Genomic DNA, 144,179 nt, shown 5'->3' with positions numbered 1-144,179 from the left:
CGGGGGATGTCACAGTGGCGGTGATCCGGTCCATGACCCAGGGCGGTCATTCAATAGGGGAATATATTTACAGGGGATTATAGTTTATAAAGAGTTTGTGACGCCACCTGTGGAATGCGACTAAAGGGAGCCGCCGCTGCGGAGCAGTCCTCTAAAGCTGATGTTACTGCAGCAGGGATGGTGTGGCTCTCCAAAGGAAGAGCTAGCTCCAGGGCAGTGTAGATGATGTTTCAGGTTGTGCTGGGCATTGTAGTGCAGGGGTTGATGCCGCAGCAAGAAACACAGAGACAAGGAAGTGCAGTCGCAGAGTCTTTACTCACAGTTAATGCAGTCCAGATTACAGGCGCCAAAGTAATCTCCCTCATCGAGCTGTGCTTACTCAGTGAGGGGTTCAGTCCACCCCCAGATAGCTCCAGAGTACTTAGCAGGACCCCCTTCTGTGTCCTCTCCCTGGCCTTTTCCCTGCACCTCACACCTAGTATCTCCAATCCGGTAGCCGCATGCTTTGGCGGGCGACGTCTGTTCCGTCCCCTGGGTCCCATGTGGCTACCCTCTCGGTGAGACTGGCGTGGACTTGTGGCTACAGGACATAAAGTACTGCAGCCTCCAGTTTCTAGCTGAGACTTGCAATCTTCTACTAGTTGAGGGACCGGTTTCCTTTTGTGTGGCCTGACCCCTCCACCTCCTGGTAGATTCGGGCATACGGGTGGCTTTCTGCACGGCCCGTACCCCTGGGGTCCTTTCTTCTATTCCTGGAGCCTCTCTGCTCCCGCTCCTCTCTTCTCTCCTTCCTCTCAGATTTGGACCTCACTGGCTAAGCCCACCTCTAGAGCCTCTGCTCCTTTCACTTCTCCTCCTCTGACTGATCTGTCTTTTTAAGATGGCTTCTCTACTTATATCTTCCTTCTATGTGCTTCCCTTAACTACTTCCTCCACCCACACCCGCTACATGGTTCCCCTTACCAGCTAGGTTCCCCCCACTCCAGCCAGGAAAGGGGCTCAACAAGTACGTGGGAGGCATCTTGCCCCTCCTGCTGGCCTGGAGTGGTGCGCTGGATGCAGGTGTTAGGGTCCTGAGCTGTACTCCTTCCTTACCTGAGAGTGAGATGCCACATTTCTGGCTGAGATGCAACACCTCTGTGGCGACCGAACCCTCAGGGGTGCCACACACATATATATGTATATATATATATGTATGTACAGTTAGGTCCATATATATTTGGACAGAGACAAAATTTTTCTAATTTTGGTTCTAGACAGTACCACAATGAATTTTAAACAAAACAATTCAGATGCAGTTGAAGTTCAGACTTTCAGCTTTCATTTGAGAGTATCCACATTAAAATTGGATGAAGGGTTTAGGAGTTTCAGCTCCTTAACATGTGCCACCCTGTTTTTAAAGGGACCAAAAGTAATTGGACAATTGACTCAAAGGCTATTTCATGGACAGGTGTGGGCAATCCCTTTGTTATGTCATTCTCAATTAAGCAGATAAAAGGCCTGGAGTTGATTTGAGGTGTGGTGCTTGCATTTGGAAGGTTTTGCTGTGAAGTAAACATGCGGTCAAAGGAGCTCTCCATGCAGGTGAAACAATCCATCCTTAAGGTGCAAAAACAGAAAAAAACCATCCGAGAAATTGCTCCAATATTAGGAGTGGCAAAATCTACAGTTTGGTACATCCTGAGAAAGAAAGCACTGGTCAACTCATCAATTTCAAAAAGACCTGGGCGCCCACGGAAGACAACAGTGGTGGATAATCGCAGAATAATCTCCATGGTGAAGAGAAACCCTTCACAACAGCCAACCAAGTGAACAACACTCTCCAGGAGGTAGGCGTATCAACATCCAAATCTACCATAAAGAGAAGACTGCATGAAAGTAAATACAGAGGGTTCACTGCACGGTGCAAGCCACTCATAAGCATTAAGAATAAAAAGGCTAGACTGGACTTTGCTAAAAAAAATCTAAAAAAGCCAGCACAGATCTGGAAGAACATTCTTTGGACAGATGAAACCAAGATCAAGCCCTACCAGAATGATGGAAAGAGAAAAGTATGGCGAAGGCGTGGTACAGCTCATGATCCAAAGCATACCACATCATCTGTAAAACACGGCGGAGGCAGTGTGATGGCTTGGGCATGCATGGCTGCCAGTGGCACTGGGTCACTAGTGTTTATTGATGATGTGCCACAGGACAGAAGCAGCCGAATGAATTCTGATGTATTCAGAGCCATACTGTGTGCTCAGATCCAGCCAAATGCAGCCAAACTGATTGGTCGTCCTTTCATACTACAGATGGACAATGACCCAAAGCATAAAGTCAAAGCAACCCAGGAGTTTATTAAAGCAAAGAAGTGGAATATTCTTGAATGGTCAAGTCAGTCACCTGATCTCAACCCAATTGAGCATGCATTTCACTTGTTAAAGACTAAACTTCAGACAGAAAGGCCCACAAACAAACAGCAACTGAAAACCACCGCAGTGAAGGCCTGGTAGAACATCAAAAAGGAGGAAACACAGCGTCTGGTGATGTCCATGAGTTCAAGACTTCAGGCAGTCATTGCCAACAAAGAGTTTTCAACCAAGTACTAGAAATGAACATTTTATTTACAATTATTTAATCTGTCCAATTACTTTTAGTCACTTTAAAAACAGGGTGGCACATGTTAAGGAGTTGAATCTCCTAAACCCTTCATCCAATTTTAATGTGGATACCCTCAAATGAAAGCAAAAAGTCTGATCTTCAACTGCATCTGAATTGTTTTGTTTAAAATTCATTGTGGTAATGTCTAGAACCAAAATTAGAAAAATGTTGTCTCTGTCCAAATATATATGGACCTAACTGTATATGTGTGTATACAGTTGTGCTCAAAAGTTTACATACCCCGGTAGAATTTTTCCTTTCTTGGCCTTGTTTCAGAGAATATGAATGATGACAGAAAACCTTTTTCTTAATACCTTGTATTTCCCCCTTTAACATCAATGACAGCTTGAAGTCTTTTGAGTTAGTTGTGGATGAGGTTATTTATTTTCTCAGATGATAAAGCTACCCATTCTTCTTGGCTAAAAGCCTCCAGTTCCTGTAAATTCATGGGCTGTCTAGCATGAACTGCGCGCTTGAGATCTCCCCAGAGTGGCTCAATGATATTGAGGTAAGGAGACTGAGATGGCCACTCCAGAACCTTCACTTTGTTATACTGTAGCCAATAACAGGTCGATTTGGCCTTGTGTTTTGGATTGTTGTCATGTTGGAACGTCCAAGTATGTCCAATGCGCGGCTTCAGGGCTGATGAGTGCACCACGTGTATATATACACGTGGTCAAAATTGTTGGTATCCCTCGTTTAATGAAAGAAAAACCCACAATGGTCACAGAGATTACTTGACTGTGACAAAAGTATTAATAAATTAAAAATCTATGAAAATGAGCAAAAGGAAATCAGTCATTGCTTTTCAACCCTGCTTCCACAGAATTTTTAAAAAAATTAAACCCATGAAATATGCCTGGACAGAAATGATGGTACTCTTAACTTAATATTTTGTTGCACAACCTTTTGAGGCAATCACTGCAATCAAACAATTCCTGTGACTGTCAATGAGACTTCTGCATCTCTCGACAGGTATTTTGGCCCACTCCTCATGAGCAAACTGCTCCAGTTGTCTCGTGTTTGAAGGTTGCCTTTCCAGACGGCATGTTTCAGCTCTTTCCAAAGATGCTCAATAGGAATTAGGTCAGGGCTCATAGAAGGCCACTTCAGAATAGTCCAATGTTTTCCTCTTAGCCATTCTTGGGTGTTTTTAGCTATGTGTTTTGGGTCATTATCCTGTTGCAAGACCCATGACTGTGACTGAGACCAAGATTTCTGACACTGGGCAGCACATTTCTCTCTAGAATCCCTTGATAGTCTTGAGATTTAATTGTACCTTGCACAGATTCAAGACACCCTGTGCCAGATGCAGCAAAGCAGCCCCAGAACATAACAGAGCCTCCTCCATGTTTCACAGTAGGGACAGTGTTCTTTTCTTGATATGCTTCATTTTTCCATCTGTGAACATAGAGCTGATGTGCCTTGCCAAAAACGTTCATTTTTGTCTCATCTGTCCATAGGACATTCTCTCAGAAGCTTTGTAGCTTGTCAACATGTAGTTTGGCAAAAATTCCAGTCTGGCTTTTTTATGATTTTTTTTAAACAATGGTGTTCTCCTTGGTCATCTCCCATGAAGTCCACTTTGGATCAAACAACGACGGATGGTGCAATCTGACACTGATGTTCCTTGAGCTTGAAGTTCATCTTTAATCTCTTTAGAAGTTTTCCTGGGCTCTTTTGTTACCATTCATATTATCCATCTCTTTGATTTGTCATCAATTTTCCTCCTGCAGCGACGTCCAGGGAGGTTGGCTAAAGTCCCATGGATCTTAAATTTCTGAATAATATGTGCATCTGTAGTCACAGGAACATCAAGCTGCTTGGAAATGGTCTTATAACCTTAACCTTTAAGATGCTTGTCTATAATTTTCTTTCTATTCTCCTGAGACAACTCTTTCCTTTACTTCCTCTGGTCCATGTTGAGTGTGGTATCACCAAAGAGCACAGTGAGTATCTGTAGCCCTATATACAGGCCCACTGACTGATTGCAAGATTGTAGACACCTGTGATGCTAATTAGAGGATACAACTTGATTTAACATGTCCCTTTTGTCACATTATTTTCTGGGGTACCATCATTTCTGTCCAGGCCTATTTCATGAGTTTAATTTTTTTTTAAATTCTGTAGAAGCAGGGTTGAAAAGCAATTACTGACTTTCATTTGTTCATTTTTCTAGATTTTGAATTTATACTTACTTTTGTCAGATTCAAGTTATTTCTGTGACCATTGTAGGTTTTTCCTTCATTAAATGAGGGGTACCAACAATTTTGACCGTGTGTGTGTATATATATATATATATATATATATATATATATATATATATATATATATATATATATATATCTCTATTACAGTGACATGTAAAAGTTTGGACACGGCTGGTGAAAATCACTGCTATTGTGAACAGTTAAGCAAGTTGAAGATGAAATGAACTCTGAAAGGCCTAAAGGTAAAGAAAACATATTTCCTTTGTATTTTAGGCAAAAAAAAACTATATTGTCATCTTTTATATTTTAAAAATTACAAAAAGGAAAATGGGCTAATGTAAATGTTTGGGCACCCTGTATGGTTAGTACCTCTTGAGAAAGCCTGCAGTATTAGCGGCGAAACGCGCGTCGGGGCTCCTTCCTGGCCAGATGGGGCTCCTTCCTGGCCAGACTCTGTTTCTCCTGTTGTACATATAGTATTGAGTAGGCATGTAGTTGACAGACACGATGTATAGACGGGGTGTCTGCCAACCTGTTTTAAGAATGAGGGCCGCCCTTTGTGTGATGGCTAGTACCTAGTAGTACCCCCTTTTGAAAGTATCCTAACTTGTAAACGCTTTTTATAGCCAGCCAATAGTCTATTAATTCTTGCTTGATAAATTTTTATCCATTCTTTCTTGGTAAATTCTTCCTGTTCTGTGAGATTCCTGGGTTGTCTTAAATGCAATGCTATTTGGAGATCTAGCCACAGATTTTCAATGATGTTCAGATCAGGACCATTGTAAAACCTTCAGCTTGTGCCCTTTTCAGGTAGTCTATTGTGGATTTTGACGTGAGTTTAGGATCATTATTCATTTGTAGAAGCCATCCTCTTTTCAACTTCAGCTTTTTTATACATGGTGTTATGTTTGCATCAAAAATTTGTTGAAATTTCATTGAATCCATTCTTCCCTCTACCTGTGAAATGTTCACCATGCTATTTGCTTCAATCCAACCCAAAGCATGATGGATCCACCCCCATGCTTAATGGTTGACAAGATATTCTTTTCCTGACGTTCTGTGCCTTTTTTTCTCCACACATACCTTAGATCATTGTGGCAAAAAATTTCTATTTTAATCTCATTGGTCCACAGAACTTGTTTCCCAAATGCATTAGGCTTGTTTAGATGTTCTTTTGCATACTTCTGATGCTGAATTTTATTGTCAGGACATAGGAGAGAATTGAGGAAAGGGCAACTTGAAAATGCTTTGCTATCTTCTTAAAACCAGCTATTGCTTTGTGGGCCTCCATAGTTTTCATTTTCTGAGTGCGACGAAGCTGCTTAGTGCCCAACTTTTCCATTGGTCCATTTTCATTTTTGTAATTTTTAAAGTGTAAAGATTAGTTGGTTGTGGGCATTACAGTGATTGGCTGGCTGCACAGCATTTTTCCAGCATTCCTCACATGTATTAAATCTGTCATACAGTCGCAAATCATGTTCATGGAGCGACGAAAACTTAAAGCCCGAGCATGCTATAAATACTCAGTGCTTGGCCAAGTATACTCGGCGAAAGGGTTAAAAAAACATAATCGCTCATCAATAGTGATGAGCGAATGTGCTTGCCACTACTCGGTACTCGCCCGAGCATCATGGTGCTCGACAAGCTTGGCTCTCGGCGAGTATTTATGGGTTGCTCGAGCGGGAACTTGTGTCACCTCCCTGCATGTTTGGCACTCTTTAGAGAGCCAATGAACATGCAGGGATTGCCTGCCACGCACTGTAATGCCGTAGCCATGTTGGTTGTGGGCATTACAGTGATTGGCTGGCCGCACAGCGTCATCAGGTGAACATCAGACCTGGCGCCGCCATACTCGTTACAGTTGTGCCACAACAAACACCCACATCTTCTCGCCTGACCTTCCTGTCCCAATTTCTAGGGCACCGCAGCACACCACTATTGAACCCAGAGCAGTGTCAAAAGGTTGTGGGTTGGATAGCGGATAATGCTTCCAGTCACTTAGCCACAGCCACCACCACCACCCTGTCTTCCACATGGTCAAGTCTCAGTAGCCGTGAGTCTGGACTGCATATTCCTCATCCTGATCCTCCTTCCTCCCACCATGCCGAGTACCCAGAGACAACTGATCCCACACTTGGACACTCTGAAGAGCTGTTCACTTTTCCATTTATAGATTCGGGCCTCTTGCCTGGTCCACTTGAAGCAGGGCAAGAGGAGATCGCGTCTAGCGATGCCCAAATATTTGAGCATCCATGGTCACACGAAGGCGACGGTGGGAAAGTGTCACAAGAGATGGACGATGATGAGACACAATTGCCAGAAAATCAGGAGGAGGACCAGGGTGCGGAAGTGGAAGACGAGGTGGTAGATGATATAGTTACTGACGCAACCTGGCAGGAGGACATGCAGAGCGAGGACAGCAGCACACAGGGGGAGGGAAGCAGAGCACCCCAACAGGCAGGAAGAATAAGTGTGATGGCCGCAGACAGAAGGCAGGCAACCGTTCCCCGTAACACCAACACGAATGAAGTTGCCAGTACAACTGTTAGGTCTTCCCGAGTCTGATTGTTTTTTAAAGACACTGCCGATAACCCCAAAAAGGCCATTTGCACTATCTGCCAGGACAGCATCAGCAGGGGTGGCAAAACGACCAGCCTGACCACCACCAGCATGACCAAGCACATGGCAGCAAAGCACCCGACTTTGTGGGCCGAACCCCAGGGTCCAGGAATAGTGTCTGTGGGTGGCACCATTGCTTCTTCCGCTGTTGTGCATGCAAGCCAATCCCCTGTCCATGGTGCATGCGAAGATGCCTCCTGCCCGGCACCTGTCGTTGCACACTCTCAAGTAGCAGCATCAGGAAGCACATCCATGTCCTTGTCCCAGCGCAGCGTTCAGTTCTCCATACCCCAGTCCTTGGAACGCAAGCGCAAATATTCAGCCAACGCCCCACAGGCCACACTACTAAATTCTCACATTTCACGACTGCTTGCGCTCGAAATGTTGCCTTTTAGGCTCCTGGAGACGGAAGCATTCCGCAACCTGATGGCGGCGGCCGTCCCTCAGTACTTGGTCCCCAGCCGCCACTATTTCTCCCGGTGTTGCGTCTCTGCATTACACAAGCACGTGTCCCAAAACATTAGCTGTGCTCTCAACAACACAGTTACCGGTAATGTCCACCTAACCACGGACACGTGGACAAGTGCTTGTGGGCAGGGACGGTACATCTCGCTGACGGCAAACTGGGTTAACATAGTGGTAGCCTTGACCCAGTCGGACCTTGGGACGGAACGCGTCCTCCCAACGCCAAGGATTGCGGGCTCCTGGTCAATCAGTGTTGCCCCCACGGTCTATAGCTCCTGTATCTCATCCTCCTCAGCCTCCTTCTCCTCTTCTGCCTCCATGACCAAAATTACCACATCATTCACAAGCTGGAAGCACTGCAGCATTGCCTCGGCCAAGCGGCAACAGGCTGTGCTGAAGCTAATATGCTTAGGTGAAAAACCGCACAATGCTGAAGAGTTGTGGACAACTCTGAAAGAGCAGGCATATCTCTGGCTCACACCGCTGAACCTACAGCCAGGCATGGTCATGTGTGACAATGGCCGGAACCTGGTGGCGGCTCTGAGGCGAGGCGAGCTCACACACATACCATGCCTGGCCAATGTGCTTTACCTCGTGGATCAGCGGTTTCTCAAATCCTACCCAGAGCTGCCGGATCTGCTTGATAAAGTATGCTGCCTGTGTGCCCATTTTAGAAAGTCACCTACAGCTTCCGCCGCCCTTGCCATGTTTCAGCAGCGTTTGCAGCTTCCGGCTCACAGACAAGTGTGTGATGTCCCCACACGTTGGAACTCTACACTGCAGCTGTTGGGAAGGATATGTGAGCAGAAGAGGGCAGTTGTTGAGTACCAGCATCAACAAGGTCATCGGTATTCAGTTCAGACTCCAAACATAAGACCTCAGGAGTGGACATGGATGTCAGACATATGTACCATTCTCCAAAACTTTGAGGACTCCACCAAGATGGTGAGCGGCGATGACGCCATAATTAGCGTGACCATCACGCTTCTCTGTCTTCTGAAATGCTCTCTGCTCACAACCAAAGATGCATTGCAGGCGGAGAACGATGAGATGGAGCAAGGAACCATACAGGGTGATTACACACAGCCTAGCCTCATCTCATCCTAACATGGATTGGGTGACAATGAGGAAGAGGAGGAGGTAGGACAGGACCTAGTTTCATGCACTATAGACGGTACTACCTGCACAGCTGTCACACCATCTGTTCAGCGTGGATGGTCAGAGGACAGTGAGGAGGAGGAGGAGGAGGAGAGCATGGTCAGTCATGCTCTTGGTGAGGATACGCAAGTCTTGCCTGTTAGTAGTCTGGCACGCATGGCCGAGTTTATGTTACACTGCCTTTCCCATGACCCTCGTGTTCTCAAAATTTTGGGTGACAGTCATTACTGTTTGGTGACACTTCTAGACCCACGCTACAAGGAGAACTTTATATCTCTTATTCCTGAGGAGCACAGGTCTAGAAAAATGGGGCTGTACCAGAATGCCCTTGTTGCTGAACTATTAAAAAAATCCTCCATGATTCCGCTGTGCCTTATAATTATTGGGTATCCCAGCTGGATACGTGGAATGAGCTGGCTCTCTATGCCTTGGAGGTCCTGGCCTGCCCTGCCGATAGCGTTTTATCAGAACGTGTTTTTAGTGCCACTGGTGGAATTATAACTGATAAGCGCATCCGCCTGTCAACTTAAAATGCTGACAGGCTGACTCTTATAAAAATGAACAAGGGCTGGATTGGGCCAGACTTCTCAACACCACCGAATGATAGCAGTGTAACATAAACTCCAATGCAGTATCTTTTCTTGGGAGGTGTATTCCCATGCACCTTTTCACACCCACACATGGGTATACTCTTCCTGATGTTGGTTATTTGCTCTTGTCCTCCTCCTTTTCCTCATCCTCCTCCACCATATCACCAGGGTGACCGTGGTCCGTGATGAAACACCCACCTAATTTTTTTAAAGGGTGTTTATGATGCCCATAAAAAAAATTTTTTATACAGTATGTTCATGTATACCCCCAGGGGTAAATGTTTGTCAGCCCATACACTTAGTGCATGGGCATTACAAGTAGAGGAGGCCCGCTCCTTTCTAATGGGAACATTTTTTATGAGGCCCTCCTCCACGTCTCTTCCAAGGGGCATTGAAGTGCTTCCAAATTTTTGACAGCCCTTGCATTCACTGCATAGGCCAACACTATGGGAGACTCTCTCCAATCTAATGGAAATTTGTCGTTACTGTGGCCCTGCTCTGTGTGTCTTTAAATTCTTAGTGGGGTTTTTCCTAAAATTGGTCAGCCGTTGGACTCACTGCATACCCTATAACTGTATAGCAGACTCTCTCCTTTCTAATGGGACATGTCGTACCTTGTTACTGTGGCCCTGCTCTATGTGTCTTTAAATTCTTAGTGGGGTTTTTGTCAGCATAGCATAGCCGGCTGATGGCTCTCTAACAATAGCCGACTGCTGGTCTTTTAAGAATTGTAGGGGCCATCTGATGTCCCTATAAAAATAGGCTTTATGACTTTCAGAGTCCCTCTATCATAAATAAAACAGGATGCGTCTGATGATGTGTCACACACCACATTGCCAGATAAGGCTGTAAAATGTTAAAATGACATTTCCCGGTGAATGCATTTGTCTTAAAAAAAAATGTAAAAAAAACAAAACAATAGGATCTTTCTTTAGTATAAAAAATAGTGTCACCAATTTAACAACAATGTAATCACATTGTTCAGCTCATTCACCATCTCCTCCATCTCCGTAATGACCACATCAGTCACAAGCTGACAGCACTGCAGCACTGCCTTGGCCAAGCGGCAACAGGCTGTGCTGAAGATAGCATGCTTAATTGACAAACAGCCCAGCGCTGCAGAGTTGTTGAAAGCTGTAACACAGCAGCCTGATCTGTGGCTCTCACCGCTGAACATACAGCCAGGCATGGTCGTGTGTGACAATCGGCGGAACCTGGTGATGGAGAAATGACAGCCGGGGTAGATACAGTTTCCCTCTATGCCAGTCCTTTCACTGAGTTAAAGAATATGGCTGTGGTGAAATACATCTCCCACTGAGAAACTGTTTCAGATTGAAAAACATTGTGCCCACCAGAGGATTTGATTCTGAGGGCTAACCTTTCTCCCTCGCTCAAGAGCCCCATAGCAGCTGCAAAGTTAGCGCTATCATGAACTCTCTTGAGGTAGAAGCCAAGGCACACCAGAGGATTCTCTGGTTGGACCATCCAACCCTGCCAAGAAGCAGTCCTGGCTAAGAAAGGTGTGTGGAGAGGTTCCTGGACACTCTATGGCTGCTTTTTTACTGAGGAGGAAACACACGCAAACACGGGGAGAACATACAAAGTCCTTGCAGATGTTGTCCTTGCTGGGATTTGAACCCAGGATCCCAGCACTGAAAGTCTTCAGTGTTAACCACTGATCCAATGTGCTGCCGTTCACCCTCTAATATCTAACAGGCTGGAGAAACTTGCACCTACTGCCACTCTATCTTCAGCTCCTTTGTGAGAAAATGTATTTGGGCAGCCACTCAGTCTAAAAAATAAAATTCCTGAGAAGGAAATTTGGGATGGCTTTGCTACTGGTACTGGGGGCAGTGCTAATATCATGGCGTCGTACCATAGTTTGCTGGAAATATTCCAGGCTGGTAGGAGGCAAGCAAATTCCCACAGAAAAGTACCAGCAGTAATGTTCATGGACCCGCGCTTGTAGAAGACGGAGACAACACCGGGAGAAATAGTGACGGCTGGGGACCGAGTATGGACACGAGTAGTGTTGAGCGAGCTTTAAATGCTCGGGTGCTCGAAGCTCGGGCCTAGCTCACCGTGATACTCGGGTGCTCGACCCGAGCAACGAGCCCAATGTTAGTCTATGGGAGACCCAAGCATTTTTGCGGCGGCACCCCCGGCAGTCTGTAGAAAGCCGAAAAAGTGCCCAAAACGATAGTGACAGTGCTCAAATTAGAAGGGGACAGCATGGGGATCGCTGCAGGAAGCATTCACTGCTGTCAACAACGTGGTCAGAGGTATTAAGCCACTTTTACGGGCTCACAATAAAACGTTCAAAAATGAAACTGAAACTGCTTTCCTGTGAAATATGTTAAGGAACATCCTTTCCAGGGTAAAGACTTGTGTATAAGGTAAAATAAATAACCAAAAACAAAAATACTCCTCCACACCTTGGGCTATGTTCACAAGTAGCATTTTTTATGCATTTTTGCACTTTTGTATTGCTTTCAACCGTGACAAATGCATTCACTGGGAAATGTCATTTTAACATTTTACAACCTTATCTGGCCATGTGCTGTATGACACATGCATACAGTGCTGAAAAGACATGGTAACAGCATGGGGAAGACCTCTGGAAGCATCTCTGACACCCAGGTCACTGCCTAAAAGTGTGCCCATCAGAAGTGATCCTTGCCGAATCAGAAGATGCAGACTTGCAACTATCCCCGTGCAAGTCCTTGTCCCAGGGCAGTGTTCAATTGTACCTCCCCCATTCCTTGCAATGCAAGCGCAAGTATGCAGCCAGCCACCCACCCACGTCCAGGCTGCAATACCATACTGCTAGCTTGCTTGCACTTGAAATTAGGCCTTTTAGGCTTGTGGAGGCAGACACTAGCCACCATGTCATGGCTGCGTCGATGGCCTGGTATCCATACTCAGTCCCCAGCCGCCCAGCGGCCGGGTGTCCACACTTGGTCCCCAGCCACCAGGGGGCGGACGGGTATCCATACTCGGTCCCCAGCCGCCCCTATTTGTCTCGGTAACCTTCCCCACACTTTTCTTAGCCTGGACTGCATTAGGGCAGCATTGGCCAAGCCCACCATACAACCAGACTCCTCCGGTGGGCCCTGGCTTCTCCATCAGGGGAGTTGAGAGTGCCAAGGTGAGGAGCATGATGATGATGGATAGAAGTTAGCATCTGCTTTGTTTTATTGGAATGCAAGTGTAAGTATGCAGCCTGACACCCACCCACCCCCAAGCTGCAATACCATACTGCTAGCTTGCTTGCACTTGAAATGAGGCCTTTTAGGCTTGTGGAAGCAGACGCCGGCCACCATGTCATGGCTGCGTCGGCGGCCTTGTATCCATACTCAGTCCCCAGCCGCCCGGCGGCCGGGTGTCCGCACTCGGTCCCCAGCCGCCAGGGGGCGGCCGGGTGTCCATACTCAGTCCCCAGCCTCCCCACGGCCGGGTGCCCACACATGGTTTTCAGCCTCCTGGGGGCGGCCGGGTGTCCATAAACGGTCCCCAGCCGCCCCTATTTGAAGAACAGCCTAACCACAAACACGTGGACAAGTGAATGTGGCCAGGGATGGTACATCTCACTGACTGACACCTTCACACTGGGTTAATATTGTGGAAGCCGGGACACAGTTGGACACTGGGATGCAACACGTCCTCCAGACATAGAGGACTGCGGTTCCTGGGTCAATCAGGCTTCAACACAAAGTTCAGAAGGTAGACAGTAGCAGTGGTCGGCCTCCTACACAACGAGTAAATTATTCATGATCATGAGTAGAGATGAGCGTTGTTCTACTCGAACTGTTCGCCAATCTCAAATTCGAGCTGTTTTGGGCGGTGTTCGAGCCGGTCGGCGAACACGAACAATTTGAGAAAAATTCGGCTGTTCGAGGTTATGTTCGATAACTGTTCGTGCACCAAAATCATAACTGGATTTTTTCTCAGTAATGATGAAAATTAATGTTAATACGCAGTTTGAGTGTACAGCGGGGCGGGGGGAGGGGCAGGGGATGGATCTCTGCAGGAACAATGAAGATCTCCATTTTTTTTTCTCTTTCCCGCATTTGCAGTGGGGAGGTGCAATCTGTCAGCCTATCAGCAGCGCACACACGGAGCGAAGTGCTTTTTTTCACACAAGCAAGGGCATGTGTGATTGGCAGTGTATGTCACATGTCCTTGCCCTATAAGACCAAGCCATTTTCCCCGTCGCCACCATTTTCTCACTGCTGCAGCTGCGTGTTAGACAGCACCGCTGTTGCTGTGTGCGCTATACCTTGTTAATTTCAAGCCAATTTTCGCACAAATATACAGATAGCTTGGGAGTAGGGAATAGTTGTGATTGCAGTCCTTTTAAGGACTAGGTTACAGCATTTCCTACGACTTTTATCAAGCAGGTCTGTGCTCTTAAATAGATAGATTGTGGGAGTAAAGACTAATTGTAATTGGAGTCCTTTTCAGGACTAGGTTACATCAGTTCCTATCAGTTTTTGCCAGGCAGGTCTGTGCCAGTGCTGTGCAAGTTTTTTTCACAGCATTTGGCTGAATCTAGCAAAGCTAATCCTTTTTGGCCTATTGCAGAGTGTGTTAGTCAGTGGAGTAGCCTATCTGTGTTGCAAGATATACCACCTGTGTATAGAATACCAATTTTTTTACTGCACCTAGTGAAGTAAAATCTTTTGGGCATAGCATCATTCTATTAGTCAATCTATACTGACCTCCATCAGGTTGCAAATTAAAAATAATTTTTTTCTGCATCTAGCTCTGAAAAAATATTTGGGCTTCTAGCAGTGTGTGGGACTTGGTCTATTAGTCCATCTATACTGACCTCCATCAGGTTGCAAATTAAAAATAATTTTTTTCTTCATTTATCTCTGAAAAAATATTTGGGCTTCTAGCAGCGTGTGGGACTTGTTCTATTAGTCCATCTATACTGACCTCCATCAGGTTGCAAATTAAAAATAATTTTTTTCTGCATCTAGCTCTGAAAAAATATTTGGGCTTCTAGCAGTGTGTGGGACTTGGTCTATTAGTCCATCTATACTGACCTCCATCAGGTTGCAAATTAAAAATAATTTTTTTCTGCATCTAGCTCTGAAAAAATATTTGGGCTTCTAGCAGTGTGTGGGACTTGGTCTAATAGTCCATCTATACTGACCTCCATCAGGTTGCAAATTGAATAAAAAAATTTTCTGCATCTAGCTCTGAAAAAATATTTGGGCTTCTAGCGGTGTGTGGGACTTGGTCTATTAGTCCATCTATACTGACCTCCATCAGGTTGCAAATTAAAAATAATTTTTTTCTGCATCTAGCTCTGAAAAAATATTTGGGCTTCTAGCAGTGTGTGGGACTTGGTCTATTAGTCCATCTATACTGACCTCCATCAGGTTGCAAATTAAAAATATTTTTTTTCTTCATTTAGCTCTGAAAAAATATTTGGGCTTCTATCAGTGTGTGGGACTTGTTCTATTAGTCCTTCTATACTGACCTCCAGCAGGTTGCAAATTGAATATAATTTTTTTCTGCATCTAGCTCTGAAAAAATATTTGGGCTTCTAGCGGTGTGTGGGACTTGGTCTATTAGTCCATCTATACTGACCTCCATCAGGTTGCAAATTAAAAATAATTTTTTTCTGCATCTAGCTCTGAAAAAATATTTGGGCTCCTAGCAGTGTGTGGGACTTGGTCTATTAGTCCATCTATACTGACCTCCATCAGGTTGCAAATTAAAAATAATTTTTTTCTTCATTTATCTCTGAAAAAATATTTGGGCTTCTAGCAGCGTGTGGGACTTGTTCTATTAGTCCATCTATACTGACCTCCATCAGGTTGCAAATTAAAAATAATTTTTTTCTGCATCTAGCTCTGAAAAAATATTTGGGCTTCTAGCAGTGTGTGTGACTTGGTCTATTAGTCCATCTATACTGACCTCCATCAGGTTGCAAATTAAAAATAATTTTTTTCTTCATTTATCTCTGAAAAAATATTTGGGCTTCTAGCAGCGTGTGGGACTTGTTCTATTAGTCCATCTATACTGACCTCCATCAGGTTGCAAATTAAAAATAATTTTTTTCTGCATCTAGCTCTGAAAAAATATTTGGGCTTCTAGCAGTGTGTGGGACTTGGTCTATTAGTCCATCTATACTGACCTCCATCAGGTTGCAAATTAAAAATAATTTTTTTCTTCATTTAGCTCTGAAAAAATATTTGGGCTTCTAGCAGTGTGTGGGACTTGTTCTATTAGTCCTTCTATACTGACCTCCAGCAGGTTGCAAATTGAATATAATTTTTTTCTGCATCTAGCTCTGAAAAAATATTTGGGCTTCTAGCGGTGTGTGGGACTTGGTCTATTAGTCCATCTATACTGACCTCCATCAGGTTGCAAATTAAAAATAATTTTTTTCTGCATCTAGCTCTGAAAAAATATTTGGGCTTCTAGCAGTGTGTGGGACTTGGTCTATTAGTCCATCTATACTGACCTCCATCAGGTTGCAAATTAAAAATAATTTTTTTCTGCATCTAGCTCTGAAAAAATATTTGGGCTTCTAGCAGTGTGTGGGACTTGGTATATTAGTCCATCTATACTGAACTCCATCAGGTTGCAAATTGAATAAAAAAATTTTCTGCATCTAGCTCTGAAAAAATATTTGGGCTTCTAGCGGTGTGTGGGACTTGGTCTATTAGTCCATCTATACTGACCTCCATCAGGTTGCAAATTAAAAATAATTTTTTTCTGCATCTAACCCAGCCAATAGTTTTGGCCTAATACCACAGTTTGGCCACTCAGCTCTGCTCGGTTACCATCCATTGTTTTTTTGTGCAAACAACTCCAGAGTTGTGAATTAGTTAACCACCAAAATGAGTGGAAAAAGGCCTGCTGCTGGTGGAAAGGGGAATAGGCGTGTTGGGAAGGGGAAAAAAGGTTGTGTCCGTGGGGTAGGTGCAGAAGAAAGACCATCTTCCAGCCAAACTAAAATGTCTACTTCTTTTAGCGGACAATGTGATAAGATCCCTTTCTTACGGCCACGCCAATCGCTACAAATTCCAGATGAGGCACAAAAACAGCAGGTGCTTCAACGGATATCAAGTGCTCCTTTAAGTGGGCTCTCCTCCACATCAACTTCAACATCACAAATACTCCAGTCCTCAAAGGTGTCACCCAAATCGCACTTGCTTCCTCACAGCTCCCAAATCTCCAGCTGCCCGTCTGAGTATGAGGTAGAACAGATGGTTGAGTCTGCAGAGCTGTTTACTCATACTATAGCCTGGGAATCAGAGGTCGACTCCAGCGCTTCTGTGAATCCAGACGAGGAAATGATCTGCACTGATGCCCAGAATCTTTATGAGTCGGATCCAGGACCAGACGCAGAAGGTTCTGACCATAATGTAGACCCTCATTCCCAAACTGTAACTCCTGTTGGTGGAGACAATGAGGAAGACGATGATAAGACTCAAATACCTGATTGGAGCGACAACTTTAGTTTTTTGTCAGGGCAGGAACAGGTTGGCTCTGAGGACGACGGGTGTGATAACGCACAGGGTGATGATGATGAGGTCGGAGATCCCACTTACTGTCAACCCACAGTCAGCCAAAAGATGAGGTTAGCAGAGGAGGTGGAGGAAGATGCTAGTGACGACGAGGTCAGGTTGCGCCTTCCTGGACAGAGACGTAGTACTGGAAGCACGTCAACAACTGCATCCTCAAACACAACTCTGCCTCTCACCACAAGTCGTGGTGGCTCTTCAGGTCGCATGGGTGCTAAGCCTTGCATAGCCTGGGCATTTTTTCAGATCGATAAAGATGACCCAACTCGTGTTATCTGTAACATTTGTCAGCAAAAGCTAAGTAGAGGCCAAAAAATACATAGTTTGAGTGCTTCATGCATGAACCGGCACATGGACATGAAGCATAAGTTGCAGTGGGAAGCTCAGTGTGCTACAATGCGGCCTAGCCGGCCGGGCCAACCACCGTCTGCCATATCTTGTGCATCCGCGGCCTCTTCATCCTCTGTGACTGGGGGGACAGCAGTCACACCTGTTTTGGGGCGCAGACCTGCCACCTCTTTACCCGCAACAGCCAGCGTGATTGGCAGGTCATCATTTTCTTTGGAGGTGGTAACACCAGCTGGTCTTGAGCGCTGTCCGACATCGATAGCACCACCTTTGGATCAAGGCAACCTAACATGTCCGCCTGCATCTTCCTCACAGACCGGCAGTTTGCCGGGGACACCCTTATCAACCCCGTCTAAGCACAATAGCCAGCCCTCGGTCCCTCAGATGTGGACAAGTAAAAGACCATTTCCTCCTAGCCATGAGAAAGCTAAGAGGTTGAATTTCACCATCTGCAAGCTCTTGGTTACAGAAATGCTGCCTTTCCGCCTGGTGGACACAGAGGATTTTCGAGACCTTATGTCCGTCGCAGTGCCCCAGTACCAGATGCCCAGTCGGCACTACTTCTCAAAGAAAGGTGTGCCTGCGCTCCACCAGCATGTCGCACATAACATCACCGCTTCTTTGAGAAACTCTGTGTGTGACAGGGTGCATTTCACCACAGACACTTGGACGAGTAGGCATGGATAGGGGCGTTACATGTCGCTGACTGGGCACTGGGTAACTATGGTGACAGCAGGACAAGGGGCTGCTGTCCAAGTCTTGCCGTCCCCACGAGTTGTGCGTCAATCCTCTTTATGTCAAAGTTCCTCCACTGCTTCTGCCTCCTCAACCTCCTCTCGGTCTTCCACCTGCACCCAAAGCCTGTCTGGTCATGCCACAAGCTTTCTAACTGCGCAGAAGGGATCCTGCACACCTCCTTACTATGCTGGCAGTAGGGCTCAACGTCATCAGGCGGTTTTTACATTGAAATGTCTGGGAAATGTGAGTCACACAGCTGAGGAGTTGTGGTCAGCTCTGGAGAACCAATTTCATGAATGGTTGTCTCCACTGGACCTGAAACCAGGGAAGGCCGTGTGCGACAATGCTGCAAACCTGGGTGCGTCCCTTCGCCGGGGCAATGTCACACACGTGCCTTGTATGGCTCACGTGTTGAACCTGGTTGTCCAGCAATTTTTAGCCCACTATCCCAGACTAGATGGCCTTCTGCAGAGGTCACGGTCGCTGTGTGCTCACTTCCGCCGTTCGCATCCCGCAGCTCAGCGACTTACATCTCTACAGAAGTCGTTGGGCCTGCCACTTCACCGGCTAAAATGCGATGTGCCTACCCGGTGGAATTCAACTCTGCACATGTTGCAGCGACTGTGGCAGCACCGACAAGCCCTGGTGCAATACGTTTTGACGTATAGCCTGGGCCAACGAGATTCAGAGGTGGGGCAAATCACGCTGGAGGAGTGGTCTCAGATCAGGGACCTATGCACCCTTCTGCACAGTTTTGAAATGGCGACGAAGATGTTTAGTGCTGACGATGCCATTATCAGCATGACTATTCCGGTGATTTACATGCTGGAGCACATGTTAAACAGAATTCGGAGTCAGGTGGTGGCACAAGAGGAGGTGGAGGAAGTAGAGGAGGAGGAGTTGTATGCAGAAGGGCTAACATCTGCAAGGTCCAGACGGTCGGCAGCACCAAGGCGGCAGGCATGTGAGGGTGGGGGAGATGATTTTACCAGGGCGCATGGTAGCAGCCAAACTAGTGAGGAAGGTGCAGGAGCCCAGGAAGAAGTAGAGGACGAACTGATGGAAGACTCATCAGATGAGGGAGACCTTGATCACATTTCTGTTGTGCAAGGTTGGGGGGAGAGGACAGAGGAAGGAAGCATGATTGTTACCTCGCCACCAACACAACAGGGACTTGGTGCTCCTGGATGCGCAACACACATGAGTGCCTTCTTGCTGCACTACCTGCAACATGACCCTCGAATTGTGAGAATTAGAAATAATCCTGACTACTGGGTTGCCACACTGTTAGATCCCGGTACAAAAGTAAATTTGCAGAAATTATTCCTGCCATAGAAAGGGATGCACGCATGCAGGAGTATCAGCAGAGACTGTTGCAGAATCTTACATGTGCTTTTCCACAAAATACCAGTGGTGCACGTAGTGAATCTCACAGTTCCAACTTGCCAACCGTGGGACCGTCAAGTGTTCAGCACTCAAACCGTAACAGAACCACAGTATCTGCTGGTAACATCAATTTTGCGGAATCATTTCACCACTTTTTTAGCCCATCCTTTGCAAGGCCACAGGAGACAAGAAGTCTGACACATAGTCAACGCCTAGAGACGATGGTACAGGAGTATCTCCAAGTAAACATTGAAGCCACGACTGTGTCACTGGACCCTTGCTCTTTTTGGGCTTCCAATCTGGATAAATGGCCGGAGCTAGCCACTTACGCCTTGGAGATCTTGTCATGCCCCGCAGCCAGCGTTCTGTCTGAACGTGTGTTCAGCGCTGCTGGTGGTGTGCTGACAGATAAGCGCACGCGGCTCTCCACTGATAATGTAGACAGACTCACGTTCATAAAGATGAACAAATCATGGATCCGAAATGACTTTTCTACCCCTGTGTCATCCTGGGGAGAGTAAAAGCTTGATGATTGGTTAAAATCACCCTACCAACCGTTTTAAGCTTTCAAATTACTAATCATGTTTATCTGTATCTTGACTGGAAAATAATTTGGGCTTTGTAGCAGTGTGCAGCACTGATCCTATTAGGCCATCTATAATAAGCTTCACCAGATTTAAAATTAAAAATAATTTTTAGCTGCATCTAGCCCGGAAAATAATTTTGGGGCTCCGAGATGCGCAAGACACATAAGTGCCTTCTTGCTGCACTACCTGCAGCATGACCCTCATATTGTCAGAATTCGAAGTAATCATGACTACTGGGTTGCCACACTCTTAGATCCCCCAAACTTTTCGATCAACCTTTTCATTTTAATAAAGACCAAAAAAATGGTCATTTTTGAAATTATAAGCATTAGCAGGTTGTTAGAAACTGAAATCAAACAGTTTTCAACTCAAAACTTTATTCTAGGTGATGTTACATTTTCACATAGGACCCCTTGTTCGAAAGGAGCTTCTGAACTCTCTCGTCCATTGAATTTGTCAGGTTTTGGATGGTTTCTGCTTCAATTGTTTTGCATGAGGACAGAATACCCTCCCAGAGCTGTTGCTTAGATGTGAACTGCCTCCCGCCATCATAGACACTCCTTTTAATGATGCTCCAAAGGTTCTGAATGGGGTAGAGGTCAGGGGAGCATGGGGGTCACACCATAAGTTTGTCCCCTTTTATGCCCATATCAGCCAGAGATGCAGATGTTTTATGTGCAGCATGAGATGGTGCATTATCATGCAGAAAAATGATCTTGCTGTGAAATACACGGTTCTTCTTCTTGAACCATGGCAGGAAGTGCTGTTTGAGAAAATCCACATACATTATGGAGTTCATCTTTAGCGCCTTCAGGGATCCTAAAGGGGCTGACAATCTCTCTCCCCATGATTCCAGCCCAAAACATTACTCCACCTCCTCCTTGTTGGCGCTGTAGCCGTGTTTGCGTGGGGTGTCCATCAACCAGCCATCCTCCACTCCATTCAACTGGACCATCGAGCGCTGCACGGCACTCATCCGTGAACAAAACAGTTTTGAAATCAGTCTTCATGTAATGTTTGGCCCACTGGAGCCGTTTCTGCTTGTGTGAAGTGGATAGAGGAGGTCGACAGGATGGCGTATGCACAGCTGCAAACCTCTGAAGGACCCTGCATCTTGTTGTTCGGGGGACGTTGGAGGCACAAGCAGCTTCAAAAACTTGTCTGCTGCTATGACAAGGCTTTTTTGCCGCTGCTCTTTCAACCTGACGTAATTGCCTGTAGGAAAGAGTCCTCAATTTGCCCTTATCAGCACGCACACGTGTGTACTGTGAATCAGCTACATACTTCTTGATTGCCAAGACACTTCATCCTGATCATCGCACAATGTTGATTGTAGTCATGCCTTGACCTAAACACTCCACAATTTGTTGCTTCTCAACAGCCGACACATCCTTTTTCTTTCCCATTTTGGCAGAAAATGTAGGCTGCTTAATAATGTGAGAGAGCCTTCTTAAGTAGTCTTGCCTTTCATTGGACACACCTGCCAAACTAATTAGCACAGGTGTCTGCAATTGCTTACAGTGATATAAAGAGCCCTGACACACATCACCATCAATGAGTTTAACTGACAAACAAACAAATTCTTCCCTTATCACTCCTAAACACTTTTTGCATAATAATTTGGAACGCGGTGTACATGTGCTTTTCCACAAAACACCAGTGGTTCACGTAGTGAATCTTACAGTTCTAACTTGCCAACCGTGGTCTGTATGGAATTGTTCAATAAAGGGCCCAAAATTAAGATAACATAGATGGGAGAGGTCTCTATGAATAGGAATTCCTAAGTATTTGATACCCTGTGAGGGCCAGGCAAAGGGAAAGTTGGACTGGATGGAATCCTATATGGATTTAGGGAGGGAGACATCGAGGGCCTCAGACTTCGCTGCATTGATTTTAAAATTTTACCATGTAACAAAGTGATCTATTTCAGCCATAACAGCAGGGATGGATATATGTGATTGAGTGATATATACTAGGACATCATCAGCAAATAGAGAGCACTTGTACTCGGTGCCTCCCACCTCAATCCACCTAATATTGGGGTTATGGCGAATTGATGAGAGCAGGTGCTCCGTCACTAGGATGTATAAGAGAGGGGACAGAGGACATCCCTGCCTTGTCCCATTGGTGATTGTGAAAGGTGATGAAAATGTTCTGACGCACCCCCTGGGCCTTGGGACACCCGGAGCCGGACCCTTTTTGGTGGATGCTGGTGGTTGTAGTCTTCCTGGCGGCGATCCGGTTCCGTGGCTCAGGGCGGTCAAACCAGTGGCGGAACTATTTATGTGGTTTTGATGTTTAAATGTCCGACTACGCCACCCGTGGATTGCGGTCAGAGTGAACCGCCGCTACAGGGCAGACCGCTAAGGCTGGTGTTGTGGGTGCAGCAGAGCGTAGCATAACTCCCCACGGGAGGAGTATAGCCTCAGGGCAGTGTATGCGGAGGATGGGGGTGATGGTGCAGGGCAGCAGCAGTAACGACACGGAGTCAGTGATGCAGTTCAGGGCCTTTACTCACAGTTCTTATTATCCAGACCACGTCTGCAGGTAACGGCTGCCCACGTCGTACTGTGCTCACCAGGTGAGGGGCACAGACAACTCCCAGATAACTTTGGAGCGCTTCACAGGACCCCCTTTGTGTGTCCTTTGTCTGGCCTTTCTTACCAACACTTCTGTCTGGCTGCCTCGGGCCTCCTCTTGGTAAACTTGGCGCCAGTTTCCCTGACCCTATGTGGTGCCTTCCTAGCGGGTGGAGCAAGGGGCTGCGCCACATAAAATGTCAGAGCCTCCGGTTTCTAGCTGAGGGTCGTTTCCTGCCTCCACTAGTTCGGGGACCGGTCTCCCCCTTTGGCCTGACCCCTCCACGCAGGTGGATTCGGGCGTGCGGTGGCGACTCGCCCGTCCGCACCCCTGGGATCCCTTCATTCCTCGTTCCTGGAGCCTTCTCCGCTCCTCTTCCTTCCTTCTCCCTCTTGCAGGCCTGGGCCTCTGTTACTAGGCCCGCCTCCGGAGCCCCTGCTCCCTGCCACTTCTGCTCAGACTTCTCTGCACTGAACTAAGATGGTGCCCACCTTTTATACTCCCTTCTCAATGCACCCAGGAACTGCTTCCTCCCTGCTCCTGCACTGCAGGGTTCCCCTTCCTCAGTGTTCCCTCCCCCCACTCCAGCCAGGGACAGGGACTGTCGTGCCCATCTCAGGGGCATATTGGTCGCCCTGCCCCACGGCAATGTGGTGTAATGCATGCAGGTGTCGGGTCCTGATCCACACTCCATCCTTATCTGAGAGTGAGATATCACACCTCTGGGTGAGGTGCAATACGTCTGTAGCAACCGAGCCCTCGGTGCTACAGTTCCATTTATCTTCAGCCTAGGTGACGTATTGTGATACAGGGCCGTGATTTTGGCTATAAAAGGGTCCCCTAGACCCCTACCCCAAGCTTTTTAAGAGAATCATATATGGTGTGCCAGGAGACTCTATGGAATGCTTTCTCAGCATCCAACGAGAGTATCTACTTACAAATTTTTAACTGCATCTAGCCCAGGAAATACTTTGTGCCTAGTAGCAGTGTCTGCTAGTCAGCGGATTATCCCGGCTGTTAAGCAAGCTACACCACCTGTAGTTTGGACACTTAATTTTTTCAAAGGATATGCTTCGGGACCACGGGATACTCAGTGAAGAGCATCAGGAGGCACCCCAAGGCATAGGGGCTGGGACTGGCACTAGGATGCCTTGCGGTGGACAGCCGAGCTCGATCCTTATAAAAGCTTTTTAACTGCAGCAACTTTAGTGGACGCTACTGGAGCTGGAATTACGCGGCTGCTGGCATGAGACTTGCCCTCCAATAGATCCTTGTAAATGGATTTAAAGTGTATTCATTCAAATTAGAGGGACAATTTAAATTAAAAAGCTTAGAGCTGCCTCCACCACAGGGGGGCTCTCTCGACCCACCAGCGGACAGGCACCAGTATTGGGAGAGGGGGGCTGGCCATCAGGGTTCACCGCGGCTCTGGCACAAACCCGGCGACACGGAGGTGGCACGGGCAGGAGTGGACTGGCCGTCTTGGCTTCTCACTTTTTGGATTTTAGAAGGGCATGACATGCCTATATCTGTGTCTCCCCCTCCTTTTACTCCTCCACCTCTTTTCTTTTCGCATGACTATATGTACTTGTCACTTTTCCATGTGTTAGTTGTGTCTTCTGAGCAGTTTGTCAGCTTTTGGACACCTTTGAAGGTGTTTTCTATGTGTTTCTATGTGTTTTTGTTTGCCTGCCATTGGTTTTAACGGTGTTCGAAGGTGTTCGACGAACAGTTCGACGAACAGTTCGGCGAACACACGGGTGTTCGACGAACCGAACCGAACTCGAACACTACGGGGGTGGCACAACACTAATCATGAGGCCATCCACCTCCTTAGCTTTCTGACATAGTTACATAGTTTATAAGGCCGAAAAAAGACAAGCGTCCATCCAGTTCAGCCTATTTCTTGTGCACTGCAGCTATTCCGCAGCGTTAATCCAGGGGAAGGCAACAAAAAACCATGCGGTATAGGCCAATTTACATCATTGAGGAAAAATTCACTTCCCGACACCAATCTGGCAGGCAGATTAAATCCCTGGATTAATTAACTAAGCATAAAATGTAATTTTATTGTTCTCAAGAAAGGCGTCCAGGCCTCTCTTGAACTCTTTAAGTGAGTTGGACATCACCACTTCCTCTCCCAGAGAGTTCCAGAGTCTCACGGCTCTGACCGTAAAGAATCCCCTTCTATGCTGGTGCAGGAACCTCCTTTCCTCCAGACGCATAGTGTGCCCCCTCGTCTTTGTCACCATCCTTGGTATAAACAGGTCATGGGAGAGATCTCTGTACTGCCCCCTGATGTATTTATACATGTTTATGAGGTCTTCACTAAGCCTTCTCTTTTCCAACGTAAATAGGCCTAATTTTGACAACCTCTCTGGGTATTCTAGTCCCTCCATTCCCTTTATTACCTTAGTCGCCCTCCTTTGTACCCTCTCTAGCTCCAATATGTCTTTCCTGAGCACCGGAGCCCAGAACTGTGCACAATATTCTAAGTGCGGCCTTACCAGCGCTTTATACAGAGGAAGAACAATGTTCTCATCATATGCCCCTATTCCTCTTCTGATGCATGCCATGACTCTATTTGCCTTCGCAGCTGCTGCCTGACACTGGGCACTCCAATTTAATTTGCTATTAACCAAGACGCCCAGGTCCTTCTCCATGTCAGATTTCCCCAACGGTTTCCCATTTAATATGTATGGGTGACTGCTGTTTTTCTTTCCCATGTGCATGACCTTACATTTATCGGCATTGAATCCCATTTGCCATTTTTTGGCCCAACTCCCCAATTTATCTAAATCCTCCTGTAGCTGTGCCCTATCCTCATCTGTATTAACTACTTTACAAAGTTTAGTATCATCTGCAAATATTGCTATTTTACTATGCAACCCTTCCACTAGATCATTAATAGATATATTAAATAATATAGGGCCCAAGACAGACCCTTGAGGCACCCCGCTAGTAAGCCTGACACCCCCTGAGCTTACTCCATTGATAACCACCCTCTGCTTTCTATCACTCAGCCAGCTATTTACCCACTTGCACACATTATCCCCCAGACCAAGCATTCCCATTTTATATACCAACCTTTTGTGTGGCACGGTATCAAACGCTTTGGAGAAGTGAAGGTATACAACATCCACTAACTCTCCCCGGTCCAGCTGTGAGCTCACCTCCTCGCAGAAGGCCATCAGGTTTGTTTGGCAGGAGCGATCCCTCATGAATCCATGTTGATATGGAGTTAGACAGTTATTATCATTAAGATATTCTACAATAGCATCTCTAAGAAATCCTTCAAACAATTTACCCACAACAGACGTTAAGCTGACTGGTCTATAGTTCCCAGGGTCACTTTTAGACCCCTTTTTGAATATTGGTACCACATTTGCTTGGCGCCAGTCTAGTGGGACAGTCCCTGTCCATAAAGAGTGCTTGAATATAAGATACAGCGGCCTGTCTATCACATTACTTAATTCTTTTAGTACCCGGGGGTGTATGTCATCTGGGCCTGGTGACTTGTCTATTTTGATATTATTTAGGCATTTCTGAACTTCCTCCTGGGTTAGGTGGGTGATATTTAGCGGAGGGTTTACTTTATCACTCTGCATTTCCTCCGATAAATTGTTTTCTTTTGTGAAAACAGTGGAGAAGAAGCTATTGAGTAGGTTTGCTTTACCCTCATCGCCCTCTATGATTTTACCCAGGTTATTTTTCAATGGGCCAATGCCATCAGTTTTAATCCTTTTACTGTTTATATAGTTAACCCCTTAAGCCCCGCGGGTGGTTTGCACGTTAATGACCGGGCCAATTTTTACAATTCTGACCACTGTCACTTTATGAGGTAATTACTCTGGAACGCTTCAACGGATCCCCCTGATTCTGAGATTGTTTTTTCATGACATATTGTACTTCATGATTGTGGAAAAATTTCTTCGATATCACTTGCGTTTATTTGTGAAAAAAACAGAAATTTGGCGAAATTTTGAAAATTTTGTAATTTTCAAAATTTGAATTTTTAAGCCCTGAAATCAGAGCGATATGTCACACAAAAGAGTTAATAAATAACATTTCCCACATGTCTACTTTACATCAGCACAATTTTGGAACCAAAATTTTTTTTTGTTAGGGAGCTATAAGGGTTAAAATTTGACCAGCGATTTCTCATTTTTCCAACAAAATTTACAAAACCATTTTTTTAGGGACCACATCACATTTGAAGTCACTTGGAGAGGTCTTTTTGACAGAAAATACCCAAAAGTGACACCATTCTAAAAACTGCACCCCTCAAGGTGCTCAAAACCACATTCAAGAACTTTATTAACCCTTCAGGTGCTTCACAGGAATTTTTTGAATGTGGAAGAAAAAAATGAACATTTAACTTTTTTCACAAAAATGTTACTTTAGACCCAATTTTTTTTATTTTCACAGGGGTAACAAGAAAAAATGGACCGCAAAATTTGTTGTGCAATTTCCCCTGGGCACGTAGATACCCAATATTTGGGGAAAAAACACTGTTTGGGCGCACGGCAGGGCTCGGAAGGGAAGGAGCGCCATTTGACTTTTTGATTGTAAAATTTGCTTGAATAATTAGCGGACGCCATGTTGTGTTTGGAGAGCCCCTGTGTGCCCAAACTTTGGAGCTCCCCCACAAGTGACCCCATTTTGGAAACTAGACCCCCGAAGGCACCTTTACAGATGCATAGTGAGCACTTGGAACCCCCAGGTGCTTCACAAATTGATTCGTAAAAATGAAAAAGTGAAAAAAAAAAACACTTTTTCATTTTTACGAATCAATTTGTGAAGCACCTAGGGTTCTCCAAGTGCTCACTATGCATCTAGATAGGTGCCTTGGGGGGTCTAGTTTCCAAAATGGGGTCACTTGTGGGGGAGCTCCAATGTTTGGACACACAGGGACTCTCTAAATACAACATGGTATCCGCTAACAAATTGAATGGAAAATCGGCTCAAATTGTTAGCAGACACCACATTGCGTTTGGAGAGCCCCTCTGTGCCCAAACTTTGGAGCTCCCCCACAAGTGACCCCATTTTGGAAACTAGACAACCCAAGGCACCTTTCTAGATGCATAGTGAGCACTTATATCCCCCAGGTGCTTCACAAATTGATTCGTAAAAATGAAAAAGTGAAAAAAAAAAAACTTTTTCATTGTTACGAATCAATTTGTGAAGCACCTAGGGGTTCCAAGTGCTCACTATGCATCTAGATAGGTGCCTTGGGGGGTCTAGTTTCCAAAATGGGGTCACTTGTGGGGGAGCTCCAATGTTTGGGCACACAGGGACTCTCTAAATGCAACATGGTATCCGCTAACAAATTGAATGGAAAATCGGCTCAAATTGTTAGCGGACACCACATTGCGTTTGGAGAGCCCCTCTGTGCCCAAACTTTGGAGCTCCCCCACAAGTGACCCCATTTTGGAAACTAGACCCCCCAAGGCACCTTTCTAGATGCATAGTTAGCACTTGGAACCCCAAGGTGCTTCACAAATTGATTCGTAAAAATGAAAAAGTGAAAAAAAAAACACTTTTTCATTTTTACGAATCAATTTGTGAAGCACCTAGGGGTTCCAAGTGCTCACTATGCATCTAGATAGGTGCCTTGGGGGGTCTAGTTTCCAAAATGGGGTCACTTGTGGGGGAGCTCCAATGTTTGGACACACAGTGACTCTCTAAATACAACATGGTATCCGCTAACAAATTGAATGGAAAATTGGCTCAAATTGTTAGCAGACACCACATTGCGTTTGGAGAGCCCCTCTGTGCCCAAACTTTGGAGCTCCCCCACAAGTGACCCCATTTTGGAAACTAGACAACCCAAGGCACCTTTCTAGGTGCATAGTGAGCACTTATAACCCCCAGGTGCTTCACAAATTGATTCGTAAAAATGAAAAAGTGAAAAAAAAAACACTTTTTCATTGTTACGAATCAATTTGTGAAGCACCTAGGGGTTCCAAGTGCTCACTATGCATCTAGATAGGTGCTTTGGGGGGTCTAGTTTCCAAAATGGGGTCACTTGTGGGGGAGCTCCAATGTTTGGGCACACAGGGACTCTCTAAATGCAACATGGTATCCGCTAAGAAATTGAATGGAAAATCGGCTCAAATTGTTAGCGGACACCACATTGCGTTTGGAGAGCCCCTCTGTGCCCAAACTTTGGAACTCCCCCACAAGTGACCCCATTTTGGAAACTAGACCCCCCAAGGCACCTATCTAGATTCATAGTGAGCACTTGGAACCCCAGGTGCTTCACAAATTGATTCATAAATATGAAAAAGTGTTTTTTTTTTCACTTTTTCATTTTTACGAATCAATTTGTGAAGCACCTGGGGGATCCAAGTGCTCACTATGCATCTAGAAAGGTGCCTTGGGGGGTCTAGTTTCCAAAATGGGGTCACTTGTGGGGGAGCTCTAATGTTTGGGCACACAGGGACTCTCTAAATGCAACATGGTATCCGCTAACAAATTGAATGGAAAATCGGCTCAAATTGTTAGCGGACACCACATTGCGTTTGGAGAGCCCCTCTGTGCCCAAACTTTGGAGCTCCCCCACAAGTGACCCCATTTTGGAAACTAGACCCCCCAAGACACCTTTCTAGATGCATAGTGAGAACTTGGAACCCCCAGGTGCTTCACAAATTGATTCGTAAAAATGAAAAAGTGAAAAAAAAAACACTTTTTCATTTTTATGAATCAATTTGTGAAGCACCTGGGGGTTCCAAGTGCTCACTATGCATCTAGAAAGGTGCCTTGGGGGGTCTAGTTTCCAAAATGGGGTCACTTGTGGGGGAGCTCCAATGTTTGGGCACACAGGGACTCTCCAAATGCAACATGATATCCGCTAACAAATTGAGCCGACAATTTGTTAGTGGATATCATGTTGCATTTGGAGAGTCCCTGTGTGCCCAAACATTGGAGCTCCCCCACAAGTGACCCCATTTTGGAAACTAGACCCCCCAAGGCACCTATCTAGATTCATAGTGAGCACTTGGAACCCCAGGTGCTTCACAAATTGATTCATAAAAATGAAAAAGTGTTTTTTTTTTCACTTTTTCATTTTTACGAATCAATTTGTGAAGCACCTGGGGGTTCCAAGTGCTCACTATGCATCTAGATAGGTGCCTTGGGGGGTCTAGTTTCCAAAATGGTGTCACTTGTGGGGGAGCTCCAATGTTTGGGCACACAGGGGCTCTCCAAACGCAACATGGCGTCCGCTAACAATTTGAGCCGATTTTCCATTCAATTTGTTAGCGGACACCATTTCGCGTTTGGAGAGCCCGTGATGTGCCTAAACAGTGGAGCTCCCCCACAAATCTCCCCATTTTGGAAACTATACCCCTCAAGGATTTTATTAAGGTGTATAGTGAACATTTTGAACCCAGAGGTACGGCACAGAATTTGTTTACATTAGGTCATCATATTGAATAAGTTGTCATTATTCTTGAGCGCAAGTGCTCGCTACTTGAGTTTGCATCGGGTACTCAGGTATGCACCATGTACAGCGTGTGCTCGAGTGACATGCTCGAGTCCCTGCTCCGCATGTTTCACGGTTATTAGACACCCAAAAAAAAACATGCGGGGATCGCTCGTGCATGGCAGGCAATCCCCATAAAGTTTTTTGGCCGCGAAGCATATGGGGCAGAGACTCGAGCATGTCACTCAAATACCCACGATACTCAATGCATACCAGAGCACCCGATGCAAACTCAAGTAGCGAGCACTTGCTCTCAACACTAGTCGCCATATCATCATCTTTTTTTCTTACTTTTGAAAAAAATCCCAACCCCAGCCCTAACCCTAGCACAACCCTAGCCCTAGCACAACCCTAGCCCTAGCACAACCCTAGTCCGAGCACAACCCTAGCCCCAGCACAACCCTAGCCCCAGCACAACCCTAGCCCCAGCACAACCCTAGCCCCAAACCCAGCCCTAACCCTAGCCCAATCCTAACCCAAGAGTTTATTTTTGATGCCGTTCCTTGTGCGATATAAGTGATTAGACGACTTTATTCTTCGGGTCGGTGTGATTACAGCAATGCCAGAATCATATGGGGTTTTTATGACTGACAGCTGTCACACACTAAAAGACGCATTTTTTGTAAAATCTAGTTTTTGCATCGCCATATTTTGAGAGCTATAATTTTTCCAGATTTTGGCAGACAGTCATGTGACGGCTCGTTTTTTGCGGGATGACTTGACGTTGCTATTGGTGCCATTTTCAGGCACGTGACATTTTTTGATCGCTTTCTATTCCGATTTTTGGGAGGCAGAATAAACAAAAACCAACAATTCAGGAATTGTTTTTTTTTTTTTTTTTTTTATTCTGTTCCGCGTGTGGTAAAATTGATGAGGTAGCTTTATTCTTTGGGTCAGTACGTTTACAGCGGTACCACATTTGTATCATTTTTCTATGTTTTGGCGCTTATACACAATAAAAGCTATTTTATAGAAAAAAATATTTTTTAGCATAGCTTTATTCTGAGAGCTATAACTTTTTTATTTTTCGGCTGATGGAGCTGTATCGTGGCTTGTTTTTGCGGGATGAGATGACATTTTCAGCGGTATCATTTTAATTTATATGCGTCTTTTTGATCGCGTTTTATTCCACTTTTTGTTTGGCGGTATGGTGATAAAGCATTGTTTTTTGCTTCGTTTTTTTTTTTTTTTTTTTTTATCTTGTTCACTGAAGGGGTTAACTAGTGGGACAGTTTTATAGGTCAGTTTGTTCCAGACGTGGCGATACCAAATATGTGTACTTTTATTGTTTTTTTTGTTTTTTTTTATAATAATATTTATTGATGGGTACATTATATTTTTATTTTTGGTGTATTATTTATTTTTTTTTTTTTATAATATGTTTGCACATTTTTTTTTTTTTTCCACTTTCACACAGTTTATACACTTTATTACTTTGTCCCACTCTGGGACTTTCACAATTTTTTTTTTCTGATCGCCTGCATGGCACAGGAATGAAGCACCATACCTATGCCATGAAGGCTGTCAGAAGTGCACAGTGTGAAGATTGCTTGGAGATGCACTGCGCATGCCGAAGCAATCTTCCTGCTCTCTGGTGACCCGGATGTTGTCATGACGACATCGGGTCGTCATGGCAACACCCGGGAAGCCTTTGCAGACTGCACTGGAAGCCGGAAGAGGAGGTGAGTATTGCCGATCACCTCCCCTTGCCCCCGCAATGCCGCGATCGACTTCGATCGCAGCATCGCAGGGGTTAATGTGCTGGGAGCGGTGCAGGACCGCTCCCTGCACATAGTACCGGGTGTCACAGCTGACACCCGGCGGCGATCGCGCCCGCACAGCCTGTGTGCGCGCGCGATCGCCATGACGTACTAATACGGGTCTGGCTCTTAAGTCCCAGGACACAGACGCGTATTAGTACGTCAGATGTTATTAAGGGGTTAAAGAACAGTTTGGAATTCGTTTTACTTTCCTTGGCAATTAGTCTCTCTGTCTCCTCTTTTGCTATTCTTATTTGTTTCTTACAGATTTTGTTTTTTTCCCTATAAGATATTAGCGCTTCCTCGCTGCCTTCTTGTTTAAGTTTACCGAAAGCCCTTTTTATGTTTTTCATTGCCCTCTTGACTTCCTTATTTAGCCACATTGGCTTCCTCCTATTCCTAGCCCTTTTATTCCCATAAGGTATGTACCTTCTACAGTGACTATGTAGGACTGTTTTGAAAATTTCCCATTTTCTATCCGTGCTCCTATTACTAAAGATACTATTATTATTTTTTGCCCCATGTATCTCCACCCATAAGGACTCGACCTCCTCATTTCCCTCCCATACATCCTCCCGTATTGTAGGCTTTAGACACGTCTTTACATATAGACAGACTCCACCCCCTTTCCGACTTCTTCGATCCCTTCTAAACAGACTGTAACCCTGTAAGTTAACTGCCCAGTCATAGATTTCATCTAACCATGTCTTGGTTATTCCCACTATGTCATAATTACCTGTAGATATTTCTGCTTCCAGTTCATCCATCTTGTTTGTCAGGCTCCTGGCATTTGCTAGCACGCAGTTTACACGATTTTGTTTTGTTCCAATCTTCTCCCTGTGGATTGTATTAGAAATTTTCTTACCTCCCTTCCAAGTATCTTGTCTTGGACCTTCTTTATCGCACTTCATATCTTTCATTAGTATGTTCTCTGGTTGCATGTTCGTGTCCGGAGTTTTTCTTCCCATCCCCTCTTCTTCTAGTTTAACGCCCTCCTGATGAGTGTTGCGAGTCTCCTGGCGAATCTGTGTTTCCCGGGTTTGTTGAGGTGTAGTCCGTCTCTGGCAAGGAGTCCGTCATAGAGGTAATTCACACCGTGGTCCAGGAATCCAAATCCTTGTTGTCTGCACCATCGTCTCAGCCAGTTGTTCACATCAAGGATCCTGTTCCATCTCCTGACGCCATGCCCGTCTACTGGAAGGATAGAAGAAAAATCTACCTGCGCATCCAGTTCTTTTACTTTCTTCCCCAATGCTTCAAAGTCCTTGCAGATTGTCGGTAGGTCCTTCTTTGCCGTGTCATTGGTGCCAACATGTATCAGAAGAAATGGGTGGACATCCTTGGAACTGATGAGCTTCGGTATCCTATCGGTAACATCCTTGATCTTCGCCCCTGGGAGGCAGCATACTTCTCTTGCGGTTATGTCCGGTCTACAGATAGCTGCTTCTGTTCCTCTCAGTAGTGAGTCTCCCATCACCACCACTCTTCTTCCCTTCTTGGCTGTCCTTTTTCTTGTCGCTTCTGGGTGTTTCTGGGTGCTCTTTTCTTTTTTGCTTGCTGGTAGTTCCTCATCCTTAGGTGTGCCATCTTCATCCTCCACAAGTCCTTGGAATCTGTTTCTCAGTTGTGTGGTTGGTGGTGTCTCCATGGTCTTCTTGCTTCTTTTGGTCACTTGCCTCCACTTGTCTGCCTCTGGAGGTTCTCTGATGCTTCCTTTACTTTTCGCGACCAGTAGTGACGCTTCTGTTCTGTCCAGGAAGTCTTCATTTTCCTTGATGAGTTTTAATGTCGCAATTCTTTCTTCCAGTCCCCGCACCTTTTCTTCTAAAAGAGCCAGTAGTCTACACTTCTGGCAGGTGAAGTTGGTTTCAGCTTCTGGTCGATCTGTGAACATGTAGCACATGTTGCAGCTCACCATGTAGGTTGTCACATCTGCCATGCTGCTCCTTGTCCCTGCTGACTTGATGTCTGTCTTCTTTCTTTTGATACCCTAGGATAAACAAATTAAACGGCGCGCGGTTTGGCAATGCTTTCCAAGCAGCTGGTCCCGGCTGTACCCAACGATCTTCTAGCTGAAGGAGACTCTTCGCTTTTCCCAGAAGGCACCTGGAATATGCAAATTGTCCTCTTCAAGCTTCAATCCCTGGTTTGGCGATGCTTTCCAAGCAGCTGGTCCCGGGTGTACCCAACGATCTTCTAGCTGAAGGAGACTCTTCGCTTTTCCCAGAAGGCACCTGTAATATGCAAATTGTCCTCTTCAAGCTTCAATCCCTGGTTTTTCTGTTCCTTGGAATGCAAGAGCATGTATGTAGAAGCGGCTAGGCCTGAAGTGGTCAGCATTTAGGCGCATATCCTACCTCCTCCAAGGATTGTTGGATGTTTTCCTGCTACTATCCCAGTTCTATGACTCTCGTTAAAACAAAGCTTCAGGTGATGAATGATGGATGAGGTGGTGGCAAAGGAGAAAGAGCAGGAGGAACAGGGACCATTCACATCACTATCAGGCCAGTCATCCACACATGTCTTGTAGGATATGTTTCTGTACCAAAAGGAGCGGTTCGGCTTCACAGTTATAGGGCATAAAGTGAGTGCAATGCCTACCAAAAATTTTGAGGCACTCCAATGCCCCTTGGAAGTGACATGGAGGTCAGAGGGCCTTAACTAAACCGTTTTTTCCATTTATAGCAACTAGGACTCCTGTACACTGTTGGCCTAAGCAGTGAATGGAAGGCTTTCCAAAAATTATGAGGAACTGCAATGCCCCTTGAAACAGACTTGGAGTACAGCATACTAAAAACCTTCTACCAATTATTGTGGAGTGGGTCTCCCTTAGTGTTCACCTATGCATTAAAAAGCAAAAGATTACTAAAATTAGGAGGAAATGCAATGCCCATTGGAAGAGTCGTGGAGGTTAAAGTTAATTAAAAACAACATTTCAATGCCCCTTCGAAGAGCTGTGGAGTTGAGAGTGGTTTAACAAGATAGTTTTAATGCCCCTTGGAAGAGACGTGGAGGTCACAGTAGCTTAACCAAACTGTTTTAATGCCCCTTGGAAGAGTGGTGAAGGTCGCAGTGGAATAAAAAGACAATATCAATGCCCCGTGGAAGAGACGTGGAGGTCACAGTAGCTTAACAAGACGGTTTTAATGCCCCTTGGAAGAGACGTGGATGTCACAGTAGCTTAACAAGATGGTTTTAATGTCACTTGAAAGAGTTGTGGAGGTCACAGTGGAATAAAAAGACAATATCAATGCCCCGTGGAAGAGACGTGGTCACAGTGGAATAAAAAGACAATATCAATGCCCCGTGGAAGAGACGTGGAGGTCACAGTAGCTTAACAAGATGGTTTTAATGCCCCTTGGAAGAGACGTGGATGTCACAGTAGCTTAACAAGACGGTTTTAATGCCCCTTGGAAGAGTTGTGAAGGTCGCAGTGGAATAAAAATACAATATCAATGCCCCGTGGAAGAGACGTGGAGGTCACAGTAGCTTAACAAGATGGTTTTAATGCCCCTTGGAAGAGACGTGGAGGTCAGAGTGGTTTAACAAGACGGTTTTAATGCCCTTTGGAAAAGACGTGGAGTACAGAGTAGCTTAAGAAGACGGTTTTCATGCCCCTTACAAGAGCCAAGCAGTACAGCATATTAAAAACATTATTCCCATTATTGGGGAGTGGTTCTCCCATAGTCTTTGCCTATGCCTTCCAAGCAAAAGCTGCCAAAAATTAGGACAGAGGAAATTGCAATGCTGGCAAACAAGAGCCATGCAGTACAGCATATTCAAAACATTATTCCCATTATTGGGGAGTGGATCTCCCATAGTCTTTGACTATGCCTTCCAAGAAAAAGCTGCCAAAAATTTGGACGGAGGAACTTGAAATGCTGGCAACACGGCTGAGTATAAGGAGAAGAGCAAAATACCGCCGAAATGAGGAAGCGTATACCCATGTGTGGGTGTGAAGCGGTGCATGGGAATACAGCTCCCGAAATAACACAGTGGATTTGACTTTATGTTACTCTGGTGTCATTTGGTGGTAATGAGAAGTCTGGACCAATCCAGCCCTTGTTCATTTTGATAAGGGTCAGTATGTCAGCATTGTCAGTTGACAGCCGAGTGTGCTTATCAGTTATAATCCCCCCAGCGACACTAAAAACACGCTCCGATAACACGCTAGCGGCAGGGCAGGCCAGGACCTCCAAGGCGTACAGAGCGAGTTCATTCCATATGTCGAGCTTGGATACCCAATAATTAAAAGGCACGGAGGAATAACGGAGGATGCTGGTACAGTCGGCAAGGTACTCCCTCACCATCTTTTGAAACTTTCCACGCCTCAGGGCATGTAAGCTGGGCGGATCTCAGAAAACTGTCCCAGAACGTTGACAGTGTTCCTCTGCCTCTGCTGGATTGGAGTTGCGTCTCTCTCTCCTGTATGCCTTGGTTGGGCAACGAACTGTGACCTCTGCCGCTACCGTGTTCAGATGGGAATTTTTTTTACAGTTCTGCAGCAAGGGCCTTTTGGTACTGCCACATTTTTGTAGACCTCTCCACCTCAGGAATAATAGAGTGAAAGTTATCCTTGTAGCGGAGGTCTAAAAGTGTCACCAACCAGTAATGACTGTCACCCAACATTGTGACAATGCGAGGGTCACGGTTAAGGCAGCATAATATAAAGTCAGCCATGCGTGCCAGACTGGTAACGGGCAAGACGATGACTAACCATGCTCTCTTCCTCCTCCTCCTCCTCCCCCCTGTCCTCAGGCCACCCACGCTGAACCGAGGGTATGACAGTTGTACAGGTACTACCGTCTACAGCGGATGATAACAGCTCCTGTTCTTCCTCCTCCTCCTCCACCTCCTCTCCCTCATTGTCCCCCAATGCACGTTGGGATGAGATGAGGCTGGGCTGTGTGTAATTGCCCGCTATAGCTTCTTGATCCATCTCATCATACTCTGGCTGCAATGCCTCCTCTTTAATTCTCTGCAGAGAGCATTGCAAAAGACAGACAAGTGGGATGCTGATGCTAATGATGACGTCATCACCACTCACCATCTTGGTGGACTCCTCAAAGTTTGTCTGGATGGTACATATGTCAGACATCCAGGTCCACTCCTGAGGTCTTGTGGTTGTGTGGAGTCTGACCTGAATATCGACGGCCTTGTTGCAGCTGGTACTCCACAACTGCTCTCTTATGCTCACAAATCCTTTGCAACGTGTGGAGACATCACACACCAGTCGGTGTGCCGGAAGTTGCAAACGCTGCTGCAACACAGCAAGGGCGGCGGAAGCTGTAGCCGACTTGCGAAAATGAGATGACAGGCGGCGTACTTTGACGAGCAGATCTGGCAACTCGGGGTACGATTTAAGAAACCGCTGAACCACGAGGTTCAGCACATGAGCCAGGCATGGTACGTTTGTGATCTCACCTCGCCTCAGAGCCGCCACCAGGTTACGGCCATTGTCACACACGACCATGCCTGGATGAAGGTTCAGCGGTCTCAGCCACAGATCTGCCTGCTCTTTTACAGCTGTCAACAACTCACAAGCAGTGTGAGGTTTATCACCTAAGCTTATGAGTTTCAGCACAGCCTGTTGCCACTTGGCTGAGGCAGTACTGCAGTGCTCCCAGGTTGTAACTAATGTGGTGATATCTGAGATGGAGGCTGAACATGAGTAGGAGGAGGAGGAGGATGATGCGCAGGAGCTGTACACTGTGGGGGCAACTCTGACTGACATAGGGCCCGCAATCCTCGGTGTGGGGAGGATGTGTTCCGTCCCAAGTTCCGACTGGGTCCCGGCTTCTACTATGTTTACCCAGTGTGCCGTCAGAGAGATGTATCATCCCTGGCCACAAGCACTTGTCCACGTGTTCGTTGTCAGGTGGACTCTCCCAGTAACTGCGTTGTTGAGGGCACGGTAGATGTTTTGGGACACGTGCTTGTGTAGTGCGGGGATGGCACACCGGGCAAAATAGTGTCGGCTGGGGACCGAGTACCGAGGGATGGCCACCGCCATAAGGTTGCAGAAGGATTCCGTCTCCACCAGCCTATAAGGCAGCTTTTCCAATGCAAGCAGTCGTGAAATGTGCGAATTTAGGACTGTGGCCTGTGGTGCGTTGCCTGCGAATTTACACTTTCGTTCAAAGGTCTGGGATATGGACAATTGAACGCTGCGGTGGGACGTGGACGTGGACGTTGATGCTGTTTCTTGAGAAACTGCCAAAACAAGTGAAGACTGAGAGGAGGGGCCATCTTTGCATGCAGTATGGACAGGGAATTGCCTTGCACGCACAACAGGTGAAGAAGCAGTGGTGACACCCGCTGACACTGGTCGTGGACCCTGGAGTTCGCCCCACAAAGTCGGGTGCTTTGCTGACGCGTGATTGATCATGCTGGTGGTGGTCAGGCTGGTAGTTTTGTCACCCCTGCTGATGCTGGCATGGCAGGTGGTACAAATGGCCTTTTTTGGGTTATCAGCAGAGTCATTAAAAAAATTCCAGACTCTGGAAGACCTACCGGTTGTACTGGCAACGTCCCTCATGTTGGTGTTACGGGGAACAGTTGCCCGCCTTTCCATGTGTGGCCGCCACACAGCTTCTTCCTGCTTGTTGGGGTACTCTGCCTCCCTCCCCCTGTGTGCTGCTGGCCTCGCTCTGCGTGTACTCCTGCCACGTTGGGTCAGTTACTAGATCATCCACCACCTCCTCCTCTTCCACTTGCGCACCACGATCCTCCTCCTCACTTCGTGGCAATTGTGTCTCGTCATCGTCCACCTCTTGTGACAAATTGCCAGCGTTGACTTCCTGTGGCCGTGGCTGTTCAAATATTTGGGCATCGCCACATGGGATCTCCTCTTCCACCACTTCAAGTGGAGCAGGCGAGGGGCACAAATATGGAAATGGACCAGTGAACAGCTCTTCAGAGTGTCCAAGTGTGGGATCAGTTGCTGTCTGACGACACTCGGCATGGTGGGAGGAAGGAGCATCAGGGTGAGGAGGAGTATGCGGTCGAGACTCACGGCTACTAAAACTTGACCATGTGGAAGACAGACCGGTGGTGCCCAGGTAACTGGAAGTATTATCTGCTATCCAATTAATAACTTGTTCACACTGATCAGTTCGCAATACTGGTGTTGTAGTGTGCTTCCCTAGTAATTCGGTCAAAAAGTAGGAGCGAGAAGATGTGGCTGTTGGTTGTGGAACATTTTCACCTTGGCTACGGCCCTGTTCTCTAACCGCACCATCACCAGAACATCCAGTTTCACGTCCCTTGCCACGCGCCTTACCCATTGTAAATGAAGTAAAATAGCTTACACTCGCACTATCAATGGAAAAAGGATAATAAAAAGGAGATTAGAACAGTGGAAGTGGAAAACCACAGTTCTATTTCTCTGGCCTACACCAGAATCTTTTAAGAAGATGTATTTGTGTCTGAACAGTCAGGGAGACACTATTACTGTTATTTTTTATGTAAAAAAGGCCTAAAGCTGGATAATACAGAGATTTGAACCGTGGAACTGCAAAACCAAACTTCTAGTTATCTGGCCTACACCAGAATATTTTAAACAGATATATTTGTGTCAGAACAGTCAGGGAGACACTATTACTGTATTTTTTTACGGAAAAAAGGCCAAAAGCTGGATAACACTGAGGTTTGAACCGTGGAACTGCAAAACCAAACTTCTAGTTATCTGGTCTACACCAGAATATTTTAAACAGATATATTTGTGTCTGAACAGTCAGGGAGACACTATTACTGTTTTTTTTACAGAAAAAAGGACAAAATCTGGATAATACTGAGATTTGAACCGTGGAACTGAAAAACCAAACTTCTAGTTATCTTGCCTACACCAGACTCTTTTAAACAGATATATTGGTGTCTGAACAGTCAGGGAGACACTATTACTGTTTTTTTTTATGGAAAAAAGGCCAAAAGCTGTATAATTCAGAGATTTGAACTGTGGAACTGCAAAACCAAACTTCTAGTTATCTGGCCTACACCAGAATATTTTAAACAGATATATTGGTGTCTGAACAGTCACAGACACACTCAAATTTTTTTTTTTTTTGGGGGGGGGGCGGAATACCAAAAGGTTATTAAGACGCGTATCTGTACATTCTGACTGAGGAAAAAAAAAATACAGGATTTAGATGAATAAAAAAGGATTTCTCCTGGCCCCTGAGACCGGGGGATAAGTCTAGCAATTTGACCAGCAGGAGCACACAGGACTGTAATGCACTGTTTGTTGGTATAACCGCTGCGTCTCCTATACAGCCTGCCTGCCTGATATCTGGGATGGATATTAGTCCTGAGAAGGACTGTTTGTTTGATTTGTCAGCCTTTATAGACCCTACACTAACTATTTTGCACTATATATCTCTCCCTAACTCAGCAGCACTCTCCCTACACTGTCTGATCCCGGGTGTCTAAGATGGCGGTGCCCGGTTTTAAATACTCGAGGTGATGCTATGCGGCTAGCCAATCACTGTAATGCCCACAAACAACATGGCTGCGGCATAACAGCGACTGGCTGGCAATCCCTGCATGTTCATTGGCTCTGTAAAGAGCACCAAACGTGCAGGGCGGAGACCCGAGCTCCCACCTGAGTAACCCGGAAATGCTCGGTACTCGCCGAACATCCCGAGTAGCGAGCTGCTCGGGCGAGTACCGAGCAGTGTCAAGCATGCTCGCTCAACACTAGACACGAGGCATGAGGCATGTGGTTGTGAAAAGCTTCTGCCTCCACGAGCTTAAAAGGCCACATTTCAAGAGAAAGCAGATTTACAGGACTTCCTGTGAGAAATGAGACGCAGGGTAGATAGGGTTTCCCTCTATGCCAGTCCTTTCACCGAGCTAAATACAACTGTCAGCAAAAAAAGTTGTGGACTGGCTCCGTACTGTCCCTGGAAGGTTCCCGGACATTCTATGGCTGTTTTTTTAATGAGGATCGGCCATGCTTATGCATGTTATTTCTCAACCTGCATTACAGATCAGACCATTGTCCAACTCTGTATTCAAGAAATTAAATGTGCAAAGAAAGATGTGTGTGTGTCAAAGCACCACCGACATGGGCGAGTTGATGTTGGATGGGCTGCCATTGCTTCTGCAACAAGCTGCATTACAGGACTTCCTGTGAGAAATGACATGCAGGGTAGATAGAGTTTCCCTCTATGCCAGTCCTTTCACCGAGCTAAATACAACTGTCAGCAAAAATAGTTGTGGACTGGCTCCGTACTGTCCCTGGCCACATTCACCTGTCCACGTGTTTGTGGTTATGCGGTCCTTCCCAGTAAGTGCACTGGGGAGGGCACGGGTAATGTTGTGGGACCCGTGCTTGTGGAAGGCGGAGACGATACCCGGAAATATAGTGGCGGCTGGGGACCGAGTATGGACACCCGGCCGCCGCCTGCATGAAGTTGTGAAAAGCTTCCGCCTCCACGAGCTTAAAAGGCCATATTTCAAGTGCAAAAAGCTGCCCAGAAATCTGGCAGTTTAGTGTTGCGGCCTGTGAGTGGGTGGGTGGCTGGCTGCATACTTGCACTTGCATTCCAAGTAACAGAAAACTAAGTAGATGGTGGCCTCTATCGTCATCATGGCCTCACCTCGGCACTATTTACTCTCCTGAAGGATAAGCCCGGGCATGCCGGAGCAATCTCTGGTTCTCTGTTGGGCCCGTCCACCTCTGCCAAAAAGCAGCTCTGGCTAAGGAAAGTGTGGGGGAAGGTTCCCGGACACTCTATGGCTGCTTTTTTAATGTGGATCGGCCATGCTTATGAATGTTATTTCTCAAACCGCATTACAGATCAGGCCATTGTCCAACTCTGTATTCAAGAAATTAAATTCACAAAGAAAGATGTGTGTGTGTGTGTCAAAGCACCACCGACAAGGGCGAGTTGATGTTGGACGGGCTGCCATTGCTTCTGCAACAAGCTGCATTACAGGAATTCCTGTGAGAAATGACATGCAGTGTAGATAGGGTTTCCCTCTATGCCAGTCCTTTCACCGAGCTAAATACAACTGTCAGCAAAAAAAGTTGTTGACTGGCTCCATATCGTCCCTGGCCACATTCACCTGTCCACGTGTTTGTGGTTAGGCGGTCCTTCCCAGTAAGTTCACTGGGGAGGGCACGGTTAATATTGTGGGACCCGTGCTTGTGGAAGGCGGAGACGATACCGGGAAATATAGTGGCGGCTGGGGACCGAGTATGGACACCCGGCTACCGCCGGCATGAGGTTGTGAAAAGCTGTCAAAAATTTGGCAGTATAGTATTGCAGCCTGTGGGTGGGTGGGTGGCTGGCTGCCTGCATACTTGCGCTTGCATTTCAAGGAATGGGGTAGGGACAACTGAATGCTGCAGTGGGACAAGGATGTGGACGGTGATTGTTGCAAGTCTGCAACGACAGGTTCATGGCAGTAGGCATCTTCGCATGTGCCAAGGATCACTTATCATGGGCACACTTTTAGGCAGTGACCTGGAAGTCAGAGATGCTTCCAGAGGTCTTCACCATGCTGTTCCCACGATTTTTTAGCATTGTATGCATGTGTCCGATGATGTGTCACACACCACATGGCCAGATAAGGTTGTAAAATGTTAAAATGAAATTTCCTGGTGAACGCATTTGTCTTGGTTGAAAGCAATGCAAAAGTGCAAAAATGCATCAAAAACGCTACGTGTGAACATAGCCCAAGGTGTGGAGGAGTATTTTTGTTTTTGGTTATTCATTTTGCTTTATATACATTGTACATGTCATGGAAAGGATGTTCCTTAACATATTTCCCAGGAAAATCCATTTTAGTTTCATTTTGGTATGTTTTATTGTGAGTCCGTAAAAGTGGCGTAATACCTCTGACAACGTTGTTGACAGAAGTGACTTGGGAGTCATAAATGCTTCCAGGGGTCTTCCAGATGCTGTCCCCATGTCATTTGAGCACTGTTCCCATTGATTTGGGCAATTTTTAGGCCCTCTGCAGACCGCTGGGGGGAGCCGCCTGAAAAATGCTCGTGTTTCCCATAGACTTACATTGGGCTCATTGCTCGGGTCGAGCACCCGAGTATTCCAATTTGTTTGACCCGAGCAACGAGTACCCGAGCATTTTAGTGCTCGCTCATCACTAAACATGACTATATATAAATGTAAATCTATAAATATGTTTGTTTTTTTTTGCCTAAAATACAAGCGAAATGTGCTCTCTTTAACTTTAGGCCTTTTAGAGATCATTTCTAGTGGTGAGCAAGCACTAAAATGCTCGAGTACTCTTTGCTCAAGTCGAGCAAATTGAAATGCTTGAGTGCTCAGTACGAGCAACGAGCCCAATTTAAGTCTATGGGAAGCTCAAGAATTTTTCCGGCGGCCTCCCTCCGTCGGTTTGCAGAGGGCCAAAAAGTTGCCCAAATCAATGGAAACACTGCTGAAATGACATGGGAACAGCATGGAGAAGACCCCTGGAAGCATCTCTGACTCCCAAGTCACTGCTGTGAACAATTTTGTCAGAGTATTATGCCACTTTTACGGACTAACAATAAAACATACAAAAATGAAACCAAAATTGATTTTCCTGGGAAAAATGTTAAGGAACCTTCTTTCCAGGGTAATGACTTGTATATAGGGCAAAATAAATAACCAAAAACAAAAATGATCCTCCACACCTTGGGCTATGTTCACACGTAGCATTTTTGATGCGTTTTTGCACTTTTGAATTGCTTTCAACGGTGAAAAATATTCACAGGTAAATGTAATTTTAACATTTTACTACCTTATTTGGCCATGTGGTGTGTGACACATGATCAGACACATCCTGTTTCATTTATGAAGGAGGGACTCTGAAAGTCACAAAGCCTATTTTTGTTGGCCCTTATTATGTCGGCCCTTTAAGAAATCGGCCCTTGCTATTTTTAGATAGCCAACAGCCGGCTATGCTTTGTTGTTCCTATTATTAATGAGTGACTCTTCTATACTGTTACTGCATACTGCTGCCAAAAATTTGGGAAAAACCTCAATACCAATTTAAATTCAAAAAGAGTTGGGCCTCAGCAACGACATGTTCCCAATAGAAAGGAGCGGTTCTGCTATACAGTTATAGGGTATGCAGTGAGTGCAACGGCTGCCAAAATTTAGGAAAAACCCCAATACCAATGTAAAGACACATAGAGGTGGGCCTCACTAATGACATGTTCCTAGAAAGGAGCGGTTCTTCTATACTGTTATAGGATATGCAGTGACTGCAATGGCTGCCAAAAATTTTAATGCACTCCAATGCCCCTTGCAAGAGACTTAGAAGAGGGCCTCATAAAAAAAATGTTCCCATTATTAGGAAGTTGGTCTCCCAAACTGTTTTCCTATGCAGTGAATGCAATGGCTGGCAAAAATTTGAAGGCACTCCAATAACCCTTGCAAGAGACATAGATATGGTGATATGGTAGATATGTTGGTTGTAGCATCGGCGTCTCTGCCCCCTGCCAGGCAGAGACACCGTCCCTCTCACCGCTGCGCTCCCTGCCCGGCGTCCTCCAGCGCTCCTCTTCCTGATTCTGCCGGCACGCGCAGCTTCCCGGGCACTGTGCTTAGGGCGCGCGCGCGCTCCCTCCCTCTTAAAGGGGCCGTGCGCCGCCCTAAGGAGTCCCCGGCCACTTGCCGGAGGTCCTCCCATATTTAAAGCACCTCCTCCAATATGGAAGTGCCCGAGCAATAGTTGATGCACAGTGTACTTACCTCTGCTTCAGCCCTCAGGTCCAGCTGCTAGCCTGACTACTAGTCCTGCCCGCCAGCCTATCTGTCCAGCCCACCAGCCTGAGTACTCTCCAGCCCGACAGTCTGTCTTCCGTTCAGTCCGCCAGTCTGTCTATGGGCTTTGCCCGCCTGCTTACCTGGAAGCACCTGCCTGTTACCTGCCGTGCCTACCTGGAGGCCCCTGCTTGCTACCTGCCCATCACTAGCCATGACAACTAGTGTTGAGCGAACATGCTCGACACTGCTCGGTACTCGCCCGAGCATCACGCTACTCGGGATGTTCGGCGAGCACCGAGCATTTCCGGGTTACTCGGGCGGGAGTTCGGGTCTCCGCCCTGCATGTTTGGCGCTCTTTACAGAGCCAATGAACATGCAGGGATTGCCAGCCAGTCACTGTAATGCTGCAGCCATGTTGGTTGTGGGCATTACAGTGATTGGCTGGCCGCACAGCGTCACCTCGAGTATTTAAAACCGGGCGCCACCATCTTGGACACAGTCGCTCGGGATTAGACAGTGTAGGGACAGCGCTGCTGATTTAGTGAGAGATATAAACTGCAAAATAGTTAGTGTAGGGTCTGTAAAGGCTGCCAGAACAAACAAACAGTCCTTTTCAGGACTAATATCCATCCCAGATACCAGGCAGGCAGGCTGTATAGGAGACACAGTGGTTATACCAGCAAACACTGCATTACAGTCCTGTGTGCTCCTGTTGCTCAAATTGCTGGACTTAGCACCAGGTGTCGGGGGCCAGGAAAAATCCTTTTTTTTCCATCTAAATCCTCCATTTTTTTTCCTCCTTCACACTGTACAAATACCCATCTTATTAACCTTTTGGCGTGTCCCCCCCTCCCCACCCCCCAAAAAAAAAAGCGTGTCTCTGATTTTTCAGACACAAATATAACTGTTGAAAATAGTCTGGTGTAGGCTAGAGAAACAGAAGTGTTGTTTTGCACTTCCACGGTTCAAACCTCTGTATTATCCATTTTGGGCCATTTGTATCTAAAAAAAAAACAGTTTGAGTGTGTCGCTCACTGTTCAGCCGCAAATATCTCTATTTAAAAAAGTGTGGTAAACAATACCTGTGGTTTTGCCATCCCACGGTAAAAAATCTCTATTATTCAGGTTTTGGTAGTTTTTTCCGTAAAGAAAAACAGTAGTGTCTCCTGACTGTTGTGACACAAAAATATATCTGTTGAAAATAGTCTTGTGTAGGCCCGACATCCCAGTGTGGTTTCGCAGTTCCACGGGTCAAATCGCTGCACTATCCAGTTTTGGGCCTTTGGTGTCTAAAAAAAAAGCAGTTTGAGTGTGTCGCTCACTGTTCAGCCACAAATATCTCTATTTAAAAAAGTGTGGTATACCCCAGTAAACAATAATTGTGGTTTTGCCATCCCACGGTAAAAAATCTCTATTATTCAGCTTTTGGTAGTTTTTTCCGTAAAGAAAAACAGTAGTGTCTCCTGACTGTTGTGACACAAAAATATATCTGTTGAAAATAGTCTTGTGTAGGCCCGACATCCCAGTGTGGTTTTGCAGTTCCACGGGTCAAATCGCTGTACTATCCAGTTTTGGGCCTTTGGTATCTAAAAAAAAAGCAGTTTGAGTGTGTCGCTCACTGTTCAGCCGCAAATATCTCTATTTAAAAAAGTGTGGTATACCCCAGTAAACAATAACTGTGGTTTTGCCATCCCACAGTAAAAAATCTCTATTATTCAGCTTTTGGTAGTTTTTTCCGTAAAGAAAAACAGTAGTGTCTCCTGACTGTTGTGACACAAAAATATATCTGTTGAAAATAGTCTTGTGTAGGCCTGACATTCCAGTGTGGTTTCGCAGTTCCACGGGTCAAATCGCTGTACTATCCAGTTTTGGGCCTTTGGTATCTAAAAAAAAAGCAGTTTGAGTGTGTCGCTCACTGTTCAGCCGCAAATATCTCTATTTAAAAAAGTGTGGTATACCCCAGTAAACAATAACTGTGGTTTTCCTCTTCCACGGTTCTAATCTAATCTTTATTACCCTTCTTCCATTGATAGTGCAAGTGTAAGCTATTTTACTTCATTTACAATGGGCAAGGCGCGTGGCAAGGGACGTGGAAGTGGACGTTCTGGTGATGGTTCGTGCAGAGGACGGGGCCGTGGCCAAGGTGAAATTGTGCCACAACCAACAGCCACATCTTCTCGCTCCCACTTCTTGACCGAATTACTAGGGAAGCACAGAACAACACCAGTATTGAGAACTGATCAGTGTGAACAGGTTATTAATTGGATAGCAGACAATACTTCCAGTTACCTGGGCACCACCACCTCCGGTCTGTCTTCCACACGGTCAACTCTTAGTAGCCGTGAGTCTCGACCGCATACTCCTCCTCACCCTGATGCTCCTTCCTCCCACCATGCCGAGTGTCGTCAGACAGCAAGTGATCCCACACTTGGGCACTCTGAAGAGCTGTTCACTGGTCCATTTCCATATTTGGGCCCCTCGCCTGATACGCTTGAAGTGGTGGAAGAGGAGATCCCATGTTGCGATGCCCAAATATTTGAACAGCCACGGCCACAGGAAGTCGACGTTGGCAATCTGTCACAAGAGGTGTACGATGACGAGACACAATTGACAGGAAGTGAGGAGGAGGATCGTGGTGCGCAAGTGGAAGAGGAGGAGGTGGTGGATGATCTAGTAACTGACCCAACGTGGAAGGAGGACATGCAGAGTGAGGCCAGCAGCACACAGGGGGAGGGAGGCAGAGTACCCCAACAGGCAGGAAGAAGCAGTGTGGTGGCCGCAGACAGAAGGCAGGCAACCGTTCCCCGTAACACCAACACGAGGGACGTTGCCAGTACAAGCGGTAGGTCTTCCAGAGTCTGGAATTTTTTTAAAGACTCTGCTGATAACCCTAAAAGGCCATATGTTCCACCTGCCATGCCAGCATCAGCAGGGGTGACAAAACTACCAGCCTGACCACCACCAGCATGATCAGGCACATGGCAGCAAAGCACCCAACTTTGTGGGGCGAAACCCAGGGTCCACGACCAGTGTCAGCGGGTGTCACCACTGCTTCTTCCACTGTTGTGCGTGCAATAGAACCCCCTGTTGTGTGTGCAAGGCAATCCCCTGTCCATACTGCATGTAAAGATGCCCCCTCCTCTCAGTCTTCATTTGTTATGGCAGTTTCTCAAGAAACAGCATCAACGTCCACGTCCACGTCCCACCGCAGAGTTAAATTGTCCATATCCCAGACCTTTGAATGAAAGCGGAAATTCGCAGCTAACGCCCCACAGGCCACAGTCCTAAATTCGCACATTTCACGACTGCTTGCATTGGAAATGCTGCCTTTCAGGATGGTGGAGACGGAATCCTTCCGCAATCTTATGGCGGTGGCCGTCCCTCGGTACTCGGTCCCCAGCCGACACTATTTTGCCCGGTGTGCCATCCCTGCACTACACAAGCATGTGTCCCAAAGCATCTTCCGTGCCCTTAACAACGCAGTTACTGGGAGAGTCCACCTGACAACTGACACGAGGACCAGTGCTTGTGGCCAGGGACGGTACATCTCTCTGACGGCACACTGGGTAAACATAGTGGAAGCCGGGACTAGTGTTGAGCCACCCCCGTAGTGTTCGAGTTCGGTTCGGTTCGTCGAACACCCGTGTGTTCGCCGAACTGTTCGTCGAACACCTTCGAACACCGTTAAAACCAATGGCAGGCAAACAAAAACACATAGAAACACATAGAAAACACCTTCAAAGGTGTCCAAAAGCTGACAAACTGCTCAGAAGACACAACTAACACATGGAAAAGTGACAAGTACATATAGTCATGCGAAAAGAAAAGAGGTGGAGGAGTAAAAGGAGGGGGAGACACAGATATAGGCATGTCATGCCCTTCTAAAATCCAAAAAGTGAGAAGCCGACACGTTCAGTCCGCTCCTGCCCGTGCCACCTCCGTGTCGCCGGGTTTGTGCCAGAGCCGCGGTGAACCCTGACGGCCAGCCCCCCTCTCCCAATACTGGTGCCTGTCCGCTGGTGGGTCGAGCGAGCCCCCCTGTGGTGGAGGCAGCTCTAAGCTTTTTAATTTAAATTGTCTCTCTAATTTGAATAAATACACTTTAAATCCATTTACAAGGATCTATTGGAGGGCAAGTCTCATGCCAGCAGCCGCGTAATTCCAGCTCCAGTAGCGTCTACTAAAGCTGCTGCAGTTAAAAAGCTTTTATAAGGATCGAGCTCGGCTGTCCACCGCAAGGCATCCTACTGCCAGTCCGAGCCCCTATGCCTTGGGGTGCCTCCTGATGCTCTTCACTGAGTATCCCGTGGTCCCGAAGCATTTCCTTTGAAAAAATGAAGTGTCCAAACTACAGGTGGTGTAGCTTGCTTAACAGCCAGGATAATCCGCTGACTAGCAGACCCTGCTACTAGGCACAAAGTATTTCCTGGGCTAGATGCAGTTAAAAATTTGTAATTAGATACTCTCGTTGGATGCTGAGAAAGCATTCCATAGAGTCTCCTGGCACGCCATATATGATTCTCTTAAAAAGCTTGGGGTAGGGGTCTAGGGGACCCTTTTATAGCCAAAATCACGGCCCTGTATCGCAATACGTCACCTAGGCTGAAGATAAATGGAACTGTAGCACCCTGAGGGCTCGGTTGCTACAGAGGTATTGCACCTCACCCAGAGGTGTGATATCTCACTCTCAGGTAAGGATGTAGTGTGGATCAGGACCCGACACCTGCATGCATTACACCACATTTCCGTGGGACAGGGCGACCAATATGCCCCTGAGATGGGCACGACAGTCCCTGTCCCTGGCTGGAGTGGGGGGAGGGAACACTGAGGAAGGGGAACCCTGTAGTGCAGGAGCAGGGAGGAAGCAGTTCCTGGGTGCATTGAGAAGGGAGTATAAAAGGTGGGCACCATCTTAGTTCAGTGCAGAGAAGTCTGAGCAGAAGTGGCAGGGAGCAGGGGCTCTGCATGAGCTCTGCTCCGGAGGGGGGCCTAGTAACAGAGGCCCAGGCCTGGAAGAGGGAGAAGGAAGGAAGAGGAGCGGAGAAGGCTCCAGGAACGAGGAACGAAGGGATCTCAGGGGTGCGGACGGGCGAGTCGCCACCGCACGCCCGAATCCACCTGCGTGGAGGGGTCAGGCCAAAGGGGGAGACTGGTCCCCGAAACTAGTGGAGGCAGGAAACGACCCTCAGCTAGAAACAGGAGGCTGTGACATTTTATGTGGCGCAGCCCCTCGCTACACCCGCTAGGAAGGCACCACATAGGGTTAGGGAAACTGGCGCCAAGTTTACCAAGAGGAGGCCCGAGGCAGCCGGACAGAAGGGTTGGTAAGAAAGGCCAGACAAAGGACACACAAAGGGGGTCCTGTGAAGCACTCCAAAGTTATCTGGGAGTTGTCTGAGCCCCTCACCTGGTGAGCACAGTACGACGTGGGCAGCCGTTACCTGCAGACGTGGTCTGGATAATAAGAACTGTGAGTAAAGGCCCTGGACTGCATCACTGACTCCGTGTCATTACTAGAGATGAGCGGTGTTCGACTAGAACTGTTCGCCAATCTCAAATTCTAGCTGTTTTGGGCGGTGTTCGAGTTGTTCGACGAACCCGAACGATTTGCAAAAAATTCGGCTGTTCGAGGTTATGTTCGATAACTGTTCGTGCACCAAAAGCGTGTCCTGCATGTCTGGCGCTATTTAGAGCACCAATCATGCAGGGATTGTCTGCCACTCACTGTAATGCCACAGCCATGGTGGTTGTGGCATTACAGTGATTGCCCAAATCGATGGGAACAGTGCCAACAGTGAAACATGAAAAGCCGGCAATTCAGCAGCGGCATACACCGGTACCCGACAATTTAGAACCGAAAGAATAGAGCTTCACACATAGATTAGATAGATAGAAACATGTCAGCCACATATATACGAAGTACAGTGAAAGTGCTGCTTACTGTACTTGTCATTTAGCGTAAAGGATTTATCAAAAAAAATAATAGTGTTTTCATGTCTCTTTATAAAAGCCGGCCGGCAATTCAGCAGTGGTACCCGACAATTTATAACAGACAGAATAGACGTGCATGAGGTGAGCCGAGTTCATTGGACATTAACTCGGCTCATCTGGATGCCCTCACAGAGAGACGCTGTGGAGCGCAAGCAAGCCTGCGCTTCTCAGTGTCTGCGGGATGACAGGCTGGATGGCAGCGTTCTGCTGCGGTCCAGCCTGTCATCTCGATGTAGCAGAGCTGAAGCTGTCATGGGAACCATGGAAAGGTAAGGATGATGTTGCTTTATTATTTTTCTTTTATTTCAGGAGATCGTTGTCTTCAGCTGGAATGGGCGTGATGGTAAGTATGGTTTAATTTAGAACAATAAAGAATTGTGTGTTTATTTCAATTAAAGGACTTTTTTCTGGGTGTTGTGTTTTTTTTAAATACTTTAGTAGAAATTCATGGTGGTCATGTCTAATATTGGCGTGACCCCATGAATTTCGGGCTTAGGGCCAGCTGATAATGCCAAGCTGGCCCTAACCCCTTTATTACCCAGTGAGCCACCGCATCAGGGCCCTGGATGAGTTGGGTACAGCGCCAGAAGATGGCGCTTCTATGAACGCGCCATTTTCCGGGGTGGCTGCGGACTGCAATTTGCAGCGGGGGTGGCCCAGAAAGCTTGGGCCTCCCTGCGCTGCGGATTCCAGCCCCCAGCTGCCTAGTTGTACCTGGCTGGACACAAAAACAGGGCGAAGCCCCACGTCAATTTTCTTTAAATTATTTCATGAAATAATTAAGAAAAAAAGGGCTTCCCTATATTGTTGTGTCCGGCCAGGTACAAATAGGCAGCTGGTGGTTGGGGGCAGCCCGTTCCTGCCTGCTGCACCTGACTGGACACAAATATAGTGCGAAGCCCCACGTCAATTTTTTTTTAATTATTTCATGAATTTCCTGAAATAATTTAAAAAAATTGAAGTGGGGCTTCGCACTATATTTGTGTCCAGCCAGGTACAGCAGGCAGGAACGGACTGCCCCCAACCACCAGCTGCCTATTTGTACCTGGCTGGACACAACAATATAGAGAAGGCCTTTTTTTCTTAATTATTTCATGAATTTCATTAAATAATTAAAAAAAATTGAAGTGGGGCTTCGCACTATATTTGTGTCCAGCCAGGTACAGCAGGCAGGAACGGGCTGCCCCCAACCACCAGCTGCCTATTTGTACCTGGCCGGACACAACAATATAGGGAAGGCCTTTTTTTCTTAATTATTTCATGAATTTCATGAAATAATTAAAAAAATAATACGTGGGGCTTCGCCCTATTTTTGTGTCCAGCCAGGTACAACTAGGCAGCTGGGGGCTGGAATCTGCAGCGCAGGGAGGCCCAAGCTTTCTGGGCCCCCCCCCGCTGCAAATTGCAGTCCGCAGCCACCCCGGAAAATGGCGCGTTCATAGAAGCGCCATCTTCTGGCGCTGTACCCAACTCATCCAGGGCCCTGGTGCGGTGGCTCACTGGGTAATAAAGGGGTTAGGGCCAGCTTGGTATTATCAGCTGGCCCCAAGCCCAAAATTCATGGGGTCACACCAGTATTAGACATGTCCGCCATGAATTTCTAGTAAAGTATTTAAAAAAAACACAACACCCAGAATAAAGTCCTTTAATTGAAATAAAGACACAATTCTTTATTGTTCTAAATTAAACCATACTTACCATCACTCCCATTCCAGCTGAAGCCAACGATCTCCTGCAATAAAAGAAAAATAATAAACCAACCTCATCCTTACCTTTCCATGGTTCCCACGACAGCTTCAGCTCTGCTACATCGAGATGACTGGCTGGACCGCAGCAGAACGCTGCCATCCAGTCTGTCATCCCGCAGACACTGAGAAGCGCAGGCATGCTTGCGCTCCTCACTGTCTCGCTGTGACGGGATCCAGATGAGCCGAGGTCATGTCCAATGAACTCGGCTCACCTCATGCACGTCACTGACAGCGTGGGAAAATTCTCACGCTGAAGTGCTGAGTGCAGGAGAATTCGCCCACGCTGTCAGTGATGTGCATGAGGTGAGCTCATGTCCAATGAACTCAGCTCACCTCCTGCACGTCACTGACAGCGTGGGAAAATTCTCCTGCACTCAGCGCTTCAGCGTGAGAATTTTCCCACGCTGTCAGTGACGTGCATTAGGTGAGCCGAGTTCATTGGACATGAACTCGGCTCATCTGGATGTCGTCACAGAGAGACGCTGAGCAGCGCAAGCAAGCCTGCGCTTCTCAGTGTCTGCGGGATGACAGGCTGGATGGCAGCATTCTGCTGCGGTCCAGCCTGTCATCTCGATGTAGCAGAGCTGAAGCTGTCGTGGGAACCATGGAAAGGTAAGGATGAGGTTGCTTTATTATTTTTCTTTTATTGCAGGAGATCGTTGGCTTCAGCTGGAATGGGCGTGACGGTAAGTATGGTTTAATTTAGAACAATAAAGAATTGTGTGTTTATTTCAATTAAAGGACTTTATTCTGGGTGTTTGTGTTTTTTTTTTTAACTTTGACTATGGGGTTAGTAATGGGGGTGTCTTATAGACGCCTCTCCATTACTAACCTGGGCTTGATGTCAGCTGGCATTATAAGCTGACATCAACCCCAGCCCTATTACCCCACTGCCACCGCTACAGGGCAGTGGGAAGAGCGAGGCTAAGTGCCAGAATTGGCGCATCCTATGGATGCGCCATTTCTGGGGCGGCTGACGGCTGGTGTTTCTAGCCTGGGAGGGGGCCAATATTCATGGCACCCTTCCTGAGCTATTAATATCAGCCCCCAGCTGTCTGCCTAGCCTTTGCTAGCTATTAAAATAGGGGGGACCCCACGTCATTTTTTTTGGGGGGTCCCCAATTTTAATAGCTAGTAAAGGTTATGTATTCAGCTGGTGGCTGATATTAGTAGCCTGGGAAGCTCCGTGGGTATTACCCCCTTCCGAGGCTTCAAACATCTGCCCCAGCCGTCTGCTTAACCTCCGCTAGAGCCTAAAATTATGGGGGATCCCACGCCAATTTTTATTTTAATAAATCATTTATTTTAACACTAAATGACAAGTACAGTAACCAACACTGTCACTGTACTTATTATAAATGTGACTGACATGTTTCTATCTATCTAATCTATGTGTGAAGCTCTATTCTGTCTGTTATAAATTGTCGGGTACAGATGCTGAATTGCCGGCCGGCTTTTTTAAAGAGACGGTGCATGAAAACACTATTATTTTTTTAAATAAATCCTTTACACTAAATGACAAGTACAGTAAGCAACACTGTCACTGTACTTATTATATATGTGACTGACATGTTTCTATCTATCTAATCTATGTGTGAAGCTCTATTCTTTCTGTTCTAAATTGTCGGGTACAGATGCTGAATTGCCGGCCGGCTTTTTTAAAGAGACGGTGCATGAAAACACTAATATTTTTTTTAATAAATCCTTTACACTAAATGACAAGTGCAGTAACCAACACTGTCACTGTGCTTCTTATATGTGTGACTGACATGTTTCTATCTATCTAATCTATGTGTGATGCTCTATTCCTTCTTGTCTAAATTGTCGGGTACCGGTGTATGCCGCTGCTGAATTTGCCGGCCGGCTTTTTTAAAGAGAGTGTCTTCTGAGCAGTTTGTCAGCTTTTGGACACCTTTGCAGGTGTTTTCTATGTGTTTCTATGTGTTTTTGTTTGCCTGCCATTGGTTTTAACGGTGTTCGACGGTGTTCTAAGGTGTTCGACGAACAGTTCGACGAACAGTTCCTCGAACATCCCGGTGTTCGACGAACCGAACCGAACCCGAACACTACGGGGGTGGCTCAACACTAGTCATTACTGCTGCTGCCCTGCACCATCACCCCCATCCTCCGCATACACTGCCCTGAGGCTATACTCCTCCCGTGGGGAGTTATGCTACGCTCTGCTGCACCCACAACACCAGCCTCAGCGGTCTGCCCTGGAGCGGCGGTTCACTCTGACCGCAATCCACGGGTGGCGTAGTCGGGCATTTAAACATCAAAACCACATAAATAGTTCCGCCACTGGTTTGACCGCCCTGAGCCACGGAACCGGGTTGCCGCCACGGAGACTACAACCACCAGCATCCACCAAAAAGGGTCCGGCTCCGGGTGTCCCAAGGCCCAGGGGGCGCGTCAGAACATTTTCATCACCTTTCACAATCACCAATGGGACAAGGCAGGGATGTTCTCTGTCCCCTCTCTTATACATCCTAGTGACGGAGCACCTGCTCTCATCATTTCGCCATAACCCCAATATTAGGTGGATTGAGGTGGGAGACACCGAGTACAAGTGCTCTCTATTTGCTGATGATGTTCTAGTATACATCACTCAATCACATATATCCATCCATGCTGTTATGGCTGAAATAGATCACTTTGTTACATGGTCAAATTTTAAAATCAATGCAGCGAAGTCTGAGGCCCTTGATGTCTCCCTCCCCAAATCCATATAGGATTCCATCCAGTCCAACTTTCCCTTTGCCTGGCCCTCACAGGGTATCAAATACTTAGGAATTCCTATTCATAGAGACCTCTCCCATCTATGTTATCTTAATTTTGGGCCCTTTATTGAACAACTCCATACAGACCACGGTTGGCAAGTTAGAACTGGAAGATTCACTACGTGAACCACTGGTGTTTTGTGGAAAAGCACATGTACACTGTGTTCCAAATTATTATGCAAAAAGTGTTTAGGAGTGATAAGGGAAGAATTTGTTTGTTTGTCAGTTAAACTCATTGATGGTGATGTGTGTCAGGGCTCTTTATATCACTGTAAGCAATTGCAGACACCTGTGCTAATTAGTTTGGCAGGTGTGTCCAATGAAAGGCAAGACTACTTAAGAAGGCTGTCTCACATTATTAAGCAGCCTACATTTTCTGCCAAAATGGGAAAGAAAAAGGATGTGTCGGCTGCTGAGAAGCAACAAATTGTGGAGTGTTTAGGTCAAGGCATGACTACAATCAACATTGTGCGATGATCAGGATGAAGTGTCTTGGCAATCAAGAAGTATGTAGCTGATTCACAGTACACACGTGTGCGTGCTGATAAGGGCAAATTGAGGACTCTTTCCTACAGGCAATTACGTCAGGTTGAAAGAGCAGCGGCAAAAAAGCCTTGTCATAGCAGCAGACAAGTTTTTGAAGCTGCTTGTGCCTCCAACGTCCCCCGATCAACAAGATGCAGGGTCCTTCAGAGGTTTGCAGCTGTGCATACGCCATCCTGTCGACCTCCTCTATCCACTTCACACAAGCAGAAACGGCTCCAGTGGGCCAAACATTACATGAAGACTGATTTCAAAACTGTTTTGTTCACGGATGAGTGCCGTGCAGCGCTCGATGGTCCAGATGGATGGAGTGGAGGATGGCTGGTTGATGGACACCCCACGCAAACACAGCTACAGCGCCAACAAGGAGGAGGTGGAGTAATGTTTTGGGCTGGAATCATGGGGAGAGAGATTGTCGGCCCCTTTAGGATCCCTGAAGGCGCTAAAGATGAACTCCATAATGTATGTGGATTTTCTCAAACAGCACTTCCTGCCATGGTTCAAGAAGAAGAACCGTGTATTTCACAGCAAGATCATTTTTCTGCATGATAATGCACCATCTCATGCTGCACATAAAACATCTGCATCTCTGGCTGATATGGGCATAAAAGGGGACAAACTTATGGTGTGACCCCCATGCTCCCCTGACCTGTACCCCATTCAGAACCTTTGGAGCATCATTAAAAGGAGTGTCTATGATGGCGGGAGGCAGTTCACATCTAAGCAACAGCTCTGGGAGGGTATTCTGTCCTCATGCAAAACAATTGAAGCAGAAACCATCCAAAACCTGACAAATTCAATGGACGAGAGAGTTCAGAAGCTCCTTTCGAACAAGGGGTCCTATGTGAAAATGTAACATCACCTAGAATAAAGTTTTGAGTTTAAAACTGTTTGATTTCAGTTTCTAACAACCTGCTAATGCTTATAATTTCAAAAATGACCATTTTTTTGGTCTTTATTAAAATGAAAAGGTTGATCGAAAAGTTTGGGGGATCTAAGAGTGTGGCAACCCAGTAGTCATGATTACTTCGAATTCTGACAATATGAGGGCCATGCTGCAGGTAGTGCAGCAAGAAGGCACTTATGTGTCTTGCGCATCTCGGAGCCCCAAAATTATTTTCCGGGCTAGATGCAGCTAAAAATTATTATTAATTTTAAATCTGGTGAAACTTTAGTATAGATGGCCTAATAGGATCAGTGCTGCACACTGCTACAAAGCCCAAATTATTTTCCAGTCAAGATACAGATAAACATGATTAGTAATTTTAAATCTGGTGGAGCTTATTATAGATGGCCTAATAGAATCAGTGCTGCACACTGCTACAAAGCCCAAATAATTTTCCAGCCAAGATACAGATAAACATGATTAGTAATTTGAAAGCTTAAAACGGTTGGTAGGGTGATTTTAACCAATCATCAAGCTTTTACTCTCCCCAGGATGACACAGGGGTAGAAAAGTCGTTTCGGATCCATGATTTGTTCATCTTTATGAACGTGAGTCTGTCTACATTATCAGTGGAGAGCCGCGTGCGCTTATCTGTCAGCACACCACCAGCAGCGCTGAACACACGTTCAGACAGAACGCTGGCTGCGGGGCATGACAAGATCTCCAAGGCGTAAGTGGCTAGCTCCGGCCATTTATCCAGATTGGAAGCCCAAAAAGAGCAAGGGTCCAGTGACACAGTCGTGGCTTCAATGTTTACTTGGAGATACTCCTGTACCATCGTCTCTAGGCGTTGACTATGTGTCAGACTTCTTGTCTCCTGTGGCCTTGCAAAGGATGGGCTAAAAAAGTGGTGAAATGATTCCGCAAAATTGATGTTACCAGCAGATACTGTGGTTCTGTTACGGTTTGAGTGCTGAACACTTGACGGTCCCACGGTTGGCAAGTTGGAACTGTGAGATTCACTACGTGCACCACTGGTATTTTGTGGAAAAGCACATGTAAGATTCTGCAACAGTCTCTGCTGATACTCCTGCATGCGTGCATCCCTTTCTATGGCAGGAATAATTTCTACAAATTTACTTTTGTACCGGGGATCTAACAGTGTGGCAACCCAGTAGTCAGGATTATTTCTAATTCTCACAATTCGAGGGTCATGTTGCAGGTAGTGCAGCAAGAAGGCACTCATGTGTGTTGCGCATCCAGGAGCACCAAGTCCCTGTTGTGTTGGTGGCGAGGTAACAATCATGCTTCCTTCCTCTGTCCTCTCCCCCCAACCTCGCACAACAGAAATGTGATCAAGGTCTCCCTCATCTGATGAGTCTTCCATCAGTTCGTCCTCCACTTCTTCCTGGGCTCCTTCACCTTCCTCACTAGTTTGGCTGCTACCATGCGCCCTGGTAAAACCATCTCCCCCACCCTCACATGCCTGCCGCCTTGGTGCTGCCAACCGTCTGGACCTTGCAGATGTTAGCCCTTCCGCATACAACTCCTCCTCCTCTACTTCCTCCACCTCCTCTTGTGCCACCACCTGACTCCGAATTCTGTTTAACATGTGCTCCAGCATGTAAATCACCGGAATAGTCATGCTGATAATGGCATCGTCAGCACTAAACATCTTGGTCGCCATTTCAAAACTGTGCAGAAGGGTGCATAGGTCCCTGATCTGAGACCACTCCTCCAGCGTGATTTGCCCCACCTCTGGATCACGTTGGCCCAGGCTATACGTCAGAACGTATTGCACCAGGGCTTGTCGGTGCTGCCACAGTCGCTGCAACATGTGCAGAGTTGAATTCCACCGGGTAGGCACATCGCATTTTAGCCTGTGAAGTGGCAGGCCCAACGACTTCTGTAGAGATGTAAGTCGCTGAGCTGCGGGATGCGAACGGCGAAAGTGAGCACACATCGACCGTGCCCTCTGCAGAAGGCCATCTAGTCTGGGATAGTGGGCTAAAAATTGCTGGACAACCAGGTTCAACACGTGAGCCATACAAGGCACGTGTGTGACATTGCCCCGGCGAAGGGCCGCACCCAGGTTTGCAGCATTGTCGCACACGGCCTTCCATGGTTTCAGGTCCAGTGGAGACAACCATTCATGAAATTCGTTCTCCAGAGCTGACCACAACTCCTCAGCTGTGTGACTCACATTTCCCAGACATTTAAATGTAAAAACCGCCTGATGACGTTGAGCCCTACTGCCAGCATAGTAAGGAGGTGTGCAGGATCCCTTCTGCGCAGTTAGAAAGCTTGTGGCATGACCAGACAGGCTTTGGGTGCAGGTGGAAGACCGAGAGGAGGTTGAGGAGGCAGAAGCAGTGGAGGAACTTTGACATAAAGAGGATTGACGCACAACTCGTGGGGACGGCAAGACTTGGACAGCAGCCCCTTGTCCTGCTGTCACCATAGTTACCCAGTGCCCAGTCAGCGACATGTAACGCCCCTGTCCATGCCTACTCGTCCAAGTGTCTGTGGTGAAATGCACCCTGTCACACACAGAGTTTCTCAAAGAAGCGGTGATGTTGTGTGCGACATGCTGGTGGAGCGCAGGCACACCTTTCTTTGAGAAGTAGTGCCGACTGGGCATCTGGTACTGGGGCACTGCGACAGACATAAGGTCTCGAAAATCCTCTGTGTCCACCAGGCGGAAAGGCAGCATTTCTGTAGCCAAGAGCTTGCAGATGGTGAAATTCAACCTCTTAGCTTTCTCATGGCTAGGAGGAAATGGTCTTTTACTTGTCCACATCTGAGGGACCGAGGGCTGGCTATTGTGCTTAGACGGGGTTGATAAGGGTGTCCCCGGCAAACTGCCGGTCTGTGAGGAAGATGCAGGCGGACATGTTAGGTTGCCTTGATCCAAAGGTGGTGCTATCGATGTCGGACAGCTCTCAACACCAGCTGGTGTTACCACCTCCAAAGAAAATGATGACCTGCCAATCACGCTGGCTGTTGCGGGTAAAGAGGTGGCAGGTCTGCGCCCCAAAACAGGTGTGACTGCTGTCCCCCCAGTCACAGAGGATGAAGAGGCCGCAGATGCACAAGATATGGCAGACGGTGGTTGGCCCGGCCAGCTAGGCCGCATTGTAGCACACTGAGCTTCCCACTGCAACTTATGCTTCATGTCCATGTGCCGGTTCATGCATGAAGTACTCAAACTATGTATTTTTTGGCCTCTACTTAGCTTTTGCTGACAAATGTTACAGATAACACGAGTTGGGTCATCTTTATCGATCTGAAAAAATGCCCAGGCTATGCAAGGCTTAGCACCCATCCGACCTGAAGAGCCACCACGACTTGTGGTGAGAGGCAGAGTTGTGTTTGAGGATGCAGTTGTTGACGTGCTTCCAGTACTACATCTCTGTCCAGGAAGGCGCAACCTGACCTCGTCGTCACTAGCATCTTCCTCCACCTCCTCTGCTGACATCATCTCTTGGCTGACTGTGGGTTGACAGTAAGTGGGATCTCCAACCTCATCGTCATCACCCTGTGCGTTATCACACCCGTCGTCCTCAGAGCCAACCTGTTCCTGCCCTGACAAAAAACTAAAGTTGTCGCTCCAATCAGGTATTTGAGTCTTATCATCGTCTTCCTCATTGTCTCCACCAACAGGAGTTACAGTTTGGGAATGAGGGTCTACATTATGGTCAGAACCTTCTGCGTCTGGTCCTGGATCCGACTCATAAAGATTCTGGGCATCAGTGCAGATCATTTCCTCGTCTGGATTCACAGAAGCGCTGGAGTCGACCTCTGATTCCCAGGCTATAGTATGAGTAAACAGCTCTGCAGACTCAACCATCTGTTCTACCTCATACTCAGACGGGCAGCTGGAGATTTGGGAGCTGTGAGGAAGCAAGTGCGATTGGGGTGACACCTTTGAGGTCTGGAGTATTTGTGATGTTGAAGTTGATGTGGAGGAGAGCCCACTTAAAGGAGCACTTGATATCCGTTGAAGCACCTGCTGTTTTTGTTCCTCATCTGGAATTTGTAGCGATTGGCGTGGCCGTAAGAAAGGGATCTTATCACATTGTCCGCTAAAAGAAGTAGACATTTTAGTTTGGCTGGAAGATGGTCTTTCTTCTGCAGATGTTACTGTTGCTTTAACACCTACCCCACGAACACAACCTTTTTTCCCCTTCCCAACACGCCTATTCCCCTTTCCACCAGCAGCAGGCCTTTTTCCACTCATTTTGGTGGTTAACTAATTTACAACTCTGGAGTTGTTTGCACAAAAAAACAATGGATGGGAACCGAGCAGAGCTGAGTGGCCAAACTGTGGTATTAGGCCAAAACTATTGGCTGGATTAGATGCAGAAAAAAATTATATTCAATTTGCAACCTGATGGAGGTCAGTATAGATGGACTAATAGAGAAAGTCCCACACACTGCTAGAAGGCCAAATATTTTTTCAGAGCTAGATGCAGAAAAAAATATATTCAGTTTGCAACCTGATGGAGGTCTGTATTGATGGACTAATACAACAAGTCCCACACACAGCTTGAAGCCCAATATTTTTTCAGAGGTAGATGCAGAAAAAAATATATTCAGTTTGCAACCTGATGGAGGTCAGTATAGATGGACTAATACAACAAGTCCCACACACAGCTAGAAGCCCAATATTTTTTCAGAGGTAGATTCAGAAAAAAATATATTCAGTTTGCAACCTGATGGAGGTCTGTATAGATGGATTAATAGAACAAGTCCCACACACAGCTAGAAGCCCAATATTTTTTCAGAGGTAGATGAAGAAAAAAATATATGCAGTTTGCAACCTGATGGAGGTCAGTATAGATGGACTAATACAACAAGTCCCACACACAGCTAGAAGCCCAATATTTTTTCAGAGCTAGATGCAGAAAAAAATTATATTCAATTTGCAACGTGATGGAGGTCAGTATAGATGGACTAATAGAGAAAGTCCCACACACTGCTAGAAGGCCAAATATTTTTTCAGAGCTAGATGCAGAAAAAAATATATTCAGTTTGCAACCTGATGGAGGTCTGTATAGATGGACTAATACAACAAGTCCCACACACAGCTTGAAGCCCAATATTTTTTCAGAGGTAGATTCAGAAAAAAATATATTCAGTTTGCAACCTGATGGAGGTCTGTATAGATGGATTAATAGAACAAGTCCCACACACAGCTAGAAGCCCAATATTTTTTCAGAGGTAGATGAAGAAAAAAATATATGCAGTTTGCAACCTGATGGAGGTCAGTATAGATGGACTAATACAACAAGTTCCACACACAGCTAGAAGCCCAATATTTTTTCAGAGCTAGATGCAGAAAAAAATTATATTCAATTTGCAACCTGATGGAGGTCAGTATAGATGGACTAATAGAATGATGCTATGCCCAAAAGATTTTACTTCACTAGGTGCAGTAAAAAAATTGGTATTCTATACACAGGTGGTATATCTTGCAACACAGATAGGCTACTCCACTGACTAACACACTCTGCAATAGGCCAAAAAGGATTAGCTTTGCTAGATTCAGCCAAATGCTGTGAAAAAAACTTGCACAGCACTGGCACAGACCTGCCTGGCAAAAACTGATAGGAACTGATGTAACCTAGTCCTGAAAAGGACTCCAATTACAATTAGTCTTTACTCCCACAATCTATCTATTTAAGAGCACAGACCTGCCTGATAAAAGTCGTAGGAAATGCTGTAACCTAGTCCTTAAAAGGACTGCAATCACAACTATTCCCTACTCCCAAGCTTTCTGTAGATTTGTGCGAAAATTGGCTTGAAATTAACAAGGTATAGTGCACACAGCAACAGCGGTGCCGTCTAACACGCAGCTGCAGCAGTGAGAAAATGGTGGCGACGGGGAAAATGGCTTGGTCTTATAGGGCAAGGACATGTGACATACACTGCCAATGACACATGCCCTTGCTTGTGTGAAAAAAAGCACTTCGCTCCGTGTGTGCGCTGCTGATAGGCTGACAGATTGCACCTCCCCACTGTAAATGCAGGAAAGAGAAAAAAAAATGGAGATCTTCATTGTTCCTGCAGAGATCCATCCCCTGCCCCTCCCCCCACCCCGCTGTACACTCAAACTGCGTATTAACATTAATTTTCATCATTACTGAGAAAAAATCCAGTTATGATTTTGGTGCACGAACAGTTATCGAACATAACCTCGAACAGCCGAATTTTTCTCAAATTGTTCGTGTTCGCCGAACGGCTCGAACACCGCCCAAAACAGCTCGAATTTGAGATTGGCGAACAGTTCGAGTAGAACAACGCTCATCTCTAGCCGGGACCCAGTCGGACCTTGGGACGGAACACATCCTCCCCACACCGAGGATTGCGGGCCCTATGCAGGCAGAGTTGCCCCCACAGTGTACAGCTCCTGCACATCCTCCTCCTCCTCCTCATGTTCAGCCTCCATCTCAGATATCACCACATCAGTTACAAGCTGGAAGCATTGCAGTACTGCCTCCGCCAAGCGGCAACAAGCTGTGCTGAAACTCATAAGCTTAGGTGATAAACCTCACACTGCTTGTGAGTTTTGGACAGCTGTGAAAGAGCAGGCAAATCCGTGGCTGAGACCGCTGAACCTACATCCCGGCATGGTCGTGTGTGACAATGGCCGTAACCTGGTGGTGGCTCAGAGGCGAGGTGAGATCACACACGTACCATGCCTGGCTCATGTGCTTAACCTCGTGGTTCAGCGGTTTCTTAAATCGTACCCCGAGTTGCCAGATCTGCTCGTGAAAGTACGCCGCCTGTCAGCTCATTTTCGCAAGTCGGCTACAGCTTCCACCGCCCTTGCTGTGTTGCAGCAGCGTTTGCAGCTTCCGGCACACCGACTGGTGTGAGATGTCCCCACACATTGGAACTCTACCCTCCACATGTTGCAAAGGATTTGTGAGCAGAAGAGAGCAGTTGTGGAGTGCCAGCTGCAACAAGGCCGTCGATATTCAGGTCAGACTCCACACATAAGACCTCAGGAGTGGACCTGGATGTCTGACATATGTACCATCCTGACAAACTTTGAGGAGGCCACCAAGATGGTGAGTGGCGATGACGCCATCATTAGTGTCAGCATCCCACTTGTCTGTCTTTTGCAACGCTCTCTGCAGAGAATTAAAGAGGAGGCATTGCAGCCAGAGTATGATGAGATGGATCAAGAAGCCGTTGCGGGCGATTACACACAGCCCAGCCTCATCTCATCCCAACATGCATTGGGGGACAATGAGGGAGAGGAGGAGGAGGAGGAGGAGGAGGAGTAAGAACAGGAGCTGCTATCATGCGTTGTAGACGGTAGTACCTGTACAAGTGTCATACCGTCGGTTCAGCGTGGGTGGCCTAAGGACAGGGGGGAGGAGGAAGAGGAGGAGGAGAGCATGGTCAGTCGTCATCTTGGTGAGGACACGGAAATCTTGCCCGTTACCAGTCTGGCACGCATGGCTGACTTTATGCTACGCTGCCTTAACCGTGACCCTCGCGTTGTCAAAATGTTGGGTGACAGTCATTACTAGTTGGTGACACTTGTAGATGTTAGAACCTTGCTCTTAGGTTTTTTCTATTGCTAGTCACATGACCTTGTTGGCCTATTTAGTCCTGCTCCGCCCTTCTGGCTTTGCTGGACTTCATTGTATTACTACTCTTTAGCTAGCCGGTGCTCAGTATCTAACTCTGTTAGTTTGCTTGGTCTTCAGACCTCTGTGTTCTATATATATTATTTGTTCGTCTGTCTGCTACTATTTCTGTTAGGAGGTGTCCATTTGGCTCCCAGTCCCTAGTACTTGTAGGGATTCCTTCCCCACATCTATAGGTCTCCATACAGACTAGCTGAGGACTTTAGCAGGTCTGATCGCAGGATCAGGTCCCCTGTTACATCGTAGGGATCAAGCTGAGTTCTATCGTAGGGACAGATCTCCTCTCTTTCCTTAGCTCTGGTAGCAGAACATAACAGTAGACCCCCGCTACAATGAGAACTTTCACTCTCTTATTCCTGAGGTGGAGAGGTCTGCAAAAATGGTGCAATACCAGAAGGCCCTTGCTGCAGAACTCTTAAAAAAATTCCCATCTGAACACGCTAGCGGCAGAGGTCACAGTTCGTTGCCCAACGAAGGCGTATAGGCGAGAGAGATGCAACTCCAATCCAGCAGAGGCAGGGGAACACTGTCAACGTTCTGGGACAGTTTTCTGACACCCGCCCAGCTTACAGGCCCTGAGTCGCAGGGTACTCTCACAAGGAGTGGAAAGTTTCAAAGATGGTGAGGGAGTACCTTTCCGATCGTACCAGCATCCTCCGTGATTCCTCTGTGCCTTTTAATTATTGGGTATCCAAGCTGGACACTTGGAATGAACTCGCTCTGTACGCCTTGGAGGTCCTGGCCTGACCTGCCGCTAGCGTGTTATCGGAGCGTGTTTTTAGTGCCGCTGGGGGAATTATAACTGATAAGCGCACTCGCCTGTCAACTGACAATGCTGACAAGCTGACCCTTATCAAAATGAACAAGGGCTGGATTGGGCCAGACTTCTCATCACCACCAAATGACAGCAGAGTAACATAAAGTCAAATCCACTGTGTTATTTCGGGAGGTGTATTCACATGCACCGCTTCACACCCACACATGGGTATACGCTTCCTCCTTTCGGCTGTTTAATCTTCTTCTCCTTATCCTCAGCCTCCACCACCACTATACCACCAGGGTGCCAGCATTGCAAGTTCCTCCGTCCTAATTTTTGGCAGCTTTTGCTGGGAAAGCATAAGCAAATACCATGGGACACCCAATCCCCAATAATGGGACTTATGTTTGTAATATGCTGTACTGCATGGCTCTTGTTAGGGGCATTGCAAGTTGCTCCGTCCTATTTTTTGGCAGCTTTTGCTGGGAAAGCATAAGCAAATACCATGGGACACCCACTCCCCAATAATGGGACTTATGTTTGTAATATGCTGTACTGCATGGCTCTTGTAAGGGGCATTGCAAGTTGCTCCATCCTAATTTTTGGCAGCTTTTGCTGGGAAAGCATAAGCAAATACCATGGGACACCCACTCCCCAATAATGGGACTTATGTTTGTAATATGCTGTACTGCATAGCTCTTGTAAGGGGCATTGCAAGTTGCTCCGTCCTAATTTTTGGCAGCTTTTGCTTGCAAGGCATAAGCAAATACTATGGGACACCCACTCCCCAATAATGGGACTTATGTTTGTAATATGCTGTACTGCATGTGACGCGCCCCCTGGGCCGTGTGTACACGTGTGTGGGATGCCCGGTGCCGGGTCTCTGGGGTCTGTAGTCTCCGTGGCGGTGACCCAGTCCCGTGGTTCAGGCTGGTCAAACCAGTGGCAGTCTTTCTTAGGTTTTGAGGTTAATTATCCGACTGCGCCACCCGTGAATTGCTTTCAGGGAGTACCACCGCTGCGAGGCAAACCGCTGAGGCTGGTGTTGTGTGAGCAGTATAGAATGGGATAACTCCCCTCGGGAGGAGTATAGCCTCAGGGCAGTGAGTGTGGATGATGGGGGTGATGGTGCACGAGCGCAGCAGGAACGACTCAGAGTCATTGCAGTGCAGTTCAGGGTCTTTACTGATGATTATAAGGTAGACCCTCCCGGGAGTACTGGCTAGCATAAGTGGCCTGGTCAGTCTGTGAGCAAGCAGGAGTTCCCCTGGCCAGGTGGAGTTGTAGGCCTCCCCGTCTGTCTGCACTCTTCCTGGCTACCTTGCTGTAAGCGAGTAGAAGTAGCCCACGTCCCTGAGTGTACCGTGTAGCGCTCACCCGTATGGCTGGTGACTTGGGGCCTTCTGTTAGCCTCCGCTCCACGACGGCGGTGCTGGTCCCTTGCTTGTGACTGAGCCTCCGGGCTTCTATGGCCAGAGGACCTGAAATCCCCTGCCGGCTGGTTTCTGCTGCTGGATATATAAGTCCTCACAGCTTCGGACTCCTGTGTCCAGTACCTATTGTCTTCTGCCAGGGCGAGCTCTGCTCAGCTTCCAGCCCCTGGTCTTTAGCTCCTAGCTCCTACAGAGCTCCTTGCTGTTACTTTCCCTTGCTCTCACTCTGACTCTGACTGTTCTCTGACTCACTCAACCCCGCCCCAGATCCAGTTTATAAGGGCAGAATTCTCCCCTCCCAGGACTGGGGCAGGAGGATGTTGCATGTTTAAGGAATCCTGACCAGTAAACCTCCCACTTGCTCTCCGACATAATATCTCTATTACTGTGGTGACCAGACCCCTGGGGTGCCACACATGGCTCTTGTAAGGGGCATTGCAGTTCCTCATAATTTTTGGAAAGCCTTCCATTACTGCTTAGGCCAACAGTGCACGGGAGACCCAGTTGCTATAAATCGAAAAAAAGGTTTAGTTAACGCCCTCTGACCTCCATGTCATTTCCAAGGGGCATTGGAGTGGCTCGAAATTTTTGGTAGGCATTGCACTCACTGTATGCCCTATAACTGTGTAGCCGAACCGCTCCTTTTGTTACAGAAACATATCCTACAAGACATATCTGGTTGACTGGCCTGATATTGATGTGAATGGTCCCTGTTCCTCCTGCTCTTTCTCCTTTGCCACCACCTCATCCATCATTTATCACCTGAAGCTTTGTTTTAACGGGAGTCATAGAACTGGGATAGTAGCAGGAAAACATCCAGCAATCCTCGGAGGAGGTAGGATATGCGCCAAAACGCGGACCACCTCAGGCCTAGCCGCTACTACATACATGCGCTTGCATTCCAAGAAAACAAAGCAGATGCTAACTTCTATCATCATCATCATGCTCCTCACCTAGGCACTCTCAACTCCCCTGATGGAGAAGCCAGGGCCCACCGGAGGAGTCTGGTTCTCTGGTGGGCTCGTCCAATGCTGCCCTAAAGCAGGCCAGGCTAAGAAAAGTGTGGGGGAAGGTGACAGGAGAAATCAGGGCGGCTGGGGACCGAGTATGGACACCTGGCCGCCACCTGGCGGCTGGGGACCGAGCGTGGACACCCGGCCGCCGGGCGGCTGGGGACAGAGTATGGATACCTCGCTGCCGAAGCGGCCATGAGGTAGTGGCCAGCTTCGGCCTCCTCCAAACTAAAAGGCCCCATTTCAAGTGAAAGCTAGCAGTATGGTATTGCAGCCTGCGGGTGGGTGGGTGGTTGGCTGCATATTTTCGCTTGCATTGCAAGGAATGTGGGAGGTACAATTGAACACTGCCCTGGGACAAGGACTTGCACGGGGATAGTTGCAAGTCTGCATCTTCTGATGCGGCAAGGATCACTTCTGATGGGCACACTTTTAGACAGTGACCTGGGGGTCAGAGATGCTTCCAGGGGTCTTCCCTATGCTGATCCCTTGTCTTTTCAGCACTGTATGCATGTCACACAGCACATGGCCAGATAAGGTTGTAAAATGTTAAAATGACATTTCCCGGTGAACGCATTTGTCACGGTTGAAAGCAATACAAAAGTGCAAAAACGCATGAAAAATGCTACTTGTGAACATAGCCCAAGGTGTGGAGGAGTATTTTTGTTTTTGGTTATTTATTTTACCTTATACACAAGTTTTTACCCTGGAAAGGAAATTCCTTAACATATTTCACAGGAAAACCGTTTCAGTTTCGTTTTTGAACGTTTTATTGTGAGCCCGCAAAAGTGGCTTAATACCTCTGACCACGTTGTTGACAGCAGTGACCTGGGGGTCAGAAATGCTTCCAGGGGCGTTCCCCATGCTGCCCCCATGTCTTTTGAGCACTGTCACTATCGTTTTGGGCACTTTTTAGGCTTTCTACAGACTGCTGGGGGTGCTGCCGCAAAAAAGCTCGGATCTCTCATAGACTAACATTGGGCTCGTTGCTCGGGTCGAGCACCCGAGTATCACGGTAAGCTCGGCCCGAGCTTCGAGCACCCGAGCATTTTAGTGATCGCTCAACACTATCAGTCATCATCTTGGTGAGGACACGGAAGTCTTGCCCGTTACCAGTCTGGCACCCATGGCTGACTTTATGTTACGCTGCCATAACCGTGACCCTCGCATTGTCAAAATGTTGGGTGACAGTCATTACTGGTTGATGACACTTTTAGACCCCCTCTACAAGAAGAACTTTCACTCTCTTATTCCTGAGTTGGAGAGGTCTACAAAAATGGGGCAGTACCAGAAGGCCCTTGCTGCAGAACTATTAAAAAAATTCCCATCTGAACACGGTAGCGGCAGAGGTCACAGTTCGCTGCCCAACTAAGGCATACAGGCAAGAGAGACGCAACTCCAATCCAGCAGAGGCAGGGGAACACTGTCAATGTTTTAGGACAGTTTTCTGAGACCTGCCCAGCTTACAGGCCCTGAGGCGCAGGGTACTCTCACAAGGAGTGGAAAGTTTCAAAAGATGGTGAGGGAGTACCAGCATCCTCCGTGATTCCTCTGTGCCTTTTAATTATTGGGTATCCAAGCTGGACACTTGGAATGAACTCACTCTGTATGCCTTGGAGGTCCTGGCCTGCCCTGCCGCTAGCGTGTTATCGGAGCGTGTTTTTAGTGCCGCTGGAGGAGTTATAACTGATAAGCGCACTCGCCTGTCAACTGACAATGCTGACAAGCTGACCCTTATCAAAATGAACAAGGGCTGGATTGGGCCAGACTTCTCATCACCACCAAATGACAGCAGAGTAACATAAAGTCAAATCCACTGTGTTATTTCGGGAGGTGTATTCCCATGCATTGCTTCACACCCACACATGGGTATACGCTTCCTCATTTCGGCTGTTTTTTGCTCTTCTCCTTATCCTCAGCCTCCACGACCACTATACCACCAGGGTGACCGTGGTCCATGTTGCCAGCATTGCAAGTTCCTCTGTCCTAATTTTTGGCAGCTTTTGCTTGGAAGGCATAGGCAAAGACTATGGGAGACCCACTCCCCAATAATGGGAATAATGTTTTTAATATGCTGTACTGCATGGCTCTTGTAAGGGACATTGCAAGTTCCCCCTTCCTAATTTTTGGCAGCTTTTGCTTGGAAGGCATAGGCAAAGACTATGGGAGACCCACTCCCCAATAATGGGAATAATGTTTTTAATAAACTGTACTGCATGGCTCTTGTAAGGGGCATTAAAATCGTCTTGTTAAGCTACTGTGACCTCCACGTCTATTCCAAGGGTCGTTAATATTGTCTTTTTATTCCACTGCGACCTCCACCACTCTTCCAAGGGGCATTAAAAGCGTCTTGTTAAGCTACTGTGACCTCTACGTCTCTTCCACAGGGCGTTGATATTGTCTTTTTATTCCACTGTAACCTCCACCACTCTTCCAAGGGGCATTGATATTGTCTTTTTATTCCACTGCGACCTCCACCACTCTTCCAAGGGGCATTAAAACCGTCTTTTTAAGCTACTGTGACCCCCACGTCTCTTCCACGGGGCATTGATATTGTCTTTTTATTCCACTGTAACCTCCACCACTCTTCCAAGGGGCATTAAAACTGTCTTGTTAACCCACTCTGAACTCCACAGCTCTTCCAAGGGGCATTGACATGTTGTTTTTAATTACCTCTAACCTCCACGACTCTTGCAACGGGCTTTGCATTTCCTCCTAATTTTTGTCAGCTTTTGCTTTGCAATGCATAGGCGAACACTATGGGAGACCCACTCCCCATTAATGGGTAGAAGGTTTTTAATACGCTGTAATCCACGTCTGTTTCAAGGGGCATTGCAGTGCCTAATAATTTTTGGAAAGCCTTCCATTCCCTGCTTAGGCCAACAGTGTACAGGAGACCCAGTTGCTATAAATGGAAAAAACGGTTTAGTTAAGGCCCTCTGACCTCCATGTCACATCCAAGGGGCATTGGAGTGCCTCGAAATTTTTGGTAGGCATTGCATTCACTGTATGCCTTATAACTGTGTAGCTGAACCGCTCCTTTTGGTACAGAAACATATCCTACAAGACATGTGTGGTTGGCTAGCCTGATATTGATGTGAATGGTCCCTGTTCCTCCTGCTCTTTCTCCTTTGCCACCACCTCATCCATCATTCATCACCTGAAGCTTTGTTTTAACGGGAGTCATAGAACTGGGATAGTAGCAGGAAAACATCCAGCAATCCTCGAAGGAGGTAGAATATGCGCCAAAACGCTGACCACCTCAGGCCTAGCTGCTACTACATACATGCGCTTGCATTCCAAGGAACAGAAAGCTAAGGAGGTGGATGGCCTCATGATCATGAATAATTTACTCGTTGTGTAGGAGGCCGACCACTGCTGCTGTCAACCTTCTGAACTTTGTGTTGAAGCCTGATTGACCCAGGACCCGCAATCCTCTATGTCTGGAGGACGGGTTGCATCCCAGTGTCCAACTGTGTCCCGGCTTCCACAATATTAACCCAGTGTGAAGGCGTCAGTGAGATGGACCATTCCTGGCTACATTCACTTGTCCACGTGTTTGTGGTTAGGCTGTCCTTCCCACTAAATGCACTGGGGAGGGCACAGGTAATGTTTTGGTATGCGCGCTTGTGTATAAGGCGCACCGGGACAAATAGGGGTGGCTGGGGACCGTTTATGGACACCCGGCCACCCTCACGCAGCTGGGGACTGTGTGTGGGCACCCGGCCGCGGGGCGGCTGGGGACTGAGTATGGACACCCGGCCGCCCCCTGGCGGCTGGGGACCAAGCGTGGACACCCGGCCGCCGGCCGGCTGGGGACTGAGTATGAATACCAGGTTACCGACGCAGCCATGACGTGGTGGCCAGATTCCACCTCCACATGCCTAAAAGGCCCAATTTCAAGTGCAAGCAAGCTAGCAGTATGGTATTGCAGCCTGGGGGTGGGTGGGTGGCAGGCTGCATACTTGCGCTTGTATTGCAAGTTATGGGGGAGGTACAAATGAACACTGCCCTGGGACAAGGACTTGCACGGGGATAGTTGCAAGTCTGCATCTTCTGATGCGGCAAGGATCACTTCTGATGGGCACACTTTTAGGCAGTGACCTGGGTGTCAGAGATGCTTCCAGGGGTCTTCCCCATGCTGTTCCCATGTCTTTTTAGCACTGTATGCATGTGTCACACAGCACATGGCCAGATAAGGTTGTAAAATGTTAAAATGACATTTCCCGGTGAATGCATTTGTCACGGTTGAAAGCAATACAAACGTGCAAAAACGCATAAAAAATGCTACTTGTGAACATAGCCCAAGGTGCGGAGGAGTATTTTTGTTTTTGGTTATTTATTTTACCTTATACACAAGTCTTTACCCTGGAAAGGATGTTCCTTAACCCCTTTCCGACCTGGTCAGTAATAGTACGCACCAGGTCGAGAAGGCCGGTTCAGCGGGGGCTCCGGCGGTGAGCCCGCACTGAAGCGAGCACATGTCAGCTGATTATTGGAATCGCAAACCACCCACGGCTGTTAACATGTTAAATCTCTGACAGTGGCATTTAACTCGCGCTTCCGGGAGTCCTAAGCCCCGCCCATCAGTGACCCCGTCACGTGATCGCGTGTCACCAATGGGTGGGCATGACAACTCAGGGTCTGCAGCAGACGCCTGTGGTTGTCATGTCTCAATTGCTATGAGCGCCACCTAGTGGTCAGCGCTCATAGCAAGTGAGCATTTCTGTATACAAGTGATCTGCTCATCGCTTGTATGCAGTAGAAGCAATCAGACAACTGCTGCTTCTAGTCTCCTCTGGAGACTATAGAAGCAAGCAGAAAGTGTAAAAAAAAAGTTTTTAAAAAAATTAAAAAAATAAAAAATATATAAAAGTTTAAGTCACCCCCCTTTCGCCCCATTCAAAATAAAATATATATATATAAAAAAAAACACATACACATATTTGGTATCGCCGCGTTCAGAATCGCCCGATCTATCAATATAAAAGAAGAATTAATACAATCAGTAAACGGCGTAACGAGAAAAAAATTTTAAACGCCAGAATTAAGTTTTTTTGGTCGCTACAACTTTGCAATAAAATGCAATAACGGGCAATCAAAACATCGGATCTACCCCAAAATGGTATCAATAAAAACGTCAGCCCGGCACGCAAAAAATAAGCCCTCACCTGGCCCCAGATCCCGAAAAATGGAGAAGCTAAGGGTCTCGAAAAATGGCGTCATTTTTTTTTGTTTTTTTAGCAAGCTTTGGATTTTTTTTTCACCACTTAACTAAAAAAGAACCTATACATGTTTGGTGTCTATGAACTCGTAACGACCTGGAAAATAATGATGGCAGGTCAGTTTTAGCAATCTGTGAACGTGGTAAAAAAAGGACCCAAAAAACAACTGTAGAATTGCATTTTTTTTGCAGTTTCACTGCACTTGGAATTTTTTTCCCATTTTCCAGCACAAGATATGGTAAAACCAGTGATGGTGTTTAAAAGTACAACTTGTCCCGCAAAAAATAAGCCCTCACATGGCCATATTGAACGAAAATTAAAAATGTTCTGGCTCTGGGAATAAGGGGAGCAAAAAAGGAAAACACAAAAACAGAAAGACCCATGGTCGTTAAGGGGTTAACATATTTCACAGGAAAGCACTTTCACTTTCGTTTTTGAACGTTTTATTGTGAGCCTGTAAAAGTGGCTTAATACCTCTGACCACGTTGTTGACAGCAGTGACCTGGGGGTCAGAAATGCTTCCAGGGGCGATCCCCATGCTGTCCCCATGTCATTTGAGCACTGTCACTATCGTTTTGGGCACTTTTTAGGCTTTCTACAGACTGCCGGGGGAGCCGCCGCAAAAATGTTCGGGTCTCCCATAGACTAACATTGGGCTCGTTGCTCGGGTCGAGCACCCGAGTATCACAGTGAGCTCGGCCCGAGCTTCGAGCACCCGAGCATTTTAGTGCTCGCTCAACACTAATGACCACCTGTCTGCCTACCTGGAGGCTCCTTCCGTCACTTGCCGTGACCACCTGATAGCCTACCTAGAGGCTCCTGCCTGTCATCTGCCGTGACCACCTCTCAGCCTACCTGGAGGCTCCTGCCCGTCACTTGCCATTACCACCTGACAGCCTACCTAGAGGCTCCCGTCTGTTGCCTGCTGTGCCCATCTGCTGTATCGGTCAGTTCCAGCCATCTGACCCGTGGGAGTCACCTGCTCTCTTACAAGGTCGTCCCCAGAGTAGCACCTGGTCCCTCTGCTCGGTCCCTCCCTGGTCACGGAGTCGTTAGCCGCCGTACGACCTAGGTCGGTCCGAGTTGATACTTAGTTATGCCCCTCTGGGTCCCTCCTTGCACCGCAGCACAGAGGTTCCACCATCCGGATTCGTAACAGTTTGCTCGGGCCATGGAACACAGTGGCCCCCAAGCTCCCTTGCTCTCTGACCTGTACCAGGAGGTTTCTCGTCAGAGATCCCAACAGGAAACCATCCTGACCTTCCTGCGGAGTGTCAACTCCCGCCTGGACACACTGACTGTTCCACCTGTGTCCGCCTCGAGTCGTGCGACTCCCGCTCCGGCAGCGCCACTGCCCACCAATACCATGGCATCCAACCAAGGTCCCCGGCTTTCTGTACCTCCTCGTTTTGGAGGCGACCCCGCTCTAGTTCGGGGTTTCATAAACCAGTGCACCCTGCACTTTGAACTTTTGGCACTTCAGTTTCCCTCCGACCGGGCCAAGGTGGCGTTCATCATTTCTCACCTCACTGGAGAAGCACTGGCATGGCTAAATCCCCTGTGGGAGAGAGGGGATCCCCTGGTGTCCGATCTATCGCCTTTCCTTGCTGCTTTCCGGAAAGTCTTCGATGAACCAGGATGAAAATCCTCTACTGCCTCCTCTCTGCTTCGTATCCGCCAAGGGAGTCTCACCGTGGGCCAATATGCCATACGGTTCCGTACCCTCGCTTCTGAGCTTGCCTGGACAACGAGGCCCTGGTGTCCATCTTCTGGGAGGGCCTTTCCGGCCGGATTAAGGATGAGTTAGCCGGCCGGGACATTCCTACCACCCTGGATGACCTGGAGTCGCTAGCTACCCGGATCGACATCCGTTTCCTGGAACGTGCTAAAAAGACTACCCGGGAGCAAAGATGTCTTGCTCCTACTTTCCAGAAACCTGTCTCTCAACTAGCAACTCGCCGGGCACGCTCGCCCGAACCTATGCAGGTCGAGCAGACCAAGATGGTCAAATCTCGCCAAGAGTCACGCCGAGCCGAGGGGAGCTGTTTCTATTGTGGCAGTAAGGAGCACTTCATCCGTTCCTGCCTGGTGAAGCCGGGAAACGCCAGTATCTAGGACCACTCGGAGAGGTCGTCCTAGGCAAAAGTAAACCCTCTCCTTCCCTGACTTTGTCTGTCTCCATTTCCTGGGGAGAGAACCGCTACTTTGAAATTGCACACCTAGATTCCGGAGCTGCTGGGAACCTCATTTCCCAGTCCCTGGTAGAGAAATATCACATTCCCACCCAACCTCTTGCTGAAACATTGGCAGTCGCCTCCGTGGATGGAAGACTCCTTCCGGTGACCATTCTGCTCGTCACAGAACCTATAACCCTGCAGGTGGGAATGCTGCACTCTGAGAGGATCTCCTTCCATGTGCTTTCTGGTCTTTCTCTCTCCCTATTGCTAGGGCTACCCTGGCTTCAGAGACATGAACCCGTGCTGAACTGGCAATCCGGTGAAGTTCTCCATTGGGGGCAGGATTTCCATGAGACCTGCCTGGTCCCAGTCAGCCCGGTTCGTCCGCCCCTTACCCCGGCGAATCTACCCGGTTTACCGGCACCTTACTGGTCCTATGCAGATGTCTTTGACAAAAAGGAAGCAGAGACACTGCCACCTCATAGGCCATATGATTGACCGATCGACCTGGTACACGGTGCCACTCCACCCCGTTGGCGTATTTACCCGTTGTCGTCGGCCGAAACTCGGGCCATGTCGGAATACATTAAGGAGAATCTGGCTAGGGGATTCATCAGGAAATCTACCTCCCCGGCTGGAGGCGGATTCTTCTTCGTCAAGAAGAAGGATGGTTCACTACGCCCCTGTATTGACTATCGAGGACTCAACCAAATCATGGTAAAAAACAAATACCCCCTGCCACTCATCTCCGAGTTGTTTGACCACCTTAAGGGCTCTTGGATCTTTTCCAAGCTGGATCTACGTGGGGCATATAACCTGGTCCGGATCAGTCAAGGAGACGAGTGGAAGACGGCATTCATTACCCGGGAGGGTCACTATGAATACCGTGTAATGCCCTTCGGTCTCTGCAATGCTCCCGCCGTCTTCCAAGAATTAGTCAATGACATCTTCCGTGATCTTCTATATTCCTGCGTGGTGGTGTACCTGGCCGACATCTTGGTCTTCTCTCCGGACCTTCCCACACACTGGAGGGAAGTTCGTTAGGTCCTGCTTAGGCTCAGGCAGAATCACCTCTATGCCAAATTTGAGAAGTGCCTCTTCGAGCAGACCTCCCTTCCATTCCTGGGCTATATTATCTCCCAGACAGGTCAACAAATGGACCCCGAGAAGCTCTCTGCCGTCTTAAAATGGCCCCGTCCGGAGGGGTTGAAGCGATTCCTGGGTTTCGCCAACTACTACTGTCTCTACATCCCGCACTTCTCTTCCCGGACTGCTCCCATCTCTGCGCTCACTCGTAAGGGAGCAAATCCCAAGGTATGGCCGCCCGAGGCTGAGGAGGCCTTCCTTTCCTTAAAGCAATCCTTCTCCTCTGCCCCAGTGCTGCACCGGCCGGACTGCAACAAACTGTTCTTCCTGGAGGTTGATGCTTCCTCCTCCGGAGCCGGAGCGGTGCTCACCAAAAATCTTCATCCGGGAGAATGGTAACCTGCGGCTTCTTCTCCAAACTCTTCACCTCGTCTGAGCACAACTACTCCATAGGAGCCCGAGAACTGCTAGCCATCAAATTGGCGCTGGAGGAGTGGCGTTACCTGCTTGAAGGGGCTCTATACCCAGTGATCATCTATACTGATCACAAAAACCTTGCATATCTTCAGAATGCCCAAAGACTCAATCCGCGTCAGGCCCCGTGATCTTTGTTCTTCGCTCGCTTCGACTTTATCCTACATTTCCGCCCGGCGGACAAGAATGTTAAAGCTGACACCTTGTCCCGATCCTTCCTGTCCTCCGATCTAGAGGAGGTGCCTATGCACATCATCGACCCCTCCAAAGTGATGAGTATGGCCCCCTTAGATCTGACTCATCTCCCACCCGGTAAGACGTTTGTAGCAGTTCCAGATCGGGAGAAGATTCTTCACTGGGGTCAGTCATCTAAACTAGCAGGCCATGCCAGTCAGAAGAAAACTTTCCTGCTCATTACCCGGCATTACTGGTGGCCCACCCTGCGCAAGGATGTGGTAGACTTCGTCTCGGCCTGTTCGTCTTGTGCCCGCAACAAAGTTCCAAGACATCTTCCAGCCGGTCGCCTCCTGCCTCTTCCCGTACCTGCTGCCCCTTGGCAACACATTGGTATGGGCTTTATTACAGATCTCCCTGTTTCTGCCGGCTGTACAGTCACTGACCGCTTTTCTAAAATGGCCCACTTCATCCCTCTGCCTGCTCTCCCATCTGCATCAGAGCTGGCTAAGGACTTCTTCCTTCACATTTTCCGTCTCCATGGCCTACCCCTCCACATTGTGTTGGATCGAGGTGTTCAGTTCACCTCACGCTTCTGGAGAGCTCCGTGTAAGCTGCTGGATGTCACCCTGGATTTCTCCTCCGCTTACCGTCCACAGTCCAATGGCCAAGTGGAGTGTATCAACCAGATCCTTACCAGCTACCTCCGGCACTTTGTTAATGTTCACCATACCAATTGGGTGGACCTCCTACCATGGGCCGAATTCTCCTACAACAACCATGAGAACGAATCGACTTGAAAGTCCCCGTTCTTTGTAGTCTATGGTCAACATCCCTGGATTCCGTTTCCCGTCTCCACTTCTGTGGACAACCCTGCCGTGGAGTCTCTGGTCAGCGAATTTTCCACCATTTGGGAAAATACTAGGTCCACACTTCTTCAGTCCTCCGAGCGGATGAAGAGATATGCTGACAAGAGACATCTGGATCCGCCTCAATTCCGTTCGGGAGACAAGGTTTGGCTCTCCTCCAAACATGCTCGGCTCAAAATACCCTCCTACAAGTTAAGTCCTCGGTTCATCGGTCCATTTCAAGTCCTCAAACAAATCAACCCAGTGGCCTACAAGTTAAAACTCCCGGCCACCTTACGGATTCCCAACTCCTTCCACGAATCTCTCCTCAAACCAGTTGTGTTCAATTCTTTTTCCAGCAATCCAGGTACTCCCCCTGCTCCGGCTTCCGCTAAGGACGTTTTTGAGGTAGAGAACATTCTGGCCACCAAGAGGGTAAGAGGAAAAAACTTTTTTCTGGTGGATTGAAAGGGGTTTGGCCCAGAGGAGAGAACTTGGGAACCCAGGGAGAACATTTGTGCCCCGCTTCTCCTTGAACAATTTCTTTCTGGTCTAAAAGAGAGGGGGAGTAAAGGGGGGGGTACTGTAGCATCGGCGTCTCTGTCCCCTGCCAGGCAGAGACCCCGTCCCTCTCACCGCCGCGCTCCCTGCCCGGCGTCCTCCAGCGCTCCTCTTCCTACTTCAGCCGGCGTGCGCAGCTTCCCGGGCACTGTGCTTAGGGCGCGCGCGCGCTCCCTCCCTCTTAAAGGGGTCGCACGCACCGCCCTAAGGAGTCCCTGGCCAATTGCCGGAGGTCCTCCCATATTTAAAGCACCTCCTTCAATATGGAGGTGCCCGAGCAATAGTTGGTTCACAGTGTACTTACCTCTGCTTCAGCCCTCAGGTCCAGCTGCTAGCCTGACTACTAGTCCTGTCCACCAGCCTGACTATCTGTCCAGCCCTCCAGCCTGACTACTCTCCAGCCCGACAGTCTGTCTTCCGTTTAGTCCGACAGTCTGTCTATGGGCTTTGCCCGCCTGCTTACCTGGAAGCGCCTGCCTGTTACCTGCCGTGCCTACCTGGAGGCCCCTGCTTGCTACCTGCCCGTCAATAGCCGTGACCACCTGTCTGCCTACCTGGAGGCTCCTTCCATCACTTTCCGTGACCACCTGACAGCCTACCTAGAGGCTCCTGCCTGTCACCTGCCCTGACCACCTGTCAGCCTACCTGGAGGCTCCTGCCCGTCACTTGCCGTGACCACCTGTCAGCCTACCTGGAGGCTCCTGCCCGTCACTTGCCGTGACCACCTGACAGCCTACCTAGAGGCTCCCGTCTGTTGCCTGCTGTGCCCATCTGCTGTATCGGTCAGTCCCAGCTATCTGACCCGTGGGAGTCACCTGCTCTCTTACAAGGTCATCCCCAGAGTAGCACCTGGTCCCTCTGCTCGGTCCCTCCCTGGTCAAGGAGTCGTTAGTCGCCGTACGACCTCGGTCGGTCCGAGTTGATACTTAGTTATGCCCCTCTGGGTCCCTCCTTGCAACGCAGCACAGAGGTTCCACCCTCCAGGTCCGTAACAATGGTGATATGGTGGTGGATGATGAGGATGAGGAGAAGGAGGAGGACAATAGCAAATAGACAAAATCAGGAAGCGTATACCCATGTCAGGGTGTGAAGAAAGAGGTGCATGGGAATAGCGTAAAACCCCCCACAAAAAAGACACTTTATTTGAGTTTGCTACGCTGCTATCATTTGGTAGTGTTGAGAAGTCTGGCAAAAATCCAGCCATTTTTAAAAGAGTCAGCAGTCAGCATTTTCAGTTGACAGGCGGATGCACCTATCAGTTATAATTCCACCGGCGGCACTAAAAACCTGCTCTGACAAAGCGCTAGCGGCAGCGCAGGCCAGGAACTCCAAGGCATAGAGAGCCAGTTCATGCTACATGTGTTATGAACTGCTATAAACACTAAGGAAAGATAGGAAAACTGTCCCTACAATAGGACTAAGTTGATTCCCTACGATGCAGCGGGGAACCTGTTCCTTGTGAACAGACCCGCCTAAGTCCTTGGCTAGTCTGAACGCAGACTTATAGATATAAGGGAGGGGTCCCTACAAGAACTAAGGACTGGGATATAGTTGGACACCTACTAGCAGAAATTGTAGCAGAGCAAAGACAAACAAACAAACAGAAGTACTAGTGGTCAAAAGACCAAGCAAACTACAGAGAAAGGTACAAGGCACCTGGCTAGCTTAAGAGTAAATGTAACACTGAAGTCCAGCAAGGCCAGGAGGGCGGAGCTGGATTAAATAGGCAAAAAGTCAAGTGACCAGCAAAATAGAAAAAACTAACAGGAGGGTTCTAACAATACCCCCTCTTCTATGAGGATCCTCCGGATCCTCCAGGCCCAGGTCTATCAGGAAACCTCCTGTGAAACACTCCGACAAGTCTAGGAGCAGAGACATCATCCGCCCTTACCCAGGAGTTATCCTCGGGACCGAAACCTTTCCAAGCGACGAGATACTGCAATCTCCCTCTATGCCATCTAGAATTAAGAATGCGAGAAATTTCATATTCACCATCTTCCTCCACCGGAGGAACAGAGACAGTGGCGTCCCTATCAGAAACATCAGCTTTTTTCAATAAGGAAGCATGAAACACCGGATTAATCTTCCAGGAGGTAGGAACCTCCAACCTAACAGCAGATTGCTTAACTACCTGAAGCACCTTAAACGGACCCACAAACTTTTGGGCCCAATTTCTTAGAAGGAATCCTCAACCGCAGATTCCTAGAGGACAACTAAATCATGTCACCAACAGTAAACAAAACCTCTTGGCGTTTCCTGTCAAAGTACCTCTTGGATTTTTTGTTAGCCTCTTGAAGGTTACGACGTACATCAGTCCAAACTCTCTCCAAATCACCAGAAAAATTCTCCTCCGGCACAGCCGATACCAATTTGGAGAATGACCCAAATGACGGATGTCTCCCAGTACAACAAAAAAAAGGAGAACACACAGCAGAAGAGGATGTATGGCTGTTAAGAGCAAATTCAGCCAGTGGCAGAAACTCAGACCATCCCTCTTGATTGTCAGCCACAAAACAACGCAAAAACTGTTCAACATCCTGGTTCTTTCTTTCTGTCTGTTCATTAGACTCAGGATGATAACCAGATGAAAATGACAAATGGACTCCCAACCTGTCACAAAAGGCACGCCAAAAACGAGCCATGAACTGAGGTCCCCTATCAGAAACAATGTCGGTAGGAACGCCATGGAGCCTGACAATTTCTTTAACAAAAGCCTTAGCGAGTGTCTTGGCGCAGGGCAGTTTGATGAAGGGAACCAAGTGACACATCTTGCTAAAACGGTCCATGACCACCCAGATAACAGTGAATCCCTCAGAGGCATGAAGGTCAGTAATAAAATCCATAGCAAGATGCGTCCAAGGAGCACTAGGAACCTCCAGAGGGCAAAGCAACCCCGCAGCAGGAGCATGTGAAGACTTAGATCTAGCACACACAGTACATTGACGCACCCACTTAATGACTTCCTTCTGCCACCCAGGCCACCAAAAACTGCGACCAACAAGTCTCTTAGTCTCCGAAAATCCAGGATGACCTGCCAACCGAGACTCAGAACACTCCACAAACAAATCTCTCCTAAAGTTCCTAGGCACAAACAACCTCCCATGGGGAGAGTTAGATGGGGCATCCTCCTGGGCTTTCAGAATCCCATCTTCCAACACGGAGTCCAATGCTGCTATCGCAACACCTTCCTGTAAAATGCTCTCCTCCTCCTCGGTACCAACCATGGGAGAAAAACTGCGAGATAAAGCATCAGCTTTTACATTCTTGGTACCCGGAATGTAAGTAACAGAAAAATTAAACCTTGAAAAAAAAAGTGCCCATCTAGCTTGACGGGCATTCAGGCGCTCGGCAGCATCATGATAGATCAGATTCTTATGATCAGTAAAAACCTGAAAGGGAAATTTAGCACCTTCCAAGAGATGACGCCAATGTTCAAATGCGAGTTTAATCGCCAGCAATTCCCGATTACCGACATCGTAATTAAGTTCGGTCTCAGAAAATTTTTTTGAAAAAAAAGCACAGGGATGTACTCCATCCTTGTTTTCCTGAGACAAAACAGCACCGACCCCCACCGAAGAAGCATCAACCTCTACCAAAAAAGGCTTGGTCTCATCAGGCTGCATAAGGATGGGGGCAGAACTGAACCTCTCCTTGAGATACACAAAAGCTTCAATGGCCTCAGTAGTCCACTGGACTGTATTCGCACCTTTCCTGGTGAGATCGGTCAGCGGCTTAAAAATTATAGAAAAATTCTCTATGAATTTTCTGTAATAATTGGCGAAACCCCAAAATCTCTGTATTGGTTTCAAACCAATAGGCTTAGGCCATTCCTGAACCGCCTGAACCTTCACCTCGTCCATCTCAAAGCCCTCGCTGGAGATAATGTAGCCCAAAAAACTAATTCTCTGCACAGCGAACTCACATTTCTCCAGCTTAGCAAAAAGTGAATTGTCGCTTAACAGCTGCAATACCTCACGTACGCTCTGCCAATGAGACTCCAGATCCGGCGCAAAAATCAAAATGTCATCCAAATACACCACCACATTCTTACCAATCAACGGTCTTAGGATGTCATTGATAAGGTTCTGAAAAAACGCTGGTGCGTTGATAAGACCAAAGGGCATGACCAGATTCTCAAAATGACCCACTGGAGTGTTAAAAGCAGTTTTCCACTCATCACCTTCCTTCATACGTAACAAATTGTATGCCCCCTGGAGATCAATCTTAGAGAACCACTTGGCCCCCACTAACTGGTTGAATAAGTCAGGAATTAATGGCAGTGGGTAGGAATTGCGTACTGTAATTTTATTAATTTCACAAAAGTCCAGACATGGATGTAAACCGCCGTCCTTTTTTTTTACAAAAAAGAATCCAACAGCCACAGGAGACTTAGAAGGTCTAATGTGACCGGCGGCCAAGCTTGTCTGTATATATTCCTCCAAGGCCTTTCTCTCAGGGATAGTAAGATTAAATAAGTGACTCTTGGGAAGAGTTGCTCCAGGGACAAACTCAATAGTACAATCATAGTCCCTATGAGGAGGCAAAACTTGCGACTCCTCCTCAGAAAAAACTTTCCAAAAATCCTGAATAGGTACAGGTAATTCCCCTCTTTCCACAGCAGCAATGCGACCGTTGCAACATCTATCATAACACTTAGGACTCCAAGACTTAATTTCATTGGTAGACCAGTCCAGTACAGGATTGAGCAATTTTAACCAAGGTAACCCCAAAACCACTGGAGCAGGCAAATTACTTAATACCGCCAAATCCAAATTCTCTTGGTGGATACCATTAATGGTGAGGGGAAATTCAAAAACCTTGTGAGTAATACCTTTCAAGGGAGAGCCATCAACAGCAACCACAGAAATAGGAGATGACAAAAGTTTGGATTCTAATTTAAATTTTTCCAAAAAACCCTCATCAATCACATTGAGTGTAGAACCACAATCCACAAATACCCGAAATTCAATCAACTCCTCCTGGAATGAGGTGCTTCCAGAAAGAAATGCTCCTTTTGAGTTTAAACAAGCTATGCGGGCGTAACTGACCTCTTTTTTTTTTCTTTGTTCAAACGAAGCACACAGTTGTTAATAAAGTGGTCAGATTTACCGCAATAAAAACACAATCCTTTAGCAAACCTGCGGTCTTTTTCCTGAGAGTGGGGTGACATCGCCCCAATCTCCATCGGTTCCCACCCTCCAAACAGACCCTCTGAAAACTAGGAGCTGCCATAGCAGTAGATTTCTCTTCATTACTCCTAGCACACAGTCTCCTGTCCACACGTATGGCTAATTGCATTGCCTCCTGCAAGGTTCCAGGTTTTGGGAAGGCAATCAGCAGATCCTTAACCCTTTCACCTAGACCATCAAGAAACAAACATTTTAATGCTGAGTCATTCCATTCCACTTCAGCCGACCATCTTCTGAAGTATGTACAATAATTTTCCACATCACCTAAGGATGAGGCACTACCAGCAAGCAAAAAATAAAAGAGCACCAGAAACACCCAGAAGCGACAAGAAAAAGGACAGCAAAGAAGGGAAGAAGAGTGGTGGTGGTGGGAGACTCACTACTGAGGAGAACAGAAGCAGCTATCTGCAGACCGGACATAACTGCAAGAGAAGTATGCTGCCTCCCAGGGGCGAACATCAAGGATGTTACCGATAGGATACCGAAGCTCATCAGTTCCAAGGATGTCCACCCATTTCTTCTAATACATGTTGGCACCAATGACACGGCAAAGAAGGACCTACCGACAATCTGCAAGGACTTTGAAGCATTGGGGAAGAAAGTAAAAGAACTGGATGCGCAGGTAGTTTTTTCTTCTATCATTCCAGTAGACGGGCATGGCGTCAGGAGATGGAACAGGATCCTTGATGTGAACAACTGGCTGAGACGATGGTGCAGACAACAAGGATTTGGATTCCTGGACCACGGTGTGAATGACCTCTATGACGGACTCCTTGCCAGAGACGGACTACACCTCAACAAACCCGGGAAACACACATTCGCCAGGAGACTCGCAACACTCATCAGGAGGGCGTTAAACTAGAAGAAGAGGGGATGGGAAGAAAAACGCCGGACACGAACATGCAACCAGAGAACATACTAATGAAAGATATGAAGTGCAACAAAGAAGGCCCAAGACAAGATACTTGTAAGGGAGGTAAGAAAATTTCTAATACAATCCACAGGGAGAAGATTGGAACAAAACAAAATCGTGTAAACTGCGTGCTAGTGTAGCACCCTGAGGATTCGGCTGCTACAGGGGTATTACACCTCAAGCCAGAGGTGTGGTATTCCACTCCCGGGTAAGGATGGAGTGTGGAACTGAGCTCAGTTAGCTGCATGCACTACACACATCTCATTTCCGGAGGACAGACCAATGGTACTCCCACTTAATAATGTGCAGGTACGACCGAGTCTGTCCTTAGCTGGAGTGGGAGGGGGGTGGAACATCCCAGTAGTGTAGGGGCAGATAGGGGGAGCAGTCTGGGTAAAGTTAGGAGCTCATTGGGTGCTGGTCACCTGAGCTCACACATAGAGGGAGTATATAAGGTGGGAACCATCTTAGATCAGGGTCAGTCAGTGAGACGTCAGTCTTTGTAGAGGAAGAGAGCAGAGGAGAAGAGCAGCTCCAAGGCCAAGAGAGAGAGAGGAGAAAGAAAGACCCAGAGGGGGAGAAAGAAGGAACTCCAAGAGCCCAAATTAGATCAGAGGGTGAAGAGTTGGCAACAGGGTACCGGATCCCAAGCTGGCAGAGGCTACAGCACACCTTAGCCAGGAACCGGAGGTCGTGGGCAGGATCTGCCACGATCACCCACTAAATCCACCCGGAAGGCAGACCAGGAATAGGGTCAGGGAACCCAGAGACAAGGGTTTACCACCAAGAGGCCCGAGGGAGCCGGACATAGGTGGATCCCTGGTGGGGAAGGCCAGAGAAGAGGACAGGACAGAAAGGGAGCTCAGGACCACGCTCCAGAATCACCTGGGGGTTGGCCGAGTCCAGGACCTGGTGGACGCAGCACGGCTCGGGTGGTCACTTAAGGCCGGAGTGACCAGAACAACTGCAGTAAGTAAACAAACCCTGAACTGCACAGCCCGACTCTGAGTCTCATTTCCATCCCCGCTGCACCACTACAACCCCCATCCTCTGCAACTGACCCCCTGAGGCTATACCCCTCCCGTTGGGGGTTATACTACCTGAGCTGCACATACATCACCAGTCTCAGCGGACCCTGCTGCAGCGGCGGCCGTATTGACCGCAATTCAACGGGTGGCGTAGTCGACACAAAAGAACATCTAGTAACATCATAAGGACTGCCACACACTGAGCTTGACACCCTGGGCACGGACCGGGTCACAGCCACTCGGAGACTACAACCCCCATCTGATCCGGCTCCGGGTATCCCTAACAGCACTGGCCCAGGGGGCGCGTCAACTTTGGCGTAGTCGGCAGGATAACGTGCCCGCAACAACCGGGTACTGCGTGCCTGAAGAAAAGTTCACCGTTACCTCAAAAAGAAGTCTCCCGCCGGTTCCGGAGGGTCCCCGCCAACGGACCCCATCACAGGTCGTTTCCCGCCGGTTGTCCGCCATTTGCAGCTTTTTCCCGCCACTGGGAGACGATTCCCGCCATTTCCGAAGATTTCCCGCCTTGGAAGAGCGGACGCCATTATGGGCGTGCCAGAGGGTGGCAAGAGGCCACCTCCCATCGTGGGCCAGGTCGAAGAATGGCGCCAAAAGCGGAAACCGCGCCCATCAACAGAGACTGTGATGCTGGAAGTGTCCATCAGCGTAAGAGAACTGCCCCTGGAACTGAAGTTGCCCCGGGACCACCCTCGATGTGGGCGGAGACAGAAGAAGAGAACAAAGATGGGTGTCGCTTGGAGCAGTCTGGAGAGAGCGCACCCGGAGACAGGACGTCTGGAAGAGAGTCCAGAGAGAGCCTACCCGGAGATGGAGGTAGAGTCAGGCAGCACCGACCCAGTGGTCAGGAGCCTGTTGCAGGTCGCCACTCCAGAAGGCCTGCTGGAGATCCTAGCACAGCTCCCCCGAGACCGGGAGTGTGCACAGACCGCGCTGGAGGGCCTCGCACGGAGGATGGCCCGGGTGCAACGAGAGACGTTGGCGGAGTGGAGCCGAGAGATGGCCCAGCAGACCGAGACTCGTCAGCGGAGCACGCCACCCGAGACGAGGAGACAGACCGCCTCTGAGGATGGCGCAGGAGTACTGAAGGCCGGAGACGGCGCCGAGAAGGGAGCCGAACGAATGGAGGCAGGTAAAGGGGACGTCACTACCCCGAGCCGGGAAACCGCGTGCCTGCCCCAGCTCCCCGTCGCAGAGCCCGAAGTACCCCCTGCCGTGCCCGTCGCTGCAACGTCACTGCCGCAGACTAGGCCTCAAACGGAAGCCGCGACCCCTGTGACGTCACACGCCTCGACCCCGAGCGTGGCCAAGCAGGAAGTACCATCGGCCTGGTCGCAAGGCCTAGTACCCCCGGGCGCCGCAATACCAACAGCGCCCCCTACCTCCGCGGAGCCACCGGCCTGGTCGCAGGGCCGAATAACCCAGGGCGCCGCCGTTCTTACGGTGCCCTTTACTTTCAAGGTGCCCCAGGCCTGGTCGCAAGGCCTGGTTAACCCGGGCGCCGCTACCACCACGGCGCCCATAACACCTAAAGTACCGCACCTGGGTGAGGACCTGTTCGCCCAGCATACGTGCCCGGATGGGCAGCCCTTCGTATGGCCCCAGGAATACATCCAGCTGGAGCTGCAAAAAGCAAGGGCCATGTGCGAACCCCTGATCCCGGCTCCAAAGCCCATGAAGAGGATCTCGCCCCCGCTAGAAGAGACCCAGTTTGAGTGGGATCCCACCGGAGAAGACCTCATGGGGTTCACTCAGGAGACTCGGGCAGCCGCAGCGGAGCGTGCAGAGTGCTGCCGCCAGCAGCTCGAGGCCTTTGAGAGGGAGCGGAGAGAGAGGCGGGTCCGGGAACAACAAGCCCAAATAAGGAGCGCGGAGCAGAAGAGCCAGACCAGGAGAAACCCCCGTGCAGCGCATGGTCCCCGTACCATCGGGACTGTGATAAAGTTCAATCTGCAGCATGGGTGGGGTTTCATCAGGGATCACCGCACCCCAGGCGACGTCTTCATGACCAGGAGAGACGTTGAGTCCCACCTACCGGAGGGACACAGAGGTCGTGACCTGTATTTAGGGGACGAGGTCACCTTCACCCGGCACAAGTGTGCCAAAGGACCCTACGCCCTCCATGTGCATCGCCTGACGGAGGAGGAGCTGCGGTGTGAGGAGGAGCAAGAGGACCCGGACGGGTCTGAAACTGAAACCAACCAACAAGAAAGAGCAGGAGGACGCCGTCGTTGAAGTACGGTAGAGAGAGACTGTATAAAGTTGCCCGTCGGGGTACCAAGAACTTTTACTTATTTAAAATATGTTCCCCGTTGGGACAAAGTGTGAACTGATGCCCGTGTGTCCCTAGTTCCTAATACCTGGCCGAGGACTGAAAGCGGCCATATTTCCCCTTGTATATAGTTGCGCTTCCTAAAGCGCCCCCTACCGGTTTTATAGGAAACCGTGTTTCTTCAAGAGACTGTCGCACTTTACCCGGTCACAAGTTGCACCGTGACCGGAGGAACCAGAAACAAGAATGTTTATATGAAAAGTTTATTGTTGCTGATAATATATGATGTTTTCTATGTTTATGTTTATGAAAAAAAATTGTATGTTTTGGATGTTTTTTATATCTTACAGCCCGAGGACGTGCTGTGATTTACCAGGGGGGAATGTAGCACCCTGAGGATTCGGCTGCTACAGGGGTATTACACCTCAAGCCAGAGGTGTGGTATTCCACTCCCGGGTAAGGATGGAGTGTGGAACTGAGCTCAGTTAGCTGCATGCACTACACACATCCCATTTCCGGAGGACAGACCAATGGTACTCCCACTTAATAATGTGCAGGTACGACCGAGTCTGTCCTTGGCTGGAGTGGGAGGGGGGTGGAACATCCCAGTAGTGTAGGGGCAGATAGGGGGAGCAGTCTGGGTAAAGTTAGGAGCTCATTGGGTGCTGGTCACCTGAGCTCACACATAGAGGGTGTATATAAGGTGGGAACCATCTTAGATCAGGGTCAGTCAGTGAGACGTCAGTCTTTGTAGAGGAAGAGAGCAGAGGAGAAGAGCAGCTCCAAGGCCAAGAGAGAGAGAGGAGAAAGAAAGACCCAGAGGGGGAGAAAGAAGGAACTCCAAGAGCCCAAATTAGATCAGAGGGTGAAGAGTTGGCAACAGGGTACCGGATCCCAAGCTGGCAGAGGCTACAGCACACCTTAGCCAGGAACCGGAGGTCGTGGGCAGGATCTGCCACGATCACCCACTAAATCCACCCGGAAGGCAGACCAGGAATAGGGTCAGGGAACCCAGAGACAAGGGTTTACCACCAAGAGGCCCGAGGGAGCCGGACATAGGTGGATCCCTGGTGGGGAAGGCCAGAGAAGAGGACAGGACAGAAAGGGAGCTCAGGACCACGCTCCAGAATCACCTGGGGGTTGGCCGAGTCCAGGACCTGGTGGACGCAGCACGGCTTGGGTGGTCACTTAAGGCCGGAGTGACCAGAACAACTGCAGTAAGTAAACAAACCCTGAACTGCACAGCCCGACTCTGAGTCTCATTTCCATCCCCGCTGCACCACCACAACCCCCATCCTCTGCAACTGACCCCCTGAGGCTATACCCCTCCCGTTGGGGGTTATACTACCTGAGCTGCACATACATCACCAGTCTCAGCGGACCCTGCTGCAGCGGCGGCCGTATTGACCGCAATTCAACGGGTGGCGTAGTCGACACAAAAGAACATCTAGTAACATCATAAGGACTGCCACACACTGAGCTTGACACCCTGGGCACGGACCGGGTCACAGCCACTCGGAGACTACAACCCCCATCTGATCCGGCTCCGGGTATCCCTAACAGCACTGGCCCAGGGGGCGCGTCACTAGCAAATGCCAGAAGCCTGACAAACAAGATGGATGAACTGGAAGCAGAAATATCTACAGGTAACTATGACATAGTGGGAATAACCGAGACATGGTTAGATGAAAGCTATGACTGGGCAGTTAACTTACAGGGTTACAGTCTGCTTATTAGGGATCGAAGAAGTCGGAAAGGGGGTGGAGTCTGTCTATATGTAAAGACGTGTCTAAAGCCTACAATACGGGAGGATGTATGGGAGGGAAATGAGGAGGTCGAGTCCTTATGGGTGAAGATACATGGGGCAAAAAACAATAATAAAATTATCATAAGAGTCTGTTATAAACCACCAAATATAGCAGAAGCCACGGAAAGTCTATTAATGAGACAAATAGACGAAGTAGCAAAAAATAACGAGGTGATTATTATGGGGGACTTCAACTACCCCGATATAGACTGGGAAACCGAAAGCTGTAGATCTCAGAAAGGAAACAGGTTTCTGTCAATTATCAAAGACAATTATTTGTCACAACTTGTGCAGGAACCAACTAGAGGGACGGCCCTTTTAGACTTAATATTAACTAACAGGCCAGACAGAATAACTGAGGTGCAGGTCGGGGGGCACCTGGGAAATAGTGACCACAACATTATACAATTCCACATGTGCTTCAGTAGTGTGCCCAGCAAGGGAGTCACAAAAACACTAAACTTCAGGAGGGCAAAGTTTGATCAGCTAAGAGATGCCCTTCACCTTATAGACTGGGATAGTATCTTCAGTAATAGGAGCACGGATAGAAAATGGGAAATTTTCAAAACAGTCCTAAATAGTCACTGTAGAAGGTACATACCTTATGGGAATAAAAGGGCTAGGAATAGGAGGAAGCCAATGTGGCTAAATAAGGAAATCAAGAGGGCAATGAAAAACAAAAAAAGGGCTTTCGGTAAACTTAAACATGAAGGCAGCGAGGAAGCGCTAATATCTTATAGGGAAAAAAACTAAATCTGTAAGAAACAAATAAGAATAGCAAAAGAGAAGACAGAGAGACTAATTGCCAAGGAAAGTAAAACGAATCCCAAACTGTTCTTTAACTATATAAACAGTAAAAGGATTAAAACTGATGGAGTTGGCCCATTGAAAAATAACCTGGGTAAAATCATAGAGGGCGATGAGGGTAAAGCAAACCTACTCAATAGCTTCTTCTCCACTGTTTTCACAAAAGAAGACAATTTATCGGAGGAAATGCAGAGTGATAAAGTAAACCCTCTGCTAAATATCACCCACCTAACCAAGGAGGAAGTTCAGAAACGCCTAAATAATATCAAAATAGACAAGTCACCAAGCCCAGATGGCATACACCCCCGGGTACTAAAAGAATTAAGTAATGTGATAGACAGACCGCTGTATCTTATATTCAAGCACTCTTTATGGACAGGGACTGTCCCACTAGACTGGCGCCAAGCAAATGTGGTACCAATATTCAAAAAGGGGTGTAAAAGTGACCCTGGGAACTATAGACCAGTCAGCTTAACGTCTGTTGTGGGTAAATTGTTTGAAGGATTTCTTAGAGATGCTATTGTAGAATATCTTAATGATAATAACTGTCTAACTCCACATCAACATGGATTCATGAGGGATCGCTCCTGCCAAACAAACCTGATGGTCTTCTAAGAGGAGGTGAGCTCACAGCTGGACCGGGGAGAGTCAGTGGATGTTGTACACCTTGACTTCTCCAAAGCGTTTGATACCGTGCCACACAAAAGGTTGGTATATAAAATGAGAATGCTTGGTCTGGGGGATAATGTGTGCAAGTGGGTAAATAGCTGGCTGAGTGATAGAAAGCAGAGGGTGGTTATCAATGGAGTAAGCTCAGGGGGTGTCAGGGTTACTAGCGGGGTGCCTCAAGGGTCTGTCTTGGGCCCTATATTATTTAATATATTTATTAATGATCTAGTGGAAGGGTTGCATAGTAAAATAGCAATATTTGCAGATGATACTAAACTTTGTAAAGTAGTTAATACAGATGAGGATAGGGCACAGCTACAGGAGGATTTAGATAAATTGGGGAGTTGGGCCAAAAAATGGCAAATGGGATTCAATGCCGATAAATGTAAAGTCATGCACATGGGAAAGAAAAACAGCAGTCACCCATACATATTAAACGGCAAACCGTTGGGGAAATCTTACATGGAGAAGGACCTGGGCGTGTTGGTTAACAGCAAATTAAATTGGAGTGCCCAGTGTCAGGCAGCAGCTGCGAAGGCAAATAGAGTCATGGCATGCATCAGAAGAGGAATAGGGGCATATGATGAGAACATTGTTCTTCCTCTGTATAAAGCACTGGTAAGGCCGCACTTAGAATATTGTGCACAGTTCTGGGCTCCGGTGCTCAGGAAAGACATATTGGAGCTAGAGAGGGTACAAAGGAGGGCGACTAAGGTAATAAAGGGAATGGAGGGACTGGAATACCCAGAGAGGTTGTCAAAATTAGGCCTATTTACGTTGGAAAAGAGAAGGCTTAGGGGAGACCTCATAAACATGTATAAATACATGAGGGGGCAGTACAGAGATCTCTTCCATGACCTGTTTATACCAAGGATGGTGAGAAAGACGAGGGGCACACTATGCGTCTGGAGGAAAGGAGGTTTCTGCACCAGCATAGAAGGGGATTCTTTACAGTCAGAGTTGTGAGACTCTGGAACTCTCTGCGTGAGAAAGTGGTGATGTCCAACTCACTTAATGAGTTCAAGAGAGGCCTGGACGCCTTTCTTGAGACCAATAAAATTACATCTTATGCTTAGTGATAGTTAATTAATCCAGGGATTTAATCTGACTGCCAGATTGGAGTCGGGAAGTGAATTTTTCCTCAATGATATAAATTGGCCTATACCGCATGGGGTTTTTTTGCCTTCCCCTGGATCAACGCTGCGGAATAGCTGCAGTGCACAAGAAATAGGCTGAACTGGATGGACGCTTGTCTTTTTTCGGCCTTATCAACTATGTAACTATGTAACTATGTAATCTGATCCCTGCTTCAAACGTCTTAATTCAGTTTCAGCAGATGAGACTCGATCAGGATCATCATACAATAACCCCATAGCAGAAAAAAAATCTTCCACAGATATAAAACACGGATCATTAGGTTGTAGAGAAAAGGCCCATCCCTGTGGTTCTTTGCGCAAAAGTGACATTATAAACCCAATGCGCTGTGATTCATTCCCCGAGGATCTGGGTCTTAAATGAAAATATAATAAACAAGCGTTTTTAAAGGAAAAAAAATCTTGCCGTTTACCATAAAAAAAATCTGACAGTCCTACCTTCGGTTCGACAAAATGCGCTCCAGGACAGCTACTCCCGTGTTGCTGGAGCTCGGCCACCTCCAAAGACAGTCCCTGCAGGCGTTGAGCCAACTCCTGAACCGACACCATGCTGATATCTGGATTTCTTTCCTTAGAGTGTTTTATTTATTTTGGCCTGAACTTACTGTTATGAACTGTTACAAACACTAAGGAAAGATAGGAAAACTGTCCCTACAATAGGACTAAGCTGATTCCCTACGATACAGCGGGGAACCTGTTCCTTGTGAACAGACCCGCCTAAGTCCTCAGCTAGTCTGAACGCAGACCTATAGATATAAGGGAGGGGTCCCTACAAGAACTAAGGACTGGGATATAGTTGGACACCTCCTAGCAGAAATTGTAGCAGAGCAAAGACAAACAAACAAACAGAAGTACTAGTGGTCAAAAGACCAAGCAAACTACAGAGAAAGGTACAAGGCACCAGGCTAGCTTAAGAGTAAATGTAACACTGAAGTCCAGCAAGGCCAGGAGGGCGGAGCTGGATTAAATAGGCAAAAAGTCAAGTGACCAGCAAAATAGAAAAAACTAACAGGAGGGTTCTAACATCATGTCCAGATTAGAGACCCAATAATTATAAGGCACAGAGGAATCACAAAGGACGTTGGTACGTTCTGAAAGGTACTCTTTCAGCTTCTTCTTAAACTTTTCTCTCCTTGTGAGACTACCCCGCGCATCAGGACTTGTGCGATGGTAGGGTCTGAGAAAACTGCCCCAGAACTTTGACAGTATTTTCCTGCCCCTGCTGGATTGTATTTGTGTCTCTCTCGCCTGTACTCCTTGGTTGTCGAACGAACTGCGACCTCTGATGCCAGCGTTTTCACATGGGAATATTTTTTTAATAATTCCGCAACAAGGGCCTTCTGGTACTGCCCCATTTTAGCAGACCTGTCCACCTCGGGAATAAAAGATAGAATGTTCTCCTTGTTGTGTAGGTCTAAAAGTGTCACCAACCAGTAATGACTGTCACCAAAAATTTGGAGAATAAGAGGGTCACGGGAAAGGCAGCATAACATGAACTCAGCCATGTGTGCCAGACTGCTAACAGGCAAGACTTCCATGTCCTCACCAAGAGGATGACTGACCATGCTCTCCTCCGCATCCTCCTCCTACTTCCTCTCCTCAGGCCATCCAAGCTGAACAGACGGTTCGAGAGTTTTTCAGGTAGTACATCTATAGTGCAGGAAACTAGCTCCTGTTCTTAGTCCTCCTCCTCCTCCTCTTCCTCATTGTCACCCAATACATGTTAGGATGAGATGAGGCTGGGATTTATGGAATCACCCTGTATGGTTCCTTGCTCCATCTCATCGTGCTCCGCCTGCAATGCCTCCTATTTAATTGTGAGCAGCGAGCATTTCAGAAGACAGAGAAGTGGGATGGTGATGCTAATTATGGCGTCATCACCGCTCACCATCTTGGTGGAGTCCTCAAAGGTTTGGAGGATAGCACAGATGTCTGACATCCATGCCCACTCCTGTGGTCTTATGTGTGGAGGCTGACCTGAATACCGCCTGTAGTCAATAACTGTCCTCTGCTGCTCACAAATCCTTCCCAACATCTGCAACATTGAGTTCCAACATTGAGTTCCAACGCATGGGGACATCGTACCCTAGTCGGTGAGCTGGAAGATGCAAACGCTGCTGAAGCACAGCAAGAGCGGCGGAAGCTGTAGGTAACTTTCTAAAATGGACTCACAGGCGGTGTACTTTGACAAGCAGATCTGGAAGGTTTTGAGAAACCGCTGAATCACAAGGTTAGGCACATGGGCCAGGCATGGTATGTGTGAGAGCTTGCCTCGCTTCAGCACCGCCACCAGGTTCCGGCCATTGTCACACACAGCCATGCCTGGCTGTAGGTTCAGTGGTGTCAGCCACAGATCTGCCTGCTCTTTCAGAGATGTCCACAACTCTTCAGCGGTGTGCGGTTTATCACCTAAGCATATTAGCTTCAGCACAGCCTGTTGCCACATTGCCAATGTAGTGCTGCAGTGCTTCCAGGTTGCGACTGATGTGATCATTTTGGAGATGGAGGCTGAAGTGGAGGAGGAGGTGCAGGAGCTGTAGAATGTGGGGGCAACCCTGATTGACCCAGGGCCCACAATCCTTGGCGTCAGGAGGATGTGTTCCATCCCAAGGTCCGACTGGGTCCCGGCTTCCACTATATTAACCCAGTGTGCTATCAGCGAGATGTATCTTGACCTGCCCACAAGCACTTGTCCATGTGTTCATGGTTAGGTGGACTTTCCAAGTAACTGAGTTGCTGAGGGCACAGCTAGTGGGACACGTGCTTTAGCAATGCGAGGACGGCACACCGGGAGAAATAATGGCGGCTGTGGACCGAGTACCAAGGGACGGCCGCCGTCATGAGGTTGCAGAAAGCTTCCTTCTTCACGAGCCTTAAAGGCAAAATTTTGAGCGCAAGCATTCGCAAAATGTGTGAATTTAGTAGTGTGACCAGTGGGACATTGACTGTATTTGTGCTTGCGTTCCAAGGACAGGGGTACGAACAAGTGAACTGATGGTGCTAGTTGAGAGTGTGCAATGACAGGTGCAGGGCAGGAGGCATCTTTACATGCGCCATGGACAGAGGATTGGCGTGCATGTACAACAGTGGAAGAAGCGGTGGTGTCACCCGCAGACACTGTTTTTGGACCCTGACGTTCGGCCCACCTAGTCAGGTGCTTTGCTGTCATGTGCCTGATCATGTTAGTGGTAGTCAGGCTAGTAGTTTTGCTACCCCTGCTGATGCTGGTCTGGCAGATGGTGCAAATGACTTTTTTGGGGTTATCTGCAGAGTCTTTAAAAAAAAACTGTCTCAGGAAGACCTAACAGTTGTATTGGCAACTTCCGTTGTGTTGGTGTTACGGGGAACGTTTCGTCGCCTTGTGTCTGCAACAACCACACTGCTTCTTCCTGCCTGTTGTGGTGCTAACCCTCCCTCCCCCTGTGTACTGCTGTCCTCACTCAGCATGTTCCCCTGCTAGGATGGGTCAGTGACTATATCGTTCACCAACTCGACTTCCACTTCCGCACCCTGGTCCTCCTCCTGATTTTCTGGAAATTGTGTCTCATCTTAATCCACCTCTTGCGACAGTAATTTCACTTTCCCACCATCGCCTTCATGTGACCGTGGCTGCTCAAATATTTGGACATCGCTACACGCGTTCTCCTCTTGCCCCGCTTGAAGCTGGCCGGGCGAGAGGCCGAATCTATAAATGGAAAAGTGAATAACTCTTCGGTGTGTCCAAGTGTGGGCTTAGTTGTCTCCGGGAATTCAGCATGGTGGGAGGAAGGAGGATCAGGGTGAGGAATATGCGTTCCAGACTCATGGCTTCTGAAACTTTACCGTGTGAAAGACAGGGTGGCGGTGGTGGTGGTAAAGTGACTGGAAGCATTATCTGCTATCCAACCAACAAACTTTTGACACTGCTCTGTGTTCAATAGTGGTGTTCTGTGGTCCCCTAGCAATTGTGGCAGGTAGGTTGAGCGACAATATGTGGGTGTTTGTTGTGGCACAATTTCTGCTTGCCCATGGCCTCAGCTGAGGTCTCTGCATGCACCATCACCATCACGTTCACTTCCCCGTCCCTTGCCATGCGCCTTGCCCATTTTAAATGGAGGACAATATTTTCCACGTTCACTACAAATGGTTGAATTTGGACCGTGGTTATATGTTATACGTCTGACACACAACCACAGTTTTAAATAGTGGCCCTGTAGTTTACTATTCTTCACAGCAAGCATGTGTGAATAGCTTCACTGACACACTGTAACAAACTGTAAATGGAGGACAGAAATGGCTGAATGTGGACCGCAGTTATATGTGATACGTCTGATGGACAATCAAATTTTTAAATGGTGACCCTGTAGTTTACTATTCTTCATAGCGAGCACGTGTGAATAGCTTCACTGACACACTGCAACAAACTGTAAATGGAGGACAGAAATGGCTGAATTTGGACCGCAATTATATGTGATATGTCTGATGGACAACCACATTTTTAAATAGCGGCCCTGTGGTTTACTATTCTTCACAGCGAGCACGTGTGAATAACTTCACTGACACACTGCAACAAATTGTAAATGGAGGACAGAAATGGCTGAATTTGGACCGCAGTTATATGTGATACGTCTGACTGACAACCACAGTTTTAAATAGCGGCCCTGTAGTTTACTATTCTTCACAGCGACCACGTGTGAATAGCTTCACTGACACACTGCAACAAACTGTAAATGGAGGCCAATATTTTCCATGTTCACTACAAATTTCTGGATTTTTATCGCGGTAATATGGAAAAGATCTGGCTGTATTCTGCAGTGCTAACAAGCAAATGGAGAAAAAAATTGTGTACTCTGGATTGCTTTTTAGCAAATAATCAGGATTACGATCCAAAAAAAAATTAGCTCTAGCCCCTGATATCTGGGGCTATGTCTACAAATATCTGTAACAACAGGAACAGACAGAACATGCAATGGACCCTCTTGTGCTGCATATACTGTCACAAACCCTGCCTGCCTTGTTTTTAAGCAAATAATCAGGATAAAGATCCAAAAAAAATTAACCCTGGCCCCTGATATCTGGGGCTATGTCTACAAATATCTGTAACAGCAGCATCAAACAGAATGCTCAATGTACCCTCTTGTGCTGTATACACTGTCTGGCACAAACCCTGCCTGCCTAACTCCTGCTATCACCACTATATATGTGCAGCTGGATTAGTCCTCAGAAAGACTGTTAATTCAGATGGATATATAGATATGTTGTGGAATACCTACACTAACTAATAAATAAGCAAATCTCTCCCTCACGCAGCAGCAGCTCTCCCTACTCTGCCTGTTTCCAGGGTAGACTGTGACGAGCCTAGCGTCACCGGGTCTTAAATTGACCTGATGACACTATGAGGCCAGCCAATCACTGTAATGTCACAACCAACATGGCTACGGCATTACAAAGCATGGCAAGCAATCCCTGCATGTTCATTGGCTCTCCAATTGAGACCTCCGACTACTGCCAGTGACAATGATACTGCTGCTAGTGCTCTCACATTTTTACCTGTGGTTTGTTTTTTTTTCTCTCACACTACCACATCCTTTTCCACTACCACTATTTCATTTACAATACATTTTGAATTTTGAACACAAAAATAAAGTTTACAAATCTGTTAACCCTACGGTAGTGATACCTACAGTAGATGTAAGCCTCTCAGTATAGACAGTACGATTCAGAAGGGAGAAGTAAATGTCTCAATTAAAATATAACTTTTAATAATATGTAGTTAAAATGGACCTAAGACATGAGGCCAAAAGACCCATAAACAACTAGAAGTACCTAGAGGTACTAGTGCTCAGCTTAAACCAGTGCTCAATAAAAAAAAGGTTTGATCCCACCAATTTTTCAGACTCTATAGTTCCAGGTTTTACCAGCAGGAGCAGGAGCAGAAAGATCATCTGCCATCAAAATGGGGGAGGGAGAGGATTTGTCCTCTGTATATCTGTGTAGCGTACCCTGTCGTGCCCCTGTATTGCTCCTGCCCTCACAAGGGCAGTCCCCAAGTGTCACCTGAGTATTACTCAAGAATAAGTATGTGGCCTCCCAAAAAGCATGTTATCTCCCTACGCATTTCCCCCTCCATAGGGAAGGATCATTAGGGGAGTTTAGAGATAGTGTGATCTTCAAAAGTTATGAAAATATCTCCTTCAGTTGCGTATAGCTGATTAGTGGGTCTGGTTAGTTATACCAGTACCCATATGGGGATCAGTGGTCTACTTGAGCACCTCACATTGTGTCTATTTAAGTCCAAGTGTGCTTTTGCGAACAAAATAGAAATCTATATCAAATCAAATATTTTGGTGTGACCATCCATTATCTTCAAAACAGGAACAATTCTTCAAGGTACACTTGCGCACAGTTTTTGAAGGAACAGACAAGGAAGTTGTTCCAAAAATCTTGTACTAACCCCAGACCTACTATAGATTTAGGACTTTGCCAATTTTTGTATCTATTCATGTAATTCCAGACAGACTTAGTGATGTTGAGATCAGTGCTCTGTGTTGGCTGCATCATCACTTCTAGTACTTCTTGTGCCAGGGCTCACCTGGTTAGGTGGTTTCACTACAGGTCAGAGTGAATACACAGACCAATTTCAATGGCCCAGCGGGCAGGGCTTGCTGGGAAACAAATGGAACAGTGAAGGCCTGGACAATAGGCTATGCTGTACTGCAGGCAAATAAGTGGAGCAGGGCATACTTAAAGCCACATAACCAGGTGTGTTGTCAAACACAGGAGCTGAAGATGTAAAGTAGACCAGGAATTGCTTCAACATAATGTGAACAAGCCCAGGAAACAGTTTGTTATGCTCGCAGCAGATAAATGGTTAAATAGAGTGTCTGAACCAGGATATAGATTCAGGATGTAGAAACCACAGGAGTTTGCAGTGGTGATTTCAGCTATTTCAACATAATGTATTAGCTACTTTTATTACTGACAGGCGGCATTTTCCACCTTCACTAACAATCATTAGAATGACTTCAATCTAAAAGGGGTTGTTTTAATGACGCAATAGTTATAAATTAATAGAAATATCTAATAAATCCTAAAAGTAAATAGGATAAGAATTTCTCCAATCTATTATAACTGCTTGCTAATCCTATAAAGCAGTGATTTTTGAAAAGGCTTTTTTACGTTTAGTTCATCCTGTGTAAAAAGAAGAGAAATTTAAAATAGAAAACTTGTCTTTACTATTTATTCTCATTATTAATTACTTTTCTCTTTGTATTGGTTTTGTTAACTTTACTGCCATGTCTGGTATTCAGTATAACTTCTTCTTTTCAAATACACTAGGATCTAGTTGTACAGGATTTTTTTTTATCTTAGTGGTTTTCAAAGTCTGTTTTTTATTTATTATGCAAAAAAAGCATTTTTAGTCTTTTTTTTCTGAATACGATCTGTGACATTTCACCCTCGAGATACCCAATTACCACTGGATGTTATTTATCTTAGCACATTGAGATTACAAATATTGTTTTCCTCTTTCCTCTTCCCCACCCGGACATAAATCCTAATAGACATGTAAAAAAATGATATTTATAAAAAAGAATTGAACCCATAGAAAGATTTCTTTGATATAAAATAACAAACAACTCTAAAGGGTAATGCAAAAAATAATTGCGTCCTATGCATTTATGTAAAGCTGAAAATGTTGAATGTTATTCAGTGATGAGATAATGTGCTTCCTAAGTATTTAAAAAAAAGATAAAAGTTTTAATGGTAATGGGAAACATTATTTGTGTGTATTAAAGATATAATCATACATTTTGTACTGAAAATAACAGTGTCTACAGGCTTCACACACAATTTTAATGGTGGCATTACAAACAGTTTGACTTTGATTTTGGATTTAGATGTATTTATGGCTGCTATATACATATTCCAATCAAAAAAACAACAACAGATTAGAGAACAAAATGGTCACAAACATCAAGAAAACTGGATATACAAGTATTTCCTTTTAATGTACCCTCAGATTTGTTAAATGTTTACTATTACAAAGAAACATGTTAAAGCATTACATTGTGGGATAATGGGGCATTAAGACCAGTGGCACAACTAGAGTCTGATGAGCCTTGGTGTCAACCCCCGCCCGCATGTTGGTCAGATGCATGGGCCCTTGAAGAGTTCTAAATCCTATTAAGGACATAAGTGTTGCCCCCACATTAGGAAGTAACATACACCATCCTAAGCCCCTACCAGGTATATATATGCCCGATCCTGGACCCCTTTTTGGTATACATCTCCCCCATCCTAAGCCCCTTCCTGGTATATATACCTCCTATCCTGAATTCTTTCCTGGTATACATGCCCCCTCATCCTGAGTTCCTTCCTGTTTTATATGTCCCCCATCCTGGTATATATGCCACCTATCCTGTTCCCCTTCCTGGTATATATGTCCCACATCCTGGTATATATGCCACCTATCCTGTTCCCCTTCCTGGTATACATGTCTCCCATCCTGGGCCCCATACTGGTATATATGCCCCCTATCCAGGGCCCATTAATGGTATATATGTCCCCCATACTGATATATATGCCCCCAACCTGGGCCCTTCTTGGTATATATGTTACCCATCCTGGTATATATGTGCCCCATCCTGGGTTCCTTCCTGGTGTACATATTATTATTTATTATTATAGCGGCAATAATTCCATGGCGCTTTACATGTTTAAAAGGGGTATACATAGCAAACAACAAGTACAATAATTTGAACAAAAACGAGTCGGGGACTGGTACAGGAGGTGCTAGGACCCTGCCCGCAAGGGCTCACAATCTACAAGGGATGGGTGAGGATACAGTAGGTGAGGGTAGAACTGGTCATGCAGCTGCATGGTGGAGCGAGGGTTACTGCAGGTTGTAGGCTTGTCGGAAGAGGTGGGTCTTCAGATTCCTTTTGAAGGTTTCTACGGTAGGCGAGAGCCTGATATGTTGGGGTAGAGAGTTCCAGAGTAAGGGGGATGCACAGGAGAAATCTTGTATGCGATTTTGGGAAGAGGAGATAAGAGGGGAGTAGAAAAGGAGGTCTTGTGAGGAACGGAGGTTGCGTGCAGGTAAGTACCGGGAGACTAGGTCACAGATGTATGGAGGAGACAGGTTGTGGATGGCTTTATAGGGCATGGTTATGTGGCGCCCCTGAGGGTTCAGTCGCCACAGGGGTACTGCACCTCAGATAGAGGTGTGGTATCTCCTCTTCCAGGTAAGGATGGAACATCACTCAGGACCCCACTTCACACTCAACACTACACCACTCCTGTCCTGTAGGGGGCCTAAATGCACCAGGGTGCTGCCCCGTCCCGGGATAGAGGAGATGGGGGGAACCAAAGATAGGGGGAACCAGGTAGTGGGTGAGGGTGGAGGAAACACTTACAGGAAGCACATATAAATCATATAAAATATACGGCCATCTTAAGTTCAAGGTCTTTGATTGTGGTCTTCTGTCAGGGTCCAGCAATAGTCTGCAGCTGGCTGAAGATACACGGTCCTCGTACTCTGGCCTTGAGGCGAGGAGCGGGTCAGAGTTAACCAGTGTCTCTACCCGGTCAGGGTCCTGTTCTAAGAAGGCCTTGGAGGGGAGCAGAGGAGATAGGCTCCACAGGCAAAAGGATCCCAGGGGGATACGGACGGAGCGGAGTCACCACCTGCATTCTTCACTCTAGCTTAGCCAGAGGGATGCCTGCTGCAAGAGGGGTGACCGGCCCCCGATATCTGACTGTGTACTTCACTTCACTGTTGGAAAAGCCCGACAGCTTAGTGGATCCCACGGAGGAACACAAGCGGGAAGAGATAAGAAAGAGAGGAACACACCAGCGGGGTCTTGACAGGTGCTCCTGATCTACCTGGGAAGTGCTGAAACCCCCTACCCGGTGGCCGCAGTATGCCGTGTGTATCAGAGAGAAGTTTTGCTGCTGAAAGTTCATCTAAAGTGAATAAAGTACCCGGATGACTTCATTCACCGCCTCCGCTTGTTTATTCCTGCGCAGCACTGCACCCACCATTCCTCCACACAGTTCATCAATCTCTGCCCTGTGGCCTACTCCACCTGTGGGGAGTAGTACCAACCAAGCTGTCAGAACACCAGCCTCAGAGGACTGTCGCAGCGCTGGTAGCCTTCACCAGAAACCACAGGTGGCGTAGTCGAACAATCACTCATTCAGAAGCCCAATTTTTATGTGACAGCCCTGGACACGGAACGGGTCTAGGCCACGACTCACCCCCCCACAACATCTGCAAGGCCCGGCTCCAAGTATCCCCCAAAGCTCAGGGAGGGCGTTACAACTTGGCGTAGTCGGCAGGATTGCATGCCCGCAGCAACGGAAGAAGATAATCCCCATTGCCGCCGGGTACTGCGCGCAATTCACAAAAGACTGTCATTACACACTCAATGTGGCGCCCTCCCCAGAAGAATGGACGCCATTATGTGCAAAAATAACAGCAACTCAAGACCTCCATCGTGGGCCTGGCTCCCCAATGGTGCCAAAAGTGCAGACCGCCCCCTCCAGCAGAGACTGTCCGCATAGTAGTGTCCGTCAAGATGGATGGGACGTCCCAAGGTGTGCCCTTCAGCCAGCTGCCCTGTAGCCGCCCCATAAGAAGGAGGAGAAACAGACCGCGCCCAGCAGCAGAGTTGGACGCAGCCAAGGAGAAGCTCTCCATTGCTGGCCCACCAGCTGCTACCTCCCTCACTATGGAGGGAATCCACCTGACCGCAGAGGAGGCCGACTTCCTCCGCAGTGAAACACAGGATCTGACCCGGAGGATCGAAGAGGCCCAAAGACTGGTCACCGCAGAATGGAGGGAAGAGTTGCTGCGAAAGATCCAGGCCTGCCACCAGAGCTCGTCGCGCATGACCATTGCGGCTTCAGCCCCGTCGGAGAAAGCCCAGGAGGCTCCGTGCAGCCCAGGAACGGTTAAGGCTGAAACCTCTATCCCGAGCGCGAGACGCACTGAAGCCCTCCTTGATCTCCTGCCGTCACCCCCATCCCCGGGCGCAGTCATTTGGGAGCAGCTCCTAGCTCCGGAGGCCAAAGCCCAAGCCACCGCCACCCCCGGGAGCCTGCTATGCCTCCCGACTCCCGATACAGAAGACTCTGCAATCTCCTGGGCATACACCTGCCCCTACCCGGACTGGTCCGCACAAATAGAGGTCCCGCAGCAACCCCCGCTATTGCCGCTGCCCACGGCAGAGGAGATTGTCTGGGACAACCGGGGGGCGACATGATTGGAATCCCCTGGGAGACCAAGTCTGAAGCGCGGAGGTGGGAGGAGACTTGCCGTAAGGAGCTCCTCCAGCTTGAGAAGGAGCGGCGAGAGAGGAGGATCCGCTGTGAGTGCCTGGAGGTGCACGCCAAGGCTGCCTAAACACTGGCCCTTCAGGCGGAGGCCACCCGTCCAAGCCCCCGGGAGGAAGGCCTTATCGTGCGCTTCCACCAGGAGGCAGGATGGGGCTTCATTCGTAGCCCACAGTTTAACCGGGACATCTTTGTCAACCGGTGGGACATCGAGCCGCGACTGGAGCAAGGCCACTCTGGCCCGAATTTCTACCCGGGCGATCAGGTATCCTACACCTGCCACCACGGGGAGTGTGGGTGGTATGCCCTGGATGTCCACAGGGTATTCAAGGAGGATGCCCCCATGCACCTAGTTACAGAGGACCAGTCAGGCTCCATTGGGAAAGATGAGCCATTTCCCCGGTGGGGATACCGCTGTTAAGCAGCCCAGGGAGATGCATCTCCCAGTTATGTGAACTGTTATTTGTTTTTCAAGTTTTTGTTGCACCCGGATTCAGTTGAAACAAACATTTGTCCCTGCGGACGTTGAGCAAGAGGCAGACTGACATTGTAAATAGCTTGCACCTATTTAGGTGCTCCCTATTGGTTTTATGCAAAACAGCTTCCACCTCTGACCTCAGAAGCAAAACCTGTCTGGTGTGGCTCTACTGGAGGTCCAACTTGGGATCTCCATGCCCTGCAGCCACCCCAGGGCCTACTTTGAGGGTTTTGGGCAGGTCCCTCATGCTGCTGAACTAGCACTTTTTCTACCGGAATAATGTCTCTTTAATGCTTTATATATTTATACTATATATACCCTGCAATGTTAAAAGTATCTGAGCCTCCCATAAAGGGAAGATTGTTTTCTTGTTTGCAAAAATATTTAAAAATATTTGAATGTCTGTACTAAACTTTACTCTATTGCAGCCCGCGGACGTGCTGTGTTTCACCGGGGGGGAATGTGGCGCCCCTGAGGGTTCAGTCGCTACAGGGGTACTGCACCTCAGATAGAGGTGTGGTATCTCCCCTTCCAGGTAAGGATGGAGCATCACTCAGGACCCCACTTCACACTCAACATTACACCACTCCTGTCCTGTAGGGGGCCTAAATGCACCAGGGTGCTGCCCCGTCCCGGGATAGAGGAGATGGGGGGAAACCAAAGATAGGGGGAACCAGGTAGTGGGTGAGGGTGGAGGAAATACTTTCAGGAAGCATATATAGATCATATATAATATACGGCCATCTTAAGTTCAAGGTCTTTGATTGTGGTCTTCTGTCAGGGTCCAGCAAGAGTCTGCAGCTGGCTGAAGATACACGGTCCTCGTACTCTGGCCTTGAGGCGAGGAGCGGGTCAGAGTTAACCAGTGTCTCTACCCGGTCAGGTTCCTGTTCTAAGAAGGCCTTGGAGGGGAGCAGAGGAGATAGGCTCCACAGGCAAAAGGATCCCAGGGGGATACGGACGGAGCGGAGTCGCCACCTGTATTCTTCACTCTAGCTTAGCCAGAGGGATTCCTGCTGCAAGAGGGGTGACCGGCCCCCGATATCTGACTGTGTACTTCACGTCACTGATGGAAAAGCCTGGCGGCTTAGTGGGCCCCACGGAGGAGCACAAGCGGGAGGAGATAAGAAGGAGAGGAACACACCAGCGGTGTCTTGACAGGTGCTCCTGATCTACCTGGGAAGTGCTGAAACCCCCTACCCAGTGGCCGCAGTACACCGTGTGTAGCAGAGAGAAGCTTTGCGGCTGAAAGTTCATCTAAAGTCAGTAAAGTACCCGGATGACTTCATTCACCGCCTCCGCTTGTTTATTCCTGCGCGGCACTGAACCCACCATTCCTCAACACAGTTCATCATTCTCTACCCTGAGGCCTACTCCGCCTGTGGGGAGTAGTACCAACCAAGCTGCCAGAACACCAGCCTCAGAGGACTGTCGCAGCGCTGCTGGCCTTCACCAGAAACCACAGGTGGCGTAGTCGAACAACCACTCATCCAGAAGCCCAATTTTTAAGTGACAGCCCTGGGCACGGAACGAGTCTAGGCCACGACTCCCCCCCCCCCCAACATTTGCAAGGCCCGACTCAGAGTATCCCCCAAAGCTCAGGGAGGGCGTCACAGTTAGGGTTTTGAACTGGAGTCTCTGGGCAATGGGGATCCAGTGAAGGGATTGACAGAGGGGAGAGGCTGGGGAATAGCGGGGGGGAAAGGTGGATTAGTCAAGCAGGAAAGTTTAGGATAAATTGGAGGGGTGCGAGAGTGTTAGAAGGGAAGCCACAGAGCAGAAGGTTGCAGCAGTCGAGGCGGGAGATGATGAGGGCTTGCACTAGGGTTTTTGCAGATTCATGGTTGAGGAAACATTTTTGAGCTGGAGTCGGCAGGAAGTGGAAATGGCTTGGATATGAGGTTTGTAGGAGAGATTAGAGTCAAGGGTTACCCCGAGGCAGCGAGCTTGCGGGACTGGGGAGATTGGACAGCCATTGACTTTGATGGATAGGTCAGATGGGGGGGTTGAGAGTGATGGGGGAAAGATGATGAATTCAGTTTTATCCATATTAAGTTTTAGGAATATAGCAGAGACAAAAGATGAAATAGCGGACTGGCAGTGTGTGATTCTGGTTAATAAGGAGGTGATGTCATGTCCAGAAAGGTAGATCTGTGTGTCATCAGCATAGAGGTGATATTGAAAGCCGTGAGACTCTATGAGCTGTCCCAGGCTGAAGGTGTAGATGGAAAAGAGTAGGGGTTCTAGAACTGAGCCTTGGGGGACACCGACAGATAGGGGGCGAGATGAGGAGGAGGTGTGTGAGTGGGAGACACTAAATGTCTGGTCTGTTAGGTATGAGGAGATCCAAGATAGGGCCAAGTCTGTGATGCTGAGAGATGAGAGAGTCTGTAGTAAGAGGGAGTGGTCTACTGTGTCAAAGGCAGATGACAGATCCAGAAGGAGAAGGAGAGAGTAGTGTCTCTTGGATTTGGCGGTTAGTGGGTCATTGGTGACTTTAGTCAGGGCAGTTTCAGTGGAATGGTGCAGTCAGAAGCCAGATTGGAGGTGGTCAAAGAGGGAGCAGGAGGAGAGGTGGGAGGACAGCTCAAGATGGATGTGTTGTTCCAGTAGTTTTGACGAAAAGCGGAGAAGTGATATGGGGCGATAGGGATGGGTGTGATCGAGGCATGTTTGAAGCATGAGGAGAAGACATATCCCTCATCCTAATATATATGACACCATCCTGGGCCTCTACCTGATATATATGCTCCCCAATCTTGGGCATCTTCCTGGTATATACAGTACAGACCAAAAGTTTGGACATACCTTCTCATTTAAAGATTTTTCTGTATTTTCATGACTATGAAAATTGTACATTCACACTGAAGGCATCAAAACTATGAATTAACACATGTGGAATTATATACTGAACAAAAAAGTGTGAAACAACTGAAAATATGTCTTATATTCTAGGTTCTTCAAAGTAGCCACCTTTTGCTTTGATGACTGCTTTTCACATTCTTGGCATTCTCTTCATGAGCTTCAAGAGGTAGCCACCGGAAATGGTTTTCACTTCACAGGTGTGCCCTGTCAGGTTTAAAAAGTGGGATTTCTTGCCTTATAAATGGGGTTGGGACCATCAGTTGTGTTGTGCAGAAGTCAGGTGGATACACCGCTGATAGTCCTACTGAATAGACTGTTAGAAATTGTATTATGGCAAGAAAAAAGCAGCTAAGTAAAGAAAAACGAGTGGCCATCATTAATTTAAGAAATGAAGGTAAGTCAATCCGAAAAATTGGGAAAACTTTGAAAGTGTCCCCAAGTGCAGTTGCAAAAACCATCAAGCTCTACAAAGAAACTGGCTCACATCAGGACCGCCCCAAGAAAGGAAGACCAAGAGTCACCTCTGCTTCTGAGGATAAGTTTATCCGAGTCACCAGTCTCAGAAATCGCAGGTTAACAGCAGCTCAGATTAGAGACCAGGTCAATGCCACACAGAGTTCTAGCAGCAGACACATCTCTTCAACAACTGTTAAGAGGAGACTTTGTGCAGCTGGCCTTCATGGTAAAATAGCTGCTAGGAAACCACTGCTAAGGACAGGCAACAAGCAGAAGAGACTTGTTTTGGCTAGAGAACACAAGGATTGGACATTAGACCAGTGGAAATCTGTGCTTTCATCTGATGAGTCTAAATTTGAGATCTTTGGTTCCAACCACCGTGTCTTTGTGCAACGCAGAAAAGGTGAACGGATGGACTCTACATGCCTGGTTCCCACCGTGAAGCATGGAGGAGGAGGTGTGATGGTGTGGGGGTGCTTTGCTGGTGACACTGTTGGGGATTTATTCAAAATTGAAGGCATACTGAACCAGCATGGCTACCACAGCATCTTGCAGCGGCATGCTATTCCATCCGGTTTGCGCTTAGTTGGACCATCATTTATTTTTCAAGAGGACAATGACCCCAAACACACCTCCAGGCTGTGTAATGGCTATTTGACCAAGAAGGAGAGTGATGGGGTGCTACGCCAGATGACCTGGCCTCCACAGTCACCAGACCTGAACCCAATCGAGATGGTTTGGGGTGAGCTGGACCGCAGAGTGAAGGCAAAAGGGCCAACAAGTGCTAAGCATCTCTGGGAACTCCTTCAAGATTGTTGGAAGACCATTTCCGGTGACTACCTCTTGAAGCTCATCAAGAGAATGCCAAGAGTGTGCAAAGCAGTCATCAAAGCAAAAGGTGGCTACTTTGAAGAACCTGGAATATACTCGTAAGACATATTTTCAGTTGTTTCACACTTTTTTGTTAAGTATATTATTCCACATGTGTTAATTCATAGTTTTGATGCCTTCAGTGTGAATGTACAATTTTCATAGTCAAGAAAATACAGAAAAATCTTTAAATGAGAAGGTGTGTCCAAACTTTTGGTCTGTAATGTATGTCCTCCATGTTGGTTCCCTTCCTGGTATATATGTCACCCATCCTGGGTTCCTTCTGGGTATATACATCCCCTATCCTGGAATATATGTCCCCCATTCAGGTATATATACCCCCCCATCCTGTGTTCCTTCTTGGTATATATGTCTCCCGTTCTGCTGCTATTCTCTAATGCATAAAAAAAAACATTCTACTCGCCTTCCCCTGCTCAAACATCGCCCGGCGTCCTCTTCTGTAGCAGGTGCAGAGGCTGTCAGCTGACACTGATGTGACTATTATGGGCGATGTATGAAGTCACTGTTATGAGCCACCTACCGACGTCTGATTGACGGGGGGCATGTATTGCAGTGCAGGGCCCCGGCGGGCCTCTGCATTGCAATACATTTCAACTGAATGCGAGTTCTTGGACTCCACCACGAGCCTGGTAGTGGTTGCAGAGGGTGTTACACCCCTGGTTAAAAGTCCCTTTGATTTATAGAATAAAAACTTTATTTAAAGGGGTGTTTCACCACTATGATGTTAATGATCCATCCTTAGGACAACATTGTTTAATGACATTTTACAGGAAAGTATGTTGAATACTTACAAACATGTTTGATATTAGTCTGTGTTATCTACGATTTTCCATAGGAAAAGACAAGCTATGTATTAAGGCAAACTTACCATGCTGATCATGTGGGCACTGCAACTGTTTCTATGCAATTAGGAGCAGGAGATTGAAAAATAATATAACTTAAAGGCTTGGAGATAGTGTTGGCAAGTACAACATATATTGATCAGTAGTTTACCATAGTCAATCTCACACAGTGACAGTGTATATTTTCATTCTGAGGTTGTTGTCACCACTTTTCATCTGGGGAACAGTACTTTTTACTTTAACCAGGTATCTTAATCCTTCCAAACTGTTTTAAACGTAAAATAATACTACTAGTCCAACTCCATCAGATGGATTCACGCTTGTCTCCAATCCACTTTTACAAAGAATACTTTGGTTAAAAAAAAATCAGCTCTCACAACTGCAATAAATCTTTACCAAAGTGTTGTAGCTTTATTTCGAATAGGCATGGAATATAAGTAGACCATAATGGGTATAGGAAAGACAGAAAATAATAACACATTGTACTGCAGATCCTGATTAAAATTATTTATCCATACTTTAATGTTATTCTCACAGGATATACAGTTAAAACCAGCCCATCAAATAAAACATCACCGGTACGTAACCAGACCGATTTTGCATCATTAGGCTTTCTCGAGGGTCAGTTCTTAAAGTTAAAGAACAGTTCTCGATGACAACTTTTGAGAACATCTGGGTAATAAAAATACTCACTGTTACTGCTGGAGACAGACTACAGTTGATTACTGATTAATATCCTTGTCAACACTAGCTCCAAGCCTATAAGTCAGTCCCAGGCACAGTGCGGCCCGCGGGCCAAATCCGGCTGTTTTAACCAGCCAGCAGACCGAGACAGCTGAAGGGCTTAAACCTTTCCCACCGTCACCAATATCCGAATCCTCGGGATACAGACAGTGGTGAATACATTGGTAGAGGAGGGGCCGCCGGCCCTTACTTCCACCAATCAGCATGTGAGACAGCTGATACAATTATGTCATTTCATCATGGCAGCTGTGCACTTCAGAGAGTCAGTGCACCAGAGACAAGAGCAGAGGTAGAGCCCTTGGGGAACAGGAGCGTGTCAAATATGTGGTATTTTTTTCCATGTACAGTAAAGACCAAAAGTTTGGACACACCTTCTCATTTAAAGATTTTTCTGTATTTTCATGACTATGAAAATTGTACATTCACACTGAAGGCATCAAAACTATGAACTAATACATGTGGAAATATATACTTAACTTGACTTTAAGTGCAATAGCTTAAAGTGTGTTTAATAAGCAGTTATACAATGGAAGTTATACAGGGCAGGAGACAGGTAAGGTGTATAAGATATTCATACAAACATACTGCTTCTTGGTCAGATGTATTGCATTATGCATTGGTCATAGCAATCTGCTTCTTACTTTGTTTTAACTTCTGCTTTCTCTCATCTCGTCCGCACTTTAACACATTCTGTGCACTCACTCCATATCCACCCCTCCCTTCTCCCCTCTCCCATGTATAACTCTGAGGCTCTACTGACATTTCTCACCCACTCCAAACCATCCACCACCTCCATACAGCACTCAAAACGTTCATACAAATCATTGCACCACCTGCTCTTTCTCTTTTTTCTCCTTCTCCTAGTCGCTGGTGACATCTCCTCCAACCCCGGGCCTCCCTCCACTAGCATACACCACTCTCCTCCAGCTGCATATAGAAACCCTGCTAATCTTATTAACATTCAGTGCATGCCCTCTCCTATCGCTTTCCATTGCGCTCTCTGGAACGCACGGCCTGTGTGTAATAAACTAAATTACATTCACGATTTTTTCCTCTCTAATTCCCTTAACCTTCTGGCTATTACAGAAACCTGGATCCAGAATTCAGACACCACCGCAGCTGCTGCTCTCTCATTTGGTGGGCTGAAATTTTCACATACTGCCAGACCTGAGAATAGACAGGGTAGAGGTGTTGGTTTGCTCCTTTCACCACAATGTACTTTCCAGGTCATCCCCCCAGTTCTCTCACTTATGTTTCCTTCCTTTGAAGTGCACACCGTCAGACTCTTCAAACCCTTCTCCCTGCGAGTGGCGGTTGTGTATCGCCCTCCAGGCTCCTCCCGCCAGTTCCTGGATCACTTTGCCTCCTGGCTTCCTCACTTTCTATCCTGTGACATCCCCACCATCATCATGTGATATTTTAATATCCCCATCAATGATCCCCTCTCCCAATCTGCCTCTCATCTACTTTCTCTAACCTCCTCATTCGGCCTCTCACAATTTACTAATTCTCCTACGCATGAAGACGGGAATACTCTGGACCTGGTTTTCTCCCGTCTCTGCTCGCTGCATGACTTTACTAACTCCCCTCTCCCGCTCTATGACAACCACCTTCTTTCCTTCTCTGTCAAGAACCGTCTCTTCACCCGGGACATCCCCACTTACCACACTTATAGAAACACACGTACGTATCGAGCAGCTTATGGGCAATCTCCACACATCTTTAGCCCCCATCTCCTCCCTCTCCTGTCCAGACTTAGCATTGTCACACTACAATAATACACTGAAGAGTGCCCTAGATGAAGCCGCACCTTCTACATGCAGAAAGACCCGACACAGACAACGGCAGCCCTGGCACAAAATGCAAACACGCTTTCTTCACCGTTGCTCTAGGTGTGCTGAGCAGCAGTGGAGAAAATCTCTTTTAGCAGAGGACTTCATCCACTATAAATTCATGTTCAAAACCTATAACTCTGCCCTTTATCTGGCCAAACAATCCTACTTCACCATTCTCATCACTTCACTGTCCAACAATCCAAAATGACTTTTCAAAACCTTAAACTCCCTCCTGAGCCCTAAAGCAGAGACCACCACCACCAACCTCAGCGGGGAGGATCTGGCCACTTATTTCCTAGAAAAAATCAACCACATCAGCCAACAGGACATCTCAGCCCAATCTCCTCAGTGCCTGAATCCCCGTCCCTGCCACACTTCAAGCTCACTAGCCATCTTTGAGCCTGTTACAGAAGAAGAAGTTACACCGCTCCTCATTTCTTCTCAACCTACAACCTGCAACAGTGACCCCATTCCGTCACATCTCCTGCAATCTCTCTCACCGGTAGTCACCACTCACCTGACTAAAATATTTGACCTCTCTTTTTCTTCAGGTATCTTTCCCTCCTCATTTAAACATGCCATCATAACCCCTTTACTTAAAAAGCCATCCCTGGACCCGAACTGCACTGCTAACTACAGACCTGCCTCTAACCTTTCTTTCATCTCTAAACTCCTGGAACGCTTGGTCCACTCCCGCCTAATCCGCTATCTCTCAGATAACTCTCTCCTCGACCCTCTACAATCTGGTTTCCGCTCCTTACACTCCACTGAAACTGCCCTCACTAAAGTCTCTAATGACCTACTAACAGCCAAATCCAAAGGTCACTACTCCCTGCTGATTCTCCTGGATCTCTCCGCCGCATTTGACACTGTGGATCACCATCTCCTCTTCCCTATGCTCCACTCTATAGGCCTCAAGGAAACTGTTCTCTCCTGGCTCTCCTCCTACCTCTCTGACCGCTCCTTCACTGTACCTTTTGCCGGCTCCTCTTCCTCTCCTCGTCCCCTTACTATCGGAGTTCCGCAGGGCTCAGTCCTAGGCCCCCTCCTCTTCTCTCTATACACTGCCTCTAGTGGACAAACAATCAGCAGATTTGGGTTCCAGTATCATCTCTATGCTGACGACACCCAACTATACACCTCTTCACCTGACATCACCCCTACCCTAATACAAAATACCAAGGATTGTCTGTCTGCAGTCTCTAACATCATGTCCTCCCTATATCTTAATCTGAATCTCTCTAAAACTGAACTTCTTGTGTTTCTCCCCTCCACTAACCCAACTCTACCTAACATCGAAATTACTTTGGAGGGTTCAAACATAACTCCCAAGCAGCACGCCCGCTGCCTGGGGGTCATATTCGACAATAACCTTTCCTTTACCCCCCATATCCGATCACTCACTCGCTCCTGTCACCTGCATCTTAAAAGCATCTCCAGAATCCGATCTTTTCTCACCTTTGAAACTGCTAAAACTCTCACTGTTGCTCTTATTCACTCTCGTCTGGACTACTGAAACTCTCTTCTGATCGGTCTCCCTCTTACCAAACTTTCTCCTCTCCAATCCATCCTGAATGCGGCAGCCAGGGTGGTATTTCTGTCCAGCCGCTTCACCGATGCCTCCATCTTGTGCCAGTCTTTACACTGGTTGCTGGTCCGCCTCGGGGTTCAAAATAAACTCATCACTCTCACCCGCAAAGCTCTCCACAGTTCTGCACCGCCTTATATCTCCTCTCTCATCTCTATCTATCGCCCTACATGTGCGTTCCGTTCTACAATTGACATAAGACTAACATCCCCCATAATCCGAACCTCGCACCTCCGTCTCCAAGACTTCTCTCATGCTGCACCAGTTCTCTGGAATGCACTACCCCAGGCGATCCGACTGATGCCTAGCCCCCATATCTTAAAGCGCGCTTTAAAAACCCATCTCTTTAAACAAGCCTACCACCTTAACTACTCAGTAAATTAACTTTCCCCTGTTCCCTCCTTCTAAATATCATTCAGAATCTGTTCCCTACTCTTCATCTGTCTCCACACCCTCCATGCACAAGATAACTGCACTCGGTACTCTAGTATTGCACTTAAACATACAGGCTGATGACCGGATCATACAGCTTTATATGAAAATCCCTATTTATTATAATTGCCAGACCTGAAATAACAAGCACATTTCACCTATTGTGTCCCCCCATTTCCTTGTAGACTGTAAGCTTGCGAGCAGGGAACTCACTCCTAATGTAACTGTTTAAACTGTCCTTAAATTGTATTGAATTTATTGTCTGTACATGTCCCAAATTAATTATAAAGTGCTGCGGAATTTGTTGGCACTATATAGATAAAAAATTATTATTATTATTATCAAAAAAGTGTGAAACAACTGAAAATATGTCTTATATTCTAGGTTCTTCAAAGTAGCCACCTTTTGCTTTGATAACTGCTTTGCACACTCTTGGCATTCTCTTGATGAGCTTCAAGAGGTAGTCACCGGAAATGGACTTCCAACATTCTTGAAGGAGTTCCCAGAGATGCTTAGCACTTGTTGGCCCTTTTGCCTTCACTCTGTGGTCCAGTTCACCCCAAACCATCTTGATTGGGTTCAGGTCTGGTGACTGTGGAGGCCAGGTCATCTGGCGTAGCACCCCATCACTCTCCTTCTTGGTCAAATAGCCCTTACACAGCCTGGAGGTGTGTTTGGGGTCATTGTCCTGTTGAAAAATAAATGATGGTCCAACTAAACGCAAACCGGATGGAATAGCATGCTGCTGCAAGATGCTGTGGTAGCCATGCTGTTTCAGTATGCCTTCAATTTTGAATAAATCCCCAACAGTGTCACCAGCAAAGCACCCCCACACCATCACACCTCCTCCTCCATGCTTCACGGTGGGAACCAGGCATGTAGAGTCCATCCGTTCACCTTTTCTGTGTTGCACAAAGACACGGTGGTTGGAACCAAAGATCTCAAATTTGGACTCATCAGACCAAAGCACAGATTTCCACTGGTCTAATGTCCATTCCTTGTGTTCTTTAGCCCAAACAAGTCTCTTCTGCTTGTTGCCTGTCCTTAGCAGTGGTTTCCTAGCAGCTATTTTACCATGAAGGTCTGCTGCACAAAGTCTCCTCTTAACAGTTGTTGTAGAGATGTGCCTGCAGCTAGAACTCTGTGTGGCATTGACCTGGTCTCTAATCTGAGCTGCTGTTAACCTGCGATTTCTGAGGCTGGTGACTTGGATAAACTTATCCTCAGAAGCAGAGGTGACCCTTGGTCTTCCTTTCCTGGGGCGGTCCTTATGTGAGCCAGTTTCTTTGTAGCGCTTGATGGTTTTTGCAACTTCACTTGGGGACACTTTCAAAGTTTGCCCAATTTTTCGCACTGACTGACCTTCATTTCTTAAAGTAATGATGGCCACTCGTTTATCTTTACTTAGCTGCTTTTCTTGCCATAATACAAATTCTAACAGTCTATTCAGTAGGACTTTCAGCTGTGTATCCACCGGACTTTTGCACAACACAACTTATGGTCCCAACTCCATTTATAAGGCAAGAAATCCCACTTATTAAACCTGACAGGGCAGACCTGTGAAGTGAAAACCATTTCCGGTGACTACCTCTTGAAGCTCATCAAGAGAATGCCAAGAGTGTGCAAAGCAGTCATCAAAGCAAAAGGTGGCTACTTTGAAGAACCTAGAATATAAGACATATTTTCAGTTGTTTCACACTTTTTTGTTAAGTATATAATTCCACATGTGTTAATTCATAGTTTTAATGCCTTCAGTGTCAATGTACAATTTTCAAAGTCATGAAAATACAGAAAAATCTTTAAATGAGAAGGTGTGTCCAAACTTTTGGTCTGTACTGTATATAGGGAGGGAAGAGCCAGGCAGCTCAGTGAGTTCAGATAGAGTTCCTACTCAGACACAGAGGGGGATAGAGCTGAGAGTTGAGCAGAGAGCGTGCTGACGCTCAGAGAGCAGCAAAGAGGCAGCACGCTGGCTGCCGTGCTTAGGTGAGCCAAGGCCTCCAGCACGAGTGAAGGCCTAGTGAGGGCCCTGAGTGTGGCTTAAGGCCAGAGGAGAAGGAAGAAGTAACGAGGGGGCAGAGGAGCATACCAGGCTCACCCCGAGATATATACTGAACACCGGGTCCGCGCCTATGGGGTCCCTTTACACCCAGTAGGAACCACCGGAACCCCTGGAGGACTACAGGTCCCAGGTTTACCAAATTCTGACTACAGTATCAGGGCTAGGAGTCACAGAGGCCCCAGCGTCCAGGGAGAGTGATCTCCAAGAGAAGGTCCTACCAACAGGTCAGCAGGTGCAAGGAGAGAGACCGTAAAGTGCTAGCACAAAGTGGAGTATCTGTATATACACCGTTCAAAAAAATAAAGGGAACACTTAAACAACAGAATACAACTCCAAGTAAATCAAACTTCTGTGAAATCAAACTGTCCACTTAGGAAGCAACACTGACTGACAATCAATTTCACATGCTGTTGTGCAAATGGAATAGACAATAGATGGAAATTAAAGGAGTGGTTCTGTAGGTGGGGACCATAGACCACAATTCAGTACCAATGCTTTCTGGCTTATGTTTTGGTCACTTTTGAATGTTGGTTGTGCTTTCACACTCGTCGCAGCACGAGACGGACTCTACAACCCACAGAAGTTGCTCAGGTAGTGCAGTCATCCAGGATGGCACATTAATGCGAGCTGTGGCAAAAAGGTTTGCTTTGTCTGTCAACGTAGTGTACAGAGGCTGGAGGCGCTACCAAGAGACAGACCAGAACACCAGGAGATGTGGAGGGGGCCGTAGGATGGCAACAACCCAGCAGCAGGACCGCTACTTCTACCTTTGTGCAAGGAGGAACAGAAGGAGCACTGCCAGAGCCCTGCAAAATGGCCTCCAGCAGGCCAAAAGTGAGCATGTGTCTTCACAAACGGTTAGAAACCGACTCCATGAGGATGGTATGAGGGCCCAATGTCCACAGATGGGGTTTGTGCTCACAGCCCAACACCATGCAGGACGCTTGGCATTTGCCACAGAACACCAGGATTAGCAAAGTCACCACTGGCGCCCTGTGCTCTTCACAGATGAAAGCAGGTTCACACTGAGCACATGTGACAGACGTGACAGAGTCTGGAGACGCCGTGGAGAGCGATCTGCTGCCTGCAACATCCTTCAGCATGACCGGTTTGGCAGTGGGTCAGTAATGGTGTGGGGTAGCATTTCTTTGGAGGGCCGCACAGCCCTCCATGTGCTTGCCAGAGGTAGCCTGACTGCCATTAGGTACCGAGATGAGATCCTCAGACCCCTTGTGAGACCATATGCTGGTGCGGTTAGCCCTGGGTTCCTCCTAATGCAGGACAATGCCAGACCTCATGTGGCTGGATTGTGTCAGCAGTTCCTGCAAGATGAAGGCATTGAAGCTATGAACTGGACCACCCGTTCCCCTGACCTGAATCTGATTGAGCACATCTGGGACATCATGTCTCGCTCCATCCACCAACGTCACGTTACACCACAGACTGTCCAGGAGTTGGCAGATGCTTTAGTCCAGGTCTGGGAGGAGATCCCACAGGAGACCATCGCAACCTCATCAGGAGCATGCCCAGGCATTGTTCGGAGGTCATACAGGCATGTGGAGGCCACACACAATACTGAGCCTCATTTTCACTTGTTTTAAGGACATTACATCAAAGTTGGATCAGCCTGTAGTGTGTTTTTACACTTTAATTTTGGGGGTGACTCCAAATCCAGGCCTCCACTGGTTAATAAATTTGATTTCCATTGATGATTTTTGTGTGATTTTGTTGTCAGCACATTCAACTTTGTACAGAACAAAGTATTCAATGAGAATATTTCATTCATTCAGATCTAGGATGTGTTATTTGAGTGTTCCCTTTATTTTTTTGAGCAGTGTATAAGTAATGTGGCAAACATGCAAGCCTGCAGGCAATAATCTGTAATACATGGCGTAGGCATGAGGACAGGAGAAGAGGAAGCTTTTCAATATCCCCGTGGATGGCTAACAACAGCGGCATGCGTATCATGGTGGACAGCACCACCGGAAATTACATATAAAACAACTGACAAATAAGCGTCCAAGGAGGACATGCCATGCTTTTCACAGTGGATGGCTAAGCTGGAGGTGAGGTAACTAAGAGGAGCAATGTGTGCATGTAAAAGGGGCTCCACTGAAAGAGACATGGGCGGGGAAACGGGGCAGGAGTAGTAATGAGTATGCATCCCTTGGTAGAATATATACATAATGTAACCGTATGGGGGCAAGAGTCTCCTATCAAATATTAATGAAGATAGAAGCTACTAACAGGCATGAAATGGATGGCGACCATGTGTCCAACCACGGAACATGAGTTTCACGGTTGAGCATCCATGTACTCATACACAGAGGACACAAGTATGGGGAACTAAGGTAGGGATAATAATGAGGCATGTATGGATAAAACGCAGATAAAGAATAAGAAAAAAGTAAGAAAAAAATAGTGGATAATGTTGGTAGGGGCCGGAACTAAAATGGGAAATAGTAAATGAGATGGCGGCCATAAACCCCACCACAAACAATCACGAATGAGCACATGGGCACCACCTGTTTATGATAAGTTTGTGATTTACATGTAACGCGCCATGGAATAAATGGATAAATGGTGCTATAATAATGAAATAATAATAATAAAAAGAGTGAGCTGCACTGCCCACCCTGAAACGATTGTAAGAAGATAGAATGCACTGGAACTACAGCAAAGGTGACCCAGAGGAATAATAATAGAAGAGGAAATTAAAAGGATAATTATATAGTAAATAAAAGTGAAACCAAAGCAAAAAGTTGCAGAACAAATGCTCACATACACACACACACACACACACATATATATATCAGAAAAATAAACATAAATAATACAAATCAGAAAAAATAAAAAAACATACAAAAGAAATAAGACACATAGACGGCATAGGAGTCAAATAAGACACTGATGCTTGAGCAATAGCAGCTCTGATACAACCAAATAAGATAAGTGCATATAACATACATAAAGTATACCAATAAAATACAGAAAGAGAAGTATTTGTCATAGTATTTTCATGTGTATGGAAGCAAATTAGACAATACCCTGGTGTAACCTATAATTGAAACAGTGTAAAGATTAATAAAGTTTTAAAGTGTAAGTGAATGGAAAATGAAATACTCAAATGTATTAAAAGAAAAAGAGTTTAATATATTCAGAAATGTATAAACTTAAAAACTAAATGAGATAGTGAGTGCTGAGACATATGATTGAAGGAATAAAAAAATAGGGAAAAAGAAAATTGTACAAAAAAAAAGTCTCTTTTATCTTTTAGAAAAATCTGTGAAAAGAAAATCTTCATTATTGCCTATAGAAGACACGCAGTCAAGTTTGTACAGCCAAGGGGATTCAACGTGTAAGAGATGGTACAATGTCTCGTCCTTTAATATAAGTAGAGATCTATTCCAACCCAATAATGGTTGTGCCACTTATTTTACATCTATGATGTAAATGGATAGCGACGTCGAAAGTTTTATGTCTAATTTATAATGTATTTCAGCTAAGGCAATATTGGAAAAATGTTGTTGTACTCATTTGCGAAGTTTCTGTGTGATTGACCTACATACAGCATTGGGCATTGAAAGATAAGAACATATACAGTATAACATTTTTTGCACAGAAATTAATAGAGTTACCAAGAGGATATTTCTGGTCATCTGAGGGAAGGATTAACAAGAGTACAAGTAAATGGCCTAAATGGGCAAATGGAACAATTATCACAAGCATATGAGCTCTGAAGTGAGAAACCACTTTGCAGATTTATAGACGGACAAAAAAATGACTTCTGACAAGGCTGTCTTTTAAATTCCATTCTCTTCTGGCTGTATGAAGTGGTCTGTTAGAAACAATGTTCTTCAACTCAGATGATAAAATGCTCCAGTTCTTGTGGAGTAATCTATGAAGATCCATCCATTGGTTATTAAAGGTGGTGACCAACAGGATGAATGTATCTTCAGTTCTGTTTTATTATATGTAAAAGATGTGTTCTGTTTGGCTCTCGTGCTCGGTTGTAGGCTTCACTAATCACTAGTGATGAGCGAGCATACTCGCAAGTACTCGGTACTCGCCCGAGCATCTCAGTACTCGAGATGCTCGGAGCTCGCCGAATACTTGCGAGATGCTCGGGTGGATGCTCGGGTCCCCTCCCTGTATGTTTGGCGCTCTTTAGAGCACCAATCAACATTCAGGGATTGCCTGCCACTTGCTCTAATGCCGCAGCCATGTTGGTTGTGGCATTACAGTGATTGGCTGACCGCATACCGACATCAGGTCTATATCAGTCCTGGCACCTCTGTGTTCGTCAGTCTACTCCGCAATCAGGCAGTGTACGGAAAGGTGCTGCTGAGCAAGGAAGAGATTTGGTTGTGTATTAGGTAGTGTAGGGAGAAAACAAGAACATTACACATATCCATCTCAACAAATAGTCCTTCTGAGGACTAATTCATCTGTAGAGATATCAGGCAGGCAGAGTATATAGGCAGGCAGTCAGTGTATATAGCAGACTCCAGTGCATATAGCACAAGTGGCTCCATTCTAATTCTGCCTTCTGCTGCTGTTAGACATTTCTAGACGAAGGCCCAGGTCTCAGGGGCCAGGAATCCTTTTTTATGGATCTTAATCCTCATTATTCCCTGCCACTCACTGCATGCACACAATAACAGTATAGAAGAGCCACTCTTTTGTGATGGGAACAATAAAACATAGGCGGCTGATGGCTCTCTAAGAATAGTGAGGGCCGACAGCTGGCCCATTAAGAATAGTAAAGGCCGCCTGATGGCCCTATAAAAATAGGCTTTGCGACTTTCAGAGTACCTCCATCATAATTGAAGCACAATGTGTCTGATGATATCTCACACACCACATGGCCAGATAAGGTTGTAAAATATTAAATGACATTTCCTGGTGAATGCATTTGTCACGGTTGAAAGCAATGCAAAAGTGCAAAAACGCATCAAGACACTAAGTGTGAACATAGCCCAAGGTGTGGAGGAGTAGTTTTTTTTTTGGTTATTTAATTTTCTTTATATACAAGTCATTACCCTGGTTGTTCCTTAAGATATTTCCCAAGGAAAATCCATTTTGGTTTTGTTTTTGTATGTTTTATTGTGAGTCCGTAAAAGTGGCGTAATACCTCTGACAACGTTGTTGACAGCAGTGACCTGGGAGTCAGAAATGCTTCGAGGGGTCTTCCCCATGCTGTTCCCTTGTCATTTGAGCACTGTTCCCATCGATTTGGGCAATTTTTAGGCCCTTTGCAGACTGCCGGGGGGAGCCACCTGAAAAATGCTCGAGTTTACCATATACTTACATTGGGCTCGTTGCTCGGGTTGAGCACCCGAGTATTCCAATGTGTTCGACCCGAGAATCGAGCACCCAAGCATTTTAGTGCTCACCCATCACTACTAATCACCTTTTTAGGATATGGTCTAGCTTTAAAACATGAAGTAAGATCTCCAGCCTGTAGAAGAAAATTTGAAGTTTGACTACAATTGCGTTTGACCCTAATAAATTGGCCGAATGGAATACTCCTCTTGAGATGTGGAGAGTGAAAACTGGTAAAGTATGCTATTCATAGCTTTACTTCTACAGTAGAGATTGGAAGTAATGAGTTGATCATGCAGAGAAAGCTGAACATCAAGAAAATGTAATGATATTGTCGAGATTTGAGAGGTAAGGGAAATGTTAAACGAGTTGGAGTTAAAGATATAAATAATCTTGTGACACAGCTCCACGGGACCACTCCAAACAATAAGGATATCATCAATATACCTAAACCACTTGAGTATGTTGCGTTGCTTTAGATCCAAAGGATACATGTGTGCCTCCTCCCACAACCCAGAAAAATCTTGGCATAGGAGGGGGTACAACATTCACCCATGGCAGTGCCAAACATTTGTTTGTAGATGGTATGATCAAAGACAAAGTAGTTTTATTATCAATAAACTTTTTTTTAATTTTTTGGTAATATTGCAAGCATTTCCTTATTTTCTTTAGATTTAGGTTATCTGTGTCGTATATACACCTATTTTTCTTCTTCACATGTACAACACCATGGAAACAATGGTAAATTAAAAATAAATAACAATATGTCTCTAGTCCCTCAAAACAGTACAGTTAAAATAATACATTCTGGGGCTATGTCTAAGGCAATATATGGATAATGCTTTTTGTTTATGGAGTAGAGATGAGTGGTGTTCGACTCGAACTGTTCACCAATCTCAAATTCGAGCTGTTTTGGGCGGTGTTCGAGCCGTTCGGCGAACACGAACAATTTGAAAAAAATTCGGCTGTTCGAGGTTATGTTCGATAACTGTTCGTGCATCAAATTTATAACTGGATTTTTTCTCAGTAATGCTGAAAATTAATGTTAATACGCAGTTTGAGTGTACAGCGGGGCGGGGGGAGGGGCAGGGGATGGATCTCTGCAGAAATAATGAAGATCTCCATTTTTTTTTCTCTTTCCCGCATTTACAGTGGGGAGGTGCAATCTGTCAGCCTATCAGCAGCGCACACAAAAGCGAACTGCTTTTTTTCACACAAGCAAGGGCATGTGTCATTGGCAGTGTATGTCACATGTCCTTGCCCTATAAGACCCAGCCATTTTCCACGTAGCCACCATTTTCTCACTGCTGCAGCTGGGTGTTAGACGGCACCGCTCTTGCTGTGTGCGCTATACTTTGAGTGTTAATTTCAAGCCAATTTTTGTAGAAATCTACAGATAGCTTGGGAGTAGAGAATAGTTGTGATTGCAGTCCTTGAGGACTAGGTTACATCATTTCCTACGACTTTTATCAGGCAGGTCTGTGCTCTTAAATAGATAAGTTGGGAGTAAAGACTAATTGTAATTGCAGTCCTTTTGAGGGCTAGGTTACATCAGTTCCTATCACTTTTTGCCAGGCAGGTCTGTGCCAGTGCTGTGCAAGTTTTTTTCACAACATTTGGCTAAATCTAGCTAAGCAAATCCTTTTTGGCCTCTTGCAGTATGTGTTAGTCAGTGGAGTAGCCTATCTGTGTTGCAAGCTACACCACCTGTGTATAGAATACAATTTTATTTACTGCACCTAGCCAAGTAAAACCTTTTGGGCATAGCATCATTCTATTTGTCCATCTATACTAACCTCCACCAGGATTCAAATTCAAAATAATTTTTATCTGCATCTAGCTCTGAAAAAATATTTGGGCTTGTAGCAGTGTGTGGGACTTGTTCTATTAGTCCATCTATACTAACCTCCACCAGGTTGCAAATTAAAAATAATTTTTATCTGCATCTAGCTCTGAAAAAATATTTGGGCTTGGGCTTGAAGCAGTGTGTGGGACTTGTTCTATTAGTCCATCTATACTAACCTCCACCAGGTTGCAAATTAAAAATAATTTTTATCTGCATCTAGCTCTGAAAAAATATTTGGGCTTGTAGCAGTGTGTGGGACTTGTTCTATTAGTCCATCTATACTAACGTCCACCAGGTTGCAAATTAAAAATAAGTTTTATCTGCATCTAGCTCTGAAAAAATATTTGGGCTTGTAGCAGTGTGTGGGACTTGTTCTATTAGTCCACCTATACTAACCTCCACCAGGTTGCAAATTCAAAATAATTTTTATCTGCATCTAGCTCTGAAAAAATATTTGGGCTTGGGCTTGTAGCAGTGTGTGGGACTTATTCTATTAGTCCATCTATACTAACCTCCACCAGGTTGCAAATTAAAAATTATTTTTATGTGCATCTAGCTCTGAAAAAATATTTGGGCTTGTAGCAGTGTGTGGGACTTGTTGTATTAGTCCATCTATACTAACCTCCACCAGGTTGCAAATTCAAAATAATTTTTATCTGCATCTAGCTCTGAAAAAATATTTGGGCTTGGGCTTGTAGCAGTGTGTGGGACTTGTTCTATTAGTCCATCTATACTAACCTCCACCAGGTTACAAATTCAAAATAATTTTTATCTGCATCTAGCTCTGAAAAAATATTTGGGCTTGTAGCAGTGTGTGGGACTTGTTCTATTAGTCCATCTTTACTAACCTCCACCAGGTTGCAAATTCAAAATAATTTTTATCTGCATCTAGCTCTGAAAAATTAATTGGGCTTGTAGCAGTGTGTGGTACACTTTGTATTAGGCCATCTATACCAAGCTCAACCAGCTTTGAAATTAATAATAATTTTTAGATGCATCTTGCCTGGAAAATAATTTTGTGCATATTAGCAGTGTGTGGTACTCATTCTATTAGGCCATCTATACTAAGCTCCATCAGCTTTCAAATTACTAATAATTTTTTGCTGCATCTTGCCTGGAAAATAATTTTGGCATAGTAGTAGTGTGTGGTACTCATTGTATTAGGCCATCTATACCAAGCTCCTCCAGCTTTGAAATTAATAATAATTTTTAGCTGCATCTAGCCTGGAAAATAATTTTGGGCTTAGTAGCAGTGTGTGGTACTCATTGTATTAGGCCATCTATACCAAGCTCCACCAGCTTTGAAATTAATAATAATTTTTACCTGCATCTTGCCTGTAAAATAATTTTGGGCATATTAGCAGTGTGTGGTACTCATTCTATTAGGCCATCTATAATAAGCTCCACCAGCTTTCAAATTACTAATTATTTTTAGCTGCATCTAGCCGGAAAATAATTTTTCTTCCCAATAGTGGTAGCAATAGAAATATGGGGCGCGCTCCTGGCTAACAAAAATATACGCTTCATAACAAAAAACACCAGCCTAGCGCACTGCATTAATAAGATGGCATCATCGTCTCTCCCAGTGCTAGGCCTACTACGCCGGCTAGCATTCTTATGCCTAAAACACAATATATGGGTCCGCGCTAGCCACGATGCTGAGGGGTCTAAAGCTGCTGCTAACGCTTTATCACAATTCAATTGGCAGATTTTCACAGAGCTCCTCCCCAATGCCCACCCATCGGGCAACAGTTGCACACCCTCCCTATGGGATCTAGTGGCGAATAGTTGATGCCATTAATCAGAGCGTCAGTTGCCCCGTCGACGTGTCAAGCATATGGTAAGGCATGGGAAGAGTGGACACGACTAGTCGCAGGCATACGGGTTGACCAATATGAACAAGCCAGATTACAAGTCACCATAGAATTTCTCCACCAGCTAATGATGAGGGGCATATCAGGGGTGTCAGCACAGCGGTGTCTGACCGGAGTAGCATTTCACTTCCAACTACTGAATTGGGGAGATGTGACAAAGAGATTCATCATCAGACAATCCATAAAAGGGTGGAAAAGGGGTCAGCCAAGTCAGGAGTGTAGATGTCCCGTCCCGTGTCACTAAAACTGATTTCTCACATCATATCCCTAACACCATTAACATGACACTCACAATTTGAAGCAACACTACTGTCTACTGCATTTGCGATCGCCTTCTTCGGGGCGCTATGCATAAGCGAATTAGTCCCTCAATCCAAAATTACCACCAGTGGAGGCTTATTACACCAGGACGTAGTCATAGCCAATAATGCAATACGTCTACGCATACGCCAATCGAAAACGGTTCCATCGGGCAGGGGCACTTGGGTGCTTCTACAACCCACAAACGGTACACCGAGTCGGGTAACAATAGTAAAAACATATATAACCATCAGATCACAAAGTAATTTCTTCCTATCACACATTGATGTAACGCCATTATCAAAATACCAGTTCCAAGCTATATTTAATAAATGCATAACATCGGCAGGGAACCACCCCAAAGATTACGGGACACACTCATTCCGCATAGGCGCGGCAACGGAAGCAGCAAGAGCAGGGCTGTCAGAAATGGAAGTTCAGAGGATAGGGAGTAGTGTTGAGCCACCCCCGTAGTGTTCGGGTTCGGTTCGGTTCGGCGAACACCAGGATGTTCGAGGAACTGTTCGTCGAACACCTTAGAACACCGTCGAACACCGTCGAACACCGTTAAAACCAATGGCAGGCATACAAAAACACATAGAAACACATAGAAAACACATTCAAAGGTGTCCAAAAGCTGACAAACTGCTCAGAAGACGCTCTCTTTAAAAAAGCCGGCCGGCAATTCAGCAGCGGCATACACCGGTACCTGTCAATTTAGACAAGAAGGAATAGAGCATCACACATAGATTAGATAGATAGAAACATGTCAGTCACATTTATAATAAGTACAGTGATAGTGTTGATTACTGTACTTGTCATTTAGTGTTAAAATAAAGGATTTATTAAAAAAAAAATTGGCGTGGGTTTCCACGTAATTTTAGTCTCTAGCGGTGGTTAAGCAGACGGCTTGGGCAGATGTTTGAAGCCTGGGAAGGGGGTAATACCCACGGAGCTTCCCAGGCTACTAATATCAGCCCCCAGCTGAATACCTAGCCTTTACTAGCTATTAAAATGGGGGACCCCCCAAAAAATGACGTGGGGTCCCCCCAATTCTGGCACTTAGCCTCGCTCTTCCCACTGCCCTGTAGCGGTCGCAGTGGGGTAAGCTGGCATTATAAGCTGACATCAACCCCAACCCTATTACCCCACTGCGACCGCTACAGGGCAGTGGGAAGAGCGAGGCTAAGTGCCAGAATTGGCGCATCCTATGAATGTGCCATTTCTGGGGCGGCTGACGGCTGGTGTTTCTAGCCTGGGAGGGGGCCAATATTCATGGCACCCTTCCTGGGCTATTAATATCAGCCCCCAGCTGTCTGCCTAGCCTTTGCTAGCTATTAAAATAGGGGGGACACCACGTCATTTTTTTGGGGGTCCCCCATTTTAATAGCTAGTAAAGGCTAGGTATTCAGCTGGGGGCTGATATTAGTAGCCTGGGAAGCTCCGTGGGTATTACCCCCTTCCCAGGCTTCAAACATCTGCCCAAGCCGTCTGCTTAACCTCCGCTAGAGACTAAAATTACGGGGAACACCACGCCAATTTTTTTTTAAATAATTCCTTTATTTTAACAGTAAATGACAAGTACAGTAATCAACACTATCACTGTACTTCTTATATATGTGCCTGACATGTTTCTATCTATCTAATCTGTGTGTGATGCTCTATTCTTTCTGTTATAAATTGTCGGGTACCGATTCTGAATTGCCGACCTCCTTTTTTAAAGAGACGGTGCATGAAAACACTAATATTTTTTTTAATAAATCCTTTACACTAAATGACAAGTACAGTAACCAACACTGTCACTGTACTTCTTATATATGTGACGGACATGTTTCTATCTATCTAATCTATGTGTGATACTCTATTCTTTCTGTTCTATATTGTCGGGTACCGGAGTATGCCGCTGCTGAATTGCCGGCTTTTCATGTTTCACTGTGAGCACTGTTCCCATCGTTTTAGGCAATCACTGTAATGCCACAGCCACCATGGCTGTGGCATTACAGTGAGTGGCAGGCAATCCCTGCATGATTGGTGCTCTAAATAGCGCCAGACATGCATGGCACGCTTTTGGTGCACGAACAGTTATCGAACATAACCTCGAACAGCCGAATTTTTTGCAAATCGTTCGCGTTCGTCGAACGACTCGAACACTGCCCAAAACAGCTCGAATTTGAGATTGGCGAACAGTTCTAGTCGAACACCGCTCATCTCTAATAGGGAGATGGCGATCCACGTGTTTGGTGAGATACATAAGACTGTACTTGTTATCTTAACGTGGTTTGTTTCTTTTACAGGTGACGCTAAGCCAACAGTGTGGGAGATAGGCCACTCGTATATATATTGGGCAGAAAACAGGGCGAAAGTCCGCCCAGGCGGGAGGAAATTAGAGTTTCATGACACATATTTCAACTGGAGAGGAATTAGAGGCCTGCTATGGCCACAGGTAATAATGGAGGTAATCAAGGTAGGGAGAGAGGCAAGAGGTCCGGTCATCTTAGTTATACAGGCCGGGGGAAACGACCTAGGTCATCACAAGAGCGCATAACTAATGGCAATAATGAAACTAGACACTGAGCGCTTCAGAGAATTTTTCACAAAACTAACTATAGTATGGTCAGAGATTGTGCCGATAGTGGTATGGCAAGGTGCGCGAGACATCACGGCCATCGAACGGACAAGGCGGGTAATAAATATTCGGATGGCAAAATTTAGAAGAGACAGAGGCGGTGTAGTGATACAACACCGACAACTGTAAGGAGATAAAGCAGGCCTCATACGGCCCGATGGTGTTCACTTAATGGATATTGGACTGGACATATTCTTGTCAGGACTCCAGGACGGATTGGAACAAGCGTTAAGAGTGATGGATGGGGGTCAGAGTCCTGCATACGAGTATGCAGGATCCTCCGTGGCCTGGAAATAGAAAGGACATGTTGGAGAGTTACACTTGTTGGCCAACTTGCCGGAGGGGAGACCCAGGGCATGCTGCAATAAGCTGAATTATTTTAGAAATAAAATGCATTTCTAATGGAATGAGTATAAAGAGTTAATAAAGCTGTGACCGATCCTCACCCATCCAGTTGTAAGAGTTACATTATTGTATTGTCAAGGAAAGGGGGGTAGTAGGGGGGCTGAGCGTCTGGGTTCGGTTGGGGGTCCCCATTGTCTGCCTAGGCTAGATGCATTTAAAAATTCCTATTAGATACACAGGCGGTGCAGCTTGCTTCGCAGCTGGGCTACTATGCCCAAACTTTTGCCTAGGCTAGATGCAGTTAAAAATTCTACGCTGACTAGCAGACACAGAAGCTTTGGAGCAGACCTCTGAGTAAACAGCTCTTCAGACTCAACCATCTGTGTTACCCCAAGCCATAGTGTATGTAGTTTCTTACAGTTAAAAGGGGGGGGAGCGACCCAACCCACCTGGAATTGACGATGCCGTCAAGTAAAACACAGCAAGGGGACTCCAAATGAATCTCCATTTTTTCCAAAAATTGTGGCACAGACACCACTTAAGTGGCATCAATTGCCCCAGAGTTGCTTAAAACGGTTGGTGAGGTGATTTTACCAAATCCTCAAGCTTTTAGTCTCCCCAGGATGACACAGGGGTAGAAAAGTCCTTGCAGATCCATGATTTGTTCATCTTTATGAAGTGAGTCTGTCTACATTCTCAGTGGACAGCCGCGTGCGCTTATCTGTCAGCACACCACCAGCAGCGCTGAACACACGTTCAGAGAGAACGCTGGCTGCAGGGCATGACAAGATCTCCAAGGCGTGAGTGGCAAGCTCCTGCCATTTTTCCAGATTGGAAGCCCAAAATGAGCAAGGGTCCAGTGACACAGTCATAGCTTCGATGTTTACTTGGAGATACTCCTGTACCATCCTCTCTAGGCGTTGACTATGTGTCAGACTTCTTGTCTCCTGTGGCCTTGCAAAGGATGGTCTAAAAAAGTGGTGAAACGATTCCACAAAATTGCTGTTACCAGCAGATACTGTGTTACTGTTACAGTTTCAGTGATGAAGACTCGACAGTCTCACGGTTTGCACATTAGAACTTTGAGATTCACTATGTGCACCACTGGTGTTTTGTGGAAAAGCACATGTAAGATTCTGCAACAGTCTCTGCTTATACTCCTGCATGCGTGAATCCCTTTCTATGGCAGGAATTATTTCGGCAACCCAGTTGTCGGGATTACTTCGAATTCTGACAATCCGAGGGTCATGTTGCAGGTAGTGTATCAAGAAGGCACTCATGTGTCTTGCACATCCAGGATGACCAAGTCCTTGTTGTGTTGGTAGCGAGGTAAGAATCATGCTTCCTTCCTCTGCCCTCTCCCCCCAACCTCGCACAACAGAAATGTGATCAAGGTCTCCCTCATCTGATGAGTCTTACATACCCATCGCCAGTTCATCCTCCACTTCTTCCTCGGCTCCTGCACCTTCCTCAACAGTTTGGCTGCTACCATGCGCCCTGGCTAATCCCTCTCCCCCACCCTCAGATGCCTGTCGCCTTAGTGCTGCCAACCGTCTGGACCTTGGAGATGTTATTCCTTCCGCATACGACTCCTCCTCTACTTCCTCCACCTCCTTTTGTCCCACCACCTGACTCTGAATTCTGTTTAATGTGTGCTCCAGCATGTAAATTACCAGAATAGTCATGCGATAATGGCATCGTCGTCAGCACTAAACATCTTCGTCGCCATTTCAAAACTGTGCAGAAGGGTGTGTGGCACCCCTGAGGGTTCAGTCACCACAGAGGTACTGCATCTCACCCAGAGGTGTGGTATCTCACCCTCAGGTAAGGAAGGAGTATGGCTCGGGACCCTAACACCTGCATCCAACACATACCCGCAGTGGGGGTAGGGCGAGATTGCTCCTAAGGGAGAGCACAGTCCCAGGTCCCTAGCTGGTGGGATGGTCCTATGTAGTGGGTGTGGGTGGAGAATGCAGCTTAGGGGAGCACATGACAGGGAGAGTATAAATAGGAAGCCATCTTAGAAAGAGCAAGCCAGTCAGAGGAGAAGTGACAGGAGCAGAGGCTCTGCATGAGCTCTGCTCCGGAGACGGGCCTAGCCAGGGAGGCCCAGGACTGAAGGAGAGAAGAGAGGAGTGGGAGCAGGAAGGCTCCACTAACCGAAGGTACCCTAGGTGTACGGGCCGTGTAGAAGGCCACCTGTACGCCCGCTGCTACCAGGAGGTAGAGGGGTCAGGCCAGATAAGGGGAACCGGTCCCTCAACTAGCGGAGAAACAGCAAGGCTCAACTAGAAACCGGTGGCTGCAGCATTTCATGTACTGCAGGCCAAAGTCCACACCAGTCTCACTAAGAAGGTAGCCACATAGGACCCAGGGGACAGAACACACGTCGCCCGCGAAGGCCCGAGGATACCGGATAGAAGTGTCACTGGGTGTGAGGGGCAGGGAGAAGACCAGAGAAAGGACACACAGAAGGGGGTCCTGCTAAGTACTCCAGAGCTATCTGAGGGTGGACTGAGCCCCTCACTGAGTATGCACAGCATGACGGGGGAGATTGCTCTGGTACCTGTAATCTGTACTGCAACAACTGTGAGTAAAGATCTTGGGACTGCATCACATGGACTCTGTGTTCATTACTGACTCCCTGCACTGCAACCACCATCATCCACCCACACTGCCCTGAAGCTACCCTCTTCCTGTGGTGAGTAATAATACCATTGCTGCAAAACCACCAGCTTCAGAGGACTGTTCCGCAGCGGCGGCCCCTTTGGCCGCACTCCACAGGTGGCGTAGTCGGACATTATAAAACCCATATATACAAATTACCCTTGGATTGACCGCCCTGGGTCACGGACCGGGTCGCCACCACAGTGACTACAACCCCCAGCGTCTACCGGCCCGGCTCCGGGTACCCCACGGCCCAGGGGGGCGCGTCAACTTTATAGGTCCCTGATCTGAGACCACTCCTGCAGCGTGATTTGCCCCACCTCTGGATCTCGTTGGCCCAGGCTATACGTCAGAACGTATTGCACCAGGGCTTGTCGGTGCTGCCACAGTTGCTGCAACACCACAGCCCCCTGAGGAAGCCACACGAAACGCGCGTTGGGGCTACAGCACGGCTACGTGGTTACCCCAGTACCCATGGGTAAGTTCCCTACTTTGAACTGTCTCTCGACTCTGGCCATTTCCTCTCTTACTTTGAGCAGTGGCCATTCTTTTCTTCATCTCTAGTTTCTGAGCTTGCAGAAATGCCTTACATTGGTATATACTGTGGATATATTATCCTAATTGCTCCATGATTTATGAATCCATTGATGGGATTTTTTTGTACCTTGTCCTCGGGGGACCCACACATTTATTGCCGCCATTGCTGTTCATGTATTTCCTACCCTGTTTGACCTTGTTCACTATCTTTATATATACATACATTTTTTTTAATGTTTCTACCTAATAAAAGTGACTTTTTTAAATCATACAACAATCTTGTTGTTTTTGATATGTTGGGTGTCCCACTCCAATTTTTCTAGGTTCTATATTTGATTAAGGAGTACCCATTTCTATTGACTATTACTATGTACTATGGTGTTCGGTCCATTTGTTTAACATGTGCAGAGTTGAATTCCACCGTGTCGGCACATCGCATTTCAGCCGGTGAACTGGCAGTCCCAACGACTTCTGTAGAGATGTAAGTCGTTGAGCTGCGGGATGCGAACGGCGGAAGTGAACACACAGCGACCGTGCCCTCTGCAGAAGGCCATCTAGTCCGGGATAGTGGGCTAAAATTTGCTGGACAACCAGGTTCAACACGTGAGCCATACAAGGTACGTGTGTGACATTGCCCCGGCGAAGGGCCGCACCCAGGTTTGCAGCATTGTCGCACACGGTCTTCCCTAGTTGCAGGTCCAGTGGAGACAACCATTCATGAAACTGGGTCTCCAGAGCTGGCCACAACTTCTCAGTAGTGTTGAGCCACCCCCGTAGTGTTCGGGTTCGGTTCGGTTCGTCGAACACCGGGATGTTCGAGGAACTGTTCGTCGAACTGTTCGTCGAACACCTTAGAACACCGTCGAACACCGTTAAAACCAATGGCAGGCAAACAAAAACACATAGAAACACATAGAAAACACCTGCAAAGGTGTCCAAAAGCTGACAAACTGCTCAGAAGACACTCTCTTTAAAAAAGCCGGCCGGCAAATTCAGCAGCGGCATACACCGGTACCCGACAATTTAGACAAGAAGGAATAGAGCATCACACATAGATTAGATAGATAGAAACATGTCAGTCACACATATAAGAAGCACAGTGACAGTGTTGGTTACTGCACTTGTCATTTAGTGTAAAGGATTTATTAAAAAAAATATTAGTGTTTTCATGCACCGTCTCTTTAAAAAAGCCGGCCGGCAATTCAGCATCTGTACCCGACAATTTAGAACAGAAAGAATAGAGCTTCACACATAGATTAGATAGATAGAAACATGTCAGTCACATATATAATAAGTACAGTGACAGTGTTGCTTACTGTACTTGTCATTTAGTGTAAAGGATTTATTTAAAAAAATAATAGTGTTTTCATGCACTGTCTCTTTAAAAAAGCCGGCCGGCAATTCAGCAGCGGTACCCGACAATTTAGAACAGAAAGATAGAGCATCACACATAGATTAGATAGATAGAAACATGTCAGTCACATTTATAATAAGTACAGTGACAGTGTTGGTTACTGTACTTGTCATTTAGTGTTAAAATAAAGGATTTATTAAAATAAAAATTGGCGTGGGGTTCCCACATAATTTTAGGCTCTAGCGGAGGTTAAGCAGACGGCTGGGGCAGATGTTTGAAGCCTCGGAAGGGGGTAATACCCACGGAGCTTCCCAGGCTACTAATATCAGCCCCCAGCTGAATACATAGCCTTTACTAGCTATTAAAATGGGGGACCCCCCAAAAAAAATGACGTGGGGTCCCCCCTAATTTAATAGCTAGCAAAGGCTAGGCAGACAGCTGGGGGCTGATATTAATAGCCCAGGAAGGGAGCCATGAATATTGGCCCCCTCCCAGGCTAGAAACACCAGCCGTCAGCCGCCCCAGAAATGGCGCATTCATAGGATGCGCCAATTCTGGCACTTAGCCTCGCTCTTCCACGCTGCCCTGGTGCGGTGGCAGGGGGTAATAGGGTTGGGGATGATGTCAGCTTATAATGCCAGCTGACATCAAGCCCAGGTTAGTAATGGAGAGGCGTCTATAAGACACCCCCATTACTAACCCCATGGAAAGGTAAGGATGAGGTTGCTTTATTATTTTTCTTTTATTGCAGGAGATCGTTGGCTTCAGCTGGAATGGGCGTGACGGTAAGTATGGTTTAATTTAGAACAATAAAGAATTGTGTCTTTATTTCAATTAAAGGACTTTATTCTGGGTGTTTGTGTTTTTTTTAAATACTTTACTAGAAATTCATGGCGGTCATGTCTAATACTGGCATGACCCCATGAATTTTGGGCTTGGGGCCAGCTGATAATACCAAGCTGGCCCTAACCCCTTTATTACCCAGTGAGCCACCGCACCAGGGCCCTGGATGAGTTGGGTACAGCGCCAGAAGATGGCGCTTCTATGAACGCGCCATTTTCCGGGGTGGCTGCGGACTGCAATTTGCAGCGGGGGGGGGGCCCAGAAAGCTTGGGCCTCCCTGTGCTGCGGATTCCAGCCCCCAGCTGCCTAGTTGTACCTGGCTGGACACAAAAATAGGGCGAAGCCCCACGTATTTTTTTTTTTAAATTATTTCATGAAATTCATGAAATAATTAAGAAAAAAAGGCCTTCCCTATATTGTTGTGTCCGGCCAGGTACAAATAGGCAGCTGGTGGTTGGGGGCAGCCCGTTCCTGCCTGCTGTACCTGGCTGGACACAAATATAGTGCGAAGCCCCACTTCAATTTTTTTTAATTATTTCATGAAATTCATGAAATAATTAAGAAAAAAAGGGCTTCCCTATATTGTTGTGTCCGGCCAGGTACAAATAGGCAGCTGGTGGTTGGGGGCAGCCCGTTCCTGCCTGCTGTACCTGGCTGGACACAAATATAGTGCGAAGCCCCACTTCAATTTTTTTAAATTATTTCAGGAAATTCATGAAATAATTAAAAAAAAATTGACGTGGGGCTTCGCACTATATTTGTGTCCAGTCAGGTGCAGCAGGCAGGAACGGGCTGCCCCCAACCACCAGCTGCCTATTTGTACCTGGCCGGACACAACAATATAGGGAAGCCCTTTTTTTCTTAATTATTTCATGAAATAATTTAAAGAAAATTGACGTGGGGCTTCGCCCTGTTTTTGTGTCCAGCCAGGTACAACTAGGCAGCTGGGGGCTGGAATCCGCAGCGCAGGGAGGCCCAAGCTTTCTGGGCCACCCCCGCTGCAAATTGCAGTCTGCAGCCACCCCGGAAAATGGCGCGTTCATAGAAGCGCCATCTTCTGGCACTGTACCCAACTCATCCAGGGCCCTGATGCGGTGGCTCACTGGGTAATAAAGGGGTTAGGGCCAGCTTGGCATTATCAGCTGGCCCTAAGCCCGAAATTCATGGGGTCACGCCAATATTAGACATGACCACCATGAATTTCTACTAAAGTATTTAAAAAAAACACAACACCCAGAAAAAAGTCCTTTAATTGAAATAAACACACAATTCTTTATTGTTCTAAATTAAACCATACTTACCATCACGCCCATTCCAGCTGAAGCCAACGATCTCCTGAAATAAAAGAAAAATAATAAAGCAACATCATCCTTACCTTTCCATGGTTCCCATGACAGCTTCAGCTCTGCTACATCGAGATGACAGGCTGGACCGCAGCAGAACGCTGCCATCCAACCTGTCATCCCGCAGACACTGAGAAGCGCAGGCTTGCTTGCGCTCCACAGCGTCTCTCTGTGAGGGCATCCAGATGAGCCGAGTTAATGTCCAATGAACTCGGCTCACCTCATGCACGTCACTGACAGCGTGGGAAAATTCTCCTGCACTCAGCGCTTCAGCGTGGGAGAATTCTCACACTGAAGCGCTGAGTGCAGGAGAATTCTCCCACGCTGTCAGTGACGTGCAGGAGGTGAGCTGAGTTCATTGGACATGAGCTCACCTTATGCACGTCACCGACAGCGTGGGAAAATTCTCCTGCACTCAGCGCTTCAGCGTGGGAGAATTCTCACGCTGAAGCGCTGAGTGCAGGAGAATTCTCCCACGCTGTCAGTGACGTGCAGGAGGTGAGCTGAGTTCATTGGACATGAGCTCACCTTATGCACGTCACTGACAGCGTGGGAGAATTCTCCTGCACTCACCGCTTCAGCGTGAGAATTTTCCCACGCTGTCAGTGACGTGCATGAGGTGAGCCGAGTTCATTGGACATGAACTCGGCTCATCTGGATGTCGTCAGAGAGAGACGCTGAGCAGACGCCTCTCCATTACTAACCTGGGCTTGATGTCAGCTGGCATTATAAGCTGACATCAACCCCAACCCTATTACCCCCTGCCACCGCACCAGGGCAGCGTGGAAGAGCGAGGCTAAGTGCCAGAATTGGCGCATCCTATGAATGCGCCATTTCTGGGGCGGCTGACGGCTGGTGTTTCTTGCCTGGGAGGGGGCCAATATTCATGGCTCCCTTCCTGGGCTATTAATATCAGCCCCCAGCTGTCTGCCTAGCCTTTGCTAGCTATTAAATTAGGGGGGACCCCACGTCATTTTTTTTGGGGGGTCCCCCATTTTAATAGCTAGTAAAGGCTATGTATTCAGCTGGGGGCTGATATTAGTAGCCTGGGAAGCTCCGTGGGTATTACCCCCTTCCCAGGCTTCAAACATCTGCCCCAGCCATCTGCTTAACCTCCGCTAGAGCCTAAAATTAAGGGGAACCCCACGCCAATTTTTTTAATAATAAATCCTTTATTTTAATACTAAATGACAAGTACAGTAACCAACACTATCACTGTACTTCATATATATGTGACTGACATGTTTCTATCTATCTAATCTATGTGTGAAGCTCTATTCTGTCTGTTCTAAATTGTCGGGTACCGGTGTATGCCGCTGCTGAATTGCCGGCCGGCTTTTTTAAAGAGACAGTGCATGAAAACACTATTATTTTTTTTGATAAATCCTTTACGCTAAATGACAAGTACAGTAAGCAGCACTTTCACTGTACTTCGTATATATGTGGTTGACATGTTTATATCTATCTAATCTATGTGTGAAGCTCTATTCTTTCGGTTCTAAATTGTCGGGTACCGGTGTATGCCGCTGCTGAATTGCCGGCTTTTCATGTTTCACTGTTGGCACTGTTCCCATCGATTTGGGCAATCACTGTAATGCCACAACCACCATGGCTGTGGCATTACAGTGAGTGGCAGACAATCCCTGCATGATTGGTGCTCTAAATAGCGCCAGACATGCAGGACACGCTTTTGGTGCACGAACAGTTATCGAACATAACCTCGAACAGCCGAATTTTTTGCAAATCGTTCGGGTTCGTCGAACAACTCGAACACCGCCCAAAACAGCTCGAATTTGAGATTGGTGAACAGTTCTAGTCGAACACCGCTCATCTCTACTTCTCAGCTGTGTGACTCACATTTTCCAGACATTTCAAAGTAAAAACCGCCTGATGCCGTTGAGCCCTGCTGCCAGCATAGTAAGGAGGTGTGCAGGATTCCTTCTGCGCAGTTAGAAAGCGGGTGGCATTACCAGACAAGCTTTGGGTGCAGGTGGAGGACCGAGAGGAGTTTGGGGGCGGCAGAAGCAGTGGAGGAACTTCTAGATAAAGAGGATCGACGTACAACTCGTGGGGACGGCAAGACTTGGACAGCAGCCCCTTGTCCTGTTGTCACCATAGTTACCCAGAGCCCAGTCAGTGACATGTAACGCCCCTGTCCATGCCTACTCGCCCAAGTGTCTGTGGTGAAATGCACCCTGTCACACACAGAGTTTCTCAAAGAAGCAGTGATGTTGTGTGCGACATGCCCAGGCATAAGAAGTTGTCGAGGTAATGGTTAATATGTGCCCCCTTAGAAACGTCCATTACAACCCATTCGAGGAAACAACTAAATGCCTCAAATAGTGAGCAGGATCTGGACCACCCCATGGGCAAACAGCGATCTATATAGTATGCTCCTTCCCAGAAGCAGCCCAATAGGTGGACACTATTCGGAGGCACAGCTAGTAAGTAACCGGAACGCCGCATCAATGTCTGTTTTGGCCATTAGGGTGACCCTTCCCAACCTCTTGATCCGCCTGATTGCCTTGTCAAAGAATGTACAGTATATACTACTGTTCTTGGTTCCGCGTCGATGTTGTCGTTTACGGACCTGCCCCTTGGATATGACAAATGGTGGATTAGTCCGAATGTATTGGGTTCCGTTTCTGGCACAACTCTCAACGGGGATACCACTACGTCTTGTAAGGAAAGTGTTCTGAATGGAACCGCCATTCTACCTAAAGACATTTCTTTTTTGAATTTTCTTGTCACAACGTCTGGGTGTTGGTAGGCTGATTTTACATTTTTACTCCAGCCTTTCTTGATTTTAGAAGGGCATGACATGCCTATATCTGTGTCTCCCCCTCCTTTTACTCCTCCACCTCTTTTCTTTTCGCATGACTATATGTACTTGTCACTTTTCCATGTGTTAGTTGTGTCTTCTGAGCAGTTTGTCAGCTTTTGGACACCTTTGAAGTATTTTCTATGTGTTTTCTATGTGTTTCTATGTGTTTTTGTTTGCCTGTCATTGGTTTTAACGGTGTTCGAAGGTGTTCGACGTACAGTTCGATGAACAGTTCGGCGAACATACGGGTGTTCAACGAACCGAACCGAATTCGAACACTACGGGGGTGGCTCAACACTATTATGGAGCTGTTTCCTTTAATTTTCCCTTCACACTATAAGAATATTTCAATAACATATCCTTAAAGGATGTTCTTGCTCAACTCATAGACATGAACCTCTTTAAGTCAGTGTCCACCATTTATCTAAAGTTTCCTGATGATTAATTTTATATTATATTTTCAGAATAGAGAATAGTCAATGCTCCTTATCCAATATAGAACTATATAGTCAGAGCTTGAAATTTTCTGCATGCTAGTTATATCTTCAATTCACGTGTGCACTCATTTCCCTAGTGGTGGCTTCAGACGATTAGAAGTTTTTCATTTTAAATGTGAATAGTAGCTTGCGTAAATAAATAGTGTAGGCTATTAAAAGAAACTTTGCAATGTTATCTATTAGACAAATGTCTGCACTTTTTGCTCCCCCATCATGCACTCTGAAAAAAAACAGATCAATTTGATTTTGCTTAAGGCTAGATGGACGGCCAATTCACTGTAGTCAAGTTGCACAGCATGTGAAGAAATTGGGGAGCAATAGCGCAAATATGGTGATACAAAGTTGCACAGCCTATTATACTCTATAGAGTGGGAATGGGGAGGATGAATGAGGAGCAGAGAGAGAAAACAATCTGAGTGAGACATTTGAAGATTGTGCTGAGCTTTTTCAATAAGTCTATTACTTTAGCACAGTGCTGGATTCACATCTACAGTGATTAATACAGCTGAATAATTTACTACATGCTGCTTCTTTTACCTCTGTGCTCACTAAGAATTGAAGAGCAGGAATCTCTCTCTGTCTGTTAAGATGTGTATGGGAGACATCATAGCAGCTAGTCTTCTCCCACCTGCTTTAAGTTAATTGCAAATAAACAGAGCCTGTAGAGGGGAAAACTGGTAAAATGCAGGATATACATCATATAATGGTTTGAAAAGTGTTATTCCTTAAGGTACTTGAAAGTATAGATATATTTTACCTTCATGTCTATGTGGAGGAATGGAGGTTTGACTGCTTTAAACATTGAGAGCTGTTAAAAAATTAATCAGCAAAAAAAAAGTTCCATCCAAATGGCAGTAGATGGTTGACATCACTTTAAGTATACAGCTATTTTTGGACCTCAATATCAGAACCATATTTCTTCTTGCTCGTATAAAAAGAACATAATCATATAATAACTTATCGTGGGGCAGCACAGTAGCTCAGTGGTTAGCACTGCAGCCTTGCAGAGCTGGGGTCCTGGGTTCAAATCCCACCAAGGACAACATCAGCAAGGTATGTTCTCCCCGTGTTTGCATGGGTTTCCTCCAGGTTCTCTGGTTTCCTCCCACACTACAAAAGACATAGGGAAATAGGAAATTTAGATTATGAGTCCCATTGGGGACAGTGCCGATAATGGTGCTATATAAGTAAATAAAAAAATAACTTACACACGTGGTCAAACTTGTTGGTACCCCTCATTTAATGAAAGAAAAACTCACAATGGTCACAGAAATAACTTGAATCTGACAAAAGTAATAATAAATTAAAAATCTTTGAAAATGAACAAATTAAAGTCAGACATTGCTTTTCAACTCTGCTTCCACAGAATTAAAAAAAAAAATTAACTCATGAAATAGGCCTGGACAGAAATGATGGTACCCTTAACAATATATTGTTGAACAACCTTTTGAGGCAATCACTGCAATCAATTCCTGTAACTGTCAATGAGACTTCTGCACCTCTCAACAGGTATTTTGGCCCACTCCTCATGAGCAAACTGCTCCAGTTGTCTCGTGTTTGAAGGTTGCCTTTTCCAGACAGCATGTTTCAGCTCTTTCCAAAGATGCTCAATAGGATTTAGGTGAGAGCTCATAGAAGGCCACTTCAGAATAGTCCAATGTTTTCCTCTTAGCCATTCTTGGGTGTTTTTAGCTGTGTGATTTGGGTCATTATCCTGTTGCAAGACCCATGACCTGCGACTGAGACCAACCTTTCTGACACTGTGTAGCACATTTCTCTCTAGAATCCCTTAATAGTCTTAAGATTTCAATGTACCCTGCACAGATTCAAGACACCCTGTGCCAGATGCAGCATAGCAGCCCCAGAACATAACAGAGCCTCCTCCATGTTTCACAGTAGGGACAGTGTTCTTTTCTTGATAGGCTTCATTTTTCCGTCTGTGAACATAGAGCAGATGTGCCTTGCCAAAAATGTCCATTTTTGTCTCATCTGTCCATAGGACATTCTCCCAGAAGCTTTGTGGCTTGGCAACATGTAGTTTGGCAAATTCCAGTCTGGCTTTTTTATGATTTTTTTTCAACAATGGTGTTCTCCTTGGTTGTCTCCCATGAAGTCCACTTTGGATCAAACAACGACGAATGGTGCAATCTGACACTGATGTCTCTTGAGCTTGAAGTTCACCTTTAATCTGTTTAGAAGTTTTCCTGGGCTCTTTTGTTACCATTCCTATTATCCGTCTATTTGATTTGTCATCAATTTTCCTCCTGCGGCCACGTTTAGGGAGGTTGGTTACAGTGCCATGGATCTTAAATTTCTGAATAATATGTGCAACTGTAGGAACATCAAGCTGCTTGGAGATGGTCTTATAACCTTTACCTTTAAAATGCTTTTCTTTAATTTTCTTTCTAGTCTCCTGAGACAACTCTTTCCTTTGCTTCCTCTGGTCCATGTTGAGTGTGGTACACACCATGTCACCAAACAGCACAGTGAGTATCTGTAGCTCTATATGCAGGCCCAATGACTGATTACAAGATTGTAGACACCTGTGATGCTAATTAGTGGACACAACTTTATTTAACATGTCCCTTTTGTCACATAATATTCAGGGTTACTATCATTTCTGTCCAGGCCTATTTTATGAGTTTAATTTTTAAAAAATTTTGTGGAAGCAGGGTTGAAAAGCAATGTCTGACTTTCATTTGTTCATTTTCATAGATTTTTAATTTATTATAACTTTTGTCAGATTCAAGTTATTTCTGTGACCATTGTGGGTTTTTCTTTTATTAAACGAGGGGTAACAACAATTTTGACCACGTGTGTATTATATTAAATTTGCTAAATCATTGTCAGTTACATTTTTATGTTGTCTGCTGTTATATTCCAGTACATTAGTCTGTGTATCATTTCATTAAAAAATATATTTTTATAAGAGGAAATAGGACAAGAAAATATTCTGGTCCCTTCAGTGGGCCCAATGCTCACTGCACACATATATAAATGATTTTCAGGGTTTTTCGGTAATAGGTTACAGAACTATGTATATTGCAGTGCACAAAGTGTTAAATCACATAATTATTTTGATCCAAATATGCCATTTGAAGGAAAATTCAACTGTAAGCACCTCCAGATATGGCTAGCACTCTTATGGCTAAGATCCAGGACCCCCAGCCTTGCAACGCTGGGGTTCTGGGTTCAAATCCCACCAAGGACAACATCTGCAAGGAGTTTGTATGTTCTCCCCGTGTTTGCGTGGATTTCCTCTGGGTTCTCTGGTTTCCTCCCACACGCTAAAGACATACTGATCATGCCCATAATGTCTGTAAAGCGCTGTGGAATTAATGGCGCTATATAAGTGACTAAAATAAATAAATAAAATAAAATAAGTGTATTATAGGATTTTTACTCTAAATAAAGACTTTATCAATCTTTTTAAATTCAGAAACAGATACATGAATTTAAGCATATAATAGTCAAAGGTCATGTCTTCTAATCCCAACTTGGGAAAAAAATAAGAATAGCATTGAAAACCAATAAAAAATAAAATAATAAACCAATAAAATAATAACCAATTAAAAAATAAATATAAACCTTAAGCTTCAATACGTTCATAAATTTGCATCCCCATGTGCCCATTTATAACAAGTGTTTTATTGGAGGACAACTCTATTATTTTATACAATACTTGACTCTGTCTGAAGTGCCCAGTACATTAGTCATGGTAAGAACTCCACTTCTATAATTTTATAGATATGTTAATACATTTTTTTTTTCTTTCAGCACAATCAAATGTATACTGGATATAAGAGACACAATCAAGTAATATGGACTTAGTGTTGTATGAATTCATATATCAGAATGTAATATATGTAGCTTTCAAAATGTTTCTAGTGTCATCTTTATGTCATATGGATGAGTATCAACATTCTACTTCCCTGTACTGAATCTCACACTCATCTTGATCATTAATTGTACTAATGTCCAACAAGACACTGCCCTCTTCTGGCAGAAAGTACCCTTTTATCGAATTCAATACTACAACATTAGTTTATTAAAATCCAAAGGAATAATATAACAGATTGAAATCTTAAAATATTAGTCAAATTGAACTAAATACATTTTTATAATATATATATAATATATATATACAGTACAGACCAAAAGTTTGGAGACACCTTCTCATTTAAAGAGTTTTCTGTATTTTCATGACTATGAAAATTGTACATTCACACTGAAGGCATCAAAACTATGAATTAACACATGTGGAATTATATACTTAACAAAAAAGTGTGAAACAACTGAAAATATGTCTTATATTCTAGGTTCTTCAAAGTAGCCACCTTTTGCTTTGATGACTACTTTGCACACTCTTGGCATTCTCTTGATGAGCTTCAAGTGGTAGTCAACGGAAATGGTCTTCCAACAATCTTGAAGGAGTTCCTAGAGATGCTTAGCACTTGTTGGCCCTTTTGCCTTCACTCTGCGGTCCACCTCACCCCAAACCATCTCTATTGGGTTCAGGTCTGGTGACTGTGGAGGCCAGGTCATATGGCGTAGCACCCCATCACTCTCGTTCTTGGTCAAATAGCCCTTACACAGCCTGGAGGTGTGTTTGGGGTCATTATCCTGTTGAAAAATAAGTGATGGTCCAACTAAATGCAAACCGGATGGAATAGCATGCCACTGCAAGATGCTGTGGTAGCCATACTGGTTCAGTATGCCTTAAATTTTGAATAAATCCCCAACAGTGTCACCAGCAAAGCACCCCCACACCATCACACCTCCTCCTCCATGCTTCAGGTGGGAACCAGGCATGTAGAGTCCATCCGTTTATATTCTCTGCGTCGCACAAAGACACGGTTGTTGGAACCAAAGATCTCAAATTTAGACTCATCAGGCCAAAGCACAGATTTACACTGGTCTAATGTCCATTCCTTGTGTTCTTTAGCTCAAACAAGTCTATTCTGCTTGCTGCCTGGCCTTAGCAGTGGTTTCCTAGCAGCTATTTTACCATGAAGGCCTGCTGCACAAAGTCTTCTCTTGCTGAAGATATGTGTCTGCTGCTAGAACTCTGTGTGGCATTGACCTGGTCTCTAATCTGAGCTGCTGTTAACCTGCGATTTCTGAAGCTGGTGACTCGGATAAACTTATCCTCAGAAGCAGAGGTGACTCTTGGTCTTCCTTTCCTGGGGCGTTCCTCATGTAAGCCAGATTCTTTGTAGCGCTTGATGGTTTTTGCAACTGCACTTGGGAACACTTTCAAAGTTTGCCCAATTTTTCGCACTGACTGACCTTCATTTCTTAAAGTAATGATGGCCACTCGTTTTTCTTTACTTAGCTGCTATTTTCTTGCCATAATACAAATTCTAACAGTCTATTCAGTAGGACTATCATCTGTGTATCCACCTGACTTCTGCACAACACAACTGTTGGTCCCAACCCCATTTATAAGGCAAGAAATCCCACTTATTAAACCTGACAGGGCACACCTGTGAAGTGAAAACCATTTCCGTTGACAACCTCTTGAAGCTCATCAAGAGAATGCCAAGAGTGTGCAAAGTAGTCATCAAAGCAAAAGGTGGCTACTTTGAAGAACCTAGAATATAAGATATATTTTCAGTTGTTTCCCACTTTTTTGTTAAGTATATAATTCCGCATGTGTTAATTCATAATTTTGATGCCTTCAGTGTGAATGTACAATTTTCATAGTCAAGAAAATACACAAAAATCTTTAAATGAGAAGGTGTGTCCAAACTTTTGGTCTGTACTGTATATATATATTATAAATTATATATAATATGTTCACAGACTAGATAGATAGATAGATAGATAGATAGATAGATAGATAGATACAGCCGCAGTTTGGACACTATTATTCTTGATGATTATAAAGAATGTGGATAGATACCACTTCCTTTGGAAAAGACTATTATTGATTTGATGTGACATTAGTAGCACATCTTTCTTTCTCTGATTAACTGGTAAGATTGCTGGGAGCAGGATAAAGAATGAGGTGCCGTGTCAAAGATGTGTTGGCAAGTTGACAAGGATGATACATGAAAATAGGGAGATGGAAAATCTATTTATTCTAAGCTATGAGGACAGAAGCCTATTTATCAAGAAGTCTGTGTGTAAAAAATATCCTACCTGGCATTTTCCATTTTTTTATATCATCTCATTAAAAAAAGTCTAAGTGGACGTTTTTATTAAATCTTCAAATTATTTGATATAATATA

The sequence above is a fragment of the Phyllobates terribilis genome, unplaced genomic scaffold (assembly GCF_046119375.1).
Source record: "Phyllobates terribilis strain yellow unplaced genomic scaffold, ASM4611937v1 Scaffold_1__5_contigs__length_1240528914, whole genome shotgun sequence".
NCBI lineage: Eukaryota > Metazoa > Chordata > Amphibia > Anura > Dendrobatidae > Phyllobates > Phyllobates terribilis.
This window is presented reverse-complemented; position numbering follows the sequence as displayed.